This window comes from Microcaecilia unicolor, chromosome 1 (assembly GCF_901765095.1).
Source record: "Microcaecilia unicolor chromosome 1, aMicUni1.1, whole genome shotgun sequence".
NCBI classification, from domain to species: Eukaryota; Metazoa; Chordata; class Amphibia; order Gymnophiona; family Siphonopidae; genus Microcaecilia; species Microcaecilia unicolor.
The window spans coordinates 605,662,045-605,806,223 of NC_044031.1; the positions used below are offsets into that span (position 1 = coordinate 605,662,045).

General features: G+C 44.2%; 1 protein-coding gene across 1 annotated transcript; it reads right to left on the reverse strand.

Moving 5' to 3' along the window:
• Window positions 1-874: 874 nt before the first annotated feature.
• On the reverse strand, window positions 875-61,648 carry GPR20 (G protein-coupled receptor 20). Its single transcript, XM_030190218.1, has 2 exons — window positions 61,597-61,648; window positions 875-3,119 (listed from the first exon to the last, which is right to left on the reverse strand). The coding sequence occupies exon 2, from the start codon at window positions 3,114-3,116 to the stop codon at window positions 2,025-2,027; it is 1,092 nt and encodes a 363-aa protein (XP_030046078.1). The 5' UTR covers window positions 3,117-3,119; window positions 61,597-61,648; the 3' UTR covers window positions 875-2,024.
• Between the last annotated feature and the right edge of the window lie 82,531 nt (window positions 61,649-144,179).

Sequence of the window (144,179 nt, forward strand, 5' to 3'; positions counted from 1 at the left end):
ATCGGCGATCCACACCGGGAGGCAGCCGACCTAGGATCATCACTGCTTATCCAACAATGATGTTGTTGAGTAATGGATTAAGATTGCTCTTTACAGAATATTGTTTTACAATGGATAATAACAGCACCTAACCTTTGGTGCATTTACTGAATCAGGCCCTATTCCATTTGCATGTACCATTACAGAACAACACTTAGGTGCCCTGCTTCAGTTTTGTGGGTAAGTGTGCATAAGTGCTAATATTCTGTACATTTACACGTGCAAGGGGTGTGAAAATGTGGCATCCAGATTTGCCCCTTATCCCCCTAATTCTATAAGGGGCCCTTTTACTAAGATGTGTAGGCACCTACACGTATAGAACAGGTGTCAAATTAGAACTGCCGCCTGGCTACCGCGTGCCCTAGGCAGTAATTCTAATTTTGACGCATGTCCAAAACGTGCGGCAGAAAATAATTTGTATTTTCTACTGTGTTGCGCTAACCAGGCAGTAATCAGCAGTGTGCACACACTGACAATTACCACCTGGTTAATGGGCGCGACCTTACTGCTTAGTCAATGGGTGATGATAAGGTCTCAGGCCCAAAATGGATGTGTGCTGATTTTTATTTTGCCGCACATCCATCTTCAGCAAAAAAAAAACCCTTTTTTGCAGGCGCGCTGAAAAATGGACCTGCACGCATCCAGTACATGCGCCTACACTAGCACAAGCCATTTTTTGGTGCGCCTTAGTAAAAGGGCCCCTAAGTCACCAAAAATTGTGCAAACAAATTTGGGCACATGCCTAATTTGTGTGCGCCATTTAATTGAATAATGAGCTAATTAGCACCAATAATTGGCTTTTAACAAGCAATTATTAGCACTAATTAGATTTAATTGACATTTATGCGTGTGAATGTATGTGTGCCTAAAATTTACAAGCGACCTGAAAAGGGGGTCACAGAAATGGGAGGATCATGGGCGTGACCGAGGTGTTCCTAGAATTAACACATAGAATAACAGCGATTTGGGCCTAATTTATGTGCGTACATTTACACTAAGTTTCAGTTGGTGCAAATGGATATGCCTAAAATTAGGCACTTTTCACTGGCATAAGCGCTATTCTGAAACTGCATATAATTGTCTTACATGCTATGCTTGACAAGCACTTTGATATCCTGTTTTGGATGTAAGGCAGTAGATAAAATGAAATAATGATCACTGTTGAATTTGCTGCAAAAACCTACAAAGCTATTATCAGGTTATACAGCCTCATAGTCTGTCTCTTCTTTTTACGAAGAAGTTGAGCTGCTAATTTTACACAGTTCCATTATTGATTAGGTTGAAAGAAGACCAGAGGTTTGTTGAGGACAACCTTCTTCTGACAACAGTAAGTAATGAAGATAAAACCAAAGTCAATTGTTAATGGCCTTCTGAATATATCTGTATTTCTTGCTTCATCTGCTTTCCTGGCAGTTCTAAGGAGTCTCGGGCCTCGTTCACAAATCCTCAATTTCTCTGTCAGTCAACATCACTGTGTTATTCTTATCCAACTGCATTGAAGTCTGCTGAAAATTGATAGCTCTGCTGGAACTGTGAGTCTTAAAATATCCAAGGAGCTGGAAGGCACAAAATTTGGCACAAAATTTTCAGTCTAGTAACACAACGGAATGAAGATTTTTACAGACTGGGAAGACTTCCCTCAGTAACCGCCCTCCCTGAACCAAACCACTGCTCAGTTCAACTTGTAAGTCCTCAGCTAGTCTGGCACTTGGTTATTACCTTACAAGAGGAAAGTAAAATATGACAATTAATTTGTCTATAACACAACTTAGTGAATGCTCTTATTTTAAATTGTACTATACAGCTCTATGTTTTCATGGTTACTAAGTCACCTTACAGTTTCTCTTTCCAAACAGAATTGGAGTAGTTTTCCATTAAAGAATACAATTATTGTTGCATTCATGACAACAAAAATAAATAGAAAAAAGGTAAGGAAGAGAGGTACTGAATATCATAGGTCCACTGTCCAGCAGCTGAGAAGTTAATCATATTTGTGTACTGTTGGGAACAGGCAGATTCGTAGGTGAACCTACTGCGTTGGAAATAGCTGTGATTGTACCTGATCCCTTGGAGCTCTTGTGCATGCTGACAATATCTCCACTGGCTTGCTCAGGTTCATGCTTTCTGAAGATGTTCTTCATGGTGGACTGAAAGTTGTTGGTAACAAAACAATAAACAATAGGGTCCATGCAGCTGTTGAGGCTACTCAGGGTCACAGTTACATGATAGACAATCAGGCTGACATCTCGAGGCATGGATGGGTTTATGCAGATGGCCATCTGAGTGACATGGAAGGGAGTGAAGCAGATGGTGAAGATGATGAGAACCGTGATGAGAAGTTGGACTGCTCGCATGCGCTTCTCCCGGCTTTGATTCATGAGATTTGATCTCGACAAAGCACACATGATTCTGAGAGTGAAGAAGGTAATGATGATGAGAGGCAGGAAGTACTCAAAGACTGTCAAGGCAAAAAGCTGGAAGAGGCAGAAAGATGGGTAGTTTATGGCAGCTGTCAGTATTGAGAATGTGAGGACAATGGCAAAAAGCCAAATGAAGACACAAATTCCTTTGGCATAGTTGGGATTTCTCCATTTGCGTGAGGCCTCCACTTGGACAATAGCCAGATAGCGGTCAACACAGATACATGTCAGAAAAAGAATACTACAATACATGTTCACAAAATAGCTGAAGATGTGAACATAAGAGCAGTTCAAGCACTTCCCACCACTGTAGTACAGAATGATACGTGTTGGCAAGGAGAGGCCAACCAGGAGGTCGGTAATAATCAGGTTGATAGTGTAAATGACAGAAGTCATTTTTGTCTTGGTACGAAAACAGAACACATAAATGGCCACACTATTCAACACAATACCCACGAAGAATATGATGGAGTTCGCTGCCACCAGGCCTATCCACAAGCTATAAAAGCTTTTGTACAATGTTTCATCCAGATGTGCCAGTTGGCGTAGATAAGGCTCATACTTAGCTGTGGGGGTGATGTTTTGTAGCAGAGATAAGGTTGTGTTTATGAAGGCAGGTTCCTGGGTGGAGGAGGTGTGCATAGTCAGTGCTTTCATAACCTGGAAAATAAAAGGAGCTATTTAAAGTCATAATATGTTTGCAAAGTCAATACAATCTAGCAGAAGAGCACTGGTTATAGATTTCCAAGACTAAAGATAATCACTGAAATAAATACAACCACTATCCTCGACATAAACCTCACCAGAAGACTTAACGCCATCAACATATGTACTGAGAAATTGGAGTTCTCTCTGTTACTAACAGATCTCAGTGTACTTGCACACATCAGAGATGGGAGAGTTAAGGGTGGGGAGCTTCTTCCCACTGAGAGATCACATTGTACCTACACACATCAGAAGGGGTTGAATGGAGGGGAGAACATCTGCACACCTCAGACTAGAGGAACCTCTTTCTCATTATAAAAGTATAACTCAGAGACAGTGGGATCTCTCATTAAATACAATACTAAGCACACACATACCTCAGACATAGAAGGAGGAAAACTCTCATCCCTTAAGTCTCGTCTCTATTCCGTCCCTCCCCCAATATCTTTCTTCTCTCGTTATCTTCTAAACACCCTCTTGTTCACTTTGTTCTTCATCTGGCAATCTTCTACTGATCCCTTCTGTTCCCTCCTTTCGTCTTTCTATTTCTAGAGAGGCTATCATTAGTTTTCATGGGCCTACCCTTTGGAACTCTCTCCCTCCTCAGATTCGTCTTGAAATATCATATCCCAAGTTTAAGTCCCTATTAAAAACTTTTTTTCTTTACAGAAGCCCCCCCCCTCCCATTTACTAATGCTTAGCTTGAATAATCTGCAGTAGGGCCCATTTTATTACTATGGGCCCTGCTGCAGATAACTCGAGCTAAGCTTTAGTAAACAAACCCCTAACTCGTGATTGTGTTTCCCCTTCCCTCATGTCGCCCAGTTCCCACCACAATTGTTGTTTTTTTTTTTTTTTAGAGATGTAAACCACATAGTTGCTTTCATAGGCAACTTGTGGTATAGCAAGCACTGAGTATAAATACAAAAAAATATTAAAACACTGGTTATTTGCCTAGCTCAGAGATAGAGCTATCAGCTCTAGGGAGGCAAAAAGCCAGTAACTCCACTCTGCATCCATTCCCTATGCTGACTGCTTCACCAATCCACTTTTACTTCCTTCCTCTCTGCCACTTTGGGCCATAGTAGCAAAATATAGAGCAGCTACAGTCTGGGGTCAAGAGATAAGGTAAGCTTATGGTCCTCTATATCCCTCCTGTGTGAAACAGAAACACTCAGCATAGAGAAAGTAAAACAAAAATAGAGAGAAATGACAGCAGATAAAGACCATATGGCCTATCCAGTTTGCCTATCCATATCAACTAATAAGCTCTGTAATCCTTTCCTCTCCCGAAGAGATTCTCTGTTCTGGTCCCATGCTTTCTTGAATTCAGATACAGTCCTCATTTTCACCACCTCTACTGGGAAGCTACTCTACCCTGCTTATAATCGAAATAGAAAAACGCCTATATTGTGACCTAAATCGGGAGATAGACGTTTATCTCACAAAAACGAATAAAGCGGTATAATCGAAAGCCGAATTTGGACGTTTTCAACTGCACTCCGTCGCGGATGCGGACAAAGTTGATGGGGGCATGTCGAAGGCATGGTGAAGGCGGAACTGGGGCTTGGTTATCGGCCGATCAGAGATGGGCACCTTTCGCCGATAATGGGAAAAAAATATGCGTTTTTAGCGAGAATTTAGGGCACTTTTCCTGGACCCTGTTTTTCCACGAATAAGACCCCAAAAAGTGCCCTAAATGACCAGATGACCACTGGAGGGAGTCGGGGATGACCTCCCCTGACTCCCCCAGTGGTCACAAACCCCCTCCCACCACAAAATATGCCGTTTCACAACTTTTTATTTTCACCCTCAAATGTCATACCCACCTCCCTGGCAGCAGTATGCAGGTCACTGGAGCAGTTATTAGGGGGTGCAGTGGACTTCAGGCAGGTGGACCCAGGCCCATCTCCCCCCCCCCCCACCTGTTACACTTATGCTGGTAAATGGGAGCCCTCCAAACCGCCCCCCAAACCCACTGTACCCACATGTAGGTGCCCCCCTTCACCCCTTAGGGCTATAGAAATGGTGTAGACTTGTGGGCAGTGGGTTTTGAGGGGGATTTGGGGGGCTCAACACCCAAGGGAAGGGTGCTATGCACCTGGGAGCTGGTTTACCTTGTTTTTTTTTTTTTGTAAAAGTGCTCCCTAGGTTGCCCGGTTGGTGTCCTGGCATGTGAGGGGGACCAGTGCACTACGAATCCTGGCCCCTCCCACGAATAAATGTCTTGGAGTTATTCGTTTTTGAGCTGGGCGCTTTCGGTTTCCATTATCGCTGAAAAACAAAAACGCCCAGCTCAAAAAAAGATAAATGTCCATGTTTTTCTAAAATACGCTTCGGTCCGCCCCTTCACAGACCCGTTCTCGGAGATAAACGTCCATGGAGATAGATGTTTCCGTTCGATTATGCCCCTTCACGTCTACCACCCTGAGTCTTTCCCCTTCATCCTATGCCTCCTAATTCAAGAGCTTCCTTTCATTGAAAGAGGCCTGCATCCTGTGCATTTATGCCATGGAGGTATTTAAGGAGCGTAGTTACCAATGTGGGCTACTGTTAAGACGTGTTATTTTACCGTTATCTCATGTTATTTTAGTACAAGTCCCATTTCATGCAGTGAGACCTAGTTACTAATAATGAAGGTCAACAGTAAAATAACACGTCTTAACAGTAGCCCACGTTGATAACTTACCCCCTAGATGTCTCTATCATGTCTTTTCTCTCCTGCATTTCTTCAAAAGTATATGTATTGAGATATTTACATCTATCCCTAAAGGTTTTATGATGAAGACCATGGACTATTATAGTAACAGCCCTCTAGACTGACTCCATCCTCTTTATGTATTTCTGAAGATGGGGTCTCTAGAATTGTACAGAGTACTTCAAATGAGCTTTTACTAGAGACTTAGGAGCAAAAAGTCCAACAGGTGATCTTGAAATCTTAATTAAGGTGAGAGATGCCGCTGTAAGATCCTGAGCTCTCTTTGACCCAAGGAATAGAAGAACTGAACTGGAAATGAAAGCTAAGTCTCTCTGCATATTTCTGTGATATGCAGCATAAAATGTATTGAACTTTTTCGGGATCTTGCCAGGTATTTGTGACCTGGATTGGCCACTGTTGGAAACAGGATGCTGGGCTAGATGGATCTTTGGTCTGTCCCAGTGTGGCAATATTTATGCACTTATGTACATAGTACATAGGGTTGAAAAAACCTCTAAGCAACTAAAAACTTTTTTTTTGTTTAAAAAGATTGGGTTAAGTCAATAATTGATGTGGAGTGGCATTTTCAATATGACATCTAAGTCCGACTTTGGACGTTTTACTCAAAACGTCAAGAATCTGAATAGTGAATATAGCTATTTTCAAAACAACAAAATGTATATTTTCTTTTTCTGAAAATGGCCTCATGCTAGATGTTTTTGTGCTCTGTGAGTTTATGTTTTTGGACCATTAACCCCCCCCCACCCCCCCCCCCCCCCCCCCCCCCCCCCCCCAAAGTGAAATGCACAAAATCAGGCCATTGGGATGTAGGAGGAGCCAGTCTTAGTAGACTGGCCACACAGACATCCCAGTAGAGCAGTGGGGCACCCTAGGGGGCATTGCAGTGTTCTTCACATAAAATCTCCCAGGCACACATCTTAACGTTACCCTCTTATACAGTATAGGGAGCCCTCTGAAACCCACCAAAATATTCAGCCCTCTGGAACCCACTAATATTCAGCACTATTTAACCATCTAGACCAACTGCTGACAGGTTAAATAGTGCTTAACCATCTATCTGTTGATATTCTGCAGGGGATAACTGGTTATCCCCACCCCCACCCCGCTGAGTATCCCCGGTTATCAGCTAGCGGATAGCTGGTTGTATCGTGCGATAGAACTGGCTATCAATTTTTAAACTGGGTTTAGCGCCATATTTGGCCACATCAAACAGTGGAATGTCTTTGGCCAGTTTAAAAAAGTAACATAGTAAATGATGGCAGATAAAGACCTGTATGGTCCATCCAATCTGCCCAACAAGATAAACTCATTTTACATGGTATGTGATACTTTACACCCGAGTTTGATTTGTCCTTGCCATTCTCAGGGTACAGACTGTAGAAGTCTGCCCAGCATTTTTCTTGTACTAAAAATTCTGAAGCTAATGTTGAAGCCCCTTAAAATTTACACTCCAGCCCATCCGTATCTATTCAGATATGGTTTGAGCATAATCAGCTAAGTCTGAATATTGACATAGCCGGTTATCATCAAACCGGCCAAAAATAAACCGGATATTCAATGCCAGTCACCCAAACCGGCCCGGCAATGAATATCCAAGCTTAGCTTAGCCAGTATAACTCCTGTGGTCTGAATATCCGCCCCATTGTACCCGAGTATATGCCACTATAACAGCCCTTATTTATTTATTTATTTATTTATGACATTTATGCCCCATATTATCTCAAAACTAACTCAGGTTCTATGTGGCTTACATTGAACGGAGTCGATTAAAAATACAGTTTCTAGTTTTCATTGAACGTATGATATATAGAATTCAAGTTATCCAGGTTATTAGCAATATAATTCATCTCCACCACTTGCACCAGGAAGCCGTTCCATGCATTCACCATGCTTTCCATGAAGACGTTTTCTCTCAGGTTACCCCTGAGTCTGTCCCCTTTCACCTTATTGTTCTTAATCACTTTCATAACTGCTAAATTCAATAGAATTATTTTTTTTTAATACTGTAATTATAACTTCTTTTGCAAAGGTTTTAAATTCAGTCAATCCATATTGTTCAAGACTTTCATTTACTGTACAGAAATTTTGCTTCATTGAAAATCTTGGAAAACTCTATACTGGGGAATGCACAATGCTGACATCCTATACTTTATTAGAACACTAGATGGCGCCAGAAGAAAATGTTTTACAAAATAATATGACTGTTTTGACAGCTTTGGACCTGCGGAAAGAAATGTTACTTAGTTTTTGCAGGCTTTTGGGGCTCTCATAGGTGTCATCTTCAGGTATCTCCGTAGCCAGAGGCATGGGAGTTTGTATCCAAAGAAACACTTTTAAAAAAAATCCTGAAAAAAGTGAGGTAAATCCAACCCTCTCCCCCTTTATCTTTCCTGGAGCCAGCTAGTACAACAACAAAGCCAAAAAACAAATTTGCGTTGGAGTCTTTTAATACAACTGATTGCAATAATAAGAGAATCTTACCATATATACAGACAGTTGGGTATGTGGGCTAAGTTTATCCATTTCACTAATCCCATGTACAAATGTGAGCCAGAAGGCACATAGGAGGCTTTTTAGTAGTGGTAAGCCCAATGCGGGCTTACTGCTCACTAAAAAGGAAACACAACTGGGCTACTGCAGCAGCTCAGTGGTAGTTCCCACCCCCCAGAGCGCGCCATTTCCCGCGCTACAAAAAATATTTTAATTTTTGTAGCACCGGTGTGTACCCGGCAGTAATCAGGCAGTGCTGCGCGCTGCACGGTTACCACTGGGGTAGCGCAGGAGCCCTTACCGCCACCTCAATGGGCGGTGGTAAGTGCTCCCATCCGAAAAGGGCACGCGGCAAGTGCTTCACATGCTGCACATCAATTTCGTTAAAAAACCCCTGCCTTTTACCCACTGTGGTAAAAAGGGGCCTTGGCACATGTCAAAAACATACACTGATGCCAGCTCAGGCCCTCTTTTACTACAGCTTTGTAAAAGGTCCCCATAAAGTTGAATTTTACAACAGGGCACTAGATTACTAGTGTAATAGGCCAGATATGTGCTCAGTTTTAAAAAAAAAATTTTTCATAAACTTATTACAAGAACTTATTCCAGAAGATGAGAGAGAACAATTCAAATATCTTAAAAGAGAAAAAAAATAATCTTTTACATAAGAATAAAAGCAAGTCATTTACCCCTAAATTCTATATATAGCACTAAGAATTATGTGTGCAAATTTGGGTTTGCATCCAATTGGCATGGGAAATAACAAGCAATTAGTGTCAATAATTGGGTGTTAATTATCTGCACTAATTGGCATTCACGTTTGCATTTTTAGTCACCGAGACCTGTGCATCAATTTTACACATGGATCTAAAAAGGAGGCGCGACCATAGGAGAGTCGGGGGCAGCTCAGGGGTGTTCCTTCAATTTATGTGTAGTGTTACAGAATAAGGGGGATTTGTGCCTTGTTTAGGCCCGAGGATTTACATCAGGGTTTGACTGGTGTACATCCTTACGTCTAAAGTTTTGCGCGGATCCCGGTACTAAGTGCTTTTCTATAAACAGCATCTAACTTTGTGCACTGTTTATAGTTTAGCGCTCACTGTGGGGGGTTTTTGTCAGCACTGATATTTTGATGCCATTATAGAATTTGGTTGTTAGTCCACTTCTAAGGATCGTATTAGAAAACCAAATTTCAGATTCAGGAAAAATGAATGAAAATTATAATAAGGGTCAGGATTATATTTAAATCTAAGTATTCCTATTTCTCCAAAACACAGAGAGGACTACTAAGCAATATTATCCTAAAGAACAGAGATGGCAGGAGGATGGGAGGGGAAAAATAATCCAAATCAATATACCACCCAAATTGTGTAAAAAAGAGGAAAATTCCACCTGTTCAATGTCAATGGAAAAAAGTCCTCCGTGACAAAATACAAAAACAGGGGGACTTAGACTCTGAAAGAAATCACCATCATAGGCCATAAAAAACTCCATGATTTACATAAGATATATGGGACTCAAAACCCTCATATTATCAATGTCCATAATCAATTAAATAAATAAATAAATAGCAAAACACTAAATTAAGGCTTAGAAACATACAAAAACATGCTAAAAATACCTAGCTTAGAGAGCACTTGTGGTGAAATCTAGTGACTATAAAGCTGAAGGCATTATGTGCTGAAAAGCAAATGGCAGTTTAACAGTTGCGCCACTCCCGACAGGAGCTATTCCCAGTGTCACTGTATGGGCCATGTGTTATACATGCATGGCTCAATCTTTGAGAAGAGCATATGCTACTGGCAGGGAAGATGAGAAGTCCATGAGTACGATATTGAACAAAAGACAGAGTATAGACTTTGCCATCCAGCTTTATCATCAATCAGAGATGGGCCTTTCTGCTACTTTATTAAATGATGTTTAGATTTCGTTAAACTCTATCTTCTTTTTCACCTATTTTTAGATATACGAGAAAAGTGAGAAATAGGTTTAATTTGCTCTGAATGAACATAAATCTTGTTATTTCTAGATCTGTGATTAATCTTATGAGCAGTTTGTCTCGTCTCCTTACCAAAGTATGAACTGTATGTTGTTTAAATTAAGTTTCTTTTCTAAATTTTGTAGACTTTGTATTTACACTATTTGATGTATAATGAGACCACCCTATTTGAATTCTAAACACAAAAATTCAATAAACATTGAAAAAGAGGTTAACTAAAAAGGGCTAAAAGCATTTCATGGGCCTGTTAATGCACAAAAGCATGGTGATGCCAATAGAGGCCCTGATACATCAGCCTCTTGCTGCCACCACTCAGCCCTGAGGTAAGAGATGCATCTACTGTGTCAATGCAGAGACAATATCCATCTCCAACTGAGTAGGAGTAGCCCTGGACCCCTAAGCAGAGACATCTGGAGGAGCCTTTCATGTCAACTGAAGTAGGTTGGAGATAGCAGCTAGAGTTCACGGGGACACTGAAGCTCCTGGGTGTTTCAGGGGAGCAGGATGTTCTCCCTGTCCTTTGGGGGCAATTTTAAAGTTACAGTACATTGCATTGCTTCTTATATTCTGCAGCTACTCAAAGAGTTCTGTGCAGATCACAAAGAAAAGCAGAACAGGCTGTAACTGGGAACTAACAATAAAATTGTCCATAGCAATCACTAGATAACAAATTCCAACAAAATTAATAAAAACGTCTAGAAGTTCAATAAATTAACTCAAAGAACATTTGAAGCAGCACCAATATAGAATTTGATTAAAATTCACTGATCTTTTAAGAATTTCTTAACAAGAAAAGATTTTAATGATTTCCTAAATTCAGGATAGTTACGAATCCTTCTAAGATGGGATGGAAGAGAGGTCCACATTGTTTATCCCTGATAAACAAGACTAGCAGAAAAAAAAGGTTTTATATATGCTAGGATTAGGAAAATGAAGACGCAACTTATCTCAAGGGCCTCTCTCTTTGGCAATAGTCGGAACCCAATTTGACAAGTAGGCTGGAGCCAGTCCATAAAGGATTTTGTAGACCATGATGCAAACTTTAAAATGGACACAAGCTTCCTCTGGCAACCAATGTAGATCCAATAGTAAAGGAGATTTGAACAGATAGAATACTGTTTTCATGTTGAAATGGGCTCTTCCAAAATTGATCAACAAGTACAGAAGAAACCAATCCCTTTGCGCAGGTCACACCAAGCAGGCAAAACAGCGAAAGAGACAAAAAAGATGATGAAAAACAACCAACGGACTCTAAGAGTTCACATCAGAAATTTATTCCACAATAAGTGCTGGACTCGACACGAATCGTGTTTTGGCCGCAGAGGCCTGCCTCAGGAGTCCCTGTGGTTTACAAATGTTGAAATTTCTTAAAGTGTTTGATCGTCTGCGAATGGGGAACCAAACAGAAATCTGAACCATCTCAGATATGCAGAAACAGTATACAGGTATACATAGCAATCAAGTGTGTCTCCTTTGCTGTTTTGCCTGCTTGCTCTTGCAAAATTGTCCAGGGATATGTGCACGCACACAACAGGTGCACAAAATATATGGCTTTGATTTTATAACCTGATGCCTAAGTGAGACATCCAAAAAGGTGCCTATTTTGTAAACATAGATGCCTTGATCAAATAGGCTCCCAGAGCCAATCCCAACTCTGCACAAATGCCAAAGTCTAAATTGACATATCTTGTAAAAGGTCCAAATGTGTGAGTGTACTCATTCCCCCGATATTTAAAACCATTTAACCAGCTAGGAACAACTCCTGGCCAATCATAGTAACATAGTAAATGATGGCAGAAAAAGACCTGTATGGTCCATCCAGTCTGCCCAACAAGATAAACTCATTTTACATGGTATGTGATACTTTATATGTATACCCGAGTTTGATTTGTCCTTGCCTTTCTCAGGGCACAGACTGTAGAAGTTTGCCCAGTACTGTTCTTGTACTAAGTTCTGAAGCTAACATCGAAGCCCCTTAAAATTTACACTCCAGCCCATCCCTATCTATTCAGTCACGATCAGGGCGTAGACCGTAGAAGTCTGCCTAGCTCCCGATTTGTTTCCAATTACCGGCATCGCCATCCAATCTCCACTAAGATTCCACGGAACCATTCCTTCTAAACAGGATTCCTTTGTGTTTATCCCACGCATGTTTGAATTCCATTACCATTTTCATCTCCACCATCTCCCGCGGGAGGGCATTCCACATATCCACCACCCTCTCCGTGAAAAAATACTTCCTGACATTAGTTCTACCACCTTCCCGTCTCCGGAAAAGGTTTGTTTGAACGTCTGTATCATATCACCCCTATTTCTCCTTTCCTCCAAGGTATGCATGTTCAGGTCTGCAAGTCTCTCCTCGTACGGTTTGCAACGCAAATCCCATACCGTTTTCATAGCTTTTCTTTGCACCGTTTCCAGTCTTTTTACATCTTTAGCAAGATACGGCCTCCAAAACTGAACACAATACTCCAAGTGGGGTCTCACCAATGGCACTTAGGGGCCGTTTTTCCAAAGCAGCGGTAAGCCCACCGTGGGCTTACCGAGTGGGAATCCAGAACTACCGCTGGCCCAATGTAGGTGCCGGCAGTAGTTCCACCCCCAGCGTGCAGCATTTCTGGCGCTAGTGGTAATATTAAAAAAAAATTTTCCACAGGAAAGAAAGACTTCCCTTTTACCTGCTGTGGTAAAAGGAGGCCTCAGCTCGTGTGAAAAACATGTGCCAATGCCAACGCAGGCCCTTTTGCACAGCTTGGTAAAAGGGCCCCGTAGCGCATAACTCAAAAGAGGGCAAGGCCTTGGTCGGGGCATGGTAGGTATGAGCATTCATTAAAGATGTGCACAGTATTATAGAATTCAATGGATCTGCACCTAACTTACATAAGTACATAAGTAATGCCATACTGGGAAAAGACCAAAGGTCCATCAAGCCCAGCATCCTGTCCCTGACAGCGGCCAATCCAGGTCAAGGGCACCTGGCAAGCTACCCAAACATACAAACATTTTATAAAAGTTATTTCCGAAATTGTGGATTTTTCCCAAGTCCATTTAGTATCGGTCTATGGACTTGTCCTTTAGGAAACCGTCCAACCCCTTTTTAAACTCTGCCAAGATAACCGCATTCACTATGTTCTCCGGCAACGAATTCCAGAGTTTAATTACGCGTTGGGTGAAGAAAATTTTTCTCCTATTTCTTTCCGAGCACTCTACCAAAACCCTCATCCACACTCTTGTCACCTCTCGTTTAGACTACTGCAATCTGCTTCTTGCTGGCCTCCCACTTAGTCACCTCTCCCCCCTCCAGTCGGTTCAAAACTCTGCTGCCCGTCTCGTCTTCCGCCAGGGTCGCTTTACTCATACTACCCCTCTCCTCAAGACCCTTCACTGGCTCCCTATCCGTTCAAACTTCTTCTACTAACCTATAAATGTATTCACTCTGCTGCTCCCCAGTATCTCTCCACACTCGTCGCTCCCTACACCCCTTCCCGTGCACTCCACTCCATGGATAAATCCTTCTTATCTGTTCCCTTCTCCACTACTGCCAACTCCAGACTTCGTGCCTTCTGTCTCGCTGCACCCTACGCTTGGAATAAACTTCCTGAGCCCCTACGTCTTGCCCCATCCTTGGCCACCTTTAAATCTAGACTGAAAGCCCACCTCTTTAACATTGCTTTTGACTCGTAACCACTTGTAACCACTCGCCTCCACCTACCCTCCTCTCTTCCTTCCTGTTCACATTAATTGATTTGATTTGCTTACTTTATTTATTTTTTGTCTATTAGATTGTAAGCTCTTTGAGCAGGGACTGTCTTTCTTCTATGTTTGTGCAGCGCTGCGTACGCCTTGTAGCGCTATAGAAATGCTAAATAGTAGTAGTAGTAGTAAATTTACTACACTGTAGTTTCATGCCAGGATTTACACCAGGTTTCAGTTGGTATAAATCCTTGCGCCCAAGATTTGGCATGGAAACTGGCTCTAAGCACTATCTATAAATGACGCCTAACTCGGAAGAGTGCTTATAGAATAGCGCTCTGTGCGGATTATTTTTGGCACCATTTACTGAATCTAGTCCTATATATGGGTATATCAAGCCTTTTAAATAAATAAATAAAATACCCAGATAGCATTAGTTATAGATGTCGAGACTGTTGCTGATGAAAACGTAAGAATAGCCATACTGGGTCAGACCAATGATCCATCTAGCCAAGCATCCTGCTTCCAGCAGTGGCCAATCCAGGTCACAATACCTAGCAGAAACCCAATTAGCAGCAAAATTCCATGCTACCAATCCCGGGGCAAGCAGTGGTTTCCCCCATGTCCATCTTAATAACAGACTATGGACTTTTCCTCCAAGAACTTTTCCAAACCTTTTTTAAACCCAGAAACGCTAACTACTATTACCACATCCTCCAGGAACAAGTTCCAGAGCTTAACTATTCTTTGAGTGAAAAAATATTTCCTCCTACTTGTTTTAAATGCATCTCCACATAATTTCATTGAGTGTCCCTTGGTCTTTGTACTTTTTGAATGAGTGAAAAATGGATTCACCTCCACCTACTCCACATCACTCGGGATTTTGTAGACCTCAATCATATTCCCCCTCAGCTGTTTCATTTCCAAGCTAAATAGCCCTAATCTCTTTAGCCTTTACTCATATGGGAGCAGTTCCATCCCCTCTATCATTCTGGTCGCTCTTCTTTGAACCTTTTCTAATTCCGCTATATCTTTTTTGAGATACGGTGACCAGAACTGAACACAGTACTCAAGGTGTGGTTGCACCATGGAGTGATACAGAGGCATTATAATATATTTGGTCTTATTTTACATCCCTCTCCTAATAATTCCTAGCATCCTGTTTTGTTTTGTTTTTTTGGCTACTGTCCCACACTGGGCAGATTTCAGCATATTGTCTACAATGACACCTAGGTCTTTTTCTTGAGTGTTGACTCCTAAAGTGGACCCTAGAATCATATAACTTTATTCTTCCCAATGTGCATCACTTTGCATTTGTCTACATTAAAATTCACCTGCCATTTGGATGCCCAGACTTCCAGTTTCATATGCAATTTTTCACACTCCACACGCATTTTGACAACTTTAGACCAATACACCTTTCTTGTGTCCAAAATAAATTTGGTTCAAGTAACAGTAAGGAGAACCAGCATTTTCTGGCTGAACTGTTATTTTCTTTTGTGAAGTAACTGGATTCCCTTATTTTATCATCCTCACTTTAATATTCCCTTATCTCTTGTTTGTCTGTCCTAATTAGATTGTAAGCTCTGTCGAGAGCAGGGATTGTCTCTTCTTGTTCAAGTGTACAGTGCTGCGTACGTCTAGTAGTGCTTTAGAAATGATAAGTAGTAGTAGTAGTAGTAATTCCTGGGAGTAGTTTATAGACAGAACAAGTGGGAAGCCAGATACAGGAGATCAGTGACTCCATTACTTTCACTGGTCTCACATCTTGTTTTTTGTGCCAGGCCAATGCCAAGCGGGGGGTTTGATGCCTTTTCCCCAGACATTGACCTGCAATAGTTGAAAATGTTCTGGTGTACCTACAGCACCAAAGGGCAGTCTCTCTGCTTTACCAAGTTTCATATTAAATGATCAAATCAGTTAAAAATAAAGCAACTTGTGAGGAATACTGCCTTTTAAGGTATCATTTCAGCTTAAGAGCTTTCTGCGTTTACTTTAAATCTTGATATTTTTGGCAGGCACACATGGTGGTTCCTGTCTACTTTGCTAGATGATCCAAGCGGTACCCTGCAACAGAATTTCAAGGCCAGGTTTTGTGCATTTCTCAGAGATTTACAGTGACTTTAACTGAGTTCCACACTAACTCAACAGGCAATTAGCATCATCTGTATACAACTCAGTTTTCCACAGAAGTGCCATGGATATCAGCACAACACGTTGCATGAGATTCGGGCACAATAGAGGAAGCACGTTAAATGTAAACCAAGCAAGTAATTGAATAGAGATGACACTTTCATAATGCTAATAATAAATACATTTTTTTTGGCCCAGTGGTTTCTTTCCCTCAAATCCAGCATGGGGGAACTGAGGCTGATGCTGGACAGACTTCTATGGTCTGTGCCCCGCACATGACAAAAGAGTGAAAGAAGATTTGGTCTTTCCAGCATTGGGGGAATCAAGGCTGATGCCAGACAGACTTCTATGGACTGATTCTCGCAAATGGCAAAAAAGACAGGTGAAGCTTTGGCAACTTCAGTGTTGTAGATCACTTTATTATCACCTGCTGTGAGTGCAGCTCCGGGGGGGGGGGGGGGGGGGGGGGGGGGGGGAGACATCTTGACTGGCAAGTTGAATACTGTCAGTAATACTTGGAGTCTTGGTTATAACCACATATCATCCCCATTATATTTGGCTGCCTATGTGGTTGGCATGCTGGAGACTTGACAACCAGCATTTAAGCATGGGTGACTCAGTCCTGCACAGTGTGGTGGGTGCAGCTCTGACCACCTTGTTGGGCAGACTGGATGGACCGTGTGGATCTTTATTGTTGGGCAGGCTGGATGGACCGTGTGGGTCTTTATCTGCCATCATTTACTGTGTTACTGTGTTTCTCCTCTTTTATATTTCCAGCCCTATAGGAATAAGGCTGGGATCTGGCTCACATCTTTTTCAGTAGTAGCTCAAGGTGAGTTACATTCAGGTACACTGGATATTTCTCTGTCCCAGGAGGACTCACAATCTAAGTTTGTACCTGAGGCAATGGAGGGTTAAGTGACTTGCCCAAGATCACAAGGAGCAGCTGCAGGATTTGAACCGGCCACCTCTGGATTGCAAGACTGGTGCTCTAACCACTAGGCCACTCCTCCACTCCACTCTTTGTTTAACATTCTCTTAAAACTCCACTTGCCTAGTTATTGCAGTCCCTGGCCAAACACTATGACTCCTTCCAGAACTCTAGATCACTACCGCAGTTGTTCACTATTCACGTTTGGAATTACTTGAGGTAGAACCAGTATTGTCTTAAAGCAGGAGAGTGTGGAAAAGAAAGAAACAGTAAGATCTATGCAACTGGCGAACTTGAGCAGCCACTTATGACATGAAGTCATTACTGGATTATTGCATCAACAGGAAAGAGACAAGGAAGATAAAAACACGTATCCTGAACAATGGCTTAGCTATGGGTGGGCCTGGGTGGGCACAGGCCCACCCAGCTGCAGCACCACACTGCTTTCTTCCCCCTCTCCTCCGCAGCATCCTGGCATCTGCACTCTGGTCTCTGAACCCCTTCCCTCCCCGGTGTCAGTATAGGTGTCCTCGGCGCCTTCAGTGATTCATTCATGCTGCTTGCGCTGGCCCGCAGACTTCCATCTGCCTCATTCCACCAGACAGGAAATAGGCAATGACATCAGCGAGGGTGGGACATGGCAGATGGAAGCCTGCACCAAGGATGCCTATACTAACATCGGGGAGGGACATAGTTCAGAGACAGGAGCGCAGATGCCGGGATGCTGCAGAGGAGAGGGAGAAGATGTTGGGTAGGTGAAAAAAAAATCCTCTTAGGTTCTTGAAAAAAAATATCTCTGAGAAGATATTTGTGGTGTGTGGTTGGGAGGGAGGGGGCACATGCGCGTGGAAGGGCCCATCCAAAATACCGAGTCTGGCTACACCTTTGATCCTGAAACATACACACACACACACACACATCATTCTGTCTCTCCAGTCAAGTCCCCAGTGAAGAAAATTTCTAGAGGACAGGGAACAGAAAAAAAATTGCTGAATGGTAGGTTGATTCCAAATGTGGAGGGACAATGCAAAAGCGGAGGACTGTATATCACTACATCAGAAGAAACCAGCAAAAGGAGTAGTGTGATCAGCAGCGCTCTCCCCCCCAAAAAACAGCAGGACGAGGAATGCAATGAATAATATCTTTATTCTTCAGGACCCAACACAGTGCTGTGTTTCGGCATAAAGCCTACATCAGGGGTCTATAAACAATGGACATACATTAAAAACATAAATGTAATCTGACATGTGAATGGAATGAATGTAAAATAAGACCAAATATATTATAATGCCTTCACTTTTAAGCATTCACTATTGGTTCACAATTAAAAACTATGAAACTATTGCAATTCTTTTCTTATTGTTTCATAGTTTTTAATTGTGAACCACTTTGATTTTTCAATTGGAAGGCAGTATATCAAGTCTTATTAAGTACTAAACATTCATGGACCCTGTATCTGGTTGCAATAAGTGGGATACCCTCTGTGCTGAAGTTGTGAATGCTGAGGATTGGACCATGTGAGAACTGAGCCAACATGCTGGCCCCAATAATGAATGCTTAAAAGTGAAGTCTGTTTTTATAATTTATTTATTTAATGGGATTTAGTAACTGCCTTTATGAAGTAATTCACCCAAGGTGATGTACAGCAGGTATAGTTTAACATAAAAGGATAAATTAGATCTTACTTGCTAATTTGCTTTCCTTTAGTCCCTCTGGACTGGCCCAGGAAATGACTGATGGGTTGTGCACGCCTACCAGAAGGTGGAGACTGAGAATTCTGATAGCCAATAAGAGCTCTGCCCCACTTGAGGTAGAACCAGTACTGTCTTAAATCAGGAGAGCGTGGAAAAGAAAGAAACAGTAATATATGTGCAATTGGCGAACTTCAGCAGCCACTTATGACATGTAGTTCTCATTACTGGATTGTAGACACAAAAGTCCACGTATTTCAAAAGTTCTTTTTTGTTTGTTTTCTTTTCTACTGAAAAAGATTAAAAATGTAAACAAAGAAACAGAACCAACTAGAAACCAAACGAATGAACATTGCATAGAGAAAGAAACTAAGCAGAAGTAGGGCTCTTGGCTGGTCTGGCGGGACTAAAGAAAAGCAAATTATCAGGTAAGATCTATTTTCTCCTTCCTTAGCGTCCCTCCGGACTGGCCCAGAAAATGAGTGATGGGAAGTAACAGAGCAGTGCATCTATGGGAGGGACCCTAATAGCCCCACTGTAAGCACTCATTCACCAAAAAGAGCATCCTGTCGTGACTGTACATCAAGCCTGTAATGTCAGAAAAAGGAATGCAATGAAGACCAAGTTGCTGCTATACAGATTTCTAATGGAGGAACCAAAGAACTCTCAGCCCATGACGAAGCTTGACCTCTTGTGAAATGTGTTTTCACTCTGTCTGGAATGGATTTACTGAATGAAGATAAACAGAAGCAATCATCTTCTGAATCCATTGTGCAATGGTGGCCTTAGAAGCTGCTAGTCCTTTTCGGGAACCATCTAGAAGCACAAAAAAAACAGCAACAACAATCTGAGTGCCTAAACTCTTCTGTTTTATGCAAATATTGTTTAAGAACTCTCCTGATGTCCAGCTTTTGCAAATGACTCTGCTCCTTCGAGTCAGAGGACAAACCCAACACCAGTAATACTACTGACTAGTTCAAAAGAAACACTGACAAAACCTTAGGAAGGAAGGAACTGGACAACAAATTACTTTGTCTTCAGAAAACTCCAGGAAGGGAGACCTGCACAAAAGAGCCTGCAACTCTGACACACATCTTGCTGAAGTTATAGCTACCAAAAACACAGCTTTGAGAGTCAGAGCTTCAAGGGAACCAGCAGATAGAGGTTTAAAGGGCAGTCGAGTAAAGGCTAAAAGAACTAAATTGAGATCCCAAATGGGAAATGCGGCTTGACATGGAGGACGAAGAAGACTAACTCCATAAAGAAAATGAACCACGTCTGGATAATGAGCTAACAATTTTCCTCTGACCCAGCCTCGAAAACAAGTCAAAGCTGAAATCTGCACTTTAAGAGAAGTGAGAGCTAAACCTTTGCAAACCATCTTGCAAAAAAATCCAGGACCTGTGCCACTGAAAATCATGAGGGAGCCACATCACGATCTGCGCACCAGGCCTTGAAAATTCTTCAAGTCCCAATATGAACCAGAAGTAGAATGTCACTGAGAATGAAGCATTGTGACAAACACTTATGCCAAGTAACCTCGGTTTCTCAACCGAGCCCTTTCAAGAGTCAAAAGATAAGACCAAATCAAGCTGGAACTGGGAGAGCTATAGGAACTTGAATCAGAAATGCATGTGACTCCAGAAGTTTCAGAGCTGAGTCTACTACTAGATGCATTAGATCGGCATACTATGGTCCTTGCGGCCAGTCTGGAGCTATCAAGACTACCATGCCCCTGAGAGCTTCGATCTCCTGTATCAGACAATCCAGGAGAGGCCATGGAAGAAAAATGTAAAGAAGTCTCGATGGTCAAGACTGAATGAGAGCATCGATGACCACTATATCAAGATCATTTCTGCAACTATGGAACTGTGCCACCTTGGAATTGAGACTGTCATAAGATTCATGACCAGTACTCCCCAGTGACTCACAATACTGTTGAAAGCTGTCAAACAGAGAACCCATTCTCCTGGGTCTAATGTTTGTTGACTGAGGAAGTCTGCTTGAACATTCTATGTCCCCACCACAGGAGACACTGAAAGTTCTGAGAGGGGAATCTCTGCCTAATGGATAAGAAGAGCCATCTCCTGTTCCAACTGATGACTCCTTGTTCTTCCTTGCCGATTGATGTAGACCACTGCCATCTCATTGTCTCACAGGACTCACCCTGGCTTGCCTTCAATCAGATTCATAAACGCTGCCATTGGTAAGCAAATTTCTCTGGTGTCTAACAAAATTATTGATCAGCAAGCTTCCTTCTGGAACCAAAGGCCCTGCGTCAGTTGTCATAGACAGTGAACTCCCCAGCCCCTGAGACTGGTATCAGTGGTTACTATTGCCCACTGGGGAGGATCTAAGGGAACTTCTTTGGACAGACTGGACAGCTGGAGCCACCAGCCAGCGTAGACTCCTGTGCTCCAGCACTCTAAGTGGTAACCTAATCACCAAAGAGATGGACTGAGGAGATCACTGGGACAGTAGAGACCTCTGAAGAGACCTCATATGCACTCAAGCCCAAGGAACCACTTCTATGTACACTGCCATGGATCCCAGGACTTGAAGATAGTCTCTTGTACATGGATCCGACTTCTGCAGGAGGTCACACATCTGTCCTTTCAGCATATGAATCCTTTCAGCCTGTGAAAGAAACACTCACTTTTGAAGAGTATTGAAAGACACCTCTAGATAGTCAAGAGTCTGTGACAATAGTAAACAGCTCTTGAGAGGGTGTAGCACTCAACCAAGGGGTTCCAGAAATTGGACTACTCAGACTATGACTTGAGAACTTTCCTGATACGATTTTGCCCTGATCAACCAGTCGTCCAGATATAGATGAACTCTTTCCTTTCAAGAGCTGCTGCCACTACCACCACAACCTTGGTGAAAGTTTGAGGAGCTTTTGCTAGCCCAAAAGGCAGCACATGAAACTGAGAATGCCTGTACAAAACTGCGAAGCGAAAAGATCTATGATGCATTGAATGGATCGGGAAGTGAAGGAAGGCCTCCACTAAGTCCAGAGCTGTTAAGAATTGTCCAGAGTGAACTGCTACAATAATGGAATGAAGAGTTTCCATGCAAAAACTGGAGACTTAGAGGGCTCGATTCACAACCTTTAAATCTAGAATAGGTAAAAAAGAATCCTCCTTTTTCGGTACCACAAAGTAAATGGAATAGCAGCCTGTTCCGATCTCCGAGGGAGGCACTGGACAGACTGCTCCCAAATTGAGAAGCCTGTTCAGGTATCCCTGACTGTTCTTGCCTTGATCCAAGAATGGCAAGGAGACTCCAGGAAGGCATCTGGCAGAGCCCGTGAAAACTCCAAGATGTACATATCTTGAATAACCTCGAGGTCCCACTGTTCGTAGGTAATCTGGACCCCCATCCAACAAAACTATGTTAAATTGAAATCCCACAGGAATCAGAGGTTCAGCCCCAACACTGCCAATGGGAAGAATATCCTTGGGACTGAGAGGAGGGGCCAGCAGCTCTGCCTCCACATCTGGTTCCATGCAAGGACTGGAACCTCTGGAAGAAATGTGAATTCTGTATACTAGCCACACTATCTGTTCTAAAACGCTGAAAACCATGCCCACGGCTTCTGTTAGAAAGAAGTCCCAAAAAGGAAATTTACTAAGCTTGGATTAAGAAGCTGCATCTGCTGACCATCTGTGAAGCCACAGAGAACAGCGTGCGGCCACGCCCAACGCCGCAGACTTTGAAAAAGCCCGAAATAAATCTTAGAGATTATCTACCCAGAAAGCAGAATCCATCTCAATCTTAGCGACTTCCCTATCAAAGGTAAGTCATCAAAAGCTCTATCCAATAACCCTCTCAGACCACCGAAAACATGCTCTGGCCACCAAAGAACCACAGACAGCTGCCTGCACCACCAGAGCCAAAACGTCAAAACTGTTTTTTTTCTTGTAAAGAGTCTTGAGGATCTGAGCCGCCATCCACCCGTACTGTAGTTTTCTTAGTACCAGTCAAGACTACAGCATCAAGAACTGGCAGCCTGAGTAACATCCTATGCTTTTCTGGTACCGGATAAAGTTGGATCATAGATCTAGAGAGCCTAAAATGGAGCATCAGGATCATCCCAAGCCTGAAAAATGTCCTGATGCATAGGAAACGTCTTTCTGGACTTCCTAATTCCCTCCACTAGGGGGTTATTTTACATGCCTCATTGGCCACCGGTTCCCCTTCAAAAATTCAAAGTAGTAGAAACTAGATATAAGTTCTTGCAACTGATCATTATAAAACACACTTACTGCTGAGGGATCCACACCAGGAGGCAGCTCATCCTTAAGCTGACAACCACCTTCAGTATCCTGAAGAATATCAGTATCCTGATTTCCTCCTCACCATCTTGCAAGTCAGGGTCTGCATCCAAAATGTCCTCTTCTTCCAGATCTTGGGAGATCCTAGGCCACTTGACAACAAAATAAATCCTCCCAGAGGTACCCGAAGAGTGCTCTGAGGATGGATTAGACTATTTTAAAAGCAATGCTTTATCCACGTCCAGCACACATTCTAGAAGAAATCCCCCTCTGGAGAATCCTCCCTGCTCATTCACCTGCAGTGGAGAAGACTTAGACTGCTGAAGCGGGAAACGCGAAAGCCGCTCAGACACCGAAGAGAGAAGATCCAAAATGGTGGAGGGACCCACCAAAACGGGAACCACTAACTTGCGAGAAACCGCATCAGACCCTGAAACTGAAGGCACTGAAGCAGATGCTGTAGCAGTGGCTGTCGGTTCAGCACAAATCTTACACATCCCCACTGCCGTCTGACCACATTGCTGACATGCCATGACTGCGTGCCTTAAAAAATACCCCTCTCGCTGTATTAAGGAAAGACAGTCACTAGCTGCACGGATATCAAATAACCCCGGTGCAGAAGGAAAACTGGAATTTAAAACTGATTTGCTCGTTCGTGGTCTTCTCCTTATTTTTTATTTTACAGGAAACTAAAGGCGAGCTCAGCATGTCTGTCTCTCCTAAGCACTCCAGACACCCTTCCCTTGAAGGGGTCGAGGCTCCACAGGCAATGGGAGGTGGGGGGGAGGGACTCGGCTGCCTGAGTGTGGCACCCCTGAAGCTAGCAGAGAACCCCTGTGGGTCTCAGCCTCTGTTAGTAAAACAAGGACACTAGCGCACAGATAAATTAGGAAACCTGCACTATCAAAAGAATACTAAAAACCTCTTCCATTTTTTCAAAGAGAAGAAAAGGACAGAAAGAAACAGAGACTGAAGAGCTCACCAGCAACCACCCGCTGGAGATTGAGAATACTGGTTCTACCTCAAGCAGGGCAGGGCTCTAATTGGCTCTCACCAGAGTCAGAATTCTCGGTCTCTACCTGCTGGCAAGCATGTACAACCCATCAGTCATTTCCTGGGCCGGACCGGAGGGATGCTAAGGAAAGTACAATTTTGTCAGCAGCTTAATAATAGTAAAGTGATCAATATAATCAAAAATAGAATCAATGAGGTAAACTTGGAAACAACAAATTGAAACCTTGCAATAGGACTAACATGAAACAGTATCAGAAAAATACATATTTAACAGTAGTGGTTGGTGTAACCCTGTACTACTGATTAAACTGGTGTGATCTAGTTACCCTGTGCAGTGACAAATAATGGTCTAACCTGGGGTGCTCTGAGCATGTTCTGGTAAGTGTTAATCCCTTCCCTTCTGCCCCCCCCCCCCCCGAGAAAGTTCTCTGAGGAGATTAAAAGGAGTTGGGTGGATTACAGCAGTTCTCTTCTACTAATCCCAGCCCACAGGAGTCAGCTTCCTGAAGAACAAGGTAAAAGCTTCCTGTAGAATGTGGTAAAAGCTCCAGGGAAATAAATGACAGACTGCTTGGACTAGATTCACTGGAGGTCTCAAACACAGTATCAGGGAATATTATATTATTAGGCAGAGTGAGGAAGCTGTGACAAGTGGCAAAACTTTGATGTAGTTGCAACATGCCCCTGTGGTGGCAACCTCATCTGGTTCCCAGGCATAGGGAAGCCATTTTTTTCCTCCTTTGCCTGGGTGGAAAGCATTGCAAAAGGGGGAATACTGAGGAGTATCCGGGACATGGGCCAAGCTTTGGAACTCCCTCCCACTGGAAATGAGATTAGAATCCTTTTATGTTGCTTTTAAGAAACAGCTTAAAACTTGTTTTTTTCTTTCAAACTTTTTCTGCTGGACCTTCTTAAACTCTTTCTCCCCTCTCTTTTTAATGTAAATTGCTAAGCTGCATTGTTAATGTGATTTGCAGTATATCAAGTTTTAGAAAATAAAATAAATAAATAAATAAATAAATAAATAAATAAAATAAAGAATTGGACCTTTGAGTCCAGTGAATTCTATGTTTTTGCCTTTTGGAAACAGGAAGTCTGCAAGGACACAGAAGGGTCTGAGTGCATACATTAGTTCAAAGACCTCATGCTTAGTTATTGTTTTGGAACTTCTGCAATACAGGCCTGGAGAGATGTGGCAGTAGTAGTGATAGCAGGGGTGGGGGTTGATTTATTAGGCAGATACCACCATGAAGGGAAAAGAGAAGAAAGAGGAGAGATGCTGGACCATAAGGGCGTTGGAGGCAGTGGTGTAGCCACAGGTGGGCCTGGGTGGGCTGGGGCCCACCCATTTAGGGCTCAGGCCCACCCAACAGTAGCACACGTTTAGTGGTAGCTGGTGGGATCCCAAGCTCGGCCAGCTGAAGACTGCGAATGTTCAGTTTCAGCGCATGCCTGCTGCAGACTGCCAAGGTGGAAAGAAGTGTTTTCCCCAGCTGAGATATTTTTTGGGTGGTGGTTGGTGGGGGGGGGGGGGGGGGGGGGGAACAATTGGTGCCCACCCACTTCTTCCCTAGGCCCACCCAAAATCTGTTGTCTAGCTACGCCCCTGGTTGGAGGTAGGAAAAAGGTTAATTGCATGAAATAAAAATGAATGATGGCAATGAATCAAGTTCAAAGAATTAAATGGAGAGGGTTAAAGTACTTAAAACTTTCTGTGGTTTCAGCCTGAAGCTTCTTTCTGGTAGAGAAATGAAATGTGGATTCATTCACCCATATTTGGTGCTTGCCTGTCGCATGGACCAGACCTGTAGATTTATAAAGCTGTACTCAGTCATGCTGTAAGATGGATATAAGGCATCTGTTCAGCTTTTTGAATAACTAATAATTTAACTTTTTACTTAATGTCAAGTGGATTTTCCTAATGCTACAAGTGGTACTTCCTGCAGTTTCTATGGAATGGAGAAGCCATGTTTTAAAAACATTTTAGACCTTGTGTTTGGCACTGAAATTTGCTCATTCACCTATCTCTGTAGGTTTACTAAAGCATGCATGCTCTGGTTATGGGCTGTACGCTCAGTGTTTCAGGGCCAGTTTGCCAGTATTTATCAAAATAATTGAAAACAGATGTGCTGGGTAATTATTATTCATTAATATTCCATACTCAGAAACACGCAGAGCTTAACCACTTGAAAATGAGGCAAATGGAACCTTAAGTGGAAGTGGGTTTGACAGAACCATATGTGTCATGTCAAATCAGGATAGTTTAGTGCTCGGGCTCCATTAATCTTATATCCTCTTCCCTGACAACATTTAGGATGCTTTTTCCTTTCCCATCCCACGACAAATGACACCAGCTTTCCACATTTGTTTCTGTAAGGAGCAGGAGTGTGGGAACCTTTTCTCCCCAAACGAGGAACAAAAGGTTTTGTTCTACTCTGATCTAAGCAGCTAAGGGGTTCTTTGACCAAGATGTGGCAAAAGGGGGCCTGCACTGGCGGGTAAAAGGTAGGTCTTTCTTTTCCTTACAAAACGGCCATGCGGCAAGTGAAGCACTTGCCATGCGGCCATTTTGGGGAGAGCCCTTACCGCCGTCCATTGAGGTGGTGGTAAGGGCTCCCGTGCTAACCCAGTGGTAACCGGGCAGCGCGCGGCACTGCCTGATTACCGCCGGGTACACACCGGCGCTATAAAAATATAGCGTCGGATATAATGGCGCACTGGGGGTGGGAACTACTGGTAGGCGGTACTTCCTTTTTAGTGAGCGATAAGCTCGCATTGGGCTTACCGCCGGTTTGTAAAAGGGCCCCTACACGAGTATGAGAAGGGACAAGTCTTGCCTGTATTAATAGAAGTATCCATTGAGATGTCCTGTCCCTGGTATCTTACAAAATAAATAATTTTCTTGCCGTATATCATTTTGAACCATCACAAAACAGTAGTACTATGTTTTGCCTTTTGGAAACAGGAAGTCTGCAAGGACACAGTAGGGTCTGAGTGCATACATTAGTTCAAAGATCTCATGCTTAGTTATTGTTTTGGTACTTCTGCAATACAGGTCTGGAGAGATGTGGCAGTAGTAGTGATAGCAGGGGCGGGGGTTGATTTAGTAGGCAGATACCACCATGAAGGGAAAAGAGAAGAGAGAGGAGAGATGCCGGACCATAAGGGTGTTGGAGGCAGTGGTGTAGCCACAGGTGGGCCTGGGTGGGCCGGGGCCCACCCATTTAGGGCTGTGAACAGTGAATGGTTTATTCGCAGATGAAGCGACACAGTTTGGGCTTCTGAAACAGATTTTTTAAGGTTCTTTTTACCCTTGCTGCAGGATAATGAAAGGAGACAGAGAGTGGATTGTTCTTGATTCTGATTTTGACCTTTGTTGTAGGAATTTCCTCACATATAAATAGCAGACTTTACTCGTGTAGATGGTCAGGAATGTGTAAAGGCTATTTTACAAAGCCACCATTTACAGGTGGGGGTCCACATCATGTCTAAATGGCAAGGGGGGTGGTAGAGGGCATGGCGAGGGATTATATGTCACTGGAAAAAAATACAGACATTGGCATATACACCTGCCCTGAGGTATGCAAAACTGCTTGCTGGAGGGCAGGGGTAAAGGTGGAGGCCAGCACCATCAGCCAATCCCCCTGACACCATCAACTCCAGGCAGCCCTCTACCATGTATCCCCTCCCCCCCATGACACTACTCTGGTTCTTACCAGGGTCCCAAATGTCCCTGGTGGGAGCAGGAGCTATGCAATATCCAGGGTTCACAATGGTACTCATGACCCCTAGTGGTAATCTTGTGGTATAATATATGTAAATCACTTTGGCTGCTCCACAGAAAGGCGGTATATCAAATCCACAACCCCTATTACTGCTAGGGGTCAGACTGCTTAATAAGGGTGTCTGAATTCTTCTCTCCAAGTATTTCTAACATAAGACTGTTTATATCTTTCTGATGAATATTGAGTTCATAACTTTGCAGGTGGTTCTAAGGTCTGCTAAAGACTGAACATGCCTAAAAAAAGTAGATGACATGAGAAGCATTCAAAGAACGATCAAGGAATGGTTGGACTACAAGTTTTAGTAGTAAACCAATTCAAAATAATGCATTTTGGGCACAGAAATTAAAGGATTAAGTGCCTTTCTTCTTACAGAGTGCAGTGACGTATCCATTCAAGGTATGTGTGTCGCGTGCTATGTGCAAGGAGGGCGTGCTCTTTCTCACCAGTGTGTGCATGCACAGTGGTTCATTCATGCATGATGGCTTGTGCATGTGTGCACTACAGAGAAAAGAATGCATCTTTTTTGCAGAATGGGTGGAGGGGAATTCTATAAATTGGGCTCAAAAAGGGGCACCAGAAAAGATCAGCGCAAAGCGCTCTTCTATAAAGGGTGTGAAGCCTGTATAGAATAATACTTAGCCCCAGTTCCCACACCCAACTCTGGGCGCTACACTTATGCCTGCTGAAACCTGGAGTAAATCCCGGCACCCAAGTGAAACGCAGAGACCCACTGTGCACAACCTTTTAGAATTCTACCCATGTCCCTCCTATGGCCACACCCCTTTTTAGGATGCATGCTATGGGATTTAGCTGCCCAGGCGTTATAGAATAGCGTGTAGCCAGTTGCACATGTGAATCCTTACTGGTGCCAATTAATTTCAATAACTGGTTGTGAACATCCAGTTACTGATATATTTCCCTGTGCCAGAAAGCTTACTATCTAAGGGGCCCTTTTATTAAGTTTTTGCACTTTTCGCCTTTGTAACACCAAAAGTCAACTCACACTAAGGTCCCAATGCACAAAGCTAACCGAGCTTGCAACATTTGCATTAGAACAGTTGTTCTATGAGACGAGGAGGTTACTGAACAGCTTCAGCATTTTCTGCTTTTGGCAATTTCAGGGGTCCTTTTATGAAGCTGTGGTAAAAGGGGGCATCGGCACATGTTTTTGACACGCACCACGGCCCCCTTTTACTGTAGCATAAAAGGCAGGTTTTTGTTTTTTTCAAGAAATGGTTGTGCGGCAAGTGAAGCACTTGCCGTGTGACCATTTTGGGGGGGGGGGGGGGGGGAAGCACTTACCACCACCCATTAAGGTGGAAGTAAGGGTTCGCACGCTAACCCGGCAATAACCAGGCAGCATGTGGCACTGCCCAATTACCACAGGGTACACACCGGTGCTTCAAAAATTGAAATATTTTTGCAGCGCCAGAAATGGCGAGTGCTGGGGGAGGGAACTATCGCCTGTCTGCTGCGGTAGCCCGGCGGTACCTCCCTTTTAGTGAGTGGTAGGCCTGTGTAGGGCTTACTGCCGCTACATAAAAGGGTCCCTCAATTTGCTGCTGTAGTGTTTTTTTCAGCTGCTATCAGGTGTATGCGCCTTTAGGGCCCCTGATAGTGGAATTGATAAACCCCTGACTAAGCCTCTGGGAGGTGAAACATGGCCATGTTGGGCAATTGATTTTAATAAATAGTGTATTTCTACTTTCACTCTGGTCTGCACTAATTTTACAAGTGAGAGCGCATGGTAATTAATGTGTGCTGACTGTAATGTGCCCACTTGCCATTCCTAACATAGCATGCAGTTAATGCATGCATTAGTACATGCTGTCATACCAGTGGGGTAATGGTTATCATGCTGGTATGATAACAGTGCATGCTAATTCACATATTAATCCCGGATTACCATGACCACGCTTGTCTTTGTTAATATCACTAAACTGTCGCTAGAGGTCGCAGCAGCCATTTTGAAGGGGGAGCCGAGATTGGGAGGAGGAAGTGGGCATCATGTCTGTTCTTTTTACTGCTAGACTGCCAGGGATCAAGAAAGTAGGCTCAGGGTGGGGTGATCCTTGGGAAGGGGGGGTCGGTTGCTGTTCCGGAGGGCGGGAGGAAAGAAGAGGGATTGGAAGGGGGGGCTGTGGTGGTTTGGAAAATGGGAGGAGGGATCAGACGGGGAGGGGGCTGTTGCTGTTTCAGGACATGGGAGGGTGGGAGGTGGGATCAGTGGGGGCTGGTTGATATTTAGTGTCGGTACTCACTTAAATAATCGGGCATAGTTAGGACTGTTTTTCTGTGTGATCTGTGAATATTACTGGCTTCCACATAACTGCCAGCTCCTCCCTGATTTCACTTCAGGACCCAAAGTGGTGAACTGGATTAGGAACTGGTTGACGGACAGGCGCCAGAGGGTGGTGGTGAATGGAGTTCGCTCGGAGGAGGGAAAGGTGAGTAGTGGAGTGCCTCAGGGATTGGTGCTGGGGCCGATTCTGTTCAATATATTTGTGAGTGACATTGCCGAAGGGTTAGAAGGTAAAGTTTGCCTATTTGCGGATGATACTAAGATTTGTAACACAGTGGACACCCCGGAGGGAGTGGAAAACATGAAAAAGGATCTGAAAAAGCTAGAAGAATGGTCTAAGGTTTGGCAATTAAAATTCAATGTGAATAAATGCAAAGTGATGCACTTAGGGAGTAGAAATCCAAGAGAGGCATATGTGTTAGGCGGTGAGAGACTGCTAGATATGGATGGGGAGAGGGATCTTGGGGTCATAGTATCTGAGGATCTGAAGGCGATGAAACAGTGTGACAAGGCAGTGGCCGTAGCTAGAAGGTTACTAGGCTGTGTCGAGAGAGGTGTGACCAGCAGAAGAAAAGAGGTGTTGATGCCCCTGTACAAGTCATTGGTGAGGCACCACCTGGAGTATTGTGTTCAGTTTTGGAGGCCGTATCTTGCTAAGGATGTAAAAAGAATTGAAGTGGGGCAAAGAAAAGCTACGAGGATGGTATGGGATTTGCGTTACAAGACATATGAGGAGAGACTTGCGGACCTGAACATGTATACCCTGGAGGAAAGAAGAAACAGGGGTGATATGATACAGACGTTCAAATATTTGAAAGGTATTAATCCGCAAACAAACCTTTTCCGGAGATGGGAAGGTGGTAGAACGAGAGGGCATGAAATGAGATTGAAGGGGGGCAGACTCAAGAAGAATGTCAGTAAGTATTTTTTCACGGAGAGGGTGGTGGATGATTGGAATGCCCTCCCGCGGGAGGTGGTGGAGATGAAAACGGTAACGGAATTCAAACATGAGTGGGATAAACATAAAGGAATCCTGTGCAGAAGGAAGGGATACTCAGGAGCTTAGCCTAGAATGGGTGGCAGAGCTGGTGGTTGGGATGCGGGGCTAGTGCTGGGCAGACTTATACGGTCTGTGCCGGGGCTGGTAGTTGGGCAGCGGGGATAGTGCTGGGCAGACTTATACGGTCTGTGCCAGAGCCGGTGGTGGGAGGCAGGGATAGTGCTGGGCAGACTTATACGGACTGTGCCAGAGCTGGTGATTGGGAGGCGGGGATAGGGCTGGCCAGACTTATACGGTCTGTGCACTGAAGAGGACAGTACAAATAAAAAATTAGCACATATGAATTTATCTTCTTGGGCAGACTGGATGGACCGTGCAGGTCTTTTTCTGCTGTCATCTACTATCCTGCTTATAATCGAACGAGAAAAACGCCCAAGTTCTGACCTAAATCGGGAGATGGACGTTTATCTCACAAAAACGAATAACGCGGTATAATCGAAAGCCGACCTTGGACGATTTCAACTGCACTCCGTCGCGGATGCGGACAAAGTTGATGGGGGCGTGTCGAAGGCGTGGTGAAGGCGGAACTGGGGCGTGGTTATCGGGCGATCAGAGATGGGCGCCTTTCGCCGATAATGGAAAAAAAATAGCGAGAATTTAGGGCACTTTTCCTGGACCCTGTTTTTCCACGAATAAGGCCCCAAAAGTGCCCTAAATGACCAGATGACCACTGGAGGGAATCGGGGATGACCTCCCCTGACTCCCCCAGTGGTCACAAACCCCCTCCCACCACAAAAAATGATGATTCACAACTTTTTATTTTCACCCTCAAATGTCATACCCACCTCCCTGGCAGCAGTATGCAGGTCACTGGAGCAGTTATTAGGGGGTGCAGTGGACTTCAGACAGGTGGACCCAGGCCCATCCCCCCCTACCTGTTACAATTGTGCTGCTTAATGCTTAGTCGTCCAACCCCCCCCCCCCCAAACCCACTGTACCCACATGTAGGTGCCTCCCTTCACCCCTTAGGGCTATAGTAATGGTGTAGACTTGTGGGCAGTGGGTTTTGAGGGGAATTTGGGGGGCTCAACACACAAGGGAAGGGTGCTATGCACCTGGGAGCTCCTTTACCTTTTTTTTTGTTTTTGTAAAAGTGCCCCCTAGGGTGCCCGGTTGGTGTCCTGGCATGTTAGGGGGACCAGTGCACTACGACTCCTGGCCCCTCCCACGAACAAATGCCTTGGATTTATTCGCTTTTGAGCTGGGCGATTTCATTTTCCATTATCGCTGAAAAGCAAAAACGCCCAGCTCACAACTTGGCGAATAAAACATGGACGTCTATTTTTTTCGAAAATACAGTTCGGCCCGCCCCTTCACGGACCCGTTCTCGGAGATGAACGCCCATGGAGATAGGCGTTTCCGTTCAATTATGCCCCTCCATGTTTACTTCTGTAATGCCCCTGGGCGGCCCATTTTCCAAATAGCTGGTTAGTACCGATATTGAGCGCTGATAGCCAGCTCTAAGAATTAAGCAGGCAGGAACCTCTCTTGCTCACTTAAATCACTTTGAATATTGACCCCACTGTCTGTGCCACGTCAAAGTCTCTAGCTCTAGCCAAGTAATGTTAACGCAATGGTCCCGTGGTGCAATTAGAAGGTTGCTTTCCTACTGCACCCATGAGCTGAGTTCAATCATACGCTGGCATGGGGTTTTCTGCCAGGTGTGGCCAACTCAAACATCAATCCCCTTTTGGCTGGCCTTAGTTGAGGGGAGGCAAAGATGGCACTGGGGAATGCAATGGCAAAACCACCCTGCTAATAATCAACCTAGTCAACCTGTCAAACTAGTAGTGACCTCATATGTCAATTGCAACTTGGAACTTGCATACAGGGAACCAGTGGCGATCCTAGGTCGGCTGCCAGCCGGGGTGGATCGCAGCTGCGCACCCCCCCTGGGTGCAGTGGTGTCCGCCCCCCCAGGTATAGCACAACACCGCCCCCCCCCGGCGCAATGACACCCCGTTCCCCGGCACATCATACCCCCCCCGGGTGCATTCTTGGCTGCTGGAGGGTGCAGAGAGCAGCCGCACGCCTGTCGGCTCCACTGGCTCCCTGCTCCCTCTGCCCCGGAACAGGAAGTAACCTGTTCTGGGGCAGAGGGAGCAGGGAACCAGCGGAGCCGACAGGCGCGCAGCTGCTCTCTGCACCCTCCAGCAGCATGCACCTGGGGCGGACCGCCCCCACCCTTCCTACGCCACTGGAGGGAACTAACTTTACCTTTAATACTAGCATATATGCAAATAAAAAAAAATTGAATCCCATGGGGTGGATGCAAACAGAAAATTGAACTGCCCAAAATGTAGCATTAGTTTGACTACGGTTGTCGGCTGAGTGCCTTAGGATTTGAGGGGCCCTTTTACTAAGCCATGTAGGCGTCTAAGCGCGTCCTACATGCGTCAATTTTGAACTACCACCCAGCTACCGCGTGGCCTGGGTGGTAATTTCATTTTTATTTCACGTGTCCACTAAGCGTACCGGGCAGTAATCAGCATTGTACACGCATAGACCATCACTGCCCAGTTAACGCGTGAGACCTTACTGCTAGGTCAACGGGTGGCAGGAAGGTCTCAGGCCCAAAATGGACACACGCCAATTTTTATTTTGCTGCACGTCCATTTTTGGACAAAAAAAGGGACTTTTTTGCACATGCACTGAAAAATAGACCTGCTCGTGTTCAATACACACGTCTACACCAGCACAGGCCATTTTTCGGCGCACCTTAGTAAAAGGACCCCTAAGTTTCAACTGAATGCCTGCAGGAAAAACTGGCAGATAACATGTGCTGTGTGTTGGTTTTAATGTTGGTTAGTATTTATTTATTTATTGCATTTGTATCCCCCAGTTTCCCACCTATTTGCAGGCTCAATGTGGCTTACATAGTTTTGTTATGACATTGTCATTACAGGGTATCAGATACAATTAGTGATGTGCAGAGATTGAGTAAAGGAAGAAAGAAGGAAGTGATAGGGTTAAGTATAGAAGGTGGACTTTCATAGCTGGGTGGGTTGGTGAAGTGGATTAGTGAGGTTATAGGTTCTCTTTGTAGGCCTTGTTGAGGAAGTATGTCTTCAGAGATTTGCGAAAGTTGGTTATTTCGTCGATTGATTTCAGCTCTGTAGGTAGTGCATTCCATAACTGCGTGCTCGTGTATGAGAAGGTAGTGGCATGCATCAGCTTGTATTTTAGTCCTTTACAGCTGGGGAAGTGCAGACTGAGAAATTTGCAGGATGATCTTGTGGCGTTTCTGGGAGCTAGGTCCACGAGGTTTAGCACATAGATTGAGGCGTCTGCGTGAATGATTTTGTGTACAATCGTGCAGATCTTGAACGCAATGCGTTCCTTAAGTGGGAGCCAGTGAAGTTTCTCTCTTAGAGGACTCCTATCTTGTTGCTGTTCTCTTTTTGAGTGTTCCTTAAAGGGCTACATTTCAATTGAAATTTTAGTCACAGTTAATCGCATGATTATACATATGCTATTTTTCCCCCTCTGCTGCTCCTTGTGACTCTGGGCAAGTCACTTAACCCTCCATTGCCCAGAGTCACAAGAAGCTGCAGTGGGGAAAAATAAATAAATAAATAAATAACATACCTTTAATTGCATGTTCAAGTGTACAGCACTGCGTATGTCGGAAATGATAAGTAGTAAGTAGTAGTATGATTACAAAATTTTAATCGAAATGCAGCCCTTAAAAAAATTAAAGAATAAAAAGTAATGAAAAGATAAGAAAGACAAAATACAATTGAAAAAATTACAAATTAAAGAATCTAAAACAGCATGCAGAATAGCTATAAACAGCCTCACAGTTTTCACAGCCTGCTTCAGAAAAGCAAACCTATTATACTAATAAAGATAGTCTTAGTGGACCTGGGTACATACATTGCTACTCAGTTGAGCTTGAGTTTAGCAATTTTCACTGGAAAGGTGGACATGTATAGAGGGCCAGGGCCGCCGAGAGACTGGGCCGGGCCCGCCCCTGGGGCCCCGCCCCTGCCATCCCCCCCCCCCCGAGGTCACCGCTGCTCCCCCTCCCTCCACCCGCCCCCCTCCGTCCGCCACCGGACCCTTGCATTCAAATCAAAGCGCCTCTCACCTCCGTGTGAAAGCGCTGCAGGCAGCAGGGTAGCAGATCGCCTCCCTTCGGCCCTCCTTCCCTCCTTGTGTCCCGCCCTCGCGGAAGTTACGTCAGACGAGGGCGGGACACAGGGAGGGAAGGAGGCATGAAGGGAGGCGATCTGCTGCCCTGCTGTCTGCAGCGCTTTCACACGGAGGTGAGAGGCGCTGTGATTTTAATGCAGGGGGCCCGGCCTGGTGGCAGACGGTCGACGATGGAGGGCGGGGGGACTGCGGTGCCGGGCCCCCCCTTGGAGGCCCGGGCCCAGGGAATTTTGTCCCCCCTGCCCCCCCCCTCTCGGTGGCTATGTAGAGGGCAACTGTGCAGACTTTTGAAATTCTCTTCAAAGATGACTATAGTGTCGATTTGGCATGCACTACCCACACGTTAGCCCTACCGCAGCTTAGTAAAAGGGTCCCTAATAGTTTTACTTGTCCCCCCTGAGCAGGCTGAGTTTAAGATGAGACCTTTGTTTACTGCCTAAGCTGTACCATGAAAGGCTAGTGACATAGATCCTTGTTCAGCTTATTCTATGTTAACTTGTCCCGTTTCCTTATTCTTAGAATTTCTGTGATTATATCTGTATCTAAATCTGTCTGGATTGATAAAGGTATATAGTTTCCACAAACTATTGGCCTTGTTTACAAAGGTGCTCTGACGATAAAACAAAGTTAGAGGAGACAAGAAGAGTAACAGCTCTGGGAGTATATGCAAAAAAATCCCACACAGGTAATTTCTCCAGGAGAAAACCTTTATTTGCACCCGACACAGAACCATGTTTCGATGATGCAGACCCGCCTGCCTCAGGGGTCGTAGAGACTCTGATGGATGTTGGAAATCAGTACAGTCAAATAACCTGGAGTGAGTACCATATATAAATGCAGATGGATGCTGCTTTCATGGAATGGTAAGACAAAACGCTAGTGCACCTTTGTAAACAGGGCCCTATGTTGCACTATTTCTTTTGAAATTGTTCTGAGTTCCTGCCCTGACAATATTCTGCACCAAAGACAGATATACTTTGATTAATAATAATAAAAATATCTCTGTCCTTTCCTGTAATATATATATATATATATATATATATATATATATATATATTACTTTGGTTGGTAGAGGATACCAGACAGGGCAGTACAGTAAGATTAATGACCTTCTCCTTACAGAGAAGAGCTACAGATGTATTAGTTCCCTGCATGTCTTTAAATGGGCAAAAAAATAAATCAAAGGACTGATGCAGGCGATACATGGATCTGCAGGCAGCAGAGCAACTAAACAGATTATTCAGGCATAAATCAGGGATCATCTGAAGAGCATGTCACTAACGGGGGAGTATAAATGTCACTTCACAGCAGCCATGTTTCCTGGGAATTTATGAGAGTCTGTTTTTAATGGGAAGAAAGGAAATATTTCAACAGTAATGAACGTTAGTGTTTCGATAAGAAACGATAAGGGTTGCCAGCAAGTTCTGGGTTGGAAGGGACAGGCTGATCTGTCCTTGGTCTTCCCCCAGTGTATCCGTAGACGGCTTTCCTTCTGTCTGGGGATTTGCCTCCTCGTTTGCCCTGATTCTATAGCTGAGTTGTAATACACGGGGTTGTTTTGAATTTATTGAGCTTTCTTCCTTCTGAGGCCATTGATCTATGCATTGTTTGTATTGCACCCAGATCAACACACTATCAAAAATGAAATTAGCATTATTGTTACTCTTGTCTAGTTTCTCAAAGAAAGGCAGATTTCCAAGTCTGTGGAAGCAGTGGGGTAAATGTCAGGACTAGGTCTGCTGGTTCTGCACAACATGGCTTCACTCATTCCAGGCAAAGCGGGGTTACTGTCAGTATGAAGGGTGTATTATTCATATTCTCTCACTGACAACATGAAATCAGGGCAAGCCCTCCCTCCACCACTCCATTACCTTTCAGGATTCTAACCACCCCCACAATATTTTGATAATGGCTAGCTAGTATTCTATAAAGAATGTGCTAACTGTTAGTGTATCTGTGTTTAAAAAAGGTTTGGACAAGATCCTGGAGGAAAAGTCTGTAGTTTACTATTGAGACAGACATGGGGAAGCAACTACTTGCCCCAGGACTGGTAGCATGGAATGTTACTACTAATTGGGTTTCTGCCAGGTAGTTTTGACCTGACTTGGCCACTGTTTGGAAACAGGATACTGGGCTAGATGGACCACTGGTTTGACCCAGTATGGCTACTCTTATATGTTTCTATGTAATTACAACAGCAACATATTCAAATAGTACTCATTACAGCATACTAAAACATCTACTATAATAAAACTCACCCTCAACTTTCTGAGGACACTGACGTCAATGAAGCCGAACCCTGACTTCCTTCAAAAAGGTTCGAAGGTTCGTGGTGGTGAAGCCACCAAAATCGCTCCGGCCCCCGCCCTCGAGGGCGGAGCAATGGCAGAACAACGAAGGGGTTGGCAGGGAGGGAGATGGGGAATCGCTCCGGGCCCCACCCCCACGTCAAACGTCATGATGTTGGGGGCGGAGCAATGGCAGAACAACAAAGGGGTTGGCCGGGGGGGGGGGGGTGTTGGCGACGAAAACCTTGCTAGCGCTCATTTCATTTGCTCTGAAACAGGCCTCTTTTACTAGTTAATATATAATTAGAGGCACAATGCACCCTAAAACATCTTAATAGACAGTAAGCGAGACAAGCAGAGGTGGAACACATAGACCTATAAGAGAGAGTAACAGGAGTTTAGATGGATGAAGAGGGAGACTAACTTAAGAAGAAATTGCACATGCAGTTGGAAAATGTGTAAAATATAAAACATAAAGTAGCAAACAATATATACCACCCGATATTTAGTGCTATTTAACCAGCTAGAACAGATGCTGACCGGATAAATAGTGCTTGACAATCTATCTGCCAATACTCAGTGGGGGATAACTGGCTACCATCCGCTAAATATCTGTGGATAGCAGTGTACCTAGATTTCAGAACATGGAACTCCAAAGGGGGTATGGGTGGGTCAGGGGTGTTCCCAGAATTTAGGCACGATGTTATAGAATTCTGTCATTTACATGCCTAACTCACTAGCATTTACAGCCGCCTTTGGCTCAAAATTACGTCGTAGGCCCCCCCCCCCCCCCCCACCGAAAAATATATGCAAAAATTATTTTTGGCAGCCTCTATGCCAGCCTCAAATGTTATATCCAGCTCCATCACAGCAGTATGCAGGTCCCTGGAGCAGTTTTAGTGGGTGCAATGTACTTCAGGCAGGCGGACCCAGGCCCATCCCCCCCCCCACCTGTTACACTTGTGGTGGTAAATGGGAGCCCTCCAAAACCCCTCCAAAACCCACTGTACCCACATGTAGGTGCCCCCCTTCACCCCTTAGGGCTATGGTAGTGGTGTACAGTTATGGGTAGTGGGTTTTGGGGGGCTCAGCACACACGGTAAGGGAGCTATGTACCTGGGAGCATTTTATGAATTTCACTGCAGTGCCCCCCTGGGGGGGATTTGGGGGGCTCCGGTTAGTGTCCTGGCATGTGAGGGGACCAGTGCACTACAAATGCTGGCTCCTCCCACGACCAAATGCCTTGAATTTGGCCGGGTTTGAGATGGCCACCATTTGTTTCCATTATCGGCGAAAACCAATGGCGGCCATCTCTAACGCCAGCGATCTCTAAGGGCAGGCCAAATGTTGAGATTTGGCCGGCCCCGACCGTATTATCGAAACGAAAGATGGCCGGCCATCTTGTTTCGATAATACAGTCAGGTACGCCGCTTGACGGGGCCGGCATTAGAAATGGCCGCCCTTATAGATGGCTGGCCCCGTTCAATTATAGCCCTCCATGTTAGTTAGGTGAAACCTTTTTGCTAGTGAGTTCCAGAGTGTGGGGAGTTGGACATATGGTGGAGCAGTTTTAAAATCTAACCAGATAATGGTAATATTCAGCTTGTGTCCAGTTAAAGATATCCAGACTAGTTGGCCACATTTTCACATCATTTTTTGAGCTTTTATTAAGATGATGATATGATTTTGCTGTTTACATGGCTATTTAATTAGGTTCCTTGAGGCAGCTAGAATTGTCAAAAGCTCTTTGATCCTGTGGCTGTGCTTAGGTTGTAAATTGGTTCTCGATACAAAGATCATACATCCAATGGAAATGGGTTTTGATAAACCAAAAACATAGTTGGGATTAATTGAATGTAATTCCTGGATTATTGCTGGGATCATAAGAATGGAACTCAGTTACTATGTTTTGGAATGAACTTTAAATTCCTGTAGTCTCATTTTTTTTTCTTTTACAGAAGATGATTCAAGTTTTATGAGTTAGTAGAATAACAAGTGTTTGGTGGAAGCAACTGATGTTTTTGCTGTATGCACAGGTTAACTGTAGGAGATAAACCAAGGAACTTGGTTTTACTCTTCAGTGGGAAGTACAACTCGGTTACAAACAATGAAGAAGTGAAACCTGTGGTTTCTATCCTGTTAGTTTAGGGGACACTGCATTACTCAGTAAAATTCATTGGGTACCTTCCCACTGTTCCCTCTAAGCTGAGCGGGAGTCCTCCATCTACAGTCCTGCCAGTAGAGGGTGCTGTTTCTTTATCACATGGAGGGGCATAATCGAAAGGGGCACCCAAGTTTTCCTGAGGATGTTCTCGCAGGACGTCCTGGCGATGGGGCGTCGAAATCTGTATTATCGAAACAAGATGGGTGTCCATCTTTCGTTTCGATAATACGGTGGGGGATGCCCAAATCTTGACATTTAGGTCGTCCCTAGAGATGGTCGTTTCTGATTTTCGGCGATAATGGAAACTAAGGACGCCCATCTCAGAAATGACCAAATACAAGCCCTTTGGTCAAGGAGCCAGCATTCGTACTGCACTGGCCCCCCTCACATGCCAGGACACCAACCGGGCACCCTAGGGGGCACTGCAGTGGACTTCAGAAATTGCTCCCAGTTACATAGCTTCCTTATCTTGTGTGCTGAGCCCCCCAAAACCCACTAGCCACCACTGTACACCACTACCATAGCCCTTACAGGTGAAGGGGGGCACCTAGATATGGGTACAGTGGATTTCTGGTGGGTTTTGGAGGGCTCACATTTACCACCACAAGTGTAACAGGTAGGGGGGATGGGCCTAGGTCCGCCTGCCTGAAGTGCACTGCACCCACTAAAACTGCTCCAGGGACCTGCATACTGCTGTCATGGAGCTGGGTATGATATTTGAGGCTGGCAAAAAAATATTAAAAATATTTTTTTGAGGGGGGGGGGGTTAGTGACCACTGGGGGAGTAAGGGGAGGTCATCCCCGATTCCCTCCGGTGGTCATCTGGTCAGTTCAGGCACCTTTTCGTGGCTTGGTCGTAAGAAAAAAAGGACCAAGTAAAGTCGTCCAAGTGTTTGTCAGGGACGCCCTTTTTTTCGATTATGCGTCGAGGACGCCCATGTGTTAGGCACGCCCAAAACCTGCCTTCGCTACGCCTCCTACACGCCCCCGGGAACTTTGGTCTTCCTTGGATTTCTACTCCCTAACTGCATCACTTTGCACTTATTTGCATTGATTTTTAATTGCCAAACATTAGACCAGTCTTCTAACTTTTGAAGATCCTTTTTCATGTTTTCAACTCCCTCTGGGGTGTCCACTCTGTTACAAATCTTGGTATCATCTTCAAAATGGCAAACCTTACCTTTACAATCCTTCGGCAATGTCACTCACAAATATATTGAACAGAATCGGCCCTAGCACCGATCCCTGAGGCACTCCTCTACTCCCCTTTCCCTCATCTGAGTGAGTTCCATTAACCACCACCCTCTGGCGTCTGTCCGACAACCAGTTCCTAATCCAGTTCACCATGTCGGGTCCTATCTTCAGCCTGTCAAGTTTATTCAAGAGCCTCCTTTGGGGAACCGTGTCGAAATCTTTGCTGAAGTCTAAGTAGATTACATCTATAGCACATCCTTGATTCAATTCTCCGGTCACCCAGTCAAAGAATTCAGTGAGATTTGTTTGGCACGATTTACCTTTGGTAAAACCATGTTGTCTTGGATCTTGCAACTTATTGGCTTCCTTGAAATTCACTATCCTTTCCTTCAGCATCGCTTTCATTACTTTTCCAATAACCGAAGCGAGGCTTACCAGCCTGTAGTTTCCAGCTTCTTCCCTATCACCACTTTTGTGAAGAGGGACCATATCCACTGTTCTCCAATCCCACGGAACCTCTCCCATCTCCAAGGATTTGTTAAACAAATCTTTAAGAGGACCCGCCAGAACCTCTCTGAGATCCCTCAATATCCTGGGGTGGATCCCGTCCGGTCCCATGGCTTTGTCCACCTTTAGATTTTCAAGTTGTTCATATACACTCTCTTCTGTGAACAGTGCTATATCCACTCCATTCTCATATGTACTTTTGCCAGTCAATCGTGGTCCTTCTCCAGGATTTCCTTCACTGAAAACATAACAAAAGTATTCATTTAGCAAATTAGCTTTTTCTTCATCATTATCCACATAGTGATTCGCAGCATCTTTCAGTCTCACAATTCTATTTTTAGTCTTCCTCCTTTTAGTAATATACCTGAAGAAATTTTTGTCGCCCCTCTTTACATTTCTAGCCATTTGTTCTTCCGCTTGTGCTTTCGCCAGACGTATCTCTCTCTTGGCTTCTTTCAGTTTTATCCGGTATTCCTCTCCATGTTCCTCTTCTTGAGTTTTTCTGTATTTCATGAATGCCAACTCTTTAGCCTTTATTTTCTCAACTACTTGCTTGGAGAACCATATCGGTTTCCTTTTTCTCTTGCTTTTATTTACTCTTCATACATAAAGGTTTGTGGCCATATTTATAGCTTCCACTTCTCGTATGTCCTCCCAGCCCATAAGCTCCTTCCTCAGGTATTCCTCCATTTTACTAACGTCAGCATGCTTAGAATCCAGGACTTTGAGTTTTGAGTGGCTGCCCTCCACTTCAGCTGTTATATCAAACCAAACTGTTTGATGGTCACTGCTACCCAGGTAGGCACCCACTCAGACATTTGAAACACTGTAAGTCACAGTGGGTCAGCCAAGTGCTGTATAAAAAAAAAAAAAGTTCACTAGGTGTGACCAGTCTGATCAAACAATTTGTTGATTCAATGCTCAATTTCTACTAGAATATAACTTTCCTTTAGTAAATCTAAATATTCCCAATAATTATAGTAGTTTCATCAATGTAAAATGCAAAATTATAAGCAGTTGGGAGACTGTTTTTTTTTTTGTTGGTTTTTTGCCTAGGACTGGCAGAACCTGTCCACAAAAGTTAGAATGCTACAGGACAAGAAGCGATTAGAAAAGCCTATCCTCTCTACTACCAGAGCTAGGCAGGAAAGGAAAGAGTTTTTTTTTGTTTTGTCTTTTTGGGAGGGGGGCAGGGTTAGAAGACAGAGAAGTGCACCACAATACAGATTCACAGGACAAATTAATTAAGCAATAAATTCAAGAGAATAGATATATCAGGTAGCTAAACCTATAGCCAAAAAGTTGAGAAACTAGAATAAAATAATCAGAAATCAGTTAGCAGTATTTTGATTCAGGTCCAGCACATGGAATGCCCAAATATGAAAGACCAAATCAGGTAATACATTTCAAGAATGATTTAAAAGGGCAAGTAGACGCCTACTTAAGTGCTATTTATAAAGACACATAGAGGGGCATTTTTGAAAGGACATCCAAGTCAGAAGATCCCAAACAGATGTCCATTTCACATATATTTTCAAACAGAATACAACCTATCTGCTTGATCCTTGATGGTCAAGTGGGAAAAGCACACACGCTCCTGCTCGTTGTTGCTGTCTCTTCATATTCGCTGTTGCAACCTTTAGCGCAAGCCTCGTAGTACTAGAAGGGGTTGAGAGGGAGGGGGATCAGGCCAGGATCTGCAATTTATGTGGATGACAGCTGATATTCAATGCCATCAGCCGCATAGCGAAATGACCAAATTAGAACTGCTATTTCTGTGGTCCTATTTGGCCGCTTAGCTATGCTGGCAACGGTGGCATAGCCAGAAGGCAATTTTTGGGTGGGCCAACAGGTTGGTTGGATGGGCACTAAGGTTGCAAACATTTTGAAAAAAAGAAAAAACTCACCACCTGATGCACCCATGCCCTGCCTCACCCCATGCTCCACCCTTACCTCGTTCCCAATAATTTCAATGAGGGTAGCAGTGCAGGCCACACTGAGGATAGGGGACGTCCAAGAGACTGTACTCTTCAGTCCCCATTGAGCCATGGTCCCCCAACACACATATGTTTCCCCTATATCAGGGCTTGTCAATTCTTTTGTAGCCATGACCCCATAATAGTGGCCAAATAAATTGTGTGACACCCCCTCTCTCCCCGGAGATGTAGAATACTTATGTACCTATGGAGAGCTCACTCAAGTCGTGATCCCATTTGGTGTCCTGACCTACAGTTTGGGAAGCTCTGTCTTATATGTTATTGAAGCCAAATACATTCTGCATCCACAGAGCCCCCTGGCCCTCCTAGGACATTTCCCTATAAAACTCACCATATTTGTCTCTAGTGTAATCTCAATAACAGAGAAGGATTCTACCTGTGATATTTTAGGGCCCTAAATATTACAGTGAGGCCCTAAAATATCAATACATCTATTGGGAAAACTGAACAAACCACAATGCCAGATTACTACAGAATGCTACATCGAAAATTCATACTAGCAGAATACCTTGGTCACACACACAGAACACAAATGCCAAATACAGAATAGATGACCACAAATATAAACAAATTAAACCGAAATCCCAAGAAGCCAGACCTTTCATGTAGTACGACACCAGAGAAATAGAAAGAGATGCATTTCTTCCTATACTGTGCAAAAATGTAAGATGGCATATGCCAGGGGTGGTGTTAGAGGAAGGCAACTGCCCTTGGCTCCCTGGCCAGAGAGAACCCCAAGCTTGATGTAACCTGAAGAAGATGCAGCCTTGTAGTGGGCTTTGCGGTTCCTCCCAGATTTTTGCCCTGGGCCCCAGCCATGTCTAACACCAGAGCTGGCAGGATGTACATTTCAAATATACAGTAACATATTCTAATCACAAAATATAAAATAAAATTATTTTTCTACCTTTTGTTATCTGGTCATTTTTTTTAAATCATGTTGGTCCCAGGTTCTGGTTTCTACTTCCGCCTTCTTTTAACTTTTTTGCTAGGGTCTCCTGTCCATTTGACATTTCTTCTCTCTCCATGCCCACCATCCATCTTCCATCTCTGTGTCCCTATCTTTCCCCATATTCCACATCTTCCTTCTTTGTGTCCCTATATTTCTCTGTCCAGCATCTCCCCTGTGTCCATATCCCTGCATCCACCATCACCATTCTATGTTCCTATCACCTCCCCCTATCTAGCATCACCCTCTGTGTTCCTATGCCCTCCCATGTCTAGCATCTCACCTCCATATATCCCCTCCTATGTCTGACATTGCCCCTCTGTGTCTATATTTTATCCCCATGCAGCATCTCCCCTTTTTGTCCTTATCACTGTGCTCTCCCCATGCCTATCATCTCTTCTCTGTTTCTGTATACCTACCTTTGTCCAGCTTCTCCCCTCTCTTTCTCCCCCACACCCAGAGGCAGAATGACATCTTTTTCAGTTGGAGTGAAACTCCTTAGTTGCCGATACTGTTTGGGCAAAATATTGGTGGAGCCATGGCACTTGTGGCCCACCCTATTCTGCTGCCTATATCCACATCAACGTGCCACTCTCCCCTCTGACTTACCCCATCCAGCTTCTCTTCCCTCCACCCCCCTCCCCCAGCATCTGTCTTGCCTGCCCTCCATCATTTTCTCACTTATGATGTGGGTTTAGTATTTGACTCCCTGTTCCTTTATCTCCTTGCTTTGGCATCTCTTTCCTTTTCCTTCCCTTCCCTCCTCCCTCTCCCCTCCCACAGGTCCACTACTTCTCTCCCTTCCAGCCAGTATGCCTCCCCCTCCCATGAGTCCAGCACCTCTCTCCCTTCCAGCTATCCAGCCCCCCTTTCCACAGGCCCAGCACCTGTCTCCCCCTTCCCTCCATCTCCCTTCCCATGGGCCCAGCACCTCTCCTTTTCAGCTAGCCAGCCCCCTTTCCACATGTCCAGTACCTCTCTCCCTTCCCTCCAGCTCCCTTCCCATGGGTCCAGCACCTCTCCTTTTCATCTAGCTAGCTAGCCACCCCTCCCTTACATGGGTCCTGTACCTCCCTCCCTTTCTTCCAGCCCCCTTCCCATGGGTCCCAGTGCTTCTCTCCCTTCCGTCCAGACCTCTTCCCATGGATCCAGCACCTCTCTCCCATCCTTTCAGCCAGCCAGCCAGCCCCCCCCCCCCCTAAACAGGTCCAACCCCTCTTTTCTAGCTAGCCAGCCAGCCCTTCCCTCCAACACCCCCTCCCCACAGGTCCAGCACTTTTGTCCCTTCCCTCCAGTGACCCTCTCCACCAGTCCAGCACTTTTCTCCATTCTCCTCCAGCCCATGGTCCAGCACCTCTGTATTTTTTCCTCCTCTCCCTGCTTCTGTTGCAGTGTTTGCAACTTACAGCATTGGCACTACCCAGCAGCTATTCACACACACATGCTCGAAGTAGCTCCAGAGTTCCCTCTGCTGTGTCCCGTCCTGAACAGGAAGTTTTTTTTTTTGTTACATTTGTACCCCGCGCTTTCCCACTCATGGCAGGCTCAATGCAGCTTACATGGGGCAATGGAGGGTTAAGTGACTTGCCCAGAGTCACAAGGAGCTGCCTGTGCCTGAAGTGGGAATCGAACTCAGTTCCTCAGTTCCCCAGGACCAAAGTCCACCACCCTAGTTACATCAGAGAGGTTGTGACATGGCAGAGGGAGCACCAGAATCGGCCTGTGTGTGTGTGTGAATCACTGCCAGGTAGCACCAATGCTGTGAGTTGGAAGCAGCGCAGCAGAAGCAGGGAGGAAAAAAGAGAAGTGCTGGATTCATGGGATGGGGTAGGAATGGAGGGAAGGGATAGAGCCAGCCAGGGATCATTGTTGGTTGGGGTGCATTATTCCTGGCTGGGCCGAGGCCCACCCAGGCCCACCTGTGGCTAATCCCTTGGCTGGCAATGGCACTAAATATTGCTGGAACCTGCCTAGCTGCCCGTTCCTCCCCAACTCCACCTTTCTGGAACCTGTCTAGCTGCCAGCTCCTCCCTAACTCTACCATTCTGGAACCCACTAGCTGCCAGCTCTTCCCCATCTCCTTCCTTCTGCAACCCACCTAGCTGCCAGCTCCTCTCCAACTCCACCCTTCTGAAACCTACCTAGCTGCCAGCAAATCCCTAACTCCACCCTTCTGGAACTCACCTAGCTGCCAGCTCCTCTCCAACTCCACCCTTCTGGAACCTGCATAGCTGCCAGATCCTCCCCAACTTCACTCTTGGAATGCTCCTCTCCGGCCTTAAAAAATGGCTGGCCAGATCTGATATTCAGTGGTACTGCCTGGTTAAGTGCTGCTCAATTTAGATGGCCAGTCTGCAGAGTACAATTTAAGTGAGCAGGAGCCCTTTCTGCCTGCTTAAAATATTTTGAATATTGACTGGTATGTCAGTACTACATTGGGTTCCCATATAATCAGAGCTCTTCAAGGTCCATTCTGTCACAGTCATCATCGCCGACGTCCGTGCCTTGACCGTCAGTACTCTGTTCCTCCTTCTTAACCTTCTAAAACTACCTGCAGTTCCAGTCAGTGACCTGTGGGGTCACCATAGAGTGGTGGAGGCCAAGCTATTGATGTCATCAGCACTGAGCACTTCTTAAGCTGCTTCTGAGTGTGCTCAGTGTTTTGGCAATTATCCTTGGTGGGGCCCAGGCCTGCCTGGCCTCTGCTAGTTCCTACTACTGTGTCTTTGCGAGGCCGTGGCCTGAAGCTTTGCCTACAGCTTTCTCCTTATGCTGTGTTCCAGTGGAAGTCTGCTTCCAACTTAAGCCAGGGAGTCCTGAGGAGTAAAGCTTTGCCTACAGCATTCACCTTATGCTGTGTTCCAGTGGAAGACTGCTTCCAAACCTGGTAGTCCCGAGGAATAAGAGCTCTTCCTACAGCTTTCACCTTTTGTGCTGTTCCTGTGAAGCCTACTTTTAAGCCTGGTTGTCCTGAGGAGGAAAGCTTTGCCTTCGGCTTTTACTTCACCTGCCCTAGGAGCGCCGATTCGGGTTTTGCTTCTTCGCTTCACCAGCCCTGGGAGCGCCGGCTCGGGTTTTGCTACTTTATATAACGCTTTGCTGCAGCCAGTGTTTAGAGACGTACTAGACGTAACAGCTAGGCTGTTCTACTTTACCTTATTTTATGTTTATGTTTGCCTTGCTCCAGCTAGGTTAGATTGTGTAGTTAGGCTGCTTGTTTTCTTTCTGTGCTGTTTGGCTACTCTTTTTGCCTTGTGTTTTGCTACCATTAAAGCTGCTCAGTTCATCTCCACTTGTGGCCCAGTCCGGTTCTTTGGAGTACTCTTAGTTCTGAGGGGACTCGGTCTACCGAGAGGTGGTTGGGTGATTCTCACGAGGCCACCTCTGGGCCAAGGGCTCACAAACATATTTTTGACAGTGTTATCAATGCACATAAAATGTTGCTTGTCTAATAAAACTGATATTCCTTTCATGAAGTTGATATCCTGACTTGGGTCAAATTTCGATAGGGCTTTGCATGAGGGGAAACTGTCTCTCCTCTTATCTTTGCTTGACCAAAACGTTGTTCTTTCATTTTGGGACTTTTCATGAAAAGTTCTTGATTTTCAGGTGTTTCTTTTGGTTCATTTGACAGGCACGGTTTAATACAAACTTTGTAAGGTGCATAAATTGATTGTGTGCATGTTAATTCATAGGTTAATGCGTATTAAATACATTTTACATGCACTGCATTTTTTAAGGCACACTGGTGAATGGAATGCACATTCCTAGCTGACTTACAACTCAAACAAAGCCAGGCCATTTGGTATTTTAATATTCCAATATCATCCATGGAGAAACTATGGGACCCTTTTACTAAGCTGCGGTAAGCACTAACGTGTACTTATTGCATGTTAAAATGTATTCAGGTGTCCTGTGGTACTTCTGGAACTGGTGCACGACACCCGTGTGCTAAAAAATTAAATGTATTTTTTAGCACTGGGGTGTGTTTGGAGGCGGGGGTGAGCACAGCTATGTTATTCGGTTAGCATGTGGGCATGGCTGTGCATGAACTGATTAGTGCAGGATTAGCTCATTATCGCTTACCTACAAAATAGATGGCGGTGAGAGCTCATGCACAAATGGGGAAATTAGCGTGTGTAACTAAATGACCCAATCACAGTCAAAAACAAAACTATATAATTTCAAATCAAACATATAAATGGCAAGAGGCGTACTCACTCGCAAATGCGCAGTAGAGACCCTCTCTGTCCCGCCCCTGCGTCAATACGTGATGACGGGGGTGTGACAGAGAGGGAACCTGCGAGTGAGGGAACTGCCATTGCCACCGCTCCCCCCCCCCAGGGTTGCCGCTACCGCTCCCCCCACCCACCTGGAGTCGCCGCCGCCACCCACCCTCCACCTGGCCCGGGTACCTGGCTTCACTGTTCAAACCGCTGGAACGCAGCACACAGCTCATCTGAGCTGCCGTTGGCCTTCCTTACCTGCCTGTGTCCCGCCCTCGCCGATGTTACGTCACACGAGGGCGGAACACACGCAGAGAAGAAGGAAGGCCGACGGCAGCTCAGATGAGCTGTGTGCTGCGTTCCGGCGGTTTGAATAGTAAAGCCAGGTACCCGGCCCGGGTGGAGGGGTGGCGGAGGGGACTCCGGGGGGGGGGGGGGGGGGGGGGCGGCGGCGACCTATCCGGGGGGGGGGGGCTTTCAACCCCCCCTTCCTTTACTAGCCCGTTTTTACGGGCTCAACGGCTAGTTATATCATAAAAGGAGGAAAAAGACCTCAAAAGTTCAGTACATATTTTTGAAAATACAAAATGATTTCAAAATCACAAAATTGCAGTCATAATTATGTAATAAGCAACTTAGCTTGAAAAAGTGAAATCCTTTTGTATTTTGACATGTTTGTGCACATGAATGATTAAAAAAAATGTTTGAGGAGGTTTTTCAGACCGATGCTAATAACGGAATCTCATGAATATTGGTATATGAGATTTGAAGTTACCAGTATTGCCCCTCTGCTTACTAAGCCAGACATCGACTGCTAGCATGGCTTAGTAAACAGGGAGGTTGGACTTTTGAGGTCCTTCTCCTCCTTTTATGATATAATTTGAAGTTATATAGTTTTGTTTTCAGCTGCGATTGGGTTGTTTAGTTACCCCTTTGTCTTTTTGCTGAAATTTCTCTAATTTTGAATTTTTACTATTTTGCCATAAAGTAACCAGTTATCAATTTTAATCAAAAAACTATATGATTTTTATTATTTGCTTATAACAAATCCTTTCTGTGCATAAATTTTCACCATGACCATTATCAAATCTTATTTTCCTCTAAATCACACCTGCATTCATACTAATCAATCATACCACACAATGCCTAATCTAATTATGCAGATTACAACGTAATACTTATTCCCACAGAGTTACAAGACCATTGAATTTGACATGAAATAACAATCTTTTTCTTCATTATAACTTGATGGTACAATAGTCCCGTTGTCAATCACTACTGATATCTTCTGTTAAATCTTCAGAAACATCTGTCCTTCAGGCCTCACACTGGGTCGTTATTGTATAATCCATAAATACTTGATTTCTTTATTGCTTTGATGTCTTTCAGCAATATTCATGCCACACTTTTCCAATGATGTGATGCTTGAGATGAATACTGTCACATCTCATAAAAGCCTTGTGTTTATATTCAAGTGAGCTATGTTTCTTGTTAGCTCTCAATTACTTATTTTTTTTTTTTTGTTACATTTGTACCCTGCACTTTCCCACTCATGGCAGGCTCAATGCGGCAGGCAATGAATGGTTAAGTGACTTGCCCAGAGTCACAAGGAGCTGCCTGTGCCAGGAATCAAACTCAGTTCTTCAGTTCCCCAGGACCAAAGTCCACCACCCTAACCACTAGGCCACTCCTCCACTTGTATAAATTCACCGTTTGCTGGTTTAACCACAGCTTTCAACACTGTCAAATATTTTGAATTTGAGATATTAGCGTTTGGCCATTATTGGAAAATAGAAAAATTTGCGTTTTACCAGCAGTGCTACACGCAGGAAAGACCCATATTGGGGCTGCCACAGACCACTTTCTAGCACTGCATAGTAAAAGAGCCCCTATGTGTTATCATAAAAATATCCTGTAATGGCTTACTTGACATCATGCTTTGTGATAAGTACAAATCTGCTTTGCTCCATAATGTTGCTGTTTGTCACATTGCATTCCCCATTATTTCAGCTTGGATTGCAGCGGTACTAAAAAGATGACTTCTGTTCTTTCTATGTAAGCTGCGGGTTGTGCCTTTATTATTTTGTAACAACATTTTCCCTTTTTTACCCATAAAAAATAAATATTTGGAAATCTCTGTCACAAAATGTGCAAAGTAAGCTGTCTTGTGGCAAGATTCCTAGGCGTTGTGGGATAAACCCAGGATTAATGAGAGAATCTTTAGACAAACTGTGGAGCTCTAGAAAGTTACGACTGGCCAGTTTGCTAATCTCATTGTCATAAAGCTAAGCATTTGATTTTTGGCTGTTCCAAGTCTGTGCTCTTTGCTGCAGGCGTTGCTTTTAGAACTGCATCTTTTTATAGAGAATTATTTTTTGCAAGAATGAATTATTTTGCTGAGTTCGGATTTTTGTTTTCTATGTTTGTCAGTGCAGGAAACCCCTGTTATGGGCAGACTAGATGGGCCTTGGATATATTGCCATTATCAGGAGTATCACCAGCTGGAAATGCACCCTATGTGATCCGCTCCTGGCACACTCACCCTGCCTACTGTGTCATGACCAAGTAGGGGAGGCAAGGAACAGGATACAATTTTGCTCCCCTCCTCCGCCTCCCTTGTGCCCTGTGAGGCCAGACCACATGGCCCTGGTCATTATATTCAAATTCTGTGGCACCAGTTAGTGAACGCTCACAGACTCCATTGTAGTAAAATATCTCTGGAAATGAACTTTCAGCTTTTCTTTTACGCTTGCTTGACAATGCAGAATAGATGTGCTACCATCACTCATGGCAATTTGAATCACTTCAACACTGGTGATGCACCCTCACAGGGCCGCTATGGAATGTCCCAAGAAAATGGTTTAAAGTTCCACATGTCATAACACCTAGTCTTATTATAATTAAGCACTATGCTATAAAATGGTAATACATGGTATTACTTTATCATTGCAACTTGCATCCTGTGTGCTTTTTCTCATCTTTTTCTTCTGTAACATGGTGTGTGCTTCCTGGAGCAGTGGGAGAAACATTCGTTCAGATAAAATAATAATTATTCTGCTTGATTTCCCAAGGGCAATAAACTTGCTAAGCCAAGCAAAAACACTAACCCCAGATTTTGTACAGGTCACCCAAATTTGAGTGCAGATCCCAGATGCGTGCAGAAACTAATTAGTCAATTAGGTGCTAACAATAAATTATTGGAATTAATTGGCACTTAATTAGCAGTAATTAAAAGTTGCGCACAGATCTGCCCTAGGCCCCATTCTATACAAGCGCACCTAAATTTCATAGGATGCAACTCAAAAAGGGGCATGGCCATGGGCGGGTCAGAGGCAATCCCAGAAATTAGGCACGATGTTATAGAATGCTTGGATTTGCATGCCTAGCTGCCATCAGTTGGGCGTGAGCATTTACATCAGCTTTTGGCAGGCGTAAGTCCTTGCTCCCAACATTAGGCACAGGAAGCATGCTACATTAATATTCTGTAATGGGTACTCTGTGCAGAGCACCCTTTAGTATCTGAGAAATTTTTCGAGGCACCCCTTCCCCTCTGCCACATAGGTCTCTGCACCCCCCCTCCTGGTCACATGGGTCTCTCTTTCCCTGCAGCCCTGTCCTCTCACTCCAGCACACCTCTCCTCCCTGAAAGCTCAGCACACCTCTGCCTTCCCCAAATCCAACATCATTCGTTACCTTCTCTCCCTCAGGTCCAGGATCGCTGCAGTTCTTGCAGCTTACGTTTTCGGTTTGTTCGCGATTCACACAGGTAATCCCTCCAGGGCCTTCCCTCTGCTGCGTCCAGCCCTCTCTGATGCAACTTCCTGTTGTGAGGGCCAGATGCGCATAGGGATGTCCCCGGAGTTCTTGTGTGAATCCCGGACAGCCTGAAAATGTAAGCTGCAAGCACTACAGCGGCAGCGGGGGAAGAAAAAGGAAGCAGCAGATTCTGGACTTGCAGGAGGGAAAAGTAGGGAGTGATGCTGGATTGTGGTGGTAGGAGGGAGGTCAGGATTTGCCCCTGCACCCCTGAGAGTTCGCCGTGGCGCACCAGGGTGCCGTGGGAACCGTTGCTTTAGTGAATACTAGCTTAGCACAGCGCCATCTACTGAATGGACAAGATGGTGGGCCCTGCTGATATCTGCTGTGCCATCCTGAAAGTGACTCGGCCTCACCACCACAGACTTTCCATATTTGGCTGTACCAGACCCCCAGACTGCACTGTAGAAATCTGTATCTCTTCAGTAGTTAGTATGACATACTGCAGTTGCTTTTAGCTGTGAAAAGGTATTTGCTCTTTTTCTGAAATGCTAAGTAATGTTTACATTGGATTAGTAGAGGAAGTGTACTGTTTATTGTCTTCAGAATGAGATATTCTAGTTTAAATACATTTCTTTCAATGATGTCTTTAACGATTTCTTTATGGTCTGTCATCTAATATACTTTCCAGCCAAAAAACAAAAGTGGCACAGACACTCCTATCTAATACGTGGATAAAAAAACAAGGTGATCTCAAAACTAGTCATCAAACTTATATATAGTGGAGGAGTGGCCTAGTGGTTAGGGTGGTGGACTTTGGTCCTGGGGAACTGAGGAAGTGAGTTTGATTCCCAGCACAGGCAGCTCCTTGTGACTCTGGGCAAGTCACTTAACTCTCCATTGCCTGCTGCATTGAGCCTGCTATGAGTGGGAAAAGTGTGGGGTACAAATGTAACAAAAATAAATATGGGGGTCACCCAATATGGCTAGTAAAGGCTGAAAAATGCTTCTGTCAGCTTCAGGTATAATTATGAACCTTATAAGTGCCAATTTACTACAGTAGTACATTTACATAGTGAATCGGCACAATTGAGGTACATGATTGTAGCTGAAACTGATTTCTGATCAGCCCTTCTGATATTGGGTGGCTGCATATACGTCTGATGACTGCATCTTAACATATTTTTCACAAGTTGCCTGTCAGAGCGTTAAGGTCTTTGAGTCTTTGGAGCGCTTCGTGGTTGGTGCATAGGCTGCAGAGTGGCTGTGGAGCACACTGGAGCATGCTTACAGGCAAGGCATAAACTTGTTAAACCAGTGGATGCAGGTTCAGATTCCACCTGCATAACCTTCATCATAACTATGGGTAAATTGCTACCTTTTAGAGTTGCAAAATGGTTACATGCCAGCTTGAGAGAATGAGGGAAAAGCCAGAATTGTACCCCATTGGATCGCTGGATATTTAGTTTCTCTTTTTCTTAGAGAAATTGTAACTTAATTGCATAAATTCACTGGGGTAAAACCAGGACTTGCTCACCCTCTGAAAATGACATGAAGTTTGCTAATATCCCTCTTGCTTTTTTGGGGGTTGGCAACTGTTTCCCTCTTACATGATATTCTTAGTCTACTGATAAATATATCTCCTTCTAATCCTTTCATTTAAAAATGCTTATATATCAATACGTGCAGAGTGAGTAGTAGTAGTAGTACAGAGCCTTAGATACCTTCCATGGGACAAATCCTTTCAATTTTCTCAACACCCAAAGTAGATATGTGGAAGGGCATTTTCGATATGACGTTGAAGTCCGAATTGAGACATTTTGCCGAAAACGTCTCAAAACAACATCTAGCTCAAAGCCATAATCGAACCAGAAAAACATCTACATTTCTGGTTCGATTATGCCTTTGAGCTAGATGTTTTCATGCTTAGAATGTCCATCTTTAGTACCATTTTTGAAAATAAAACCTCCCAGGGAAAAAAAGGTAGAAAAACAAGCCCTAGGTATGTTTGTCTGCCAGCATCCCTGGTAAACTGGCTACACAGCCATCCCAGCCTAGTGGTCAGTGCAGCGTACTTCAAATAAATGGACCCAGGTACATAGCCCACCTAGACCCCTTCATATTGTATTGTGAGCCCTCCAGAAACAGAGAAAACCTACAGGAGGGTTCACATATTTGTACTGGAATTAAAGAGTTAAAGTGGGAATTGGGTCCTGTTGTTCACTGTCTACTGCACTTACCACTAGGCTGCTCTTCCACTTGCCTGCTTCCGGGTCTGTCTTTCCCTACTTCTGCGTGCCGCCAAGACCTGGATGATTGTATTAGCATGACATCACATTAATGCAATCATCTGGGTCTTGACTCTCAGCATGGACAGAAGGAGGAGAGGACAGACTGTGGGAGCAGGCACACAGGAAGTGGCTTGCTGGCATGGGCCAGCATTAACTTAGAATGGGTCCTTCCATGCTACGCCATGCCATGTACCCCCCCCCCCCCCGTAGATATTTAAACAAAATTATAGGTGTTTTTTTTTTGCACCTACCCCATCAATTTCTCTCCTCTCCGGTGTCCCGGCATCTGCCCACCCATTGCTGAGCCTCATCCCTCCCTGGTGTACCTTATAGGTGTCCCCAGCACCTGCAGTGATTCATTATTACTGCCTGTGCCAGCCCCGCAGGCTTCCATTGGCCAGGTCCAGCCAGAAAGGAAACAGGAATTGATATCAGCGAGGGTGGGAGACAGCTGATGGAAGCCTGCGGGGCTGGTGCAGGCAGCAATAATGAACCACTGCAGGCGATGGAGAAGCCTGTAAGGTACACTGGGGAGGAACAGGGTTCAGCGACAGGTGGGCAGATGCTGGGACACCGTGGAGGAGGAGAGATGTTGATTTGGGGTGCCGTCGCTGGGTGGGCCTGAGTCAAGAATGGGAGGGCCTGTGCCCACTCAGGCCCACCTACATCAGCTCAATGGCTGGTATAAATACTCACACCTAACTGTAGGCCATTAGGCATGTAATTGTTAGTATTCTGTATCCTGTGTGCAAAAGTGGTAGGCACAGCCACAGTTGAGCGGGAGTCTTCCACCTATGGTCCTGCCAGTGAGGGGCGCTGTTTCACAAACACGTTTCCAATAGTGAGGGACAGGCAAGCTCTGCAGGACTCCACAAACCTGCCTGTCCCTAATGATTGAAAACACAATATTGAAGCACCACCTCCTACTGTCAGCAGTGCAGTCGTAGGATTCCGGCTGAGCTTAGCAGGAACAGTGGGCACAGCCCTGATCCAACCAGGTCCATGATTCTGAGTGTGCAATTTGCAGTAAGTGGTCCTTTTACTAAGGTGCACTAATGGATTTAGCTGATGCTAATGATCAGTGTGCATTAAATGTCGCGTAACCCATCATATACCTAAGGGCTGCATGGTGCTTATGCACATTAATTCATTTGCACGTACTAAATCTATTAGTGCATCTTAGTAAAAGGACATCTAAGTGCAATAATGTGCGAAACTGATAATTGGTGCCAAATAGTGCCAATTAACATCAATTATAAGTGGTCATTAATGCTAATTAGCAGCTAATTATATTAAGTTATGCACATAACTGGCAGTATTCTATAACTTGGATATAAAACTTTGCATGCTGAACCCTGGATTCTATACATGGCACCCAAATATGCACACAGATCCAAGATGAATACACAACAAATTGGTTAACAAGTCATTGACAATCAATGAATTAACATTAACAATCAATTACTGAAGTTAATTGGCAATAACTATAATACATAAGAACATAAGAATAGCCATGGTAGGTCAGACTAATGGTCCATCTGTTTCTAACAGTGGCCAAACTAGGTCAAAAGTACCTGGGAGAAACCCAAATTAGTAGCAACATGCCATGCTACCAATCCTGGAGCAAGCAGTGGCTTCCCCCATGTCCATCTCAATTTTAGACTACAGACATTTCCTCCAGGAACTTGTCAAAACCTTTTTTAATCCCAGATACACTAACTGCTGTTACCACATCCTCTGACAGTGAGTTCCAGAGCTTAACTATTCTTTGAGTGAAAAAATATTTCCTTTTATTTGTTTTAAAAGTATTTCCATATAATTTCATTGAGTGTGCCCTTGTCTTTGCTCTTTTTAGAAGAGTGAAAAATCAATTTACGTTTACCTTTTCTACACCACTCAGGATTTTGTAGCCCTCAATCATATCTCCCCTCATCCGTCACTTTTCTAAACTGAAGAGTCCTAACCCCTTTAGCCTTTCCTCATATGAGAAGAATTCTATCCTCTTTAACATTTTGGTCACTCTACTTTGAACCTTTTCTAATTCCACTATATCTTTTTGGAGATACAGTGACCAGAACTGAACGCAATACTCAAGGTGAGGTTGCACCAGGAAGTGATGCAGAGGCATTATAGTATTTTTGGTCTTATTCACCATCCCTTTCCTAATAATTCTTAGCATCCAGTTTGCTTTTTTGCCGCCGCTGCACACTGAGCAGAAGATTTCAGCATATTATCTAAAACGACACCTAGATCTTTTTCTTGGCTGCTGACCCCCAAGTTGGAATCTAGCATCAGGTAACTATGATTCGGATTATTCTTCCCAATGTGCATCACTTTTGCATTTGTCCAGATTAAATTTCATCTGCCAGTTGAATGCCCAATCTTCCAGTTTCCTAAGGTCTCCCTGCAATTTTCACAGCCTGCATGTGTTTTAACAACTTTAAATAGTTTAATGTCATCTGCAGATTTAATCATCTCACTTGTTCTGATTTCCAGATCATTCATAAATATGTTAGATAGCACTGGTCCCAGTATAGATCCTTGCGGCACGGCACTATTCACTCTCCTCCTTTGAGGAAAATGGCAATGGGAGGGGCACGGGAAGGTTGGGGCATTCCAAAAATTTGGATGCAGTGTTATAGAATAATCCCATATATGTGCCCAAATGCCTTGAGTTGGGCAGCAAGAGATAAATAAACAGGCAAAACTTTCAATGTGCAGGGACACCTATAACGCCATAAATAATTTCCCAGTAGCTAAATCATGTTTTCTGTCACCATAAACTAGAGGATGTTCAGATATTACAACACAAGTGTTGCAGCTCCATCCTGTCTTTAGCAGCACTGTGCAAATTGTCATCGATCCAATTTTTTTTTTACTTTTTAGCTTATGTAGGGGCCCTTTTACTAAGCTGTGGCAAAAAGTGAAGGAGTGGCCTAGTGGTTAGGGTGGTGGACTTTGGTCCTGGGGAACTGAGTTCAATTCCCACTTCAGGCACAGGTAGGTTACCATTTTTTGTCCTCATAAAAAGAGGGCACTTGCCCCGCCCCTTTCACACCCCTGCCCCGCCCCTTTCACACACTCGCCCCGCCCCTGACGCATATTCCCCTCCCCCGGTCACCCCCTCCTCCCCTCATCATCTTCCCTCCCCCATCATCTCCACTTCCCCCCATCACCTCCCCTCCCCTTACTCTACTATCCCTGGTGGTTTAGAGGTACCTCTTCGGGGCAGAAAAGAGCCCCCTCTTTCCTGCCTGGAGCGCTGCTGCCAGCTCAGCTGCCCTGCATCCTGTGAGTCTGGCTCTCGGTGTTTCAAAATGGCTGCCGAGAGTTGAAGTTTTGCGAGGCTGCTTCAACTCTTGGCGACCATTTTGAAACGCCAAGAGCCAGACTCACAGTATGCAGGGCAGCTAGCAGCAGCGCTCCGGGCAGGAAAGAGGGGGCTCTTTCTTGCCCCGAAGATGAAGAGGTACCTCTAGACCACCAGGGATAGTAGAGTAAGGGGAGGGGAGGGGAGTCCCACTCCCGCCCGCCAGCCCGCCTGTTTGTCTAGAAATCCGGACAAACGGGCAGGCTGGCCAAATCCGTCCGGACGCCCGGACATATCCTCAAAAAGAGGACATGTCTGGGTAAATCCAGACGTATGGTAACCCTAGGCACAGGCAGCTCCTTGTGACTCTGGGAAAGTCACTTAACCCTCCATTGCCCCATGTAAGCCACATTGAGCCTCCCATGAGTGGGAAAGCGTGGGGTACAAATGTAACAAAAATAAAAGTGGCCTGTGGTAATGCAAGCGCATCTTTTGTGCATGCACCGGTCCAGTTTTTACCGTGTCCTGGAAAAAGGGCCTTTTTTTTAAGGGGCCAGAAATGGATGTGCGGCAAAATAAAAACCAGCGCGCATTCATTTTTGGCCTGAGACCTTACCGCTACTGATTGACTTAGCGGTAAGGTCTCATGCACTACCAGGGCAGTAGGCATGCAGCGCATGCACACCGCCATCTACCTCAGGATAAGCGCCAAGTGGTAGAAAATATTGTCTACCGCACCCTTTTGGTGCATGCCAAATTCTGAATTACTGCCTGGGGCACACGGTAGCCAGGAGGTAATGCTGATTTGGTGCACACTGGACACGTGTAGGCCATTACGTACCTTTGTAAAAGGGCCCCTAACTTTTTTCATATACTGCAATGTATGTTTTAAAATAACAAGAACAAAAAAAGCACCAAGGGCCTTAAAAAAAGGGAATCAGAACCTTTAATCATATATGTTGATGAAACAATTCTAAAATGGACCCAACACAGTCCGTGTTTCGGCTCACAGCGCCTGCATCAGGGGTCACAATAGATTGCAAAGGAACGTGCAGCAGTTTTGTGATACTCAATGCTGTAGTAAAGAGTAATGTAATGCAACGCCGTGTGGTCCCTTTGCGCATGGTTAAACAGAGAAATTTTCTATTGAACAAACGTACTCCTTCAATCACGGAATCAATCTGTGCGTTGAAACACGGACCGTGTTGGGTCCATTTTAGAATTGTTTCATCAACATATATGATTAAAGGTTCTGATTCCCTTTTTTTGAAGGCCCTTGGTGCTTTTTTTGTTCTTAAAGTAACAAGAGACACTTAGCTTCCAACAGCAGTCAGAACCTCTGCTGACACGGCCAGGTTTCGGTTTCTTCGTCAGGTGGTAGGAAAGAAATCAGATGCAACAAATTGGACCTCTTCCCCGAAGAAGAAACCGAAACCTGGCCATGTCGGCTGTTTCTGACTGCTGTTGGAAGCTAAGTGTCTCTTGTTATTCTAAAAGATGAATTGCAGTATATGAAAAAAGTTAATAAACTAAAAAAGTAAAAAAAATTTGGATCGATGACAATTTGTACGGTGTTCCTAAAGACATGTTGGAGTTGCAGCACTTGTGTTGTAATATCTACATAAGTACATAAGTACATAAGTAGTGCCATACTGGGAAAGACCAAAGGTCCATCTAGCCCAGCATCCTGTCACCGACAGTGGCCAATCCAGGTCAAGGGCACCTGGCACGCTCCCCAAATGTAAAAACATTCCAGACAAGTTATACCTAAAAATGCGGAATTTTTCCAAGTCCATTTAATAGCGGTCTATGGACTTGTCCTTTAGGAATCTATCTAACCCCTTTTTAAACTCCGTCAAGCTAACCGCCCGTACCACGTTCTCCGGCAACGAATTCCAGAGTCTAATTACACGTTGGGTGAAGAAAAATTTTCTCTGATTCGTTTTAAATTTACCACACTGTAGCTTCAACTCATGCCCTCTAGTCCTAGTAAACATCCTCTTTCAAAAACTTTTTCTGTGACACTTTATTCCTGTGTAGAGGTATATACGATATTAAAGTGTATGGTGACAGAAGACATGAGTTGGGCACCGGCATTCACAGCAGGTTTCAGCTGACGTAAATGTTCACACCAAAATTTGGGTGTAGCGGTGCTACTTGGAATTCTAGAAAGAGTTCTCAGCCCAGAGCACCCTTTACAGAGTAGCATTTAGTGCTGATTTTTGAGTGCTATTTACTGAATCTGACCCTAAATGTACAATTGTGCATGGAAACTTATAGAATTAGTGGAATAATTATCTTCCTTTCTGAGCTCCAGGAAAGATAGTTATTTCTAAAGATGCCCAGCACAGTCTAATGTGCCCTGCTGTATCTTATTGAATACACGGTCAGTTCCTCAGATCTGGGACCATCTCTCAGGTGTATCTGTACAGGGCTCTCTGTGTGTGTGTGTGTGTGTATATATATATATACACACACACTACATCTTATAAGCACTACAAAAAAAGGTAAGTTTTAGTCATAGGACCAGAAAATGAGACAGCTCAGCCTATGGTTATTTAAACTCTAAACTCCCTGTTTACTAAGCTGCGCTAGCGGCTGCCGTGCGCTAATGCTGACATAGCCCATTCATTTTGAATGGGCTGTGTCGGTATTGCAACACAGCTTAGCAAACAAGGGGATAATTTTGTTGTCACAGTTCTGCTGTTTATGTTGTGCATAATACACCCCATTTTTGTCAGGTTGACAAATTGAACAGTTCATTATTTAATATGCACAGAATGAAGATATTATCTATCTATCTATCTATCTATCTATCTATCTATCTATCTATCTATCTATCTATCTATCTATCTATCTATCTATCTATCTATCTATTTAATGTTCACTCATAGAATGCATGCAACAGAATAATTAGTTTGCATAAATATTCTAAAAACAATTTTAAAAAAATACATAGAAACGTAGTAGATGATGGTAGATGAAAACTGAACGGTCATCCAGTCTGCCCAATCGTCACACTCATTCTCAATTCATGAGTAAACCAACAATGAACGTGGCACGAGAAACGTATACTTGATGCTGATCTTTCTTTGTCATTTTTGGGACACAGACTGTAGAAGTCCGCCCAGGACTTATTGACGAGAGCCTATTGATTTTCATACTAAATTGAACTCAAAATCAGCAAGTGTTCACATTTAAGGACATCTCCAAAAGGAATCATTAATTAGCAATGAATTGGTTTTACCATCGCATGCTGCTTGGCTTGTTGCAGAAGTAGGCAGTGATGCTTCCTGGCTGCCAGAAAAGCTCCTGGATCTACCGCTGCAGGTTTATCTAAAAAGCTGGCTCTGTTAGGTACATGCTTCAGAAAGACTGTGTGAAACTCAGAATCTGGCATCCCCAACGTGCCTCCTTCTCCAAGCTTTTCTAAAGAGAGAAGTCCCCCAGGAGAGCAGTGCCTGCTCTCTGTTCAGCCTGAGAAGCAGGAGAGGTACTCACCCCAGCTTGAATCAGCAAGTACAGCTGCACTTTCTCTGAGCTGGCTCCCAGATTCCTGAATCCAGTGACAGAACATCTACTCCCGAGGAACACGGGAACCAGACCTCTTGGTTTACTTGTTCATTGACGTCAGCATTTTTTTCTAGCATCCCCCAGTTAAAGTTTTTTTTTCCAGTGGGAGGCTCTCCTTGGAACTCAGAGGTTTTGACTTTGATTTCCAAGTGCAGCAGGATGGTGAGAATGGATTGGGGGCAGTGAGAGAGAGAGAGAGAGAGAGAGAGAGAAAGATGTGGCTGTCATTCACATACTTGCCATAATGTTTAAATCAGTCTGGTTTCCAAGTCTAAATATACCTCAGATATAGCGGTGCTGCTGTATTGGAAACTTGTTGCTTGATACAGGCGGTGATGTGTTGGGGCTGAGGTTAAATAATTTTTATGAAAGCAACAAATGCCCTACTATCCCCCAGATTCTATATAGTGCACCTAGAGATCCGTGCCGAAATCGGTGCAGATTCTACAACAAGGTGTATATCTTAAATGTCTTAAGCTATTGCCGGAGCCGGTGATGGGAGACGGGACTGGTGGTTGGGAAGCGGGGAATACTGCTGGGCAGACTTATACGGTCTGTGCCCTGAAAAAGACAGGTACAAATCAAGGTAAGGTATACACATATGAGTTTATCTTGGGCAGACTGGATGGACCATGTAGGTCTTTTTCTGCCGTCATCTACTATGTTACTATGTTAAGTTGTGCCTTGAGTATTGTGTTCAATTCTGGTCGCCGCATCTCAAGAAAGATATAGTAGAATTAGAAAAGGTGCAGCGAAGGGCGACTAAAATGATAGCGGGGATGGGACAACTTCCCTATGAAGAAAGACTAAGGAGGCTAGGGCTTTTCAGCTTGGAGCAGAGAAGGCTGAGGGGAGACATGATAGAGGTATATAAAATAATGAGTGGAGTGGAACAGGTGGATGTGAAGCGTCTGTTCACGCTTTCCAAAAATACTAGGACTAGGGGGCAAGCGATGAAACTACAGTGTAGTAAATTTAAAACAAATAGGAGAAAATGTTTCTTCACCCAACGCAAAATTAAACTCTGGAATTCGTTGCCGGAGAACGTAGTGAAGGCGGTTAGCTTAGCAGAGTTGAAAAAGGGTTTGGACGGTTTCCTAAAGGACAAGTCCATAGACCGCTACTAAATGGACTTGAGAAAAATCCACAATTACAGGATTAACATGTAAACACAGTAAAACATAGTAAACATAGTAGATGACGGCAGAAAAAGACCTGCACGGTCCATCCAGTCTGCCCAATAAGATAAACTCATATGTGCTACGTTTTGTGTATACGTTACCTTGATTTGTATCTGTCATTGTCAGGGCACAGACCGTATAAGTCTGCCCAGCACTAGCCCCGCCTACCAACCACCAGCCCCGCCTCCCCCCACCGGTTCTACTACTACTACTACTACTCAACATTTCCAAAGCGCTACCAGACTCACGCAGTGCTATACTGCCACCCAATCTCGGCTAAGCTTCTGAGGATCCCTTCCTTCTGAACAGGATTCCTTTATGTTTATCACACGCATGTTTGAATTCCGTTACCGTTTTCATCTCCACCACCTCCCGCGGGAGGGCATTCCAAGTATAGAATGTTTGTATGTTTGGGAAGCTTGACATGTGCCCTTGGCCTGGATTGGCCGCTGTTTGGACAGGATGCTGGGCTCGATGGACCCTTGGTCTTTTCCCAGTGTGGCATTACTTATGTACTTATAAGTTAATCAGCATTGATAAGAGCTCTTAACAAGCAATAATGAGCACTAATTGGCACTGATTAGAATTTACATGCACAACTCGCTAAGCATATTCTGTAACAAAGTGTGCCAAACGTCTAACAAGTGCAGGCAAAAAGGGGCATGGTTATAGGCAGGGAAATGTTCATTTCATGGACGTTCCAAAATTTATGCGCATAGTTATAGAATATGGCCCAGTGCGCTTAAATCTACATGCCAGGATGTACGCCACATTTTCCTTGGTGTAAATGGATGCATTAACCGGTGAGGCGCTACCAGTTGGTACCCAGCTCTGCTCCACATAGGAGGAGATTCTATATATGGCGCCTAAAAGATTGGCGCTGAAATCAGTGCTAAGTGTATTCCAGTTAGGCACTGATTATAGAATACACTTAGTCAGCACTGATTTCAGCGCCAATTTTTTTAGGCGCCATATATAGAATCTCCTCCTATGTGGAGCAGAGCTGGGTATTTATTTATTTGTTACATTTGTATCCCATGTTTTCCCACCTATTTGTAGGCTCAATGTGGCTTACATAGTACCGGAGAGACGTTACAGACTCCGGTGTAAACAAATACAAAGTGATGTTGTGGTAAGATAAAGTGCATGTGGCACAGCCACATTAGAGCATCGTATAGCGGAAGAGTTGTGTTACGTCCATTACGTACTTTAGTTTTGTTGTGTTGCAGAGATCAGGCATTTATGTTGGATTGGCAGGGTATGCCTTTTTAGTTTTTAGTGTTTTCCGGAAGCTTAGGTGATCGTACGTAGTTTTCTAGGCTTTTGGTAATGCGTTCCACAGTTGTGTGCTTATGTAGGAAAAGCTGGATGCGCAGGGGTACAAACTGGTAGCAGCACACTGGTTAATGAAAGTGATCACTTCTTGGACTAGATTCTGTAAATGGTGCTCAAATTTGGGCACCCCTCAAAAATGAGCCCTGTGCCTCCATGAGAATGCTGTTATGGCAATTCCAATATGACAATATTTATTTATTTATTTTATTTGTTACATTTGTACCCCACATTTTCCCACCTATTTGCAGGCTCAATGTGGCTTACATAGTACCGGAAAGGCGTTCGCCAAGTCCGGTAGAGAACAAATACAAGGTTGTATTGTGGTCGAATAAGGTCGGTGTGTTTCAGGCACCGTGAGGGTCAAAAGGGAGGGAAAGTTGTATATTGTCCAGTATGATCGTTGGTTTTGCTGTGTTGCCTGGTGTGGGGAGTTACGTTGTTAAGTGTTAATTTCCACTCTAGTTTGTAGTGACATACAACCCAGAGCTGGAAAAACTAAGGAAAATCATGAGAACTACAGCCACTACTCCAGGAAGATGAATTACTGAAAGAGATATTCCCATCCCCACCAGTGCTGGCCTTCCGACAGCCACCAAATTTAAAACACAAGCTGATCAAAAGTAAACTTCCAACACAGACGGAAAAAGAACAGGGCACGTTTCCGTGTAACACAGCCAGCTGCAAACTATGCCAAAACATTTCACAAGACCCCACAGTCATTCACAAAGGAAAAATATTCAACATAAAGGACTATTTTACATGCTCATCTTCCAATGTGGTATATATCATTCAGTGTAAAAAATGTAAAGAAGGATGCTATATTGGAGAAACAGGCCAGATGCTTAACACAAGATTCAATCTGCACAGACATCACATGAAAATGGCCGGTGCCAGTCAAGCCCCCACCCCTGTGGGCCAACACTTTACAAGACCAGAACACTGCACCAGTGATTTCACAGTAAGAATACTGAAAGGTAATTTAAAAACAATACAGGAACGTAAGACCTTTGAAGTAAGAATGATTGAATATTTTGACACACAACAAACAGGACTTAATAAGGACCTGGGTTTTCTAACCCATTATAAACCATAAAGCTGCATTTCTCTGTTTATTACCCTCCTCTCACCTACCAACACCCATTCTGTTAGAATATCAATGAAATGCTTTGATGTCCCCATGCATACCCCCACCCTCCCACTCTGTCAGACTGTCAAAGTAATGCTTTGATGTTTCTCTTATATATACTATCTGCTACCACATTTGCTTATTTCCGATCTGACGAAGAAGGGCAACCTTCGAAAGCTAATCAAGAAATGTATTAAGCTATGTCCAATAAAAAAGGTATCATCTTATTTTCTTTTCCATGTTTTATTTTGTTTGATTTCTATTGATAACACTCTAGTTTGAAAAATAGTGATCAAAACCAACTTACTAATGTGTTCAGGAAATTAAAATTCATCTTATTTCATAAAGTGAGCATTTGAGAGACTGAGGGAGACTTATCTTATTCTCGGACCATCAATGGTCCGAGAATAAGATGTCTCCCTCAGTCTCTCAAATGCTTGCTTTATGAAATAAGATGAATGATGGGTATGAATGGAAATGCAGATGCAATGTTGACCGTATGTGTTAGTTTTGTTCAGGATTATAAGAGAAAAGACATACAAGATTAAAAATAAAAAAATAAAAGATATTACAAAAGAATATTAAAAAAATTATAAGTCAAAATTAATCATGTATGGGATTTGGAGGTTTTTTTGGGTGAGCCAATAATTTAGCACAGCTGACACAAGTAAGCTTGAATTGCACAGTTCTTTTACAACATTGTCTTGGTTTCGGCAAAAACTGAGGCTCTTTTTCTTCCGCCTAAAAGACATATGGGGTTGAATTCCAATATGACAACATAATGTTTGCTGATTTGACAGATTCCCCTGATGAAGACTGTGTTTGTCGAAACACGGCCCGTGTTGGGTTGTTCTATCAGCATTTATTTTGAAGAATAAACTTTGGTCATCCTGAACATTTTGGATGACTTTTTCCACTTTTTTGGTTTGATTTGGGTCATGGATCTCTACTCATGATATGCAACATGTAGGAAACTGGGTAGGTTAGGAGGGTTTTAACAGGGATTATCTGCTGTCATGTTCTATGTTTCCATGTTTCTCAAGGTGGGGCACAATAAAGTAATATTTCTCCTTTAAGACAATTTAAAAAGACATATTCTAATCTAATTTCAAGCTAATCTCAAGCTTTTGTTGACCATTTAATCCCTTCTCAGGTTCTGAGCCGTTTACAATCAAGAAAGCCAATACAATCACTGGGAACTTACAAAAATTAAACAATTCGGAAAATTAAACAGCCACCTTGATTCTATTGTTCTAGTTCAGCTAATGTTAGTGCTACTGCATATTGTCTTACCTTTTAACAGTTAGATTCACTCATATTGTCATTAGTATTATGACTAATTTACTAGGAACATCTGTCTCATTCCATCTGTTTGTAAAGATGAATGCCTGCCACTGAAGGAAATTCATGTGATATACTACTTTTCTTTGGTACATATTATATTCAGGTACTCTGCAGGGTTGCTGAGAGACAAAGCCATGCTCGGGGGGGGGGGGGGGGGGGGAGGATATCCCTGTGCCCCGCTCCGGGGGCCCACCCCTCTCTGTGCAGGCCCACCTCCCCGCCCTGGGCCTGCTTGCTTGCTTTTCTCCTGCTCCTGTGTGCCGGGACCATGTTAACTCTGCTGTGCCACACAGGTCTTTCTTCCTGCTGCGTCCCCTCTCATGTTCGTGCAAACAGGAAGTACTTCACACAGGAGGCGGGATGAATCAGAAAGAAGGACCTGTGGCTGGCAGAGCACAGTTAGCGTGATAATGTGATAACTTAGCATTGCGTCACACAGGAGCAGGAGACCAATCTCAGCCATGCTGGCGCCGGGTGGACCCCCCCTTGGAAGGCGGGCCCTTGGGAATCTTGCGTCTCTCCCCCCCCCCCTCGGCGTCTTTGGTGCTTCAGTATGAGCGCTCTTTATAAAATAGCATTTAGAGCTGATTCCCACGTCCAAAGTTGGGCATCAGTATTTATGCCAGCTGAAACCTGGTGTAAATGCTGTCGCCAAACTCATTGCATTTGGGCGTGGAAATAGCGCCATTCTGTAAGACCATGCACAAGCAATGGCTTTGTGAGGGAGTCTATAGGAAACCAGTGCTCCCTCTTAGTGGCTCTCCTTCACAGTTAAGGAGCAGCATTAAAAGGCACAGCCTAGAAGTGGTGGTTCAGCAGGTATAGAGCAGGGTGGGTGTGGCCAAGCACAAATAAAACCCCACAGCTCAGACCAGGCAGGGGGCCCCAGGAGGAAAGAAGTCACCCTATAGCATATGCCTTCAAAACGTATGTATAAGGCACCAGAACCTGGAGGCCAAGTTTTAACTTGTGTATTGTGAAGAAGTGGTGCTTGAGTCTGGTTGGAGCTAGACCAACGGTTGTGCAACTCTGCAGTAAGGCTGCATAAACTGTGATTTGAGCCCTGTCAGCGACAGGTCCACATAAAGATTGAATCTGAGTTTCCAGAGAATTTATTCCTCATTTATTGTGCCTGTCAAGGAACAGGCTTCAGCATTTTGGTTAATAAAACCATTTTGATTTTACCTTTGTCTAGCTGTAATTCTGAAGACCCACAATCAAACCTCACACACACTACAGCATATTGTGGCAATTGTGGGAAGAGATAATCCACATATCTCCAGGGCTCGGGGCCTCGATACAGTAATAAAGTTTTTGGGAAAGGCAAAAGGGAGTAGCCCTGCCTTAGGTAGTGAGGGAATATAGAGAGCACAATGCAGTAAGAGCCAAACAGGAAGGATTTTTCCCCCATTTTAATCAGAGCGCGCTAGCACTGCAGGTAAAATATGGAGAAACTAATCCAGGCTCCAGTGGAGGGGCAGCAACAGTTACTGCAAGCACAACAACAATAGCAGTTCATGCAGGCACATTTGGAACAACAGTGGCAGGCAGCAGCAAGCTTTACAGAAATCAATAGAACTATGGCGGAATTCTCTTGCCCAGGTGTCTCCATCACTACAGAGACTAGCGTCCTTTGTGAATATTCCTGTACTGGTGTTGCCTACAATGGCCATGGAAGATGTCCCAGATCACTACCTCGTAAATTTTGAAAGGACTGCTTGCATGGCTGGCTGGCCAGAGGCAACATGGACTACATATTTGGGGAATTTATTAACCAGCAGCAGCCAAATCACATTCCAAGTGTCAATCCTGATGGCCGGGCTGCCTATAAGGATGTTAAGGCAACAGTCCTGGAACGGGTGATGTATACCTCAAAAGCCTATAGAGAGTGGTTTAGGAAAAGCACTCTCCATGCAAAAGAAACTCCTCACAGTTTTTTTTCTACAGACTTAAGTAGAGGAGTGTGGTAGCCGTGTTAGTCCACTCTTAAGGTTATCAATAGAAATCAAACAAAATAAAACATGGAAAAGAAAATAAGATGATACCTTTTTTATTAGACATAACTTAATACATTTCTTGATTAGCTTTCGAAGGTCGCCCTTCTTCCTCAGATCGGAAATAAGCAAATGTGCTAGCTGACAGTGTATATAAGTGAAAACATTCAAGTATTACTATGACACTCTGACAGGGTGGGAGGATGGGGGTGGGTAGGAGGTATGCATGGGGACATCAAAGCATATCATTGATATTCTAACAGGATGGGTGTGGATAGGTGAGGGGAGGGTGATCAACAGAGACATACAGCTTTATGGTTTATAATGGGCTAGGAACCCCAGATCCTTGTTAATTCCTTTCTGTTGGGTGTTAAAATATTCAATCATTCTGACTTCAAAGGTCTTACGTTCTTGTATGGTTTTAAAGTTACCTTTCAGGATTCTCACTGTGAAGTCACTGGTACAGTGTCCTGGTCCTGTAAAATGTTGACCAACAGGCGTGGGAACCCTACTGGCACCAGTATTGTTCATGTGATGTCTATGTAAATTGAATTTTGTCTTAAGCATCTGGCCTGTTTCTCCAATATAGCATCCTTCGTTACATTTTTTACACTGAATGATATATACCACATTGGAAGATGAGCAAGTGAAAGATCACTTTATATTGAATATCTTTCCTTTGTGGATGACTTTGGGGTCCTGTGAAATATTTTGGCATAGCTTGCAACTGGATAAATTACAGGGAAGTGTGCCCTTCTGTTCCTTTTCAGTCTGTGATGGAAGTTTACTTCTGATTAGCTTGTGTTTTAAGTTGGGTGGCTGTCAGAAGGCCAGTACTGGTGGAGATGGGAATATCTCTTTCAGTAATTCATCCTCCTGGAGTATAGGTTGTAGATCTCTTATGATTTTCCTCAGTTTTTCCAGCTCTGGATTGTATGTCACTACAAGGGGGATTCTGTCTGTGGATTTTTTTCTCCTTGTACTGTAGCAGATTCTCCCTGGGTGTTTTGAGGGAGGAGGCAATATTCTTGGAGATTATTTTGGGGTTGTAGCCTTTCTGTTTGAAGGATGCAGTCAGGCTTTTAAGGTGTCTGTCTCTGTCCCCTGGGTCAGAGCAGATACGGTGGTATCTTGTGACTTGGCTGTAAATGATGGATCTTTTTGTATGTGAAGGATGGAAGCTGGAGTTGTGGAGGTAGCTGCATCTGTCTGTGGGTTTCTTGTATATAGATGTTTGTATACAGCCATCACTGATTGAGACCGTGGTGTCCAAAAAATTGACTTTTTCTGGGGAGTAGTCAATTTTGAATCTGATTGTAGGATGGTATGTATTGAAGGCAGAATAAAATTGTTTCAGAGTTTCTTCACCCTCCGTCCAAATCATAAAAATGTCATCGATGTACCGGTAGTATTTTAGAGGTTTGGTCTGGTGTGTATTCAGAAATGTCTCTTCCAGCTCAGCCATTAAAAGGTTGGCATATTGGGGTGCTGTCCAGTCTACAGACTGAAAGAGAGGTGGCTGCAACTGGAGGAAAAGTCCGGTGTGGAAATAGCAAATGTGGTACTTCTAGAACAGTTTCTGGATGGGCTGCCTCAGACTACAAGACAATGGTTGAGGCAGCAGCCCAACCTGACATTGGAGACAGCCTTGGAAGTGACGGAAGTTTTTTTTTTACCAGGCGCATCCAGTTCCTGAACTGGGAAAAGAAAGAAAACCAATGGGAGCCTGGGAAGGCAAAAAGAGAAGGCAGAGGTCAAACACCCCAGGGAGAGGAAGCCATCGTTAAGCCCAGGAACTCAAAGGGAAGGTCATAGTGGTGGAGACCATCCTCGCTCAGAACACAGTGCTCCACAGGGACAGGAATCGGGCTCTTTCACTTGCTTTAAGTGCAAAGACAAGTAGCACACGGCAAGAGACTGCCCAGGAATGAGCAAAGAGGCTATGAATGTAATGTTGAAGATCCACAGTTGTGTAATTTTGTGGAGACTTCCCCTCCCAGAAGCCGGAACTTTGTGCTCCAGGTTGAACTCACAGGGAGTTCCTACCAAGTGTTGGTGGACTCTGGTAATATGAAAACCCTCGTCTGAAGAGAAATCCTCCCCTGACTTCAAGTGAATTAAGAATGGACTTTTGTCTTGCACACTCGGGGATCAGAAGGATTACCTGACAGCTCAGTTGGAGAGGCCTGGTTGGACATTGGGGTTTTGCCTTGGCTACCTTATGCAGTTGTCCTGGGCCAGAATTTCCCAAAGTTCGAAGCTCTATGGGAACAGCTAACTGCTGGCCCAGAGAAGAAGGAAGTATCCTTCCTCAGGATCTTCCCTTTGAAGGATTTTTGATTTGTATATGGAGAGCTCCAAATTGCACAAACCCCGATGACAGCAGTGTCTAGAAAAGTTACAGTATCCCCACCCTCAAATTTAGGAGCTGCAGTAGATGGGGACCTAGGGGCAAAGGAAGAGGCACAGGAACTCCCCAACACCCTAGAGCAAGCCTTGATAAATTTTCATTAAATCTAGGATTCAGCACAAAAACTTAGGAGCCATCATTAAAGATTTTACTCTCTTCTCCTTTCCCACCCTTCAAACATTGTCCCCAGTGAAGTTGGAGGGGGGGGGGGGGGGGTGTATCCTGTTCAGAAGGAATGGATCCTCAGGAGCTTAGCCAAGATTGGGTGGCAGAGCCGGTGGTGGGAGGCGGGGCTGGTGGGACTAGTGCTGGGCAGACTTCTACGGTCTGTGCCCTGAAAAAGACAGATACAAATCAAGTTAAGATATACACAAAAAGTAGCACATATGAGTTTATCTTGTTGGGCAGACTGGATGGACTGTGCAGGACTTTTTCTGCCGTCATCTACTATGTTACTATTAGTAGTAGCACTGCTAGAAATTGACTTACTAAGATTTATTTTCCTATTTTGTGCCTATGGGCAAATAAACTTTGGTAAATTAGTTCCTTAAGGTGCCTCTGCTAATCAATTGCAGAAGTCAATGGTCTCTCTTCCTAAAGCATGCTGTCAGCTGTGTGACAGCACTCTCTAGATAGGTGAAGCAAAAAGGGAATTGCCTCTTTGTTTCACCTGTCATTATAGCCTGGGTCCCCATCAGTTTCTATCACATACCTCCTTCTCACATCCTTCATCCAGTTCTTCAGCCTCTTTCTCATAACCCCCATCCCACAGCCTTCACCCAGTCTGTCTGTCTCTCTCTTAACACCCCCTCCCACAGCCTTCACCCAGCCTTCTTTCTCTCCTGCCACCTATTTCTCTCTGGCTCTTGCTTCATTATTCATAGTACTGCCTCAAATTGCTTCTGTCATCCCTGCACTGTGATCGGGTTCTATATATTTGAGCTGTGCAGTGTAGTAAGTTGGGGATGTCTCATCGTTTCAAGTCCTACAAGACTTTGTGAACCCCCTGCACCATGTGGCTCAAGAATATGAAAAGCTCGATCGTCATGTAGGGCTAAGAGAAGCAGTTTGGAGGCAGCGCTGAAGAAGGAAAAAAAATCTTTCGGGGAGTATGAAATCCCAGGCACCAGGATGCAATTTCTAAGTGCCATGGTTACCTGGTGCCCGAGATTTGTTGAGCCCTGCCTAGAGAATGGAACTGAATAGAGTGGGGAGGGCAATCCAGAAAATTTATGAGGACTCAGTCACAGAATGAGCCTTTTAGAGAGGCATGAACCCGAGTGGTCCTAGTGGATGGGGAAACCCTTGGGTAATCAGGACCCACTCTAAGCTAGTCCTCCTCAATTTTAAACTAAAACATGACCTGCTATAGACTGGCCAAGAGGTCTTTGGAAGGGGAAGAGGTAGAGCAGTTGTTAGTTCCTCAGCCCTATCACAAACAGATTATACAGTTAGATCATAGCCACCTGTTAGGAGGTCACCTTAGGGAGGAGAAAACCTGAGAGTGGATAATGGCACGATTCTTCTGGCCAGGCTTATTTAAGCAGGCCCATCTCTATTGCCCAACTTGCCAATTGAACGGCCCTGCAAGGATTTCACCTGCTCCTCTTGTGCCCATGCCATTGTCAAAACCCTGTTTGAGAGAATAGCCATGGACTTTGTGGGACCCTTGGAGTAGACCACCTGAGGCAACAAATACATCTTGGTCATTTTAGATTATGCAACTTGTTACCAAGAAGCCATTGCATTGTGCAACATGAAGGTCTCTACAGTAGCCAATGCACTGTGTGTTACCCCCTTCCTTCCATGGCATTTCCAGCAGGTTCGGGTCTCCAGATCCCAAATAGCTTGGTGGGTTTGCAGGTTGAGGCAGTTCCGGTCCAGCCATCACCATCCCCTTGGGGTTTTCCCCTGGGTTACTTGTGGCTGCAGATTCGTCTTCCCTCTGTTCTTGCTTCTTGTCCCCCATCACTTCTGGGCTACTCGAGGGTGGGATTGATGCCAAGGGGGGGGGGGGGATGTAGGATCTGTCATTCCCTTCATCTCTTCAGGTCCTCCTTCCAAGGCTTGGCCAGGGGTTTGATCCTCCTCTCCTTCTGGATCCCCGTCCCAATGGAGCTCCGACCACTTTCCTGTATGACATCGAGCTTGTATTCAAGAATGTCCAGGTGCAGCTTCAAAACCGCTGACTGAGCTCAGCATTCTTTCTCATCCTCTGGGGTGAGCCCACTAAGCTCCTCCCCCTTCCCCCTGAGTGTGGGAAACACCGCCATGATGACTCAACACTTCCTTCCTGCCCTTTCCCAGGTACTCACTGTTCTCGTGGGATTCTCTTGGGTCTGTTTACATGGTCTTTTATTGGACGAGAAAATTCAGACTTGTACCGGGTTGATACCAACAGTCTTACTCCCAGTTGTAAGCCACTAATTGTAAATCCCAGGTCTGAAAAATCAGTTTCTCTGGTATTTGTAATCCACATGATGAGTCTTGTCTCTCTGGCTGCAATAATAAATCCCAAATTTGTAATCTACTGGTAATGGCAATCTTCTCTTCAGCCTCCCAAATGCCCCACATTGGGCGCTATTTTTATGTAACCCGGCTATCACATGTGCTCTAGCTGTGGCTGTGGGCCACAAAACAGATCTCAGTTCAGTTTCACATTCAGAGCCAATCTCCTTTCACTCATCAGTTCTAGCACACATGCAGTCGAGCTTGGGAGTGGGTCAATGGTCCGGAATAGTGATCTGGGAGTTTGGGAAGTCAGATTCTCTCACCAGTTCTGGGTTCCACTCAACTCTTCAGTTCAGGAACCACACAGCACTCCGAAGGTTTAAGAATGAATCTTAACTTTTATTTGCAAACTGCTGCAACAAGCAGATTTTAACTTTAACCTCCTTTCCAGTACAGTCACTTGATAAACTCGAAAGCAACCTTAATTGCCAGTTTCTGTTAGTCCCAGAGGGAACACTTTTGCCACTATCCTCCTCAGGTGTATCTACAGGGGAATTTTCATTCAGGGTTATCTACATATATACATTTTCTCCTGTCGATGTCTGTTCTGTAGAGAGATATTATCACCAAAGTCTGTACTCCTCTTCTTAACACTGATTCACTTTTTATGGGCTTAGACCTCCCTCGATCTGAGCCTCCTCCAGTGGTGACCCTACCTTTGGTCCACCCTGTTTCTGGGACAAGCTCTCCCAATGAATGATAAGAGAGTCACTATTGGCTAGATGCTCAAATTCCGGCGCTGTACAAAACAGTACCGGAAAATACTGCCATTTCAGCATGGCAAAAAAACTTCCCAATGCTCAGTGCTAATTGCATGCAAATTTTATGAGTGTTGTTAGCGCTGAGCATTGGGAAGTAAAGGGGGGGGACAGGTGGATGTGAAGCGTCTGTTCACGCTTTCCAAAAATACTAGGACTAGGGGGCATGCGATGAAACTACAGTGTAGTAAATTTAAAACAAATCAGAGAAAATGTTTCTTCACCCAACGCGTAATTAAACTATGGAATTCGTTGCCAGAGAGCGTGGTGAAGGCGGTTAGCTTTGTAGAGTTTAAAAATGGGTTAGACGGTTTCCTAAAGGGTAAGTCCATAAACCGCTACTAAATTGGACTTGGGAAAAATCCACAATTACAGGAATAACATGTATAGAATGTTTGTACGTTTGGGAAGCTTGCCAGGTGCCCTTGGCTTAGATTGGCCGCTGTTGTGGACAGGATGCTGGACTCGATGGACCCTTGGTCTTTCCCAGTGTGATATTACTTATGTACAAGACCTGTGTGAAGGCGCTGGGGTTCTCCACTGGCCACTGTGCCTATGAAGAAAACTTAATAGAGGTAAGTCCTCTAGCAACTGTGGGATAGTCCTTCAGATAGTCTAAATCCCTGGTTACTTTCTGCACATGTATTAATTTGCTTCTTGAACTTATTGTAATTTTTGTTATATTCTGTACATTATTAGGTTTTATTCACTTTATTGTTAGTTTGTAAGCCATATTGAACTTGAGTCTATTTCAGGCTAATGTGGGTATAGATCGACAGCTAGCCTTGTTATTATTGTAGATCCCCTATGGGTGAGGTTCATAAAAGAGGGTGGTACAATAATAAAATCACGGTGTAGGGTCCCACGCTAAACTCTCACCACTTAGGAAAGGTATAAAGAAAGATGGGGAAATTCTGTATATTATACAGTGTGCAATTCAAGATGTTAAGCGAATTTCCCTAGATGTTACAAAATGTTAATGATGACAATATTGCACACTAACGGTTAAATTATAATAATTTATTGCACAAGATGTTTCTTCTTAACTTTTCAGAAAATGTATCAACTTTTCAATCAATAAACTTTCCTCTGAAATTCTCAACACCACAAATTAGATAAGTAGTACAAATAATTACTTTCTCTGTTACTCAGAATTTACTTTAACTATGAAATTTTAACAAGAAAATTGATTCTTTGTGTCAATTGCTTTCTTACAGATGTCCACTTCCTTCACTTTGCAATGTAACTGAATCTCAGCATAAACCTCCAGGTAAGTATTTACGTGTAAGTTTAAAGTCTCTGAAGCGGTGTAGGTGGTGATTTTTGTACTTAGCTGCTTCAGTTGAACTTTCTTGTATGATGGTAACTTTTGTCTTTTGTGGTAGTTGGTGCACGTGTCGCTCCTGCGATGGTCCTCCTGCGTTGCCCAACAGCCTCTGTACCTGTACTCTGGTTAACCAAAAGAAATTGAAACCCTGTCTCCCTATCCTGTGGGAATTTTTATAGGGATTTTTGTTATCAAAACTGTGGCCAACAACCTATCTAGAGTAAATCAATAGATAATTAATGTTCCCTTCTGCAGGACCTGCCTTATTACTTTTCCCTGCCTAATGAGGAACACTTTTCCATGTATGTTAATCACACCTTGTAACCAGTCACACATTTCATACCTCACTGCCCTCATACACAGCAGTTCAGCTAAGGACAACAGTCCTGTTTCAATTTTTAATCAGCACCGGTGATCACAACCCTGCTTCGTGGCAGGTCAGTGGGAACACACCAGATTTGCACACTCACCCTTCACCAACAGGCTTCTACACAATTTGTAGCCCCTCCAAACTCAGGCAGACCCCTCAGTACAACCACCCATTAACAAATATGCATTGCACTACAAAGTGTCAGTCAAATGCACTGTGGCCACAACTCTGCTCTGAGACAGATCAGTGGAAACACGACAGTTTTCCTGCACACTCACTGTCACTAGCCACCCACCTTCACTTGTTACCAGCAGGCTATTATACAGCTTATAGCCTATTTCAACTCAGGCAAGCCTTTCTGTATAACCACTTAGTAAATTAACACATATGCACTCCCTCAGTGCCAGTCAGGTGTGCTGTGGTTATCAGCTTCTCTAATCACACAAATTTCTTATACATACATGGGCAGATCATCTTTCATGCAGGTATAGCTTCCCTTTACCTACAGTCTCTCAGCTTTACTGAATTCCACTCTCTCTGTATACCAGGTGTTCTGATTCAGTCAAATTATACTCTATTGAGGTTTTCCTCCTCATCCACACTCAATTTTCCAAGCACACAGACAGAGCACCTCTCATACCAGTCCTGTCTCTTCTGTGTCAACAGTTCCTCTCACCTTGTATCAGACAACTCTTTATTTAAGCTCTCTCTCCTGTATAAATCAACTCTTACACACACACAGGTCTGTCTTCTCCTGTGTCTTCAGTTCCTTTGATAGTATACAGCAGCAGTGTTGCCATATAAAAAAAAAAAAATTCCCACCCAAAACAGCCCAAAACCCGCCCAAAAACCGCACACACCCCACCCCCGACATCATCACTCCCGCCCCTTCCGTCATCACCCCCACCCCTGCTGTCATCAACCCTGCCCCTTCCGTCATCACACCCGCCCCCGCCGTCATCAGTCCCACCCCTTCCGTCATCAGCCCCGCCCCCGCCATCATCAGCCCCGCCCCCACCGTCATCGCCCCGCCCAATACGTCACCTTGCCCCACCCAATACGTCACCAAACCCCGCCTCCGTCGCCATTAGCCCCATCCTCCGCCGGCCGAAAAACCGCCCAAAAGCCGCACAGAAAAAAAAACCAAGCCCAAAAAACCGCAACCCGCCGCGGGCAAAAGTTTCCCGCGGCGGGTTGCGGAAAACCGCCCAATTGGGCAGGAAAACCGCCCATCTGGCAACCCTGTCCAGCAGCTCTGCCTCCCCCTAGCAACAGGACTGCAGCTAGGCCATCTGACCTAGCAGCACCAATCAGACGCTAGTTTGTGGCAGGTGAAACAACTATTACAGATTGTAAACTTTTCACAAACTCCATTTTAAAATCAGATTTTCCCATTAAAGTGTATGGAGAAAATGGATTTCCATACAAAAGACACTATAAATTACATTACTCTTTAATAAGAATTATACCATCATCCAGGCCACATTTTCCTGAATCCAATCCATGTTTTACATTTTTTAAACCATAAACAGGCACCATTTCACATCATTTGCATGTAAAACCCCCCCAAAGTGCCAGCAGACCCCTGGGCAGCCCTAGCAGAATGGGACACCCAGCATTTTATTTATTTTTTTAATACCCCATCTACATTATTATATCTCTGTACCACCAAATGTATTTCTGCTCCCTGAAATGGTGAAGCCATTACAAGGTTTTTGTAAGCCACATTGAGCCTGCAAATAGGTGGGAAAATGTGGGATACAAGTGCAATAAATAATAATAATAAACGTCATAAATAAATAAATAGAACAGCTGCAAGGGTCTCCCACGGATTTTGCACACCTGAAAGGTATTCTGCAATGGAGGTAACTTCACTGCAGTACAGGGTTTTACCTAGAAATCTTTCCTAATGGCATCAGACAGGATCACAGCAGGTTTGGTAAGACTTATGCTCCTTTAACTGCAAGTCTGAGAATCTGCTCCCGCCCTCCCTTACATTTCTCTAGGGTGTGAATAATTTATATAGCCAGCTACACAGGTCTCCCTATTCTTCCCCATGGCTCCTCACATCCCTAAAGCCAGCTCTGAACTGGCGCGGGATTTGCCACAGGAGCTGCGCCCTTGTTTGGCGTGCTGCCCGCTGAGCATTGGGAGGAATACATGATGATGTCTTTAGCATGCATTTGCATGCTCATCAGTGGCGTTCCTAGCCTCGATGACACCCGGGGCGGATCGCCGATGCACCCCTCCCGGGTGCAGCACCCCCCCCTGTGAAATGACACCCCCCGGGTGCACGCCGCTGTGGGGGGGGGGGGGTGTGCCGCGGTGCGCGCCTGTCGGCTCCGAGTTTGCTACGCTAACTTCGCTGGTTCGCTGCAGCTCCCTCTGCCCCGGAACAGGAAGTAACCTATTCTGGGGCAGAGAGAGGGAGCTGCAGCGAACCAGCGAAGTTAGCGTAGCGAACTCGGAGCTGACAGGCGCACGCCGCGGCACCCCCCAGCGGCGTGCACCCAGGGCGGACCGCCCCCCACCACCACCCCCTTGGTACGCCACTGATGCTCATTGCACTCAGAGCCAGCAAGCTCGTTATTTCATGCGTTCGTTGGCTCTGAGCATTCGGTGCTAGTCCAGCACTAATGGACTCTGGTGCCAGCATTTGCTTCTAAGCATCGGGGCCTTAGTGCAATCAATGTTATTGCCCTGTTTGATTAGAGCTGTTTGTGCCTCTGACTACTGAGGTTGTTTTTCTCCTTTTACTTAAATTGGAATTTTTGTGAAGTGGAATTACTTTGTTACATCAAACCACTGGCTATATTTTGTGACAATGAAAGTTTTGTCACCATCCTAACTTCAAAGTGCAAACAATGCTCCTGATTACCATGCACTCTACTGTTGTCAAAGTGATTAAAAATGCCTTTCACTGCCTTATTTTTTATGTTTCAAGGCTGACGGATACTGAATTGATAACTACAATAAGCAGTGAGTGTGGTCTGGGAGTTGGTATATCAATATTTTAACGCCTTCAGTCTTTTTTTGTCTTATTTTTTCTTTTTTTCTTTATGCAGCTCATTTTGACCCCAGTTTCCCCTGAGGAAGCCGTCTTTGGTGAAACGGGACCCCGTTGGGATTGGGGCTGAGATGAAGCACTTTTTAAGCTAAGTGTCGTGAGATCGGGGTTAAGACGAAGCACCCCCAAAGCTGATTGCTGTTAGATATGGAGATCATATATTGAGGATTGTGTGTATAATTTTGAAATATGGCTGCCAGAACGTTGCCAAGAAGGAAGAACTTGAAGAAATGTCATAATATTTCGAGATATGTGTTAGAATTAAAAAAGAATCAAAAATGTTTTTCAGGAGGTTTTTGCCAATGATTGATCTGAGTCAATAAGCTGCTATGGTCCTCTGGTTGGAGTGTATTCAACAGTGTTTGAATTCCACAGCTGATAGCCCTTGACTGCTGAGGCTTTTTCCTCCTGTAACTTTCACTTATAAATCGTTCTAAGAAAATTATTCCTGTGTGACCTGCTTTCAGATTTACTGGTCTTCAAAGATGTATTGAGTTCCACAATTATTAGATTTGAAGCTTGGCTTTACACTGCCTTACCAAATACAAGTACTATTTTTTTTTACCGGGGGGGGGGGGGGGGGGAGCAGTGCTGTTTATTACACAGGAAAAATATCCACTTCCCTTTGATTTTTTTCTTGAAAATCTATCAAGCTATGCTAACGGCCTAAAGTGTAGCCTGCCAGACAAATTGTCGTCTTTATGCCTTTTGCACAAGTCTCATCTCCCAAGCCCTGCGGTTTGCTTTCTCATGTCCTACAATGACAAACAAAAGTTGGCTGGTGTGAGAACTGGTGCTATTTATGGAGATATTCAGAAACTCCCATTGAACAGGAAAGGCCAAGGTGCATTCACCCAGCACCAGTCTAGAACTAGCTAAGAGAGGACTCTGAGTGCCGAGGAACTGTATTTGGAACTACTGTACATTTCCACTACTGTCAATGAAGGCTGTTTGGATAATATATCAAAATGTTATATTTAGAGCCTTGTGAATTTTTTTTCTAGTGTTCATCATTTTGCTGAAGAGCTTCGTACAACATTTGAATGTAAATTGAAAATATGATGCCTTATGGAGGAGTAGCCTAATGCTTAGTGCAACAGGCTTTGAGCCTAGTGACCTGGGTTTGATTCCCACTACAGCTTCTTGTGACCTTGGGCAAGTCACTTAACCCTCCATTGCCCCAAGTACAAAAACATAGATTGTGAACCCTCTAGGGACAGAGAAAGTACCTGCATATAAAGTGTACAGCACTGCATACGTCTAGTAGTGCTATAGAAATGATTAGTAGTAGTAGCAGTGGCGTAGCTACGTGGGGCCATGGGGGCCTGGGTCCCATAGATTTGGCCCTGGACCCCTCTGCCAACAACCCTCTCAACCCCCCTCCTGCCACCAACCCTCCCCCGCTGCTGTCATCGCCTACCTTTGCTGGTGGGGGGACCCCAACCCCCGTGCAGGACGTCAGACTCACAGAAACAGAACAAAGCCTTGTGCTGGAAGAAGAGGACCTCGGCTGGTGGGCTCACAGAAACAGAACGAAGCCTTGTGCCGGAAGAAGAGGACCTCGGCTGGTGGGGGTTGGGGTCCCCTGCTAGCAAAGGTATGTGGCGGCGGGGGAGGGTTGGCGGCGGGAAGGGGGTTGAGAGGGTTGGCGGCAGGGTGGGCAAAGTTGTTGTTGGTGGTGGTGGTGGTGGGGGGGGGGGGTCGGCGGCGCTGGGGGGGGGGGGCTAAAATGTGCCCCCTCACCTCGGGCTCTGGACTCCCTCCCACCGAAGTCTGGCTACGCCCCTGAATAGTAGTAATAGTTATTGATGTCAAGACACTCAGGGGCCCTTTTACAAAGGCATGTAAGGGCCTACACGCATCCAGCATATGCCAAATTGGCATTACTGCTCAGATACCACATGCCCAGGGTAGTAATTCTGAATTTGGCATGAGCTGAAAACATGCGGTAGAAAATATTTTCTATTTTCTACCACGTGGCACTTACCTGGTGGTAAATGGCAGTGGGCGTGCGCTGCATGCCTACTGCCCGGGTAGCGCCTGAGACCTTACTGCTAAGTCAATGGGTGGCGGTAATGTCTTAGACCAAAAAATGGGCACATGCTTGTTTTTATTTTGTCACATGTCCATTTTTCGTCCCCTTCAAAAAGGCCCTTTTACCAGGACGCGATAAAAACAGTCCAGTGCACACCCAAAAAAAATGATCGCACTGCTGCATGCCACTTTTTGGTGCAGCTTAGTAAAAGGGCCCCTCAGAGAAGCTATTGAGAGCTGCAGAGTGTGAACTGAATAATCCTTGACCTTTTCTATAGGCCTTCTGGGTATTTTGCCAATTTAGTAAGAAATAAAATCTGAAGAAAACTGAAATAGGGGCGGACGAGTGGCGGTTATCAGATTTTAGGAGCCTCAAACTCTCTCATATCAGATTTGATGTCATATTACATAAAGGCAGATTCATCCACCTTGAAAGTTAAGTACAGGGAGAGAAACTGCTGGATGTACCAACTTTGGCCACCTTGTTGGGCTGACAAGATGGACTAACACAGTGGAGTGCAAACTCTAGAACCTTCTTTCAGATAAATTTACAAAATGTTTCCTTTAGTTCTTTGTATTTTGACCTTTTGCACAATTTTGCCCTACAATACACTATGGGCCTGATATTCAGTTGGCGGGAGGCATCCCGCATAAGTGCCGTGGTCGACGCTGACCCCAGATATGCAATGCCAGGTCAGTTCCAGTAACTGGCATTGAATATCCAAGAGTTTTTTTTTGTCCAGCGCTGACTTAACCAGCTAAGCGAATATTCAGCAGTGGCTGGTTTAACAGTGGGCAAAGATAGGCCAGCTGTTTATGTGGGCCGACTTGAATATTGCCAGTTATCACGTGCTATAGCCGGTTAACTTTACGGTGCTGATCGCAAATATTCCGTGGAGATAATTGGTTATCTTGTGCCAAATATTCACGGTTAGTCGATTAAATGCTATTTAAATAGCGCTGAATATCGGGGGGGGGGGGGGGGTATGAATACTGAACCTATAATTAGATCACTTTAAGAGCTAGAGGCAGTGACTCATTGTCTGAAGCATTTTGAGACAAATTGTCTAATGCTCTCTTGCTCTTTGAAGGTCCTCATTTACATATTGCTTCATATTGGGTTATATTAAATTCTGCTTCATCAGTTATGTTATTGGACATTGCGATAATTGTTTAGACCTAGTACTGCCCATTGCTATTGGATTGCTTTTTGATTTCTAATTTACAACCCAGCACCATGCATCTATATTTTGGATCAGTTTTCCCTATGTGCCTCACTGTGCACTTGTCCACACATTCTCTCTGCTATTGAGATGCTCAGTTCTCCAGTCTTGCAAGCTCATCCTGCAAGTTCTCATAACTGGCTTGTGATTTAGAGCTCCTTTTACTAAGGTACGTTAACGGATTTATTGCACGCTAATCATTAGCGTGTGCTAAATGCAAAAAAGCCTAGTTTATTCCTATGGCTTCTTAGAATTTAGTACACTGTTGGGGAAGATGCTGATACAGGTGCTCCAGATATCCTTGTTCCCCAAAACACATTCACAACTGGGTTTCTTTTCAGAGTTTAACAGAAAATTTATTAACACATTCCACCACAGAATACAGTCTGCACTTCCACTGATGTGTTACCCTTGCAGTATTCCAGGCACAGAATAGACTTTCACCTGTGTTCCAGCAGTACCCTCCAGTCTCCTAACACTGGGGCAAATGCAGTGTCTTGGCAAAACACTTAGTGAAATTATTGTCAATAAAATAAGAACCCCCCCCCCCTTATTCTAGTTCCCTGAGCAAAAATGTTCATGCTGCCTTGGGCCATGTGGATCCTGGATAATACAATGCAGGGGGAGGGAATAAAGTCTTCCCTGCCTGCTGGAGTAACTGTCCTCCCCTCTCCCTCCCCTTTTCTTCCTTAGAGTTCAATAGTGTCCCAGTACTTCTTCAGTTCAAAAGTCAGTTTCTCAGTCTATTCCCATAATGTTTACACACCCAAAAGGGAAAAATCCCTTCTAGCACTGGGAGCTTGAACAGCGCATTCCCCCAAGCTAGAACAGCCTCTACCAGTCCAGTGTCCCATCCACACTGTCCTTCCCACAGCTGCCATGGGTATAAAATGAAAAATAAGGAGTTCAGTGTGTAAAAAGTCTGTGGGTCAGCAAGCTAACAATATTAAGGACTTAGCACTAAGACTTATGCAGTGTTGCTTTATGAATAGATATACTGCACAAAATTGTTATATGTTAGACATCTGATGAACTCATCGTTTAACAGATTGTGAATACAGAATGACTGTGTTGGTAACGGAAATTTTTCACATGGTCTTTGAAATTTACTGAGGTTTTTAATGATACTGTAACTAATGCATTTAGGTCTATATATTTTTATGTGGTAAAGATCAGACAGTGTAAATTGATCAATGTCTAAAATGTTATTTCAGATTATATGGTTTGGAATATAATCACTTTGTGAAGGTGTAAACGTATTTATAATATATAAAAATGTATTAAGTCATTGGGGCTAGATGTCCAAACAAAGTGCAAAATATTGATTTCTGATGAAAGTTATGCAAGAAAAGTCTTCATAGGTACATTGTCCCTGTTTATAAAGCAAGGTTTTCTGAGTCAGTAGATTGATTTTTTTTAGAATAATGACTAGGTAAAGCACTAACATTTTAAGGAAGTTGGCACACGTGATCTGGCTGCATCTATTTGATTATTGAATGTTAAACTCCTGAGGAAGCCCATGTTGTAGAGTGAAACGGGTCCCTGTTGGGTGTTAAACCAAATAAATGAGGTGCAAATTCCTTTTGTATATTGATTCTCATAAAAAGTGACAATAGAAGAAAATGTTTTCTTAAATAAATTTTTATGAGAGAGAATGAAGATGGAAGAATATATTTTAATGTTTTGATACAAGGATATTGAATTATAAAAAAGTTTTGGTAATAAAAACAATTGGAAATAAGACAATTTTTGGCTGGACTTGGAATTCTTGCATAGAGTTTGAACTCTGATGGTACTGTTTTGGAGAACTACCCCAGAAAAAGGCAAGGGTGAGAACTGGAAAGGATGGTAAAGAGCAGGTGGAGGAAGAAACCTTAACCATGAGATTAAACCTTGGAGAAAAAGGCAGGGAATTGAAAGGGACATAGCATACAGGCTGGAGAAAATATTTAATCACTCAACCTATAATTAAACTCTGGAATTTGTTGCCAGAGAATGTGGAAAAAGCAGCTAGCTTAGCAGGGTTTAAAAAAGGTTTGGCTAACTTCTAAAAGAAAAGTCCATAAGCCATTATTAAGATGGACTTGGGAAAATCCACTGCTTATTTCTTGGATAAGCAGCATAAAATCTGTGTTACTGTTCTGGGATCTTGCCAGGTACTTGTAACCCGGATTGGCCACTGTTGAAAACAAGATACTGGGCCTGATGGACCTTAAGTCTGTCCCACTATGGCAACACTTGTTAGTAACTTCCAATTAGGACCTAGGGTGGAACCCAGAGAAGGAGACTACAGCACTATAAAAGAGGGAAGGCAGAGCAGAGCTGCAGACCAGATTGGACACGGATCTGTTTAAGGCTAAAGGCTGTTTTTTTTTTTATCTTTTGGATTAATATGGATTATATCTGCAGTATGTTATGTTATCAGGGTCTCATAACCTGCCAAATCTTCCAAATGGAATTCAAGGCAAGTGACAAAAAATAAGTAACTGAAGCATAAATCAGGATGTGACAAAAATGTAAAAGTTAAAAAAAATTAAAAATGTTAATCAGTATAACAATATAACAATTAATTATTCATTAGGGTAAAATAAATATGTTTTCAATACCTTCTGGAAAGCAAAAAGGCTCTTAAACAAACATATCTGAACTGGTAAATTATTCTAAAGGCGTACAGCAGAAAATCAAAATGAGCGAGAAAATAATGCTTTAAAATTAATAAATTTAACTGACGGAAGTACCAAAAGCAAAAAATTACATGAACGAGATGGGGTAAAGTTTTTCAAAATCTTGAAACTATCCAAAAAATCTGCAGAACAAGTACCATATGAAAATTCAAAAACAAGACATAATACTTTAAAATGAATCCTGGCTTGAACTGGCAACCAGTGCATTCTAACCAGCAAAGGAGAAACACTCTCATACCTAAACAGCGAAAAATCAGCCTAGCTGCGGAATTCTGAATCATTTGACGTTTAGACAGCTGTTTGATCATTATACCTAAATATAAGGCATTCTTATAATTTAGTAATGAAAGAATTGACAATTGAACAATCATTTTAAAATGATCATATAAAACAACCTGGAACCTGAACATAACAGTCTTAGCTGTTTAAGTTAAAAGTATGCCTTGCGTATTAATTGCTTATAGCTGACAATAGAAGTTATGAGGGTGGTTGCAGGTGGGCATCTGGCATTATGCTTTCTCTTTGTATTTAGCATAATTTATTAAGACAGAAATTTTAAAGGAGAATCACTATGTTTTTCCGTTTTATTTGTTTGGACCTGCATTTGGGCTATTCTTAACTTCAATTTTGAATAAGAGGAGAGAGACTTGTAGTTTTCTGGGTTCTCTGGAGAGGACTGGGCCTGATATCCCAGACTCCCTTTTATTGCTGGGTGAGGATCCGTGAAGGTCATTGGACCACCAACTGGACAAATTGTTTTTTATTTTTCTGTATAAGAAACTTCCTTCTCCTTAGTCAAAGAGGAAGAGCCTGTTTCAGATGGACCACTTGAGGAAGGAGCCAAAGGACAACTGTGCAGAGATGGCAGAGGTCTTATAGTCTACAGTTTCTTGGACACTCCTGGAGGCCTGAATAAAAATAGTTGATACTGTGACCTCCCTCCAATCCTCAGGTACCATAGTTAATTTAAATGATGTTAGATTTCTAATAATAAGTCTGTAATTGCATTTTTGAGTTCTTAATTTAGTCTGCCATTACCACAGAAAAATTCAAAGCAGATTACACATACATACAGAAACAGTATAAATTAAATGTAATATGAAAAAGCAAATTCACTTACAAAATGTCATATTCAACATACTTTAAACATTGTAAAGCGAGTAAGAAGCATAAAATCACAAATCATAGTAGCATAATACATATCCAGCCCTAGCCTACCATTCATTGAAGTCAGTATGTCTCTGGTGACAACTGAATACATCCAGAATGAACAGCCATTTCACAATCTTGAATATCCAAACCAGTGGCGTAGCCAGACCTAACATTTTGGGTGGGCCCAGAGCTAATATGGGTGGGCACTGTGTATATAGGTGTGAGTAGTGTTTCTTGCTACAAAATAATGCATTAGAATGCACTTGATGATGGATTTCTAAGTAGTATGCCCAGCATCAACATATGGAAAAACCAATATTTTAAAATATAGTTTACACTGTCGCACATCTTAAACTTGACCAGGCGTAAGTCTACTATAATGGCAAACATATCAACACACGACAGGATCCTACAGTATAATTTCAGAAATGATATCCTTCAAACTTTGCTTCTCTACCCCTTCATCCAACGCTGTAGCTCGGCATCAGCCCTTCTCATCTCTACCATACCCCCCCACACACACCCCAGCATCAGCCAGACTCATATTTGGAAAAGCGAAATATGAAAGCGCCAGTCCCCTTAGAAACAAATTACATTGGCTCCCACTAACAGACCGAATTACATTCAAAATCTGCACCCTGGCTCATAAAATCATCCATGGAGAGGCCCCGACGTATATTTCAGACCTTATAGACATACCAGCAAGAAACACAAAAAGTTCCTCACATACTTTTTTAAACCTCCATTACCCTAACTGTAAGGGACTTACATACAAATCATTATATGCATCCAGCTTCTCCTACATCTGCACGCAACGTTGGAATACATTGCCGATTGCCTTAAAAACAACGCACAGTCTGACAGCCTTCCGTGGTCTGTCTCTTTCCTGTTCCTGTGTGCCGGGACCGGGTTATCACGTTAACGCCATCACCCGGGTCCTGACAGGTAGGGTTACCATTTTGTGTCCTCTGAAAAAGAGGACACATGTCACGCCCCCTACCCCGCCCCCGCCACGCCTCATGTCCCACCCCCACCACGCCCCCTTCAGGTCCGGGTTCCGCCCCTATTCCCCCCCCCCCGTCACATAGTCCCCTCCCCCCCCATCACATACCCCCCCCTCACTTACTGGTGGTCTAGTAGAGTCTTCTCTTCGGGGCAGGAAAGAGCCCCCTCTTTCCTGCCCGGAGTGCTGCCTGCCCTTGCCTGCTGCATCCTCCTCGGTATGGCTGGGGATTCAAAATGGCCACCGAGAGTTGAAGCGGCCTTGCGAGAGTTCAACTCTCGGCGGCCATTTTGAATCCCCAGCCAGACCGAGAAAGATGATAGACAGGGGAGGCAGCGCTCCGGGCAGGAAAGAGGGGGCTCTTTCCTGCCCCGAAGACGTCACTAGACCACCAGGGAACATGGTAAGGAAGGGGAGGGGACGGGAGACCAGGTCACCAGACCCACGGCGCCGATCACATGCCCACCGCACGCACGCGCCTGCTCGCACCCGCGCCCACGTTTGTCCAGAAATCCGGACAAACGTGGGCGCGGGCAAAATCCGCCGGACGCCCCGGACATGCCCTCAAAAAGAGGACATGTCCGGGGAAATCCGGACGTATGGTAACCCTACTGACAGGAGCAGGAGAGACATAGATCTCAGCACCGGGCCCCCCTTGGAGGCTGGGCCTGGGGAATTTTGTCACCCCCCCCCCCCCCCCCCAGCAGCCCTGGGCAGGGCATGGGAGTGTCCAACATATCATACACAATTTTGTAAACTATGCGCTAAAGTGCCGTGTTGAGGCTCATGCACTGACATGGTATAAGTGGATGCACCTAAATACAGGTCCATAATGCCAGCTTATGCTAATATTCTATCACAGATTCCTGGTACCCAGACGGCCTAATGTAATTTGTGCTCCCACCTACGTGGAAAGATCAGTTGAAAACTGAAATGATTTACCATACATGCTTCAGTCTATTTAAACGTAATAATACTAAGCCACTCTCCTTGCCATCTCCCCTCCTATGCCGGAGAGAGACAGAGAGTTAACCCCAGGGCTGTCCATCTGACCTGATCCCTCCCCCACATCGACAACCTGCTTTTTCACTGCTGGTATCACAAAGGCTCTGGTTCTGGGTACATTCTTTGCAGCACAGGAAAAAGAAAACATGTGAAGGCAGCCCTTGCACTGCTGATTGAAAGTAAATCACTGCCCACATGGAATTGAAATAAAACATTTCAAGTTGCAATTAGCTGTTGAGTTCATTGCCCTGATCAGCCAGAGAGCAGAGTTAACAGTGTCATGCAAATGTGCTCTCTCACCTCTGTGCCGGGCTCCGACATGTTTGTGACCCAGGAACCCAGCTCTGCTGCAGAGACTGTAGCTGCCTCCGCTCCTCCAGCACAGGTGACATCAAGAATTTGTGGCCATTCTTTCTCTCCCTCCAGCCCCGTGCTGCCTGGTATCATCCCCTCCCCCTAGTCTTCCAATCCCTCGAGTGCCCCGCAGCTTCATTGAGAAAGCAGTACAAACACTGCTTTAGACCTGTCCCTGCCTGGAAGCCCTTCTCTCTCCTACAACTTCCCGCCTACAAGGGAACAGGAAGGGAAGTTGAAGGAGAAAGAAAGGCTTCTCGGGGCAGGTCTAAAGCAGCGTGTGTACTGCTTTCTCCTGACGCGACCGGTGCCGCATGCTGGAGAAGAGCTGCTCTTTCGGCTGCGGGGCTAAAGGCTGGCTTGCACTGATTGGAGGAGAAGGAAAACTGGGTGGGCCTAAGCTGAGATTGGGTGGGCCTGGGCCCACCCAGGCCCACCCGTAGCTACGCCCCTGATCCAAACTATGGTGTAGCTAAACCATAACGTGGATGTGATTGTGAACATGAACGGGAACACCAAAGCAGGACAGGGCCTCTATTTCAAATCATCCACAGTAGCAAGAGTAGAGGCTGACTAAAAGATGAATCCAACGCTGGGGATAATGTTAGGAAATTCTTTATTACTGCTGATACAGAGGGACCCGACATGATCTGTGTTTCGGCGTCAAGAAACGCCTACATCAGGGGTCTTGTTCAATAGTCTAAAAAACATAAAATGTCATGCACAAGTATTACACATGCATAGGCACACAAGTAGCTTGTAAAAGATTTAAAAAAATATGTATTGAATTGCAAATAAAAACAAAGACATAACTAAAAATATGTGTAAATATGTAACATCTTCAAATTAGCAATAACAAATAATAAAAAGAATATCACAACATAAATGGGATATAAAAGTGGTAAAAAATATGAAAATATAAAAATATACTGTATGTGGACTAACACACTTGAATAGCATTGACCCCAAGACCCCTGATGTAGGCGTTACTTGACTCCGAAACATGGACCGTGTCGGGTCCCTCAGTATCAGCAGTAATAAAGAATTTCCTAACATTATCCCCAGTGTTGGATTTGTCTTTTAGTCAGCCTCTACTCTTGCTTCTGTGAACATGAACACCCATGTTCTAAAATGACCACATAGATGTCCATGTGCTTGTATATGAACATTCATGTCAGCCATTTTAGAGGCTCTTTTACAGAGTGGCGGTAAGCCCAACCTGGGCCTATCACTCACTCTTTTGAGACTGCCACTGGCCCAATTCGGCTGTCAGTGGTAGTCCCACCCAAGGGCATGCCATTTCCGGGGGAAAAAGAAACTCCCCCGGAAATGGCTTGTGCGGTGGAAACCCGATGGTAATCAGGCATCGCCGTGCCAGGTTAGCGCAGAAGCCCTTATCGCCACCTCAAAGTACAATCTTAAAAAGACTAAAACACAAAATATATAGTTAGTCCATCCTCCAACTAGTCTTCTCTTCAATTGATCTTCTCATTGTAACATAGTAACATAGTAGATGACGGCAGAAAAAGACCTGCACGGTCCATCCAGTCTGCCCAACAAGATAACTCATATTTGCTGCTTTTTGTGTATACCCTACTTTGATTTGTACCTGTGCTCTTCAGGGCACAGACTGTATAAGTCTGCCCAGCATTATCCCCGCCTCCCAACCACCAGCTCCGCCTCCCAACCACCGGCTCTGGCACAGACCGTATAAGTCTGCCCAGCACTATCCTCACCTCCCAACCACCAGCCCTGCCTCCCAACCACCGGCTCTGGCACAGACCGTACAAGTCTGTCCAGCACTATACTTTTAAAGCATAACTACTCTATTATTCTCTAAATGTCTGCTCAAATAACAGTGTTTTAAATTCTTTTTTAAAATTCTCCTTCTGTTTTCTTGGTGTTGTGTTGCATGCATGTTCTGGTTTCTAGGGGGTTTAAGGTTAATTTTTGCCCATGTTAGTAGTTTTCATTTGTGGTCACTTATATTTGAAGAGGGACTGTCCATGTGAACGAGATCAAAGTGTCTGATTGGGGGGGTGGGGATCTGTAGTAATCCAGCATGTTCAATTTTCCCAAGGTGAATATTCTAGGGCTCATTGCAATATTCACTGTGCTGCCTTTTTCCTAATATGTTATTGTTTGAGTTTTTTTAAAGTTGGTGCTGTTATGGAATGGGAGATTTGTTCTGTAATTCCTGAATGACTTTGGTAGGATTTTGTACTACTTCACAAGATGCCCGATTTAACACCTTGATGCTCCAGTGTATAGGATCAGGGATCATTTTTTTACAGGCTACACAATTTAACTGTAACAGGTTTTATTGAGTATATCTAACAAAATGTTCATTTTTGTAGTATATAGCCCATGTATATGCTCTATTGTTGGCAACAGGGGGTATGGCCAATGTGGGGCTGTCAATCCATCCCCTAAAGTTGGCCGTGTATATCAGCATCATTTTTCCTAGGGGAAAACACTGGGCAAAAGCGAACCTGAGTAGTCTGGTCGAGCAGCTTTCATACCCCCCACCCCCCAATCAGCTCTGCTGTTTCCTGCTTTAAAAAAGCAGCATCAACAGAAGAAACTGCTGATGGTTCTACCTGTCCTGCTTCTTCAATCATAGACTTATGAGGCTCCATGACTTTATGTCATTTTTTGCTTGGTAGTGGCTTGGTTAGGTGAGGGGGAGGAAACTATGCCACTGAACTTGGGGGGGGGGGGGCATCCACAAAAGTTTGCCCAGGGCCCCATACTGGTTAAAGTGGCCCTGCTGGTAGCCATATTGGTTCTGGAGAAAACTAGATTCTCAGTTGTAAAGACATCTAAAGAAAGGATCCATACAATCCTGAGAATCCATGTATTACAACATCTCTCTTTTCCTGGTGCTTAAAAAGATATCACAGCCTACTAAGACTCCAAAGCTCCTTGAAAGTTAAATTTAGGGGGTGAGACTGAAGGGAGCTCTCAAGAGCTCTCTCTGGACTCCATAGGGATTATTTAGGGAGGAGGAAAGTGAAAATGTTAAGCTGTTTGGATCAAATCAAAGACCTCACCTTCCTGACAAGGGAAAACTGGCAACCCTTCAACAGTGTGAACTCATCCTTGGATGTAATAAATGTCTGCAAATGAACAGATTCTAAACTTGAATGAGGTGTCTGGTTTGAAGAGTGAATCTTGTGATGACTTTATATGCAGTTGTGAAATCTGTGGAGTTGAAGAAAGACATTTTATTGCATTGTTAAAAAACTTATTTTAATTGGTGACCATAAATGCGTGTCAGGTGATCAGCAAAATGAACAGAAATAAAGGTTAACCAAAAAACAAGAACAAAAATGTAAGATGAAATCTTTTATTGTACTAACTTTTGGAAGCTGACAATCCTTTGATATGAGCTATATAAAATTAAATTTAACTTGAGCTAGAACTTCGGTGGTTGGAAGGTGGGGATAGTGCTGGGCAGACTTACACGGTCTGTGCCCTGAAAAGGACAGGTACAAAGCAAGGTAAAGTATACACAAAAAGTAGCACATATGAATTTATCTTGTTGGGCAGACTGGATGGACCATGCAGGTCTTTTTCTGCCGTCATTTACTATGTTACTATCCAGCTTATTTTTGAAAGTGATTGCCGGCCATTTCCCGACATAAATCGGGAGATGGCCGGCGATTTCGGAAAAGCGGCGAAATCGGTATAACGGAAAACGGCATTTTTGACAGCATCGCCGCTTTCCCATCGCTTCGCCAGTGAAAGTTCAAGGGGGCGTGTCGGTAGATTAGCGAAGGCGGGGCATGGGCGGGCATGGGCGTGGCTACCAGATGGCCGGCTTTCGCGATAATGGAAAAAAAAAGCGGCGTTAAGCAGTATTTCGCCGGCTTTACTTGGTCCTTTTATTTTCATGACCAAGCCTCAAAAAGGTGCCCCAACTGACCAAATGACCACTGGAGGGAATCGGGAATGACCTCCCCATACTCCCCCAGTGGTCACCAACCCCCTTCCAAACTAAAAAAATAAAACTAAAAACCTTTTTTGCCAGCCTGTATGCCAGCCTCAAATGCCGTACCCACCTCCATGACAGCAGAATGTGTTGTATCCTCCGACAGCCTTTCCCTGGTTGCGATGTGGCTCTTGGGTGAGTGTGACACCTTTTCTGTTAGGTGCCCTGCAGAGTCACATTAGCAATGCATTGTGGTGGGTTTAGGGTACTGGGCTCTACTCCCCTGGTGCTTTTCCCCCTGCTAACTGGGTCAGAGTGTGCCCTGTTTTGTTTCCTGTTGTAGTCCATGCGGTAGTGGCCATTTTTGTAAGCCAGTTATAGTTCCCTTTCCTGTGTTACCCACGTTAGAGAATGTAGTTCTTACCTTGAATGGTGCTGAAAGAGGGCATTGTACACCATTGTGCCTGCTCTGACCTACTGCTAATCTTAGTACCAGGGGACTCTTTGCCAGTAGGGCACAACCTCTGATCTGCAGTTAACTGTGAGTAAACGTGGTTATTTCAAGAAAGGACTTTTTCAGAGAGATTAGTCTTCAGGTGTGAACTGGTGTGCCAAAGTTATACAGCAGCAATAAGTCCTAGAGGCTGTATGCAGGTCCCTGGAGCAATTTTAGTGGGTGCAGTACATTTGTGGGTAGTGGGTTTGGGGGGGGGGTTGGGGGGCTCAGCTCCCAAAGTAAGGAAGCTATGCACGTGGGAGCTTTTCTGAAGTCCACCACAGTGACTCCTAGGGTGGCTGGTTGGTGTCCTGGCATGTCAGGGAGGCCAGTGCACTAAAAATGCTGGCTCCTCCCACGGCCAAATGCCTTGAATTTGGCCGGGGTTTGAGATGACCGACATAACTTTCCATTATCGCTGAAAAACAAACCCGGCCATCTCAAACCCGGCGAACTCCACGGCATTTGGCCAGGCTAAACCGTATTATCGAAAAAAAAGATGGCCGGCCATCTTTTTTGATAATACGATTCCGGCCAGCTGTAGCGCCGCCGCCAACATAGATCGCCGGCGATCTATTTGGCCGGCGACGTTCGATTATGCCCCTCTATGTTACTATGTTCCTGAGGTCTGTACATAATGAGCAGATGATATCAATATCAAAAATATAAGTGAATCATAAAATTCCATGGGCCTGAAGAGGGGAAGAGGAGAAGTGGAAATTTTATGGCTCATGAGTTAAAATGTTCAGATCTTTGAGGCCATTTCACCCAACGTGTCTCATTACTTTTTACTTCAAAAATATAATGTTCTTGGATTTGACTATTAATTTTTCTGAGGTAAAGGTGACTTACATAGAAAGACTAGAACTATTCTCCCCAAGAAGCTTTATAATCTAATGGGTCGGTATTTAAAGGCATGTTAGCAATTATTAGGAAAGGAATGGAGAACAAAAATGAGAACGTTATAATGCCTTTGTATTGCTGCATGGTGCAACCGCACCTCGCATACTGTGTGCAATTCTGGCCACCACATCTAAAAAAATATATAGCAGAATTAGAAAAGGTACAGATATGGGCGACGAAGATGATAAAGGGGATGGGGCGACTTCCCTATGAGAAAAGGCTAAAGTGGCTAGGGCTCTTCAGCTTGAAGAAGAGATGGGCAAGGGGAACTATGAGAGAGGTCTGTAAAATGCTGTGGAATGGGTAGATGTGAATTGCCTATTTACTCTTTCCAAAAATACAAAAACTAGGTGTCACGCGATGAAGCTACTAAATAGTAAATTTAAAACAAACTGGAGAAAATATTTCTTCACTCAGTGTGTAATTAAACTCTGGAATCCATTCCCAGAGAATGTGGTAAAAGCAGTTAGCTTAGCAGAGTTTAAAAAAAGGTTTGGATAATTTCCTAAAAGAAAGCCATGAGCCATTATTAAGATGAACTTGTGAAAATCCACTGCTTATTTCTAGGATATGAAAAGAGGAGAAAGTCATTCAGAACATTTGCAATTAGTATCCAGGTGGAGTCTCATATATTTTTGCACGAATATTCACATCACTCCCTTGGTGACTCTATTGACGTGCATAGATTTAATCAATTGTATTGTTGATATCAAGTTATTATATTATCATTTTCCATGTTTATAATGAGAATGGATTGCATTTTTATGGGGTGCAAAGGCCATATTTAGAAATTTTCAATTAAAACAATGAAAAAGTGATTTTATGGTAAGCATGCCATCCTGGGCTCCTCAAATAAATCCTGATGGGGACCATCTCTGACACTTCTGACTACTATGTAACTAGAAATCTGCTGCCAGAGACCTTCCAGCTCTGAGGATATTACAAGTATATATATATTTTTTTGTTACATTTGTACCCCGCACTTTCCCACACAGGGCAGGCTCAATGTGGCTTACATGGGGCAATGGAGGGTTAAGTGACTTGCCCAGAGTCACAAGGAGCTGCCTGTGCCTCAAGTGGGAATTAAACTCAGTTCCCCAAGACCAAAGTCCACCACCCTAACCACTAGGCCACTCCTCCACTCCACTCTTATTACATAAGAAAATAAGAGTTGTCATACTGGGACAGACCAAAGGTTCTACACACTCCAATCTGAATAAGGGAGTTTATATGCTCCGCAAGTTAAGTGTCTTTTGCATATATTTTCATATATTTGCACTCTTTAGCATGTTAAGTTTAATGAATTGCAACTTTAGGGTGGAGGTGGTTTCAGTCGATGATTAAATCTATGCACGTCAATAGAGTCACCAAGGGAGTGATGTGAATATTCGTGCAAAAATATATGAGACTCCACCTGGATACTAATTGCAAATGTTCTGAATGACTTTCTCCTCTTTTCATATATTGTAGTAGCCTATATTATATTAGGAGTAAGTCAATCCATATAGTTTTTTTGTTTTTTTGTTATTTCTAGGATAAGCAGCAAAAAAATGTATTGTACTGTTTTAGGATCTTGCCAGGTACTTGTGGCCTGGACTGGCCACTGTTGGAAACAGGATACTGGGCTTGATGGACCTTTGGTCTGTCCCAGTATGACAACTCTTATTTTCTTATGTAATAAGAGTGGAGTGGAGGAGTGGCCTAGTGGTTAGGGTGGTGGACTTTGGTCTTGGGGAACTGAGTTTAATTCCCACTTGAGGCACAGGCAGCTCCTTGTGACTCTGGGCAAGTCACTTAACCCTCCATTGCCCCATGTAAGCCACATTGAGCCTGCCCTGTGTGGGAAAGTGCGGGGTACAAATGTAACAAAAAAATATATATATACTTGTAATATCCTCAGAGCTGGAAGGTCTCTGGCAGCAGATTTCTAGTTACATAGTAGTCAGAAGTGTCAGAGATGGTCCCCATCAGGATTTATTTGAGGAGCCCAGGATGGCATGCTTACCACAAAATCACTTTTTCATTGTTTTAATTGAAAATTTCTAAATATGGCCTTTGCACCCCATAAAAATGCAATCCATTCTCATTATAAACATGGAAAATGATAATATAATAACTTGATATCAACAATACAAGAACAATAACAAGAATATTTAACTGTAAGTTCTGTTAAGTCCTTCAAATCATTCCCCAAACAAACCCACAGTCCAAGATCTGGAAAACTCCTAGTCCTCTCTGTATTTCCATTAATAGAAGGATCATGAATCGAGGTCCGAGTGTGCACATTGTATGTCAGTCCACTCTTGGATGTGAGAAATAAAATTCATGTCTGATGTAGTATTTTTGAAAGGATCTTGTGCTGTTAGTGGATGATAAAGTCTTTTCTGGGAAGCTGTGATTGCAGAAAAGGCGGGGGCACACAGCACATTCCATATTCCCTCATTAGTGTTTTGGCCTGCGTAACTTTCCATTGGAAAGGCAAATTTACCAGAAGGCCTCTTTCTTTGAGTGGAAAGCCTTCTGTGCCACCGAAAGGCCAGTCCTAGGATTCTAGAGCTACAAGCAGGTCTCTTCTTCAGAATCAGTGGGATTTTTTCCACAGGCATTGTAAATTAAAAATAAATTCCTTCAGGCTCCTAAAAACAGCATCAAGTTTCTCATCTAGTAGCCAGGAGAGTGTTTATTCTGCTGATCCCAAAAGAATCTGTCTGTAACACAGCAGTCAAATTGCTTTATGGTGCAAAAAAAAAAAAAAAAAAGGACAGTGCTTCCACCCTTTTGATAAAAGAACACTGGCTATTTTGTTTTTTTTTATAGGATTCAGTGTAAAATTATTATTATCACTCATCAGATTCTGCATTCTGGTATCCTGTCATTTCTTTGTAGTTATCTTATCCCTTATAACCCATCATATACTTTTCATTCAGCTCACCAACACCATTTGGTTATCCCCTCTTTTTTTGCAAATACGTTCATATTTAGCTCGCTTTTTTTTGCTTTAGTTTAGTTGCACCCACGTTGTGGAACTCTCTCCCTTTAGATCTCCATTCTGAATTAGCATTAAGGCTTTATTAAAGATACATATTGTTGCAGCTTAATCTTTACCATCCTAAGTATTCTTCTTTACCATCTTTGAGCTTCATCTGCTACGGTTTCACTTCCTTTGTCTTGTCTCTATTCACTTCCTCCCCTCCTTCTGTATCTTAATATGATTGTTAACTTGACTCCCCAAATCCTTCCCTTCCCTTTATATTATTAATTTTAGAGTAATGTAACTAGGCCTCCTTTCTTTTTATCTTCCTTTTACCTCATCTATTCCTTTTAATGTAATTTTTTAATGTAAACCATTTGTATAATAAATAAAGGTGAACTATGAACTATAAGGGGAAATGGGAGTGCCCTAAATTCTATTGGTGGGAACTCCAAAGGAGGAGGAGTACACTTTAGGAGGGAAATTCTGAAAATATAAGAGGGAGAGTTCAGTTTTAAAATTTCAGGTCTGTTGGTTTTAGCCTCCTGAGCCCTGACCACAGCGAACTAGGAGGAGAACACTCCAGCCTCAGGCACAGATGAAATAATTACTGCATAGCCATTTAGATAGCAGTGCTTGGTAGCCCAGCAGCACAGAGAAGCTACAGAATAAATCTGGGAGCTGTACAGCAAGCAGAAGTGTCACCCAGTCCTCTGCTCTGTATCCAGTGAAGTGGGAATCAGAGAACCCTCTTTATCCTAAACTCCAGACTGAGGGAGAAGGCTCTGCCAACCAACTTGTTTCAACCATTTGGACACTCTAAAGCTCCAGCTCTATTTGAAAGCTAGGAGAAAGGACACAATTACAACTTTTGCTGCTGCAGCCTTACAACTGGAAACTGAGGACCCAATGATCAATTCCCCGTGCAGTTCCAATAAAGCGCCGTAAATATAGTTCTGGAACTGTGCAGAGAATTAACTCCCCAATAATCAACACTAATAACATGCAAATTTAGGCACTTCATTAACGTTGATCATCGGGGGAAAGCACGGGAGGATGGTACCCGGGCATGCGCTCAAGCACAATCCTCTCGCACTTGTTTGGCAGTTCCAGGCTGTCAAAAAAAATGCCTGGACCTGTCAAACATTCCAAGGGCCTGGAGGCCCTGGTGGCCTAGTGCTCTTCAAGCCCCCCACAACCCCCAGACACTGATATGGGGAGAAGGAGGTCCAGTGGACCTCCAGCCACCCTAACACCCCCCCAACAGAAGAGGGTGGTCTAGTATGCCCCCCTGGTAGTCTAGCAGCACTGTACTGCCCTGTACCTTGGTTGATGGAGGAGGGTGTAGCATTCCCTCCTCCTTCCAGCGCCACCTCCAAAATGATAGTGCCCCCAAACTATATAAGGGAAAAACTGGGCACTGGATATGGCACTGCCATTTTGGAGGCGGCATTGGAAGGAGGGAGTGTTGTTCCCTTCTCCATCATCCAAGGTGCAGGGGGAGTCGGGGCCACTAGACCACATGGGGTGTGGCGCACTAGACTACCAGGTGTGGGCTGGCGGTCTGTTAACCTCTAGGTCTCTCTTTTGTTGGGGGGTGTTAGGAGGTGTGTGGGGGCTTGGGGGGCACTAGGCTACCAGGGCCTTGCCTTTGGGGGGGGGGGTCCAAGGGTCCATTGGACCCCCAGGACTGACGGTGGCAGCCCGAGCTGACAGTGATAGCCCAGGATGCATGGCATGGTCGGGGGGGGGGGGGGGGAGTAATAGAGCCTTAACCCTAATGCCAGCTCCGAGCTGGCGTAGGGTTAAGGTGCTATCGTGCCTGTACAATCAGAGTGCAGTGTTCTGTTCATACAGGGGGAATACCGGAGAGCTACATTTAAATATAATTTAAATGAGCTCTGCGGTATTGACCCCGCTGATCATGCCATCCTAGTAGACGCGGACGCTAGTCCAGCACTAGTGGCCTCTAGTGCCCGCATTTACCTTTGATCATCAGGGCATGAAAGACCTCCCATATCTTGCACGTCTATCAGAACTCAGCTCCTGCATGCCCAACACCCTTTTGGGATCCGCAGGACTGTAAGTCTGTTCCTATTTAGCATCCTAATTGTACTGGCTGTAAGGTGAGATTGAAGAAGAGACGTTTGAGAGAGAGAGAGAGAGAGAGAGAGAGAGAGAGAGAGAGAGAGAGAGAGAGCGTGGTCTCTTCTCAGAGCGCCCTGACTCTTTTGTTGTTACTGCCTCTGCCTTAGTTGTCCCTGATTGTTTGATTCTGCCTATTTTTAAAATAAACTATTATTGTGGTTCAGAGCACATCAACCCTGACAACTGAGTGGCTGTAAGTGTTTAGAAGGTAGACTTATTCAACCTCCTGGAATTTTATCCAGTCCTGCCCCAAGTCCTAAAAATTAAAATATTGTGTACCCAACCAGCTCTCATGCTCCAGCGTGCATAGTAGGCAGCTGTATAGAGTGACCTCAAAGGTCAGGGTTTATATACAAATTACCCTGGTTTGCAGAGCATATGCATGCAAATATATGTCCTGAATAAATACAGAGGGTATCCTGGAAATCTGTTTGTGACCCTGGTGTGGCCATCTAGAATTTAGAAACAATAGCTGAACGAGCTGAACATACAATTAACTCACTTTTGTTTAATTTTTTTTATTTTCACCCTAGAGGGCCCTAAGCTGCAGGAAAAGGGGGCTGCGCTAGCATCAGCCTGTGTTATTTGACATGTGCTGAGGCCCCTTTTTATCACAGTGGGTAAAAAGCTATTTTCTGTTTTTAAGCAGAAATGGCCTCGCGGTAACTGGTGGTTGGGAGGCGGGGAGGCGGGGATAGTGCTGGGCAGACTTATAAGGTCTGTGCCAGAGCCGGTGGTGGGAGACGGGACTGGTGGTTGGGAGGCGGGGATAGTGCTGGGCAGACTTATACAGTCTGTGCCAGAGCCGGTGGTGGGAGGCGGGACTGGTGGTTGGGAGGCTGGGATAGTGCTGGGCAGACTTATACGGTTTGTGCCAGAGCCGGTGGTGGGAGGCGGGACTGGTGGTTGGGAGGCGGGGATAGTGCTGGGCAGACTTATACAGTCTGTGCCAGAGCCGGTGGTGGGAAGCGGGGCTTGTGGTTGGGAGGCGGGTATAGAGCTGGGCAGACTTATACGGTCTGTGCCAGAGCTGGTGGTGGGAGGTGGGACTGGTGGTTGGGAGGCGGGGATAGTGCTGGGCAGACTTATACGGTTTGTGCCAGAGCCGGTGGTGGGAGGCGGGGCTGATGGTTGGGAGGCGGGGATAGTGCTGGGCAGACTTATACGGTCTGTGCCAGAGCCGGTGGTGGGAAGCGGGGCTTGTGGTTGGGAGGCGGGTATAGAGCTGGGCAGACTTATACGGTCTGTGCCAGAGCCGGTGGTGGGAGGTGGGACTGGTGGTTGGGAGGCGGGGATAGTGCTGGGCAGACTTATACGGTTTGTGCCAGAGCCGGTGGTGGGAGGCGGGGCTGATGGTTGGGAGGCGGGGATAGTGCTGGGCAGACTTATACGGTCTGTGCCAGAGCCGGTGGTGGGAGGTGGGACTGGTGGTTGGGAGGCGGGGATAGTGCTGGGCAGACTTATACGGTTTGTGCCAGAGCCGGTGGTGGGAGGCGGGGCTGATGGTTGGGAGGCGGGGATAGTGCTGGGCAGACTTATACGGTCTGTGCCAGAGCCGGTGGTGGGAGGTGGGACTGGTGGTTGGGAGGCGGGGATAGTGCTGGGCAGACTTATACGGTTTGTGCCAGAGCCGGTGGTGGGAGGCGGGGCTGATGGTTGGGAGGCGGGGATAGTGCTGGGCAGACTTATACGGTCTGTGCCCTGAAGAGGACAGGTACAAATCAAGGTAGAGTATACACAAAAAAAGTAGCACATATGAGTTTATCTTGTTGGGCAGACTGGATGGACCGTGCAGGTCTTTTTCTGCCGTCATCTACTATGTTACTATGTTATTTGCCGCATGGCCATTTTGGAGGACAGCCTTTACTGCCACCCATTCAGGTGGCGGTAAAGACCTCCTGTGCTAACACGGCTACAATTTTTATGGCGCCAGAAATGGCACGCCCGAGGGGTGTGAACTACTGCCGGTCTCCTGTGGTAGCCTGGTGGTAGTTCTGGATTGGTGCGTGGCAAGCCTGTTGCCGCACCACCAACCTTTTAATAGAAGGGTCCTTAGATTTCTAAAATAATTTTGGAACACTGAGCAAAAATGGGTTAAATGAATGACGTGGCCTTTAAAAGGCACCAAAGAGAGTTATCCACATTTTCCGACAGCAGAAGGTACTTTTTGTGGATTCAATTCAATCAGTTTTTATTAGATAAGGAATCAGGACAGCAATAAGATATAACCATCAAGGGGTTACATTTGGGTTAGGTTTTCTTGCATTAGAAAGTGGGAGATACTATCTTCTCTCTGGTTCTGTATAGACATTTTTTTCTTCTTTTCTCTCATTTATACAGACTTGAATTTGGGTACAAATACTTGTTGATGATAATTGTTTTTGATTATCTGGACTACCTTATAATTTTGTACTCATATGAAATTGTCTCTGTGTTTCTTTGTTAGAAACATGCAACTTAATAAATCAGTGCCACTTATTATCCGCCTAACCCAGTGGTTCCCAAACCTAGTCCTAGAGACACCCCAGCTAGTCAGGTTTTCAGGATATCCACAATGAATATTCACGAGGGAAATTCGCATGCACTGCTTCCGCTGAATGCAAATCTATGTCATGAATATTCATTGTGGATATACTGAAAACCTAACTGGCTGTGGTGTCTCCAGGACCAGGCTTGGGAACCAGTGGTCTAACCTAATTAGTTCAAGGTAGAGCATAAAACCTTGTGAAGAAACAAGATAAAATGTATATGAATAATAAAATGCACCATAAAAAAACCTAACAAAATAAGATACATAGAAATAGTAAAAGGGCCCTTTTACTAAAGGGCTTTAAGCCATAACTCATGCTTAGGGGCTTGTTTACAAAGCTGCCGCAAAAAGTGGTCTGAACGCGCCCTTACATGGGTCTTACATGGCAGGAAAGTGGCCAATTTTCTATTTTTGGCATTAATAACTATATGCTAATGATGCCACTAGCACATGGCAATTAGCATGTTGGCCCTTACTGCCACCAGGGCCGCCGAGAGGGGAGGGCAGGGGGGGACAAAGTTCCACGGGCCCGGGCCTCCAAGGGGGGCCCGGTGCCACAGTCCCACCCGCCCTCCGTCGTTGACCGTCTGCCACCAGGCCGGGCCCCCTGCGTTGAAATCACAGTGCCTCTCACCTCCGTGTGAAAGCGCTTCAGGCAGCAGCAGATCGCCTCCCTTTGGGCCTTCTTCCCTCCCTGTGTCCCGCCCTCGTCTGACATAACTTCCGTGAGGGTGGGACACAGGGAGGGAAGGAGGCCCAAAGGGAGGCGATCTGCTGCGGCCTGCAACGCTTTCACATGGAGGTGAGAGGCGCTTTGATTTCAATGTAGGGGGCCCAGCCCAGTGGTGGATGGAGGGGGGCGGGTGGAGGGGGGAGCAGTGGCAGCAGCGATCTTGGGAGGGGCGGAGCCCTGGGGGCAGCCTTGCCACAGGCCCTGCCCAGTCTCTAAGGCGGCCCTGACTGCCACCCATTTTGTAGGTAGTAAGGGCTCATGCACTAATTACATGCTAATCAGTTAGCATGTGGCAATGTAGACATACCCATTCTTCACCCCCCAGACATACCCCCTCGGCCAAAAAATAAATGTTATTTTTAGTGCATGGGTACATTAGGATTGTACCGTGGCATGCCCTTTTAAGCTGTGGTAAGCATGCGTTAGTGAAAGGACCCAGCTTGGTAAAAGGACCCCTTAGTGCTTGGGAATATGCTTACCGGACAACGTGCTAAAGGGTTTTGTGATAATTTTGCATTTTCCACACAATAAGTGTGCGTAAATGAATTTTTGAAATATTTTCTGGAAGGGGGAGTGCCATGGATGGGGAATGGATGTGTCTGCATTAACCAGCTAGTATGTTCCTATTAGCGCATGCTAACTGGTTAACATAGAGTTAACGCAGGAGCACTTAGCACCTCCTAAATAGGAGACAGTAAGTGTTCCCATGGGCCTCTAAACCTGTGCTCTTTGCCTGCAGTGACTGTGATAAACACAGGCTGCCTGCAGGTCAGCCCTAGAGCTTTTCCTCTGCCCCGTCCTGCCCAAACAGATCTAGGAAATTGAGTCAGAGAGGTGCAGGATATGACAGATGGAAAGCTCCAGGGCTGGCCCCAGGCAGCATGTTCACCACTGCTGCTGCAGGTACAGAACACAGGTTTGGAGATCCGTGGGGTGAAGAGAGAGTTTTGCTGAACACTCGGAGGGGAGGGAGGAAAGGGATAGGAGAAGAGATGAGATGCTACTGCTAATTTATGCTGGCCTGAAGCATTTTGGGGTTTGGGGACATTGCACCTCCCCAAACTATGCCCATGACAGCAACTTATTAAAAAATCCAACAACAACAGAATGCAATGCTTTATTAATGTTGGTACCTGTAAGACATCTCAATCCGCTTCATGTTCTCATGCACCACGAACAAGAGAAGAAACCTGACCGCAGAGCTTGGAGTGCAAGTGCTCTGCAAGGCTTTTCTGACCCTGCCCATTCTGATGCACACCTTCTGCTGTCCTTAAAGTCTTGGAGAACATTTGTGCGTCAAGCTCCTTGGCGAGTTTTCTTCCCTTGTCTGTGGCACATGAGAGTACAGAGTGGCTTGGGACACAAGTGTCTCATGTTGATGGATACCGACCCAGCTACAGCCTGTTTTCTTTTGTCTGAGGCATGAGCGAATCTGGAGCTGATCGGGAAGAGAGGGGGAGATGCAGGATCATGTGGGGAGGAGGCACTGGGCCCCCTACCACTCTGGCCCCTCAAGCAGTGTCTGATTGCCTGAATGGTCATTTCGCTCCTACATTGAATAGCACATATTCTATCCAAAAATCCAATAAATAATCACAAGACTGAACTAGTCAAATTGATGGAGTTCAGCCTTATGAGAAGTAAATCATGGTCAATAAGATCACAGGCTGCAGATAACTCTAGTTGAACTACTATTGCTTGCCCTCCCATATGTATGATTGAATGCAAATTAGAAATCACAGCCAGAAATAAGCTCTCTGTGCTATAAGAAGTGCAAACACCAGTTTGTAGAATCCAGTCCATCGTAAGCTGTGAAGGCAGTGCTTGCTGCTTCTAATGACTTAATTATAAATGGAAGATGGCAATCAGATGAAAACTTGAACACAGAAGCAGGCATAAATGAGCATCAGCAGGGGCTGGTTTTAGGAGATTGTTCTATAACGGCACATAGTTGCTTATTTTGTCTTTATTTTAAAGTAATTTTTATTGAGCATGTCCACAACAAGGATAGCATACTAACTAACATAACAAAATATCGAATACAGCACCTTTTCAAGCAGGCAACCTCAAACCCCACAGTATTCCCAAACTCTCCCCACCCCTCTCCCTACTCAACCACAAGAACCTCAACACAAAAACCCTATGATATGAGTGAAAGAAAAACTTCCAAAAAGCAACATAGTTATAAAAATTCAAAATCTGACTTTGAGCTCTTGATGTTAAAGTATTCCCGAAAGAATCCTATGTTTTCTGAAAATGCTGTCCCTTTGTAGAAGTTAAGTCCTTAACTTTACATCTGTCCATGGATAGTAAAAGAATCATCTGCGATCGCCATAATTGTCCTGAGGGCAAATTTGAAGAAATCCAAAGCAACACAACCTTAAGTGCTATCAAAATTGCCATTTCAGGAAGGCTCTCACCCCCACTTTTGAGGGTTGAGGCCTAGAAACACAGCCAAATAAAACTTCTGGATTAGGTCATACAGTCACAGAACACACATTGCCAACAAAGTCAAATGTACGTGCCCAAAAAGGTTTGATTAATGGGCATGTCCGAAACATATGCTTCAAAAAGTATCCACACCTCAAACATGCTGAAGTCACTTGAGGTTTTAAGAGATGGGCCTTTTTTTGGGAAGACATACATCCTCAGAAGTATTTTGTATTGCATTTCCCAAAGGGACATATAATCTGCGAGTGACCTCAAGCCCTTCAAGCCTAAGATCATTTCTTCCCGTATTTGTACTCCCGAGTCAGAAGTCCAAGATGATGACAACTTATTGAAAGCCACGTAGGGGGTATACTCCTGAAGATGTTTATGATAAAATTTTAAGAGAACATTCACCTAGGAACCCAAAGCATACGCCTCAGCTAAGATCTCATGGATGTCCAACTGTAGATGATTTGGGTTTAACACCACCATGTAATGCTGAAGCTGGAATTAAGCAAATATCTCTTTGTTTGTGAGATGAAACTCTTCCTGTAACTGAGGGAAAGATTTCAAATGTCCCGCCTCAGAAAGTACATGAAATAAATATTTGGTGCCATGGACTTCACAGATAACGAACGCTGGATTATCTAAACCTAGGGGAAAAGATGGGTTACATCAAATAGGCAAAAAGGATGTAAGTAATCTGAGCATTAATATTGTGAAACTTGCACACCCATTTCCACACCTTGCGCAAAGACTCCCTGACTCTTATAGGACAATTTCTTCTAAGGTCTTGGTGGGCAGACTGGCTCTCCATTTGGTTATTGTTATTGGAGAAGACCAGGTTGCCTTTGTTAAGGGGAGGCAGTCTGTCCATAATGTCAGAAAGATTCTTTTGGCCTTGACCCATAGTCAACGATTTCAGATTCAGAACTTGTTGGTGAGCCTCAATGCCGCAAGGCCTTTGACAGAGTAAGTTGGCCTTTCATGTTTTATACTTTGAATTATATATATATATATATATATGGGGGGTGGTTTCAGAAGGCTATGAGGCTCATTTTCAAAACAAAGCAAAGGAAGGTTCCCTTAGAGACAACTGCATCAAAATATTTATTTATTTAGATTTGCTCACACCTTTTTCAATAGTAGCTCAAGGTGAGTTACATTCAGGTACACTGGGTATTTCTCTGTCCCTGAAGGGCTCACAATCTAATTTTGTACCTGAGGCAATGGAAGGTTAAGTGACTTGCCCAAGATCACAAGGAGCAGCAGTGGGAGTTGAACCGGCCACCTCTGGATGTTCTAACCACTATGCTACTCCTAGGCAAAAAAGGACCACAAAGTATGTGCATGCACAAGTTCTTGAAAGGCCTTGACTTCCGCACTCTTCGTGCCTACATCATCCTCCATCCTCAACACTCTGTGCTCCAAACCTGTAGTTCGGTGTGCTGTTTCAGCTAGCATATTTTCTAAATTATAAATTTGACCCAACTGCTCTAAATGGGGACCCAACGCCAAGGAGCCCACATGGGTCAGTTTTGCCAAAGCGACCTCAGTAAATTGAGAAACGGCTCTCAGCACAATCTCCACCATCTTGTCCTCCATCATTGTTTTGAAGATTTAGTTGCCATTGCCCTCCCAACTTCACCAAATATTTGTCCATGAAAGAAATGGCCTTAAAGGTGGGAAGGATATCAAAATGCTACATGCAATACAAGCAATTCAATTAGATCACAACATAATTTGCAATACAGTGCATCCCTCTGAAAAAATCAGCCCACTCGAATAAAAGGCAGAGCAACCTACTAATTTCAATATAGGATACTTGCATGAAAAAACACTGAGAAAGTTATTCAGCAGCACTGTCCAGACAGTAATGCTGAATACCTTTGCAGACCACAGTGGTACTATCCGGATAGTAATGCTGAATATCTTTATAGACTGCCGTGGTGCTATCCGGATATTAATGCTGAATATCTTTACAGACTGCTGTGGTACTAACCGGATAGTAGCATTGAATATCTTTACAGACCACAGTGGTATTATCCGGATAGTAATGCTGAATATCTTTACAGACCAGAAGGGGGAGTGGGAATAAAAACCAGGGTTTCCAAAGTCTGGACCACAATGATGGTGAAAACAAAGCAAAGTTTATTGAATGACTCAACACAACGTTGTGTTTCGGCCACAAGGCCTACATCAGGAGTCTGTATGCATAAAGCACAATAGAATGATGGAAAATGATGATTTATGGCTTAAAACCAAAATTGATGAGAATCCAGAAATGATGGGTCATGGTGGTCTTAAAAAAGACCGTTGTGGAATGACTTGTCTCTTAAAATAGCGTCCTAGATCGCTTGAGCGACGCTATTTTAAGAGACAAGTCATTCCACAACAGTCTTTTTTAAGACCACCACGATCCATCATTTCTAGATTCTCATCGATTTTGGTTTTAAGCCATAAATCATCATTTTGTATTGTGCTTTATGCATACAGACTCCTGATGTAGGCCTTGTGGCCGAAACACAACGTTGTGTCGAGTCATTCAATAAACTTTGCTTTGTCTTCACCATCATTGTGGTCCAGACTTTGAAAACCCTGGTTTTTATTCCCACTCCCCCTTCTTATCTTGAGACACTCCGTGGGACTTCTTGAGTTCTCCACTTGCGTGGATTATCTTTACAGACTACCATGGTAGTATTGAGATAATGCTCGGGCGGTGTAGAGTTGGAGACCAAAGTTATCCAGGTTGTCATAATTTTCAGTGCAGCTTCCAAGATAAATTTCTGAATAATTTAGGACACCAAAAAAAACCTTCCTTTTTATATAAGCTAGCTGGATAGTGGTTGAATATCTCCACTACCTGCATAAGGAGATAGATTTTCATGATTTTATTTTAACTGTATAATCTATTTCTAAAACTCTGAATCTGTTAGATTCCTTAAAACTAAAGGCAAATATCAGCAATCCCCTGTACAAAGCAATTCACATAGAAGTGTCCAGCCTCTGTTGCTAGAAACCTTTGATCTCACAGGCCTGGTCTGAATTTACAACTTTAAAAAGGTCTGTTTCTTTCAGAATATTTAAAGCCTTAACCTTGCATTTGCCAACTAGTAAGATTGTGAACTCCACAGAGTGGACTGTAGTGCCATCCAGTGAGATTTTGCCTAACTAGTTTCTGGCACAAAAAATGTGCATTGGGCCCAAACATCATGCAAGTACCCCAGTTGTGTGTAGGAGGGGAAACCATAACCCCCATAAACCAAAGAGAAGGCAAAAGTGCAAGAGGTCAAACACCTACATAACAGTACTTAAAAGATCACCTCATTGCCACACCAAATCTACCCCCAGACCACCCTTGGGAACTATAGGACTGGTGAATGCCAGATCAGCTGCAAAGAAATCCTCAGTGATCCATGATGCCATAAATGATCATCATCTTGACATCCTAGGAATAAGTGAAACCTGGCTGGATGAAAGTGGGGGTTTACCACTGGCTGAACTATGCCCAACAGGTTTCAATATCCAACATCAACCAAGACCAGGAAGATGGGGTGGAGGGGTAGCAGTCTTGATTCAGGATACAATCAAAGTGCGCAGAGTATCCATCCCCCAACTGCATGAATCTGAATCTTTTTAATACAACTTGAAGAGCAAAAACCAATCTGGCTACTCATGGTATACAGAGCACCTCATAAGAACACATTATCTGTGCAAAAACTCCTAGACCTGATTACTCAGGTGACCCTGAATTACCCTAGGCTGGTGATCATGGGAGACTTCAATCTATACATCAAAACCCAAGACACCTCCACAGCTTCCTTCTTGGACATGATGACAGCACTAGGATTTACACAGGTGATCAATTCGCAAAGCCACAAAAGGGGTCACATATTAGACCTGGTATTCTACAAAGGGGTGGATATCCCAGAATTCTGGGATAACAATAATAAAGTAACACCTCTATCATGGTCAGACCATTTTCTAATTAAATTCTCTCCAAGTGACCACCTAAAACAAATGGCACCTACCAGAGTCTGGAAGGAGATCAGAGACAAAAAAAGCTGACTGCTGAGAATTTCCTAGAGGCATTGGACTATCCACATGTGGATGAAAAGATAACAACAGTGTCGGAACAAGTTGACATCTGGAATACACACTTAGCCAAGACCTTAGAGAAAACAGCACCACTAAAAAAGTCTTATGCCCCACTCACAAACGCTCACCTTGGTTTTCTCCAGAATTTCAGATCCTTAAATGCGAAGGACGAAAACTGGAAAGGAGATGGTGCAAATCTTGCCTGGATGAAGTCAGACTAAACTGTAGGAAGCACATGGCAAAGTACTGCCAAGCCTTAACAGCAACCAAAAAACAGTATTTCTCTCAATGCATTGCACAGGCTGCAAATTCAACCAAGCAGTTGTTCAGTATAGTAAACAGCCTACTGCAGCCCCCACAACAGAACCAGCCTGCCCAGTCTAAACTGAAGTGCAATGATTTTGCTGCATACTTTGCCAACAAAATTAAAAGTATCCGCCAGGATTCACAGGCAATCCCACTCAGTCCCCAAACAGTCAACCAGGGATGCACAAACTAGCCCCCTCCTGACAGAGACAGATGGGACACTTTTAACCCAATGACAGAGGAGATCCGACAAAATCCTAAGAGACCTTTGACCAACTACCTGCTCCCTCGATCCCTGCCCATCAAAGATAGTGCAGCAGGCAAGTATGGGCCTCATAGAAGACCATGTCGTTCTTCAACAGAAGAGATCGACAAACACAGAAGAAAACCTTTCCTTATTTATTTATTTATTTAGAACATTTATATCCCACAGATTCCCACCATGGCGGGCTCTATGTGGCTAATAACATTTACTAAAAGAACATCATACAAATTCAAGGTCAGAACAGAGAATAAGTTACATCTAGGGAGGGGAGCAAACTTGGTGCAGGTTACACCCCTGTGTGTCATTTATTTTACTTTGATCCTCTCTTGCTAGAAAGGGATCCTCTGTGTTTATCCTGTATCTTTTTGGATTCTATCACTGATTTTGTCCCAACCACCTTCACCGGGAGAGTGTTCCAGGCATTCATCACCCTTTCGGTGAAAAAGTATTTCCTGGTGTTGCTTTTAAGCTTATCTCCCTGCAGTTTCATGTCATGCCCTCTAGTTGTATAGCATTGGGTATGATTATCATTTTTTAATAAGGAAGGAAAGCTGCCTTCTTGTGTGAAGAGTTCATCACCTTTGTGATAGGAGATATCTGAACCACCTTATTTTCCTTCAACAATCAAATTGGGCATGAGTCAAATAAACAAGTAGTCTACTTAGGAACACTTAACAATTCTCCAACTTGAATAGCTGACAAAGCCCTAAAAGAGTAAAAAGAACCTTCAATAACTCGCAGAAGAAATGTGTTGGGAATCCTCAAATTGCCAGTATCTAGCTCCAAACATATATTTGCAAAATGCAAATAATTAAGTCTCAAATTGAAAACACAAACTTTTTTTCTTTTAGAAAAGAAACTTGCAAATGCATCACAACTAGATACAGACATTGTATAATAAAACAAAGGATAGATTTGTGTAAAGCAAAACATGGTCTAATGTCAAAACCCAAATTATAGCTATGTCATACAAGGTTCCACATTAGAAGTCACCGACAAAGAAAGGGATCTAGGTGTCATCGTTGATGATACTTTGAAACCTTCTGCTCAGTGTGCTGCTGTGGCTAAGAAAGCAAATAGAATATTAGGTATTATTAGGAAAGGAATAGAAAACAAAAATGAGGACATTATAATGCCTTTGTATCGCTCCATGGTGCGACCGCACCTTGAATATTGAGTTTAATTCTGGTCGCCACAACTCAAAAAAGATATGGTGGAATTAAAAAAGGTGCAGAGAAGGGCGACGAAAATGATAAAGGGGATGGGACAACTTCCCTATGAGGAAAGGCTAAAGCAGCTAGGGCTCCTCAGCTTGGAGAAAAGACAGCTGAGGGGAGATATGATAGAGGTCTATAAAATAATGAGTGGAGTGGAACGGGTAGATGTGAAGCATCTGTTTACGCTTTCCAAAAATACTAGGACTAGGGGGCATGCGATTAAGCTACAAAGTAGTAAATTTAAAATGAATCAGAGAAAAGTTTTCTTCACACAACATGTAATTAAACTCTGGAATTTTTTTGCCAGAGAATGTGGCAAAGGCGGTTAGCTTAGCAGAGTTTTTAAAACGTTTGGATGGCTTCTGAAAGGAAAAGGAAAATTGGACTTGGGGAAAATCCACTGCTTATTTCTGGGATAAGCAGCATAAAATGTTTTGTACTTTTTGGGGATCTTGCCAGATATTTGTGACCTGGATTGGCCACTGTTGGAAACAGGATGCTGGGCTTGATGGACCTTTGGTCTGTCCCAGTATGGCAATACTTATGTACTTATGTACTAATATAGAAAATTGCATTAAAAAATGTAGTCTGAACAGCACTACTGTGGTGAGTTTGAGTAAATCAAATGAAATGTCTCTCTGCAAGGTCTAGAATAGATGTCTCACTGCAGGTGTTCATCCAAGATGTAACTATAGTAATACTATTTGCTGTCTAAGTTGTGGAAAATAAACCAACACAGTGAGGAAATGGAGCCACTCTATGGAGCCAAAAGTCCTTTATTGTGATCCAGCAAAATGTAGATGACCTGACATGGCTGTGTTTCTGCACGTAAGTTGCCTGCATAAGGGGTCTGAACAATTACAGTTGGTAAAAGATTAGCCAAACTGCGAAGCGTATTGCTGCTTTAGTTTTGTACAAATCATTACAAATAAGCAGTATTTTGGCACACTGTTTTAATGCAATTGCTATTCCTTTACCAGATGTGTAAGTGTTCAGAGCCCTGATGCGGGCAACTTGTGTGCCGAAACACGGCCATATTGGATCATCTACATTTTGCTGGAGTACAGTAAAGGACGTTTGGTTCCATAGAGTGGTTCCATTTCCTCACTGTGTTGGTTGGTTTGGTTCTCTTCATGGGGATTCCTCTTGGTCCTTCTCTTCTGTATTTGAATGTCACAGGCAGATCAACACACTGGTTTAGGACAAACCATAGCCAGGTGAATATATGCTCAAGATGTAGATGTTTCAGCAGAGAGTGCCTTACGTATTGAAAGGGTAAGTCTTCTATTTATGTAAAGAATTGTTACATCTTGGATGCATATTGTTGGACCTTGCAGAAAGACATTTGTTTCTGTACCTTACTATGGGACATTCAATGTGATTTAATTAAATTCAACACATCAGTGTTTGGAGATCTTTCAAATTAGTATATTTTTTAATGCTATTCTCTATCAGGTCAGTATTTAGTTGATATATGACATACACTTGCCATGATTAAAAATTTTCCCATAAATACAAAATGAAATTGGACCTCTTGCCCTCTGACTCATGCTCTCTTTTTACAAGGAAAGGTCAAATAGCACAAAGTCCCAAAATATCGTCCAATCACAACAAGGGCTCATCAGGATGAAGTGGAAAATAAAATGAAACATAGCAAATCTAGCCAACAGAAACAAAATAAAGCAAAGGAATAATAACTTTAAGAGAACTGCCATGAGAAGCATTGTGGAAAGGAGTATGTCGGTACATACTGTAGGTATATGGTCATTCTTCCTCCTGTACACAGCAGTGCAGTAGTTTCTCACACAGGCCTACCAGGGTTATTTTTTTTAATAGGATATCTATAATGTGCTACCTAGATTCATGGTTGGCTCAAGGGACTGTAGCGCCCTAAGCCAATTTTTGCATTGATGCCCAACCCTGCATCAGACCAGTAGCGTAGCCAGCGATTAATTTTTGGGTGGGTCTGGAGGTGGACTGGGTGGGCACAGACCTCTTTCCTCTCCACCGTCCACCCGCTGCTGCCGCCACCACATTTTGTGTCCACCCGCGACCGTCCCACCCGCGACAGCCCCCTGCACTGACCTGAAGCGCGTTCTCCCTCCAATCCAGCACCGGCGATCATAGCCAGCCTTCTACCACATCCAGCGCGCGTCATTGGAGCTTCTTCTCAGGTGCGTACTCTGCAACTTCCTGCTGGACGTGGTAGAAGGCTGGCTAGGAAAAGTGGGTGGGCCTGGGCCCATCCAGGCCCACCCGTGGCTACACCCCTGCATCAGACCACAATCTGGTATCTTTCTCTTCACTCCTCTTGCCAGTCATCTGGTATCTCCCTCTCTCCCTCTCTCTCTCTCTCAAGTTCCCCCTCTATCTACCTTCAAATTTGTCTTTACTTCCAGAGGTCACCAGTACAGACAGTGGCAGCAATTCATATACTCTGCCTGCTGCTGGCACACGCAGCTGCCGGAAACAAGAAGTTGCATCGGGGGGGGGGGGGGGGGGAAGATGTTTCAGAAGGAAGGCTGCTTGCCAGTGACAGGCAGTATGTGTGAATCACTGCTGCTGCTGCTAGCAATTTTGAAGAGTAAAGATAAGTTTGAAGGTCGACTGGGAGGGAGAGGAGGTTTGAAAGAGAGGAGATGCTAGAACACAGGTGGGGGGGGGGGGGAGAGGGAGAAAAACTGGACCATGGGAGCCTAGAGAGAACAGTGATTTTGGTGCCCTTTTATCACTGGTGCCCTGAGCCAGTGCCTTACCTGGTTCATAGGTTAAGTCAGACCTGCCTATATTACATGAAAATCGATTTCCTCACGCATGTTCATTATAAATATCCCGGAATCCATACTGGGTGTGCCCCAAGGATTAGGCTGAAAATTGTTGCATACTCTCTCTCTCTCTCTCTCTCTCTCTCTGTCTCTCTTTCCTCTCTCTCTCAATCTAATCTCATGGAGTTTGATTAATAAAATTTAGGACTGCTCCAACCCTAAATCCTGTCTGGATAGGATGGTCATAGTATAACCCACAGCACAGGACATAACGAGGAGAACCTGAGGAAAGCCTGAAGGAAAGGGAGAGGATCTTTATGTATGTACTATGACCCTTGAGCACCATCTGTAAAGGGTGTATCCAAGACCTACAGTTGTGAAGGGGAAGACTATACTCCTTACCTTCTAAACCTGGGGGGGGGGGGGGGGTGGTCACCAAGGCAAGTGGTACCTATGTAGCAAACAGTCTGCCACAGTAATATAGTCAACAATGAGGAAAAATACATTAGCTAGGGAATTTTAGCGACATGGAAATTGTCTGTCTCTCTGTGAAAAATTGAAAATTAGAAAAACCCTCCCATTTTTGATATCTGAGTTTTCAAAGGAAATATTCAAGGGAATTCTATAAATGGTGCTTAAAACTGTGTGTGCACTTTAATTGAATGAGCCTATTAGCACCGATAATTGGGTGCTAATAATCAATTATCGGTGATAATTGGCAACAATTTGGATTTACACAAAAGTAGTATACCTCACTAGCATTCATCAACTGTTAATTATCTTTAATTGATTTTGACAGGTGGCCAAGCCCTCTTCTAGTCATGTCAGCCAATCAGGATTGAGGATCTGCCCAGGCCTTGCCCACTCTCTGCCCATGCCATGCCCCCTTTGATGATGTCACCAGATATGACATCATAGTCTTGGCCCTAAACCCACCTTTTTCTCTGATGTCACAGGAAGTGCTATTATAAATCTGCCTAGGCCACACCCCCTTTTCAAGAAGATGGTGAGTAGTGGTCAGAGAAATCCAAGATGGCAGTGCCCATAGTGCCACTTCCTGTTTTACACTAATCACTGACATCTTGGATAGGTCACGTGAAGGACCGTGCACTGTTTGAGCAGGCACTACAGGCAGTGAGCACGCACTTTGGAGTTTCTTTTATTTTTCACAGCCCTTGAGCTTTTTTCTCTCAAGAAAAAAAAAATAGTTATTTTTAGCCTCACTTGGATTTCAGGGTTTTCCTGGTTTTCTTCTTATCTCTCCCATTCCACTTTTAGTATATATTCTGGTGGATCCTCCTCCACTTCTATCCCACTAACAGTTGGTGTACCTCAGGGCTCTGTCTTGGGACTTCTTCTTTTTTTCCAACTATACTTCTTCCCTTGGTGCTCTGATCTCATCCCATGGTTTTCAGTAGATAAGGGTTCTGGTAGTGTGCTCAGAAAGGAAAGGACAAATTTTCGTGATATTATATAGAAAGAAACCACAGGTTTTAGCAGTCTGTTGAATATGTGTAGAGAAGGAGAGAGAGGAGTTGAAGATGACTCCAAGGTTACAAGCAGATGAGACAGGGAGGATGAGAGTATAAATCCACAGAGATAGAGAATGGGGGAAGAGGAGAGGTTGGTTTAGAGGGAATGATAAGAAGCTCAGTCTTGGTCATGTTTAGTTTCAGATGGCGGTGAAACATCCAGGCAGCAATGTCAGACAGGCAAGCTGATACTTGGGCCTGGATTCCTGCTGAAATTTCTGGTGTGGAGAGGTAGATCTGGGAGTCATCAGCATAAAGGTGATACTGAAAACCATGGGATGAGATCAGAGTGCCTACATTTTTCTGTGTTTCTATGTTTCATCAATAAAAGCATTTACTCTGCAGTTTATTATTATTTGATCCTCTCTACACCCATTCTCACAAATCTTAGTCATTTGGCAAGTAGGGATGTATATTCATTAGCACACATTTAGAGGGGCATTTTTGACATGATGTCTAAATCCAATTTTGGATGTTTTGCTGAAAACGTTCAAAAATCAACTGGCAAACATAGCGATTTTCAAACCAGAAAAAATTCTGTTTGTTTTGAAAATGGCCATTTGCTAGATGTTTTTGAGCTCAGTGTATCTATCTTTTGGGACTATTAAAAAAAAAAAGTCCAATGGAAAAATGCACAAAAACAAGCCATTCGGATGTATGGGGGGGGGGGGGGGGGGGCAGAATTCTTACAAGACTGGCCACACAGACTTCCCAGCACAGCAGTAGGACACACTAGGGGGAACTGCAGTGGATGTCACATAAAAGCTCTCAGGTACACATCTCACCGTTACCCCCTTTAGATTGTATGGTGAGCCCTCAAAAGCCCATCAAAAACCTATTGTACCCAACTGTACACTACTACAATAGCCCTTAGGGCAGAAGGTGTCACCCATTTGTGCGTACAGTAGGTTTTTTTGGAGGGGTTTGGATGGCTCTCACTTTCCATCACAAGCGTAACAGTTAGAGAGGGATATAGGCCTGGGTTCCCTTCTCTACAGTGACTGCATCGACCACTAGGCTACTCCACGGACCTGTTTGTTGCTCTAATAGGCCTGGCCATAATCTGACGCTGTCATAGAAGCTGGTAGTCATCCCACAGTACTGATAGAATTGAAAAATGAACTTGCAGAACTTCTGTTAGTAATATGTAATTTATCTTTAATATCAAGCATTGTACTGGACGATTGAAGGGTGGCTAATGTAACGCCGATTTTTAAAAAAGGTTCCAGAGGTGATTCTGACGAGGTGATTCTGACGAGACTGATGAGCTTGATGTCAGTGCCGGGCAAAATGGTGGAGACTATTATAAAGAACAAAATTAAAGAGCATATTCAAAAGCATGAATTAATGAGACAAAGCCAACATGGATTTAGTGAAGGAAAATCTTGCCTCACCAATCTACTACATTTCTTTGAAGGGGTGAACAAACACGTGGATAAAGGTCCATCTGCTGTTTTATACAGTTTTTTAGACATTTTTCTATTTCAAAAATGAGCCCCTTAATCTCCTAATGCATCTTGATGAGCACACATTCCTATAATATTCTTTAGCTATCAATTAATGTGTGTACAATTGATACACCTGCAATAAAACATTCTAATATGTGCTAATTTTTTTAAAAATTAAACTGAATCTGTGAAATGAACTGAAGAAAAAAAACCACGACCAATTATCAGGAGGAAATTCCAGAAATGAACTAGAAACTTTTTACCTGCGCACATTCCTACCTGCAAGTCACTCCTCTCTGTGCTCTTCTCCACCATTGCTGTTTTCGGACTCTGCTCTTTAAATCTTGCAATGCAGTATGTGGAACAGAGTCACTTAGGAGCTCATTTTCAAAAGAGAAAAACATTCCAAAAGTGGCATAAATCTGCATTTGGACATTTATCTCACAAAAATGTCCAAATTGGTATTTTCAAAACTAATTTTTAGATGTTTTTCTATGAAGACCGTCAGAAGTGCATTCAAATCACAAGGGGGTGTGTCAGGGGTGTGTTAAAGGTGGGATCTGGGCGTTCCTAACACTTGGATGTTTTTCAACCATAATGGAACAAAACAAAACTGTCCAGGACTAAAACTAAGACATTTTGAGCTAGACCTGTTTTCAGAACGAATAAGGCACAAAAGGGCGCCCTAAATGACCAGATGATCACTGGAGGGAATCAGGGGTGACCTTCAATACTCCCCCAGTGATCACTGACCCCCTCCCACCCCTCACAAATGTGAATACAAATATGACTTAGCAACCTCTATGACAGCCTCAGATGTTAGAGCCAGGTCTATTAGAGCAGCATGCAAGTCCCTGGAGTAGTGTAGTGGTCAGTGCAATGCACCATGGCATAGGGGACTCTGGTCCCTATCTCCCTCTATCTGTCACATTTGTGGTGGAAACTGTGAGTCCTCCAAAACTCACCAGAAACCCACTATACCCACATATAGGTGCCTCCTTCACCCATAAGGGCTATTGTATACAGCTGTGGGTTTTTTATGGGTCTCAGCAGACAAGATAAGGGAGCAACGGTGAGATGAGTACCTGGAAGCATGTTAAGTCCATTAGGGTGCCCCATTTATCTCCTGGGATGTCTGTGTGGCCAGTCTACTAAAAATGCTGACCCCTCCTACATCCCAATGGCTTGATTTTCTACGTTTTTCACTTGGACGTTTTTTTTTTAATTGGACCAAAAACCAAAATGTCCAAAGCACAAAACCTTGTTAGAAACAGTATTTTTGAAAACAAAAGATAGACCTTTTTCTTTTTCGAAAATGAACTACTTTCTTATTTAGATTTTGAACATTTTTTGCAAAACGTCTAAAGTCGGACTTAGACATCATATCAAAAATCTCCTCTGTCATTCTCTTTCGATGGTCACACTTCAATCCAAACTAAAAACTCCTTTTTGAGGTTCTTTTACATCTTGATCACTTGTCACTTCTCTAAATACAATCTCTTACACTTTCTTGATTGTCAAGTATTTATGTCTTGAACAGACTCTTAAGCTCTGTGGTGCATGGACTTGCTTTCTTATGTGTGTCTGTATGGTGCTGCCTATGCCTGGTTGCACTTTAGAAATGACAGCTAGTAGGAGTACAGACAAAAACAAAAAAGAAGAACAGAACCCTACAAATCAAGGCACAGTGCAAAAATGAAAGTAGGGGAGGACCAATACAATTCCAACTCAAGGGTAAAAAGCAATTTTATTAGTCTGTCTCAATGCAGATCTGCGTTTCAGCGTGGGAGCGCCTGCCTCAGGAGTCAACAAATCAATCCAGATGGGTATGGATATCAGTGTGCACAAACTCATGCAGACACTTTACAAGGCATGTGAAAAAAAAAACCTAAATAACAGTCTCCTTGGTAATGCAAATACCAAAAGAGTAAAATATTGTGTGCTGCAACTAAATTGCAGGTTTCAAAAATCATGGTCACAAGGAATAGCAATTGCTGCTTTTGTTGCAGCTGCCTTTCCTAGTGGCTGGCAAAGAAATGTCTGACCTGCAGGAGGAGACAGAAGCAGCAACAGCATGGAGGATACATGTTGCCCAAATGTCCCTGCAATCACTCTTTTCTCATTCATCTGCATTTGATATCATGGACAGGACTGGCATAGTGGTGGCACGGCAACCCAGTGCCATAGCGAGGGTGCCTGACACCCAGGGCGGGTCACCGCTGCGCCCCCCCCTCCTGAAACGCACCGTACCTTTCAGCGGGGGGCAGGCGGGAGGGCCGATCCGCCCCCAGTGCACGTCACTGGGAGCTGCGTTGGCTCTGCTGCTTCCCTGCTCTCTCTGCCCTGGAACAGGAAGTAACCCGTTCCGGGACAGAAAGAGCAGGGAGCCAGCGAGCTGACACCCCCCCAGCGCATGCACCCGAGGCGGACCGCCCCACCGCCCCCCCTTCCTACGCCACTGCGGCAACCATCTCTTCTTTTCTGGGCAGCTACCTAACTAAGCCTGATCCTTTTCCTTCTGAGGCATTGCAATGGAGGGGAGCAGAAGTGGTGGCCAGTAGCATAGATCCTACTGCCTAGGCCACACCACTGGGAGAAGTGATTAATTTCTGATCCTCTCTCTCTCTGACTAAAAAGAGCAGTAGCTACAGCTTATGAATCTGATCTCTTAAAAGTCTGCCACCACTGTTAGGATGAGCATCTTAACATCTCATGGAGATGACATCGCCTGGTCTTGACTGCTGCCATCAATAGGAACAGTAGCAGCTTCGGGTGGCATCCAGTGAATGTCCCCAGTCCCTATCAGTTTCCAGAGCCTAGTGCTAGGAGATGAGGCATGGCAGGGGAGGGGCATGAGATGTGAGTGACAGAGAGCGGAGGAGATAAGTTGAAAGGAGGGGAGGGGAGAGGATGAGGTGATAAGGAAGAGGTGGGTGGCAGACTGTTCAGTCTTGGCCCTCCAGTCAGAATTCCTTAGGGCTTTGAAGTCCATGTTAATTTAGGTTAGGTTCTGCAATGTACATAAAATGGTGGTCCTGGCTTATTCCCAGCAAAACAGCAAAAGTAGAGGCTGACAAATGCGCAAACCAATAGGGAGATGATATAAAAAACCAGTTTATTCAGAATATTCATATCAAGAACCCGACACGGTCCGTGTTTCGGCGCCAAAGCGCCTGCCTCAGGGGTCACAATCAACTTTCTTGTAACAATTAATCTCGTATTATACTGGAGAAAGAGACTAAGCCGAACCACAGCTCCCAGAACAATCACAACACTCTCCGATCGCAAATGACTGACGGTCAGTCATTTACGATCGGGGAGTGTTGTGATTGCGGCTGTGCTTGTTCTGGGAGCTGTGGTTCGGCTTAGACTCTTTCTCCAGTATAATACGAGATTAATTGTTACAAGAAAGTTGATTGTGACCCCTGAGGCAGGTGCTTTGGTGCCAAAACACGGACCGTGTCGGGTCCTTGATATGAATATTCTGAATAAACTGGTTTTTGATATCATCTCCCTATTGGTTTGCGCATTTGTCAGCCTCTACTTTTGCTGTTTTGCTTTGACTTTCCGTGGAGGCTCCTCCTGTCTTCTTGGATTTGCTGCAGGCTTATTCCCCACACACACAGAGATCTTCACATCTTTAAAAGGAGCAGTCTATATTCACCTTTGGACTGATCATAGATTTCTTTGTGTAGCTTCAGCTTTTTGTCTGTGTACTGTATGTTTCAGAGGCACGTAAGCGAACACTGAAGAAAATAAAAACCAGCTTTCCACGTAAATCACCCTGCCAGACTCTCACTGTCTGACACCTGCGCCCTCTTCCCCTCCCCATGGATATAATGGTCTCCTTTAACTTTCTTTTCACTTTTTGGCAGTCTTCCAGTTCCCCTGTGTATGTCTAGGCTTTCTTTCCCTCCAGCTAAAGCCCACTCCGTGGTATGGTCACATGCTGGGTCTCTACTTTCCACATTTCTCCTTGGCACCCAATAAAAAAAATCTTACTTTGCTATTACTCTAATGTCCTTTCCCTCACCTCAGCAAACAAACAGAATTTTTAACCAACCTTTTTTCATCTGTAACAGGCTTCCTTCCTTTTATAGGCAATTCAAGTTTCTTGTACTAAAACCTTCCAAGAGGTTCTATATATAATGAAATAAAAGAGCCCTGAAAAGTCAAAGTTCTCAGGTACTTCATGAGGACTCCTGGATGTAAACCAGAAACTGAGGGAGAGAGAGTGCTTTTCATCATCTTAAACCAGACAGTAAAATTAATCATGATAATCATAATGATAATAGGTGTGCATGAGAAAATTAAAAAGCTAAAATTGTTAGTTACCACTTACAAAGTCAACTGCTTTCTACTGCTTAGATTTCAAAGTTAAAATTAACAGGCATTTTTGTAAAATGATCATACTGAAAGGACTTAGGGGTCCTTTTAATAAGCTGTGGTAAGGAGTGGCCTGGAGTGGAGGAGTGGCCTAGTGGTTAGGGTGGTGGACTTTGGTCCTGAAGAACTGCATTCAATTCCCACTTCAGGCACAGGCAGCTCCTTGTGATTCTGGGCAAGTCATTTAACCCTCCATTGCCCCATGTAAGCTGCATTGAGCCTGCCATGAGTGGGAAAGCGCAGGGTACAAATGTAACAAAAATAAAAACTAACACATGCTTACTGCACATTAACATGCACTACCATGGGGCGTGCTCAGGCATCCCACAGTAGATTTTCCACTTGTGCGTGCTATCCACATGGTAAAAAATAGAAATTATTTTAGTGCTGGGGCAAGGATGTGGGCTCCTCCCCAGCACTATCTAAAATCCTATCTAGGTGATGCACAAGGTCTGCCACCTTTGCACCAAGCAGGCAAGTGACCAGGTGATCTTCATGTGCACCAGCCACCTAGCTATCTAAATGCCTAAAGATCGAATCACAGCTGTCCTAACCCTTCTCTCTTGGACAGAAGCTCCTGGAGACCCAATCAAGTATGTATGAAGATACAGTTTATTTTAAGTGTAACCTTTTTCAAGAAAAAAATATTCTAAAAGTTTGTAAGAATAGAGTGGCACACATCCTTGCAATATATCTAGCTGCAAACTGTGCCAACACATTTCACAGGATTCCACAGTCATTCACAAAGGAAAAACATTCAACATAAAGGAATCCTTCACATGCTCATCTTCAAATGTGGTGTATATCATTCAGTGTAAAAAGTGTGAAGAAGGGTGCTATATTGGAGAAACAAACATAATGAAGTAAAAAAGAAAACTGAGAGATCCCATGTTGAGTGTAGTCAACAGATGACATTGGGAAATTGGAGAATGCTTGAGAAAGACCATGGACACGAAAGAGTCATCAAAGATAAAACACTTTATTGTTGGTTCTTGCAACCATGCAGTGCCCATCAATGATGAAAACACTTTATTGTTGGTACTTGCATCTATGCAATGCTCGACATGGCACTGTGTTTCAGCACTAAGTGCCTGCCTCAGGGGTAATGAAGTGCTGTGTTGTCCAAAACGATGTATAAACTGAGCACTAAAGATCCACTTAAGTGAATATGGGACTGGTCGTAAAGTTCTGTGATGTCCAAATGATGTATAAATTGAGCAGAAAAGATCCACTCAAGTGAATATGGAACTGGTCTTTAGAAAGACCTTAGGAATTTGCGATGTGCTTGTGGCTCAACACTGTGCAAGTACCAACAATAAAGTGTTTTTATTTTTTATGACTCTTCCGTGTCCTTGGTCTTTCTCAAGCCTTCTCCAATTTCTCACTATCATCTGTTGAATTTAATGTACATAGACATCATATGAAAAATACCAATGCCAACCAGGATATCACCTCTGTGGCACAGTACTTTACAAAACCAGAACACTGCATCAATGATTTTATGGTGAGAATACTAAAAGGAAACTTTATGACAATCTAGGAACTTAAGGCCTTTGAGGTCAAAACGATTAAATATTTTGACACCTACCACACAGCACTTAACAAAGATCTGGGCTTTCTAGCCCATTGTAAATTTTAAAATTCTACTGCTTTGTCCCCCTCATATCTAGCATCCATCTCTCCTTGTCTCTCATCCACCCAGCTCCCTGTTTCTCACCTAACCCACCCCACCCTCTTCCTGTGAGACTGTCATTGAAATGCCTTTGTGTTTCACTTATATATACTCAGTGGTGTTCCTAGGGTGGCTGACACCCGGGGCGGATCGCTGATGCACCCCCCCCCCCGGGTGCAGCATGACTCCCCCCACCCCCAGCGAAAAGACACCCCCCCCTGGTGAAAGGACCCCCCCGGGTGCATTTTTACCTGCGGGGGGGGGGGGGGGGGAGGGTGCCGTGCGCCTGTCGGCTTCGCTCATTCCATGCACCCTCTGCCCCGGAACAGGAAGTAACCTGTTCTGGGGCAGAGGGAGCACGGAACGAGCGGAGCCAACAGGCACACGGCACCCCCCCAGTGGCGTGCACCTGGGGCGGACCGCCCCCACCGGCCCCCCCCTTGGTACGCCACTGTATATACTGATGTTTGTTATTTGCCAACATTTGCTTATTTCTGATCTGAAGAAGAAGGGTTACTTTTGAAAGCTAATAAAAAAATGTATTGTTAGTCCAATAAAAAAGTATCATCTTATTTTCTTTTCTATGTTTTGTTTTATTTCTATTTATTTCGTTTAAAAGTGGACTAACACGGCTACCACATCACTTTACTCAGGCTCTTAGGTCGAAAGCTGAAATCCAGATCATCTAGGGTAGCTTTTGCAGAGATTTATTTATTTATTTATTTATTGCATTTGTATCCCACATTTTCCCACCTCTTTGCAGGCTCAATGTGGCTTACAATACATCATGGATAGTGGAAATAAGAAGAGAATAGGCATTTGATGTTACAGAGGGATTTTGGGTTGCATGGTAATGGAATACATGATAGTAATAAAGCAGAAGGCATTAATTAGACATTTCTGGATATATGTGGGGAATTTCACATGTGTTGATCTTTGTGGTATATCTTGTCAAAGAGATGGGTCTTCAGTAGTTTGCGGAAGTTGGTCAGTTCATAGATCGCTTTTAGGTTGCGTGGCAACGCGTTCCAGAATTGCGTACTCATATAGGAAAAGGTTGATGCATGCATTAATTTGTATTTTAGACCTTTACAATTGGGGAAATGAAGATTAAGGAATGTGCAAGATGATTTTTTAGCATTCCTGGGTGGTAGGTCTATCAGGTCTGACATGTAGGCTGGGGCGTCACCATGAATGATTTTGTGAACTAGGGTACATACTTTGAAAGTGATGCATTCTTTGAGTGGGAGCCAGTGTAGCTTCTCTCGTAGGGGTTTTGCACGTTCATATTTTGATTTTCCGAATATGAGTCTGGCTGCCGTGTTCTGGGCTGTTTGGAGTTTTTTGAGTATTTGCTCTTTGCAGCCAGCGTAGAGTGAGTTGCAGTAGTCTAGATGACTGAGTACCAATGATTGTACCAGATTACGGAAGACGGTCCTTGGGAAGAATGGTCTTACTCTTTTTAATTTCCACATTGAGTGGAACATCTTTTTGGTTCTGTTTTTCACGTGGTTCTCAAGTATTAGGTGCCGGTCTATGGTAACTCCAAGAATTTTTAGGGTTTCCGAAATTGGTAGGTTTAGTTTAGGTGTGTTGATGGTGGTAAATTTGTTCGTGTTGTGTTGAGAGGTGAGTATTAGGCATTGGGTTTTTTCTGCATTAAATTTCAACTGAAATGCATGCAGAGCTCTGAAATCTGAATATGTGGTTGAGATGATGGTGCAAAGAAGAGGGATTTAGATTTTTTAGGAGCTGGGCAACATTCTGGGAAAGGAGGAGGCTGTTCTGAAAGGATGGATTCTACTTTAATTGGGATGGAACCAGGCTGCTGGCACTAACTTTTAAAAAGGAGATAAAGCAGCTTTTAAACTAAAATGGGGTGGGGTGGGGGGAGCCGACAAGTTACCCAGGAGTGCATGGTTCAATGTAGAGTATCCTTCCAGGATGCTATTGAAACAGGATCATTAGGGAATCCCGATAGAGAGGTTTCATTAATGGTGAAAGAAAGCCAGGAGTGTTTAACGGGAGAACAGAGTAAAGGATGCAAATTCTCCCTGTTAACTTCTAAGTAGCTTGTAGATGCAAGGAAAAAACACAGTTTGAAGTGACTATACACAAATGCTAAAAAATAAGATGTGAGAGTTAAAGTATATAGCACTAAATGAAGAGGTAGAAATAATAGGCAAGGAGGACAATCAATGGGACACTGCGTTATCAGATTACAAATTTTATCACAATGATAAAGTGGATCCAATTTTGGGTGGGGGAGAGGTTGTGCTATATGCTAAAGAGGGAATCGAGTCAAAAAATAAACATTCTACATGAGACAGATGGTAGCGAGGAATCTTTATGGATACAAATTCCATGTGTGAAGGGAAGGAGTATACTGGTAGGGTTGTACTGTCGTCCTCCAGGACAGAACAAACAGACAGATGAAGAAATGTTTACAGAAATTAGGAAATCTGGCAAACTGGGCAACAGTATAATAATGGATGATTTCAATTACCCCAATATTGACTGGATAAATGTTACATCAGAGAGCACTAGGGAGGTAAAATGCCTAGGCATAATAAATGACTGCTTCTTGGAGCAACTGGTCCAAGAACAGAAAAGAGGGGGAGCTATTTTTGATCTAGACTTAGTGGAATGCAGGGCGTAGTACAAGAGGTAACGGTGTTGGGTCGTCTGGGAAACAGTGATCATAACATGATCAAATTTGAGCTGATATCTGGAGTGAAGTCACAAAGGAAATCTACTGTAGTAGTATTTAATTTTCAAAAGGGCAACTACGATATAATGAGGAAAATGGTTAAAAAGAAGCTAAAAGGATCAGCCACAAAGGTTAGAACTTTAAATAAGGCATGGATGTTGTTTGAAAATACCATCTTGGAAGCCCAGACCAGATGTATGCCATGTATCAACAAGAGTGAGACGAGGAACAAACAGCCAGCATGATTAAAAGGTGAAGTGAAAGAGACTATTAGAGCCAAAAGAATATTCTTCAAGGATAGATAAAGGATCTGAAAGAAGAAAATAAGAAGGAACATAAGCACTGGCAAGATAGATATAAAGCATTGATAATGAGGGCTAAAAAAGAATATGAAAAAAAAATTGCCACAGAGACAAAAACTCAAAGCAAAAACTTTTTAAGATATATCAGAAACAGAAAGCCTGTGAGGGAATTTGTGGGACTGTTAGATCATGAATTCATTCATGTAAGAGCAAAAGGGGCACTGAGGGAGGACAAGGCCATAGTGGAGAGATTGAATGAATTCTTTGCTTTAGTCTTTACAGAAGATGTCAGAGATCTACCTGTACCAGAAATAGTTTTCAAGGGTGGCTATGCAGAGAAACTGAAAGAAATCTCAATGAACCTGGAAGACATGCTGAGCCAGATTGACAAGTTAAAGAGTGATAATGGTATACACCCCAGGGTACTGAAAACTCATACATGAAATTGCTGTTTTGCTGTTAGTGATCTGTAACCTGTCATTAAAATCATCTGTAGTACATGAAGATTGGAGGGTGGTCAATGTAACATCAATTTTTTTAAAAGGGTTCCAGGGGTGATCTGGGAAATTACACTAGTAAGCCTGACTTCACTGCTGGGCAAGATAGCTGAAACTATTATAAAGAATAAAATTATGAAACACATAGACAAACATTGTTTAATGGGCCAGAGTCAGCATAGGTTCAGCCAAGGAAGACTTGCCTCACCAGTTTGCTTCATTTCTTTGAAGGCGTGAATAAACATATGGATAAAAGGTGAGCAGGTTGATGTAGTGTATCTAGATTTTCAGGAAGCTTTGGACAAAGTTCCTCATGAGTGATTCCTGAGAAAATTAAAAAGTTATGGCATAGGAAGCAATGTTCTTTGAGGGGTAGAAATTGGTTATTGGACAGAATACAGAGGGTAGGGTTAAATGTCCATTTTTCTTAAAGGAGGAGGGTGAATATTGGAGTACCGCAGGGAGCTGTACTGAGACTGGTACTATTTAACATATTTATAAATGATCTGGAAATTGGAATGACAAGTGAGATGATTAAATCTGTAGATGAAACAAAATCTTTCAAGGTTGTTAAAACACATGTGGACTGAGAAAAATTGCAGGAAGGCCTTAGGAAACTGGAAGACTGGGCATCCAAATGGCAAATTAAATTGAATGTGGACAAATGCAAAGTGAAGCTCATTGGGAAGAATAATCCGAATCATAGTTACCTGATGCTAGGGTCCATCTTAGGAGTCAGCACCCAAGAAAAAGATCTAGGTGTCATTGTAGACAAGGGGCTAGATTCTACATATGGTATCTGAAAAACTGGCACCGAAAATATTTCTGCCTAGGCGTATTCTGTAAACCATGCCTATATTTAGGCACTAGTAAAAAAGGCCCGTTTCTGACACATATGAAACGGGCGCTAGCAAGGTTTTCCTCATAATGTGTATGTTTTGGAGAGTGTATGTGAGAGTGACTGTGTGTGATAGAGAGAGTGAAAGTGTGAGTGTGTGTGTGTGAGAGAGTGAGTCTGGGTGTGAGCGTGTCTGTGAGAGAGTGTGTGTGTGAGAATGAGAGTGTGTGCAATTGCGTATGGGAGACACAGTGTGATAGAGAGAGAGAGAGTGTGTTTCACACAGATACAGTGTGTGCGTGAATGAGAGTGTGTGTGAGGCACAGATTGTCTGTGAGACTGAGTGTATGAGACCAAGCGAGTATGTAAGTGACTGTGTGACACATAGAGAGTGAATATGATACAATGTGAGACATAGAGTGTATGAGAGTGAGAGACAGAAACACATTGTCTGTGAGAGAGAGAGTGTGTGTGTGTGTGACAGAGATACCTCCCTCCCTCCCTCTCTCTCTATGGTGTCAGGCCCCCCTCTTTCTCTGGTGTCTGAGATTGCTGCCACTGCACCTAAGCAATTGGTGTGCTGGAGGAGAGGAAGAGAGAGAGAGAGTGTGTGTGTGGGGTGGGGGGGATGTGTTGGAGGGGTTCAGCTTGGAAGAAGACGGGTGTGGGGGATTCTGGATGCGCTGCCAGATGAAAGTAAGTGAGTATGTGTGTGTGTGTGTGTGTGTGTGTGGGGGGGGGGGTTCAGGAAGCAATGGCAGATGACAGAGTGAGGGAGTGTGTGTGTGTGGGGGGGCAGGGGGTACAGGAAGCGCTGCCAGATGAGAGAGTGAGTGTGTGTGTATGGGGTTTCATGAAGCGCTCCCATCCTTGAACCCCCTCCCCACCTCAGTCCCCTTCTCTCATTCAAGAACCCCCTCCCCAGTCTCTCCCATCCAAAAACCCCAGTCCCCTCCCCACCCGTCCCCTTCTCCAATCCGAGAACCCCCTCCCCAGTCTCTCCCATCCAAAAACCCCAGTGCCCTTCCCACCCGTCCCCTTCAAGCATCCAAGAACCCCCTCCCCCATCCTTGAACCCCCTCCCCACCTCAGTCTCCTTCTCCCATTCAAGAACCCCCTCCCCAGTCTCTCCCATCCAAAAACCCCAGTCCCCTCCCCACTCGTCCTCTTCAAGTATCCAAGAACCCCCTCCCCACCTCAGTCCCCTTCTCCCATTCAAGAATCCCAGTCCTCTCCCCATCCGTCCCCTTCTCCCATCCGAGAACCCCCTCCCCAGTCTCTCCCATCCAAGAACCCCAGTCCCCTCCCCACCCGTCCCCTTCAACTATCCAAGAACCCCCTCCCCACCCCCTTCTGCTTCTCCCATCCATGAACCCCTCCCACCTCAGTCTCCTTCCCATTTGAGAACCCCCTCCCCCCCACCTGAGAGCCCCACACCCTTCTCCCATCTGAGTCCCTCCCCACCTACCAGCTCCATTCTCCTGCCGCCCAGGCCCACCACCCTCACTGCCTTTAAAAAAAAACCAATTTGAAGCACTGGAGTAACAGGCAGCAGCGCCTCGCGTCTGCCCTTCTACTAAAAATCTCTTCGACGACGTCATTGGGCCTTCCCACATTGAGTCCCACCCGCCCTCGCGGTAATTGGAAGTTACCTGAGAGGAGGGCGGGACTCAATGTGGGAAGGCCCAATGACGTCGTCGAAGAGATTTTTAGTAGAAGGGCAGACGCGAGGGCTGCTGCCTGTTATTCCAGCGCTTCAAATTGGGTTTTAAAGGCAGGACAGCGCCGGGAGCGGACTCGCAGCACCCCCCACCCGCTGACATCTGGGGCGGAGCGCCCCCACCACATCGCCGTCGCGCGTTGCTGAACTTGGGAGGGAGGGAGAGTGGTGCTTGGGCGGTCGGGGCGGGGCTACCTGAGGCGCGCGGCACGGTTGGTAGCCAGCGTTTCCTTGGCAGGGGGAGGAGTAGGGAAACACGCTCCGCGTGTTTCCCTACTCCTCCCCCTTCCTTGATGCGGTCCCTGCTTTCATTTTTCTGTTGGTTTTCCGCCCTCGACGTCATGACGTTTGACGCGAGGGCGGGGCAGCAAGTCGTTCAGTGGCTTCACCACCACGAACTTACGAACCGTTCTGGGACTCGGAGTCTGAGTGACTTCAGAACGTTGTCCTCAGAACGTTGAGGGTGCCTTTTATTATATTAGATGGTTTATAGAATATGCCTAGCTGGTTTATGGAATACGCCTAGTGGACATGCCTGCACCTAACTCTAGGTGTGTCCATTTACACCAAGTAAAACTTCTTGTAAATACTGGCGCTTAAGTTAGGGGTGGAGCAGGTGTATTCTATAGTCGTGTGTATGGATGTTCAGAACACCCATGGTCTGCCCATTCCACTCCCATGGCCATGCCCTCTTTTTGGCAGCACACATTGGAAATTATGTGCACCATTTTACAAAATATGCCTAGCATGTTGTGCACGTACAATCTAATTAATGCCAATTAGTATCAATAATTGCATCTTAAGTGGCAATTATCAGCATTGCTTGGCTTGTTATGCAATTAAACTGTACGTGCAAATTCAGAATATGACCAGATTTGCATGTGATATTTTGGTGAAGCTATATAGAATCTTCTGTCCAGTGTGCAGTGGTGGCCAAAAAACCCAAACAAACAGGATGCTAGAAATTATTAGGAAAGGGAAGGTAAATTAGACCAAGAATAGTATAATGTCTCTTTATTGATACATGGTATGACCTCACCTTGAGTATTGAGTTCAATTCTGTTTGCCATATCTCAAAAATGATATAGCGGAATTAGAAAAGATTCAAAGAAGAGTGACCAAAAGCGATGGCTGAGGGGAGATATAATTGAGGTCTACAAAATTCTGAGTGGAGTAGAATGGGTAAAAGTGAATCAATTTTTCACTCTTTCAAAGAGTACAAAGATTAGGGGACACAAACAGGCTTATTTTCGAAAGAGAAGGGCACCCATCTTCCAACACAAATCGGGAGATGGCCAGCCTTCTCTCAGGGTCGCCCCAAATCAGCATAATCAAAAGCCAATTTTGGGCGCTCTCAACTGCTTTCCGTTGCGGGGACAACCAAAGTTCATGGGGGCGTGTCCGCAGCGTAGTGAAAGCGGGACTGGGGTGTGCTTAAGAGATGGGCGTCCTCAGCTGATAATGGAAAAAAGAAGAGCATTCCTGACGAGCATTTGGCCGACTTTACTTGGCCCTTTTTTCTTGCGACTAAGCCTTAAAAATGTGCCTGAACTGACCAGATGACCACCGGAGAGAATTGGGGATGACCTCCCCTTACTCCTCCAGTGGTCACCAACCCCCTCCCACCCTAAACAAAAACTTACATTTTTTTTTGCCAGCCTCAAATGTCATACCCAGCTCCCTGACAGCAGTATGCAGGTCCCTGGAGCAGTTTTAGTGGGTACTGCAGTGCACTTCAGACAGGCGACCCAGGCCCATACCCCCCCACACCTGTCACGTTTGAGGAGGAAATAGCGAGCCCTCCAAAACCCACCAGAAACCCACTGTACCCACATGTAGGTGTCCCCCTTCACCCCTTAGGGCTATGGTAGTGTTGTACAATTGTGGGGAGTGGGTTTTGGGGTTTTTTTGGGGGGAGGGCTCAGCACCCAAGGTAAGGGAGCTATGCACCTGGGAGCAATTTATGAAGTCCACTGCAGTGCCCCCTAGGGTGCCCGGTTGGTGTCCTGGCATGTCAGGGGGACCAGTGCACTACGAATGCTGGCTCCTCCCATGACCAAAGGGCTTGGATTTGGCCGTTTCTGAGATGGTTGTCCTCGGTTTCCATTATCACCGAAAACCGGGGATGACCATCTCTAAGCACGTCCATCTCTAACGTCGACCTAAATGTTGAGATTTGGATGTTCCCGACCGTATTATTGAAACAAAAAAATGGACACCCATCTTGTTTCGATAATACTGGTTTCCCTGCCCCTTCACGGAGCCATCCTGCGAGGACAGCCCCAGGAAAACTTGGGTGCCCCGTTCGATTATGCCCCTCTCAGTGAAATTGCATTTTGAAATACTTTTAAAATTAATAGGTAGAAATATTTTTTCTCCCAAAGAATAGTTAAGCTCTGGAACTTGTTGCCGGAGGATGTGGTAACAGTGGTTAGTGTATCTGGGTTTAAAAAATGTTTTGGACAAGTTCCTGGGGGAAATGCCCATAGTCTGCTATTGAGATAGACATGGGGGAAGCCACCACTTGCCTTGGAATTAGTAGAATGGAATGTTGCTATTATTTGGGTTTCTGCCAGGTACTTGTGACATGGATTGGCCACTGTTGAAAGCAGGATAATAGGTTAGATGGACAATTGGTCTGACCCAGTGTGGCTATTCTTATGTAAGTGGCCTACCCATATGTAACCTTACCATTAACATATTTAGTTAAGTTAAAGCAAGATGAATAGATAGGTGATGAGATCTACAACTGAATCAAGAATGATTCAATATACCACTTTTAAAACAAGAATTGTCCATTGGTCAAAATGACCAGTCAAGCTCAGTTTCTCCAGTGAAAAATTGGTGGTCCATTTATAAGCATTGTGGACCCAAAGGGACATGAAAGAGTCACTTATTGAGCCACATTCTACCTCACCATGAGGAACTGTAATCTGGCATAGTAGAGGAACTGAAACCAGTGCTTCATAGATTTTACCTTATTTGCTCCATACAACTGGTGTTCATTTGTATGTCTTGTTTGGCTTGTGGTCTCTTTCAGATACCCAGAAGATGGCAGCAGTGAGGCAACTGGATGTATTATTGAGAGTCTAAAGTGAACTTAAAATTTGTTTCTCACTGTAAATGTTAGGTATGAAAATGGAAACTGTGATTTACTTGAAAGAAAATTTAAAACTTTATTGCATATAATTGTGAGCAATATCAAAAGAAAGCAGTTTTGTCTCAATTGTATTAATGCGCAAGGGCTTTGTTTGAAAAAAATATTACATGAAATCCTGCTATAAAAATGTTAAAATTTTTTGAATAATGCACAAAAGTGACCAACCTCCTGATTCTATAAAAGTTGCCAAAAATTGCACACACAAATTTAGGCGTACACCCGATTTGCACCTGCAATTTGATAGAAAAATGAGCCAATTAGTGTCAATAATTGACTTTATAACAAGCAATTATCGCCACTAATTAGATTTAATTGGAAATTATGTCAGCTATAGTCTTTATGCAGATGACTTGAAGTTTTATTTTGTTGTTCCTCCTACAGTCGAGGAACTTGTAGAATTGGGGCAGAATAATTTTCGGTTGGTACAATCGTGGATATGCACGAATGGGTTACCCTTGAATGTGGCAAAGACGCAGATTTCATGGCTGTCCTGATTTGGTGAGTCGTGTCCTGTTGCTGAGTTTACTTAAGACTCTGCGGAGTCCTTTTACAAAGGTGCACTAAAAAATGGCCTGCGGTGGTGTAGACGCGTGTTTTGGGCGCGTGTAGAATTATTTTTCAGCACACCTACACAAAATGCCTTTTTAAATTTTTTACCGAAAATGGACTTGCGGCAAAATGAAAATTGCTGCATGTTCATTTTGGGTCTGAGATCTTACCGACAGCCACACGTGGTAACTGAACGGTAATGACCTACGTGCACCAAGTGCCACTTGCTACACGTCCGATACACGCGTCAGAAAATAAAAATTATTTTCAGCCACATATATCGGACACGCACCAAAAATGAAATTATCACAAGAGCCACAGAGTAGCCATGCGGTAACTCCATTTTGGCACATTTTGGGCATGCGTAGATGCTTACACGGCTTAGTAAAAGGGCCCCTGTTTTTATTCCAGTGTTCACTTCATAGCCTGGGAGTACTTTTGGATACGAGGTTGTCTTACGGGTGGCATCAATGGTTAAGATTTTGTTTTTCAAGCTGTGACTGGTATCTTGGCTTTGGAATTTTTTCTCTTCAGAGAATTTTTGTACTGTTTTGCAGAGTTACGTGCTGCCTCATTTTGATTATTGCTCTGTTCCACACTGCGGGCCTTGCAGGTTGTACAGAACTCTGCGGCATGGCTTCTTATGGGTTTGAGTCGGGACGTGCATATTATGCCTCAGTTGAAGATGTTGCATTGGTTGCCTGTGGTGCAGCGTATTGAAATTAAGCTCCTATTGTTGGTATTCCAGGCACGTCAGGGTTTTGCCCCATTGAATTTGGTGCAGCGTTTGAAGACTTATAGTCGGGCAGAGCTGTGCAGTCTCAGGATTTAAATTTGCTAGGTGCTCCTTCATTTCACCAGGTGTGTTTGGAGGAAATTCGAAACTAAGTTTTTCTGGTCACTGGCCCTCGTTTGTGGAATTCTCTCCCTTTGGCTATGTGCCAGCTTTCTTCTGTGTCCCAGGTCAAAAAATTGACTTGTTTGAGGGGAGGGTTGTCAGGCTTGTTTTTTTTGGGGGGGGGCATTGGGTGTTTATATGTTTCTTTGTGCGATATTTTATGTTCTATTTTATGAGTATTATATTATACTCTGCTTAGATGGTTAGATATGTGGGCTATAAATGTATTAAATAAATAATGTGCATAAATTTACTTGTAGCCCAAAAAAGAAGGTGCAGAAATGGGAGGGTCATGGGCATTTGGGGGCAGATCGGGGGTGTGGTTTTGAGTTATGCACATAATTATAGAATATGGGTGCTCCATGCGTAAATTTAGGTGTGAGCATTTGCACCACATTTTCATTGGTACAAATGGCAGCTCCTAAATTTACACACAACCTCTGTGCTTAACTGTTATAAACCATGCCAAACTTTAGGTGTGGCTTATAGAATACTGCTTAAGCGGGTTTTTTTTCCAGTGATGATTTTTTTAGGAGTCATTTATAGAATTCACTCCAAAATATTTAAAATGTGTAAGGCATATTTTATATATGGAAAATGACTGCTATAAAACAGGCACACTTTAAAACGAATCGGAGAAAATATTTCTTCACTCAACGTTTAATTAAACTCTGGAATTCGTTGCCAGAGAACATGGTAAAAGCAGTTAGCTTAGCGGGGTTTAAAGCCATTATTAAAATTGACTTGGGAAAATCCATTGTTTATTTCTAGGATAAGCAGCATAAAATGTATTGTACTGTTTTGGGTCTTGACAGGTACTTTTGACCTGGATTGGCCACTGTTGGAAATAGGATACTGGGCTTGATGGACCTTCGGTCTGTCCCAGTATGGCAATACTTATGTACTTTCATATGGATAGAGCATAAGCAATCCTGTGGGCGTGGTTTGTGTGGAGCTGGGGTGGACTGCAATGCATGTATGCTTGGGGTAATTGTAGAAAGATTTTTTCCCTGTGTAAAATCTATTTTTCATGCAGAAAAGGGTTTTTATAAATTTGTGTGGCCATATACACATGTATAAAGTAGACATGTGGAAAGAGTGCATCTAGGTATATGCATGTGTGCAGATTTGCCAAGTTATCCACTTCCAGTAGGGACATTTTAGGCCAGAAAGTTTGTAAAGTGGGGCAGCTACATGTGGTAATTGCACCACTTACTTGTGAAAGTTAGAAAATCACCTCTTGCACGTCTGGACACCTCTTATGGTAACATGTCTATTTGAAAAGAGCCAGATTCAGTAACTGGCACCCCAAATTAGCTGTTGTTATTATCCATGCCAAGGCAATATACTATAAAAGGCACTCTGTGCGGAGTGATCTGTATTCTATAATATTGTGTCTAATTATTGGGAACACCCTGACCCACCCATGCCCCTCCCATGACCACACCCCCTTTTAAGTTGCACCCTACGTTTTAGAATAGGGCAGTTACTGTCTATTAAGTGTTTGTTAGCACCAATTATTATTAGTGTTTAATTGGCTAATTAGTTTAGGTATGGATCTGGGATTTACGCTGTAATTTGGGCACCTGACTTTAGGCGACCAATAGAGAATTCAGGAGCTGATCCTGCTGCACGTGCTGGCAAATGCGGGTGCACCCCTGCATGCATTTTACCAAAAGGCTGTATGTTGTCACAGCCTTTTGTAAAATATCACTGAAACTGAACATGTTATGACCTGGACGTCTCAGTTCCAATTTCTACGTTCCATGTAAATTGAGGCGCCATGTTTTTAAAATCAGTTTGGTGTTAAAAAGGTTGCTGAAGAACAGACTGAGGGGGTGATACCAGAAACATGAGTTTTTGACCGGTTCAAGCCAGTTTAGCGAGCAGAGAATCCAGCTCTGTGGGCTTTTTACCGTTCGAGGCAGCAGCCACTGGGATTAGCATGCTAATTCATTTAAATGAGCAGTTTTGTATTCAAATGTGCATTCCGAGTGATGCAAAGCCATTTTCTGAGCAATGCACAAAAGCAGCCCCTACCTTTTACGAGGGAATTTTAATAGGTGGTCAGGAGCTGTAGTAGCATGTTGGTAAGCTGTTCTGGTCTCTTGCGCCTTTAGCCCTTCTATTCTTTGTACCCTTGTGTTTGACCCCTCCTTTTCTCTGAAGAGAAACTTCTGTCTAGGTGGCTGAGTGGTTCTCTGCATGTTGTTGAGGCGTGCCCATGGCACTCGTGTAGTTTAGAAAAAAGCAAGGCCAGCTGTAAGGGGTGGCAAGCAGGACACCTGCCCTGGGCCCTCAAAATGAAGGAGGCATAGCCTGCTGGTAGGTTTTGGAGCCCTTCCCTAGTTTCTGCTCTGAGCCCCTGTGTGTCTAGCACCGGCCCTGGATAAAAGCTACGCACAGCTTTCATACACACATGGTGCCAGAAAAATCCACGCAGAACCACACCCCCCCCAACCTAGGCGTATTCTCTAAAGTATGCCTAAATTTCATAAAATAGATTAAATTTCTGTGCGGTACATAGAATATGCCAAGCGCCTCTTCACACAACCAAATTTGATTGCATCCATTTAGGCCATGTTTTACTTGGCGTAAATCCCGGCACCTAAGTTAGGCACAGAGCGGGTGTATTCTATAATAATGCACATAAACTTTAGAAACGTCCATGCCCCACCCATGGCCATGCCCCCTTTTCAAATATGTGACTTAGAATTTACGTGCACCACGTTAGAGAATATACTTAGCAAGTTGTGCGTGTAAATCTTAATTAATGCCAGTTATTGCTGATAATTGCTTGTTAACATCCAATTAACAGCGCTGATTAGCTAGTTTACTGAATAAGATACGCACATTGGTGTAGAATACGCTTTGATTTCCATGTGGAAATTAAGGCGCCATATATAGAATTTGGGGGGGCTGTGTGTAGCAGTGGAACCACGCAGCGTGCCTGGAATTAGGAAGCCTTGATGGCTCCGTTTCCTCTTGGTGGGAGGGGGTTGTTGCATTTTCCTACTACAGCTGGGCTCTGAGTCTTCAGCTGTACAGTCCTGTCATATTTGCCCTGGCGCAGCGGTGAGTCCTGGAAATTCATTTCTGCTGATCTAGGACAAGTTTACGGAAGATTTCTCTCCAGAAAAGCAAAGTTTACTTGGGATAGACAGGAACGTTTTAGGCATTATTGCAATTTGTATGTCAGGAGCAGTTTGGGCTTCCTTGGTCACCCATGGCTTTCATACACGCTGCTTGTATGCGTGTATGACAGCCGTGGGTAGCACACGCTGTTCTGAGCATGTGAAGAACAGCAACACTTAGTGACTGACTGTTCTGCACATGCGCAGCTTATCAAGCTAGCTTTCCCCTACCGAGCTGCTCGCTGTCTTTGCGAACAGCTCATTTGCACGCAGTTTCCTTTGGGAATCGCTCACTATTTCCACCTCAGTAACTTTTACCGAGGTGGAAATAGTGAGCGGTTCCCTTTGGGGATTTTTGTGGATCAGCCCCTGAGAAACAAAACAGATTAACAAGACATGGAGATCTGCTATGCTATTAACAAGGTTGCCTCTCAAACCATATGGATCCTGTCATATGGCAGATACTGGTGTTTTCATGCATAATATATGCAGGAGGTTTTCAGCCATTCATGGTAAGGAATTTCATGTTTATTATTGCCATTGTTTAACATAGACAAAGGATTAAAGGAATTTTCAGCTTTCACTTTGATCTCTTGTTTCTTCATGGATGCCTATTTGGAATGCTTTTTTGATTAAGTGGTTTGCTCTTTGATTTTACCAGTTGAAGCTTTTACTGCTTTTTGTTAGTTCTGAACTATGTTGGGGGGGGGGGGGGGGGGGCACTGGATGGCTGGCTGGTTTGGCACAAGTTTGTGGAGTATCTTTATCAGCAGGCTAAGAGTGTCAGAAAGTTCTGTCCAGCTGACAATATAGTGTCACGGATGCTAAAACTGGAAATTCAGTGCTGGACCCTGTGCAGGCTTCGGGATTGAATTTCTGATTTATTAAAAGCACATGCCTGGTTAAGTCAATATTCGGACTTAGAGGGGCATAATCGAACGGCGCCGGCCATCTAGATGGCTGGTGCTGCAAAAAGCAGTCCCGAACCGTATTATCGAAAAAGATGGCCAGCCATCTTTCGTTTCGATAATACGGTTGGGGCCGGCCAAATGTCAAAGATGGCCGGGTTTGGATTGGCTGGCATCGGTTTTCGCCCATAATGGAAACTAATGCTGGCGATCTCAAACCCAGCCATATCCAAGGCATTTGGTCATGGGAGGAGCCAGCATTTGTAGTGCACTGGTCCCCCTCACATACCAGGACACCAACTGGGCACCCTAGGGGGCACTTCTAAAAATTAAAAAAAAAAATTAGAATAGTTCCCAGGTGCATAGCTCCCTTACCTTGGGTGCTGAGCCCCCCCAAATCCCCCCCCCAAAAAAACCCACTCCCCACAACTGTACACCATTACCATAGCCCTTATGGGTGAAGGGGGGCACCTAGATGTGGGTACAGTGGGTTTTGGGGGGGGGGGTTGGAGGGCTCCCATTTACCACCACAAGTGTAACAGGTAGGGGGGGGATGGGCCTGGGTCCACCTGCCTGAAGTGCACTGCACCCACTAAAAACTGCTCCAGGGACCTGCATACTGCTGTCAGGGAGCTGGGTATGACATTTGAGGCTGGCATAAAGGCTGGCAAAAAAGGTTTTTTTGGTGGGAGGGGGTTGGTGATCAATGGGGGAGTAAGGGGAGGTGATCCCCGATTCCCTCCGGTGGTCATCTGGTCAATTGGGGCACTTTTTTGAGACTTGGTCCTAAAAACAATGGAACAAGTGAAGCCGGCGAAATGCTCCTCAGAGCCGGCCTTCTTTTTTCCATTATTAGCTGAAGCTGGCCATGTCTTACGCCCCCGTCCCGCCTCCCATACCGTTCCAAAACGCCCTCTTTAACTTTGGCCGAACGCCCTCTTTAACTTTGGCCGGCTCTGCGATGGAAAGCAGTTGGAGCCAGCCAAAATCGGCTTTCCATTATACCGATTTGGCCAGCTTCAGGAGATGGCCGGCCATCTCCCGATTTGTGTCGGAAGATGGCCGGCGATCTCTTTCGAAAATAAGCTGGTTAACCAGCCATGGGTTAGTGCATAGAGATAGGACACCTGTATATATGGTCCTATTTATGCGCTAAACATGGCTAACTGGACTCCATCCCTGAAACACCCCCGAAGTAAATGGCTTCCACTTCGGCACTAACTGGTCATTTTCAGCGCCACTAACCAGTTAAGTGTCACTGAAAATGACCAGATGGCGCATTACAAATGAGTTTCCTGGTCAGCAGCCATTCCTGACCAGTTAACTCACTTTGAATATTGACCGGTTAACATCAGAAATTCTTTTGGTAGGCCTTGTGAATTTTTTTATATTTACTTTTTATTTATTAGAATTTATTTACCACCTTTTTGAAGAAATTCACCCAAGGCAGTATACAAGAAGAATTGGTGGTCGCACCTTAGCTTTCTTGGTAGGTGGCAGTACAACTAGAACTCACCTTTGCAATTTGTCATTTTCTTTGTAGGTTGTTGTCAGAGATTGCTCACATATGCAGATTCAGTTCAGCTCTAGTCTCTGGAGAAGGTAGAGGGACATCGATACGGGACCCCACCTGGTCTCTCTGCCTGTATATTTGTCAGTTTTATAAATAAAAGGAGGAATGTGCTTTCCAAGGCTGTGAATCCAGCACCTTTCACAAGCACTAAATTATTTAGAAAAATATAAGAAAAACATAGTTTGTCAAGGTCTGTTTGTCAGTCCCAGCAAGTCTGTGTGCTCTAAAATTGGAAGCTACAAGGAAAGGATTTGGATATAGCTCCTGCATTTTTCAGTAGTTCAAGGCAAGGTATAGTCAGGTACACTAGGGCTGCCGAGAGGGGGGGGGGGGCAGGGGGGGCAAAATTCCACAGGCCCGGGGTCTCTCTCTCTCTCCCGCTCCTGCTAGGACCCAAGTGATCACGTCCTGACAGGAGCAGGAGAGAGAAAACTCCAGCGCCATGGCCGGGCCCCCCTTGGCGGCTGGGGAGGATCTGGAGGAGCAACTCCAGCGCTGCTTTTCTGCCCAGCTGAGCATCAGCTTTTCCTCTCAGGGCGCATGTTCGGTTTTGAAACCGAGCATGCCCTGACAGAAAAAGCAGCTGCAGGGGCAGGTAATCAGCAGAAGAGCAGTGCTGGAGGAACACATCTTCTGCTGGTGGAGCCTTGGGATCCCCACCAGCTAACAAGGCATTTTGGCAGCAATCTGGGGGGGGGGGGGGGGGGGGGGGCAGCAGTGACAATTTTTTTTTTTGGGGGGGGGGTGGCTAGAATCCAGGGTGGGGGAGCGGCGGCCCTGCCCCAGGCCCAGTTCAGTCTCTCGGTGGCCTTGAGGTACACTAGATATTGTCCTGTCACTGGAGGACTTAGAATCTAAGTTTGTACCTGAGGTAATGGATGGGTAAGTGACTCGTCCAAGATCATAAGAATCCACAGTAGCTTCCCTGGTTCTCAGACTGCCAAACTAGCCATTAGACTTCTCCTTACAGTTTTAAAGCACGTGTTATATGATTCATTTTCCGGGACCACCAGGACAGGAATATTAGTTGCTGCCTTTTCTAGATTCTCACCCCTTCCCTCCCTCTTGCACTCAATCCGTTCTTCTACCCTCTCTACTGTACCATATGCTCTCTTCTCCTCCCCACTACCCTGTCCATTCCTCTTCCTCATACTCTGTCCACCCTGTACTATTCCCTCTCCATATTCTCTCCTTCCACTCTCTTCTACTTGCCACTCAAATCCCCTTGTTTCCTCCCCTAGACTCAGACATACCTTACCCATTCCACTTTCTCATGCTCTCTCCTCTTTGCATTCTTTCCTCCCATAATCTCTGCCCCTCCTCATGACAGTCTCCCAACTCTCTTCACCTGTTTCCATGCCTAGATAGCATAAAATTAGGGTTAGCCAATCTACTAGGCAGACTAGGCATCTGCCCAGGGTGGCCCAATTTGGGTGGTGCCACTGAAATGACAATCATGACATCTATGGTATGGGAAAGGGGGTGGGGAAATACTACTGGAGAGGAAGAGGGAGTGCTGGGTAGGAAGGAAGGAAGGAAGGAAGGAAGGAAGGAAGGGAGGAAAGAGCTGGCTTTGCTCAAGGCCTGCTGGTCCTGCCCCCTCCAGAACAGGAAATTCAGAGGGGTGGGACTCAGCAGACCTTGAGCCTGCCTAGATATTAAAGGCCCTGTGCCGGCTCTGATGACTCTTCAACAGGCAGTATGACTGCCATATTAGTACTGGTATCACCCTGGAGGTGGTAAGGAAAGGAGGGAAGCCACTGATCACCTCACCTAATGCGGGGAGGTAGGGAAGAGAGAGATGCTGAACATCTACAGGGGGTGGAGAGAGATGCTGGACACCATGGGGAGGGAGGTGGGGAGGAAGCAATTTTGGGCATGGGTTGAGGGGGCGTCAAGAGAATAGTTACTGGACCATAGAAGGGAAAAGGTAGTGTTCTGCCCCACAGTTAGTGTGCAGCATATTGTGTATATTGTAGCTCCAGCTTGTAACTGTAAGTTGTTTCCTATTCAATTTGTACTCTCTCCTATCTTTTTTCTTGTTTTCTGCATTCTCTGAATTCAGGTGTGGATTGACAGTGGTCTGGGCCCCTGGGTATTATGGGCCCCTAATCATCTATCAAAAGTGATTAAACTAGACAGAAGATGGGGGAGAGTGGGCTGCCTACTGTTGTGGGCCCTTGGGCACAACCCTGTTGTCCCAATGGTTAGTCCACTCCTGTCTCGATTCTCACGGTTTAGAACTACCTCACCCCAAAAAAGCCCACCTTGAATCCACCAGACATTCAGCATTCTATTTTCTATCGCCCAAGCTTTGGAATGATCTTCCTGCCCACATATGTAAGGAACAATACTTTCCAAAATTTAAAACCTTACTTAAAATGCATTTCTGTCACCTTGCTCTTGGGGTCTCGGAGACCAGTGCCACCTGATGGATGACTTGCGACACTGTGGACAATTAGTGTGCCTGCTCTTGGCTGATTGTTTATCTTTCCTACATGGGCGTAGTTTGACTTTTTCATTTGGGAGGGGGGGGGGGGGGGGAAATGATGGGGCAGGGCACATTAGCATATTCATTTGCATACATTTATATCTCATACATATTCATTATGGTTATTCCCAAAAAAGCCAGCTCTTTCTCCCTTCCTTCCTTCCTTACTCCTTACCCAGCACTCCCTCTTCCTCTCCAGTAGTATTTCCCCACCCCCTTTCCCATACCATGTCAGTGTTGACCTTAGAAATACATAGGCTCTATATGTAGAAATGCTAAGGAGTTGCCAACCTAGTGTCTACTTTCCATGTCATTTGTGGTTACATCTAAACCTATTTTGGTTGGGGTGTGGCCAACCAAAGTGCATTCAAAGAACAGCTCTGCATCTCTGGGACTTCAAATGTGATCTGTACTGCCCCTGTGGAGACAAACAGACAATGTATTTGCGTTTTTTCATGCCTATGCTAGTATTTGATTAACTAAATTTGGCGTGTACTTGTCTTTATAAAATAGGCCTTTGAAAATGCATGTTACTTAGGCACAACTTTATAAAATTACTTTCAAAAGGTTTAATAAATCCCCATAGCACTCAGATTTACTTATTCTTTCAATTTGCTGATGTATTTATGTTTTTTTGAATATGTATGTAATGTAACCCACCTGTAGCTCACACACACACTCAACTTCCACTTTCCACCCGAGCAGGTGCACAAACAAAATCCAAAGTTCTTTCTGCCACACACACACACACAGCTCCACTGGCAGAATCACATGGGCTGGGTGTAGGCCAGGACTGAGCTTACTCCTGTTGGCTGAGGATACTTTTTCTCTGGGAACTCTCACTCCAAGAATTAGTCAGCAGTCTTAGTAGCAAAAAAATTCAATTTTCTTTACTTGCAAACTTGAAAAAAACCAGTTCATAAATGTCAACTTGGTCTGTACAATTCAGAATGTTTTTTCTCCTTCAGATGGTTAGCACAGCGCATAACAGAATAGTCAATGATATCAAGGCATTTAGGGTTCTTGGTTCAAATCTTATCTACTCTATTTACAAAAGCCAGAAACAGTACTTACAGGCCGATGCTCAGAAGTAAACACAGGCGCTAGAGGCCTTTAGCGCCAGACTAAGTACATAAATGTTGCCGTACTGGGACAGACCGAAGATTCATCAAGCCCAGCATCCTGTTTCCAACAGTGGCCAATCCAGGTCACAAGTACCTGGCAAAATCCCAAAATAGTACATTTTATGCTGCTTATCCTAGAAATAAGCAGTGGATTTTCCCCAAATCTATCTTTATTTATTTATTTGTTACATTTGTACCCCACGTTTTCCCACCTATTTGCAGGTTCGATGTGGCTTACATAGTACCGTAGAGGCATTTGCCAATTCGGTTCATAGCAGATACAAAGTTATACTGTGGCCAGATGAGGTAGGTGTGGATCAGGCATCATGGGGTCGAAGGAAGTGAAGATTATAAATTGTCCAGTACGATCATTAGTTATACTGTGTTGCTGGGGCTGGGGTTTATGTTGGATCGGTGGGATAGGCCTTTTTGAAGAGGTGAGTTTTGAGTGATTTCCTGAAGTTTAAGTGGTCATGGATTGTTCTCACAATATTTGGGAGTCCGTTCCATAGTTGTGCGCTTATGTAGGAGAAGCTGGATGCGTAAATTGTTTTGTATCTTAATCCTTTACAATTTGGATAATGTAGATTTAGGTATGATCGTGATGATCTGATTCTGTTTCTGGTTGGTAAATCTATTAGGTCTGTCATGCATCCTGGTACTACGCCGTAGAGAATTTTGTGTACCACAGTGCAGATTTTGAAGATGATCCGTTCTTTGATTGGGAGCCAATGCAACTTTTCTCGTAGGGGTTTGGCACTTTCGAATTGTGTTTTACCATATATCAGTCTGGGTGCTGTATTTTGGGCGGTCTGGAGTTTTTTGTGAGTTGTACTTTACATCCCGTGTAGATTCCATTACAGTAATCTGCATGGCTTAGAACCATTGATTGTATTAGGTTTTGAAAAGTTTCCCTCGGGAAGAAAGGTTTTATTCTTAATAATGGCTTATGGGCTTTTCTTTTATGAAGCTAGCCAAAGCTTTTTTAAACCCTGCCAAGCTAACTGCTTTTGCCACATTATCTAGCAGCGCGTTCCAGAGTATAATTACACATTGAATGAAGAAATATTTTCTCTGATTTGTTTTAAATTTACTATTTTGTAGCTTCATTGCGTGCCCCCTTAATCCTAGTATTTTTGGAAACAGTAAATAAGCAATTCACGGCTACCTGTTCCATTCCATTCATTATTTTAAAGACCTCTATCATATCTCCCCTCAGCCATCTTTTCTCAAAACTGAAGAGCCCTAGCTGCTTTAGCCTTTCCTCATAGGAAATACGTCCCATTCCCTTTATCATTTTTTCGCCCTTCTCTGTACCTTTTCTAATTCCACTATATCTTTTTTGAGATGCGGTGACCAGAATTAAACACAGTATTTGAGGTACAGTCACACCATGGAGTGATACAAAGGCATTATAACATCCTCATTTTTGTTTTCCATTCATTTCCTAATAATACCTAACATTCTATTTGGCTCCTTAGCTGTCAGAGCACACTGAGCAGAGGGTTTCAATGTAAAATCAACGATGACACCTAGATCCCTTTCTTGGTCGATGACTCCTAATGTGGAATCTTACATCACATAACTAGAGTTCAGGTTCCTCTTTCCCACATGTATCACTTTGCACTTGCTCACATTAAACATCATCTGCCATTTGGATTCCCAGTCTCCCAGACTCATAAGGTCCTCTTGTAAATTTGAATAACTTTGTGTCATCAGCAAATTTAATTACCTCACTAGTTACTCCCATCTCTATATCATTTATAAATATGTTAAAAAGCAGCAGTCCCAGCACAGACCCCTTTGGAACTACACTATCTACCCTTCTCTATTGAGAATATAATCTTCTCCAACCCCCGCCAGCTGAAGCATTGTCCAGTGCCGTTCTCCACTGC

Coding starts and splice junctions, on each gene's coding strand:
- GPR20 (XM_030190218.1), bottom strand. CDS start 3,116: ATGAAAGCACTGACTATGCACACCTCCTCCACCCAGGAACCTGCCTTC.